Genomic DNA, 142,657 nt, shown 5'->3' with positions numbered 1-142,657 from the left:
ACTTGAGATGCTGTTTTCCAGCCAAACTGTGACAACATTAGTAAGGAGAAAGAAGACTCTATTGGTGAACCAAGACGAAAGAAACAGAGACTAGAGTCCAAACAGGTTCACAAAGACACTGCACATGTTTCTGAGGACACAGATTCCTTCAAAAAGGCGAAAGCAGCCTGCAACGCCCACATGGTCCAAGACAAGGTACAAAACAAGCCTTTCTTAATTAAAACTCAAATTCTAATTTCTAGTGCATGTACGGTCCAACCATACGTGCATCAAATAAGCAGGATACCATTTGTCAATCTCACAATAAAATTACTACCAATACATACATAAATGCACAATTTATAGTTTAGTAGGACTCTTGACCCAAAGACTGCAAAACAGTTATGACAAGTTACAAACTAGAACTAACTGTTCAATGTTTATAAACATAACTTACAGAGAGTTACGATAACCAATTAATTAATTAATTAATTAATTAAAAAGTGAAACACCCCCTTACGCCATTTTGAATACATGAGATCCTGTAAGAGCTGAAGGACCGTTGTCCATAGACGGATAGTAACGGTGATCTGCAAGGACATAGGTAGGGTCGTTACCATTCACATACGGGTAGTTAGAAAATTGACCAATAGCAATGCGCAATATGAAACGCTCCCCCAAGCGCGCATTCAAAATGTACTCCTAAGTAACGCAACTCGCTACGCACTTCAAATTTGCACAAGACATAGAAATTAGCGATACAACAAAGAACTGCGAGTTCGATTTTTGATTGCTTCGTTCTGCGATTTTAGAATAATATTTTTCGCATGTTTTCGGCCTCTAACGTGCAACGAAACGGAATCAAAAGCAGCAATCGAAAATCCAGCCCGCATACGTTGTGCACCGCCATGCCGGGGATCTGCTTGCAACGTTTCATATTCCACAACGAAGCCGTTTCTTAGTTTTAGGCTTTCAAATCTGTCAGACGCCTACTTTAGGAACACCCACTTTGGCACACCTCCCAAACCGCTTCCTGCTATTGCGTACATTCAACTTTGCATATTCTTCCACATACACACACAGCACAAAGACAGTGCCCCAATGTCATGTTTACTCATTTCACACTGCAACAAATATATTTATTGATACACAATCACTGCAATACCATACACTGCAATATGATTTGCAATTTTCTAGCCAAACCGTGACAACATTAGTAAGGAGAAAGAAGACTCTATTGGTGAACCAAGACAAAAGAAACAGAGACTAGAGTCCAAACAGGTTCACAAAGACACTGCACACAAAGACACTGCACACAAAGACACTGCACATGTTTCTGAGGACACAGATTCCTTCAAAAAGACGAAAGCAGCCTGCAACGCCCAAATGGTACAAGACAAGGTACAAAACAAGCCTTTCTTAAAGCTCAAATTGTAATTTCTAGTGCATGTACTGACCAACCATACGTACATCAAATAAGCAGGATACCATTCTCACAATAAAATTACTACCAGTACATACATAAATGCACAATTTATAGTTTAGTAGGACTCTTGACCCAAAGACTGCAAAACAGTTATGACAAGTTACAAACTAGAACTAACTGTTCAATGTTTATAAACATAACTTACAGAGAGTTACGACAACCAATTTAACAGACAAGTTTGCCAAATATTTCCAATGTGATACATCCATACGTATACGTTTGCTTTAAAGTGTGAAGTACATACAAATCATTATACATCTATTTTTTAGTGCTCTAAAAAGGAGAGAAACTGCAGCCATTGCCTATTATATACACGTAAGCAATTTTGGCACAAACAGAAAAGAATGCCAATCTCAAGGAACAAAGTACAACAATAGATATACAATGAACACTGCCACTCAGCCAATGATATATATCACGACAAACATATATCATGAGAATTCTAAAGGCAATTCAGACTGTACAAAAAAATTAAGCTGCCAATGAAAGCCATTCTAACAGCATTTAAGTTCCATGTAATATTTAAGTATTACATATGCCGTTACCCCTGACTTTGGCCAAGTCTCTAAGATTTTCCTGCCTTTAGAAGAACCAGTTGGCACCTGTCTGATAGGCCTTCTGTTAGACTTCTCCCCTGTACAAATACTCTATTTCAACTTCCTTACACCATTAGACACACACACACACACACACACACACACACACACACACACACACACACACACACACACACACACACACGTGCACACACACACACACACGTGCACACACACACACACACACACACACACACACAGTATACTAATTATATAACTCAGTTACTGTCATTCATGTCACCAACCATATAACAACCAATGCCTAGTTTGAAATATAATGCCAGTTGGCAAAATGCATATCCAATGTATACACCTATAAGTGTCACAACACAATGACTGATACCATCAACTTAACTAAGAGTCATTAACTTAACTCAAATTAATTAACATAATTTGATTTAAACCAATGTTAGCTCTAAATATAGATTACCTCAATAATAGCTGTGTGACAACCAGCAGTGTTATCAATATGTCGTCATCATTATCATCATATTCTATGCATTAGTAATTAGTATGTTGTTTACATTAAATGATCCGATTAGTAATGATTATTAGAGTACATTATTTTGTGTACGTGTTTATCCAACTAGATAATGCTTAGTAAATATTGTGTACACACACATATCATATGCTGTTATTTTAATTGTATAAAAATGAAAATTTGTTTAACTGCGAAGAATAGTAATTATAAATGACTTTACCTGTCGTCTAATTTATTGAAATTGATTTGTGCCGAGAAAACCACGTTCAGCGGACGACAAAAACTGAGGCCCCCTTTTAATAAACGGCGCAGGTTACTGCTTGAAAGGTGCGCAAAAAGACAGCGCTTCGTTTATGTCAAAATCGCGGTTGCAAGATGTCCATTGACTGCCGAGCCTCGTACTACCAGACCACTTCAAACCGCGAGGAAGTGCATACGGGAACAGCTAAAGCCACACCCAACGGGGCCCCCAAAAAATTCGCGTGACGGTGGCCACGTTTCCAGACACTTTCCCGTATGTCCTACTGAGGTTAGGGCAACTGTAGGAGAGCAAGGGGAAGGCTTAGTAGGTTACCGAGGCTAGGTGGGGCGTCACTTTTGACAGCGTATGTATGTAGTGACGATGGTTCTGAACGCAGTGAGTACATTCAGCAGCGTGTTACTGTATTCCTACGTTTCACATGTAGTAGATATAGACGCGTGCAGAAGATACGTGCCAGAACAGAGGCCTGCTGAATTCCCTATTATATATCAACTTAGGGAAACTTGTTGTCAAGTCACAACTTGAGTAGCCTAGTCTAGACTTGAAATTATTTATCCCTCGGATTAAAATTTAAAAATGTAAATGTAGGAAAGGTACATTAGTCTACTGGCATGTGTCTCTTAGCATGTTGGTTTGGTCTTGTCGATCAGTGTGATTCTTTGTTTATATTTCAATATATTAATAATTTGTTTGTACGTTTGTTCGGCTCGTGCAGCACATGTACCGAGTGGTTAAGTGTTTTACTTTAAAGTATATTTGTCTGTTGTTTGCCTCAGTACCAAGTGGTTCAGTACTCTCATGTCTGACACAATGCTATGAATAACTTGTTGCAAACTTCACTATTTCAGTACACGTACTACATTCTGAGAATGTAATACGTTATTCTCACTACATCTCCAAAATGCTGCTGCAAATCATGCCACTCAACACAGTGAATTTTGTTAATAAATTTGAATTAGAGAAAAATGAAATTAAAATCTATAGTCACGTGACTAATGGTGGCCTTCTCTTTCACTGCACTGTCAATTGAATCTGATAAACGTCTGTGCACTTCAAAGGCAAATTATCTATCTTCTTCACGCCACAGTTGGATAATTACAAACAATTTATCAGAAGAAGTCACTTCGTTGGCACAAAGCTTCAATCTGATCATGATTAAAGTCTAATTTAAAACCTAATGGTTAGTCCAAATGGATATGAACTATAGTCAATAACTGTTACGACATTCAAACCTGCACCTATGCAACTAATCACTTGATGTTGCCCAGTATACTTACACCAAACACGAAAGCCAAGAAATTCAATTTCATGACATACCATAAATACATCAGCACAATGCTACAGCTCAGTATTTCATGCATGACACCATACCAGTAAGTCTCACCCCTTCTCTCCATTGCACATACTGTGTTCAGTCTTAAAATATAAAAACTTACTGACTAAAAACACTAGCACAGCACATTGCAAATAACCACATGTCAATAACGTGGCAACTGAGTTGTTACTTGATTGTAACACTGTTAACTCTAAACAAGAAGGGCCTGACATACACAGCACTATCTTTTTCTATTTGTCGTCGAATCACTCGATATGAATCTTGCAGTAGTTCAATGTAACCTGTCAGTTCATATGTTAGGTCACTGCTTTCTATCAAGAAAGGAGGTTGAGAAGGAAGGATGGCAAGTATGTTGACTGACATGCCTTTGTTTTCTCCTCTTGATACAAACTGCCACAACTACAAAGTCAATAAACAGAGTTAATATCAAACAATACAGTAATTCTCATGCTGAAAATATCCAGGAATGATACTGTACATCACAAATTATGGTGGTGGTGGTGGTGGTGTGGTGGTGGTGGTGGTGGTGTGGTGGTGGTGGTGGTGGTGGTGGTGGTGTGTGTGTGTGGTGGTGGTGGTGGTGGTGGTGTGTGTGTGTGTGTGTGTGTGTGTGTGTGTGTGTGTGTGTGTGTGTGTGTGTGTGTGTGTGTGTGTGTGGCGAAAGTCCTCTCACTAAATGGTAGTTCCCTTGCCGGGGGACAAAATACATGCTAACTTCAACCTTCGGCAAGTCGAAGATGGTGAGAGGCTAGGGTGCGCTAGCCTAGCAAACTCAAAACATATGTTGCTACTAAACGCAGAATAGAGTGCATTCCCCACGTGTAAACAAAAGTAGGGGTGGCGCCGGGAAAAGAGCCAGTGACGCAAGGAATAGAACTGGGCTCCAAAGATTGAGAGGCAACCCAGCAATCAAGAGGCTGTGCTTGTGGGAAGGGATTATTGAGGGCTCTCCGACTGCCCCTAATACCTCAGTTTGTAATCAGACTGCGATCCAATCTGCTTCTGGTACCACAATAACATAGTCTGGTCATTCCATGAGATGTCCTATTCTGGATTGCTCCAGTGTATTGTCATCAGTAAATTCCATGAGGAACCATGTAAAGAAATTCCATTATATATGCAATATAATGGTAAAGAGTAGTTGTAAGTCAAGTTTACACTACCTTCAACTGTTTAGCTTAAACTCTTCCTTTCATTGTAAGCAGAAAGAAATCAATGACGTGCTGTGGAAAAAGAATCAATTGCTCCAGTTTGGTGTGTGGAATGTTCGAACATTAAAGGGTGTGGGCGGAACTGACCTTCTTGGCAAAGAGTTGATTACAACTGATATTACATCATGTGGCATTACTGAAACTCACTCACCTGGTGCATGCATTATAGATTTAGATAAAGACTCCTGCTATTGTCTGTTGTTTTCTGAACCACCTGAGCTAGATTCCAGGGGTGTTGGTCCAGTGATTAGACATAATGTGTTGAAGTCACTCAAATCGTTTGATCCTATCTCAAAAAGGATATTGCGTGCTGACTTTCTCACTGACAGAGGAATTTTGAATGTCACTGTTGGTTACACTCCAACAGAACGATACAAAGATGTAGTTACAGATGAATCTATCAACAACTTGATGTGGCTATGCATAAGACAGATTCGCTTGTTGTTCTGCTGCGTGACTTTAATGCTAGACTTAGAAAGGCAGTTTCAAAAGTTGTTGGTCAGTTTGGTTTATCTCAATCATCCAGTGACAATGGTGTTAGACTGATAGAATTCTGTCAAGCACATAACCTGGGAATCACAATCACCTTTCTTCCAGTATAAGAATATACACACTGCCACTTTGGTATCCTCTTAATCCTAAATTACAGCCAAGTCTAGGTAAATATCGAAATAACGTCATGACTAGATTCACACAAAGATTGTCTACTGAGACTGAAGCTATGTGGTCTGACTTTTGTAGTGCAATTATGGACTCTGCAAATGAGCACCTAAATGTTGTTCAAACCAGGAAGAATAGATGAATTTCTGGGCATACATTACAGCTGATAGCTGAGAAACGTGAGGCTCACATTGCTTGGATGAGATGTCAGGAAAAAGATGACTAGAAAACATTATGTTAGTTTATGTAAACAAGTGAAACAAGCAGTTCAACACAACAAACAAGAGTGGTTGCGTGAACAAGCATCTGATTTAGAATATGACTTGAAACGCCACAATCATTATGAATTTTTCAGGAAGCTCAAAAACTTTGATCAAGTACCCATTCAATCTGCCTCGGTAATTTTAGATGAGCATGGTCAGAAACTACTTTGTTCCGACAATCAGCTAGATCATTGGAAGAGACACTTTGACTCGGTATTAAATGTCAGATGTCCTATTGCAATAGACTCTGGAATGGTTGTGTGCTCTGTTGGGTCTGGTGCTCCATTCAGTGAAGAAGAAATCACCAATGCTATTAAAATGTTAAAAAATAATAGAGCATCTGGTGATGATGGAATAACAGCTGAATTACTGAAAGATAGGTCTAAGGAGCTTTGTGATTGGCTATCTGAGCTTCTTCAACAAGTTCGGACTTCAGGGAAAGTGCCACAAGATTGGAAAGATTCAGTTCTTGTTCCCGTTTTCAAGAAAAATGACAGACTACCGTATTCGCCCGTAATAATGCCCTGGGCGTATAGAAAAGAAATGTTTTTTTTCTGGGCGTGTACTAGGGCATGGGCATTATTTTGGACCTAGGCGTATACATGGTCACAAAATGCTGTTGTTTGGCCATGCAGTCATCATCTAGACACAGAAATACCACAAACGCCGCCTGCAATCAAGGTTACACTACTACTAAGACTACAATGTCATAGACCTAGAAACTATTACTGTACTACATGACACGCTGATGGTCTCCGTAGGGGAAGGTTCCCAAAGTTGTAACCATTTAGACTACCATTATTGGTATTAATTAACAACATAAACAGCTAGGTTTACAGTTATAATACCATGCATCTGTGATAGCTAATCAGAAACTGAACACTACACACGCAGCAAACACTTGAAGAAGGAAAGGAATGTACCGATATCGATACCAGTATTATTGTTATGTGAGTGCTACCATCAGTCACTAATGTCCACAGTCCCAACAGCAGGAGCATTGCCAGCTGGCTCAACAGCTGCCATTACCTCGTCGTCATCTCCCTCGTCCACCGACTCAATTTCAGCAGCAGCAACAGCATTGCATCCAGCTTCCACGAGCTCGTTGTCATCACCCTCGTCCACCGCCATCCGATACTTGTAATCTGGGAGGCCTTCGATGTTTACGCTGTTGTCTTCACTGCCATCCAGGTTCACAGATATGCCACACTTCTTGAAGGAGCGGATAACCATATCTTTGTCGGAGCACACCTTCTGCCATGCATTCGCAACCCATTTCGTGATGAGGATGCGTCATTCAGAAGTCGACATCTTGTTCTCCGTGAACAGCTTTAGGTTCTCTTGCTGGTGCCTCTCGTGCTCTGCCCCGAACTGCATCTTTGAATGGTTTATTTATGCACACATCAAGTGGTTGTATGCAGTTTGTGCAGCCAGCAGATATGGATACCATGATTGTTTTATGTTGACGCAGCAGCTCAATCACCTCGTCTGTCTGCTGTGCACGATGCATATCAGCTACCAAAATCTTCCCAGTGGACGAAGAAGGTGAGTTAGTGAAGACGTTGCCCCATTCAGACTCGATCCACTCTTTCATGACTGCACCATCACTCCACGCATTCACCTGAACCATAACACGGACTCGTGGATCCCACCCATCCTTCTCCTTCTTAGCAAGGCGCTTGTCTTGGCCCCGGAACACAATCAACGGACGCACGCGACTGATACCATCTGCAAACACAGTCAGCTGCACTGTACACTGCCTTTTTTTCAAGGCCTGATGCTGCACTTGCACACCACACTTCCTTTGCACCAGTCTCATTGTACGTCTTTCCATCATCCAAGACAAAAGGCAACGGGGTTTGATCCATGTTTGCCAGATCAGCAGCAGAAAACACACCACTCTCCCGAACAGCATGAATTTTCTGATGAAAATTGGTAATGGCTTGAACGAGGGCTTGTGGTGCTTTTTGAGCGACATGGGTCTTCTTCCTGAAGCTCAAGTTAAAACGAACACGAAATCTTCTGAACCAGTGCTCTGAGAATTTGAAGTTCGACACATCAGGATACAGTTCTTTCATCAAGACCTTTGCACGAGCTGTAAACCACCACCGCTTCACCCTCTTCCCCTCTAACCTCTGCTGACGGAACTCTTCGTGGAGTTGCTTCTCCATGAGAGGGAAAAAGGAACTTCGTCCACGGCCTTTAGATCGGCATCCTCCAGCTTGATTTTGAATGTGCTTCTTTAAACTCCGCCATTCTCGAATTCGTTTCGGAGCGACTTTGAATTGCCTCGCAGTTGCTGAAATATTCCTGCCATTTGCTTCATACCACTCCAGAGCTTTTAGCTTGAACTCGCGCATGTAGGATTTCCTCATTGTGGCAGGTGAACCAGAGTCGGCAGGAGTATCAGCATGGGTCTAGCGGTAAGCATGCACTTTCACTCAACACTGACATCTGCCACCATCAGAGTTCTCCCCAGGGATACAATAGCATGACGGCCCGTCATCTGTTGGTCAGGACCGCCGCGTTATTTGTCACACTGGCAATGTTATTGGTCCAGCCACGCTAGGGCGCTGCGCTGTAATAACGGCCTTTTCCTATCATAGTGCCAAGTAAAGGTGAGAGTGTTCTGTGTTTACTGTGTGGGAGTCCTTAATCCTACCAATTCAAAGCGTGATAACTGAATAAAGACTTCATAAAACTGTAAAAGAGCCATCTCAATGTCATGCTTGTAGCACTAAACTAAAAACATCCTCACATAATGCAGCTAACTCGGCGCTGTAGTCAGTTCAGTCATGTGTACTAACTCTTGTGCGTGCTAGACGGTATGTCGGTGCTATTGGATCCGGAAGACTATATCTTTGACACAGTTTGACTTTGGGCATGTTTGTGACTTGTGGGCTCGTGCAGCCTATCCTCTGTTGCGTTCCTCTAGCAACGTGAAAGGTAAAGCTATGGACATAGGAAACCACGCATGTAGAGTGGCGTGGCTAACTGTTATTCTATGCGCATGCGTATCCTAGGCGTATACTTGGGCATGGGCGTATAGTTGGGCATGGGCGTATAGTTGGGCATGGGCGTTTTTTCGGGCTGAAAGTTCTGACCTGCTGCACATGGGCGTATATATGGGCATGGGCATTATTTCGGTACGGGCGTTATTACGGGCGAATACGGTACTATGTGACAACTGCCGTGGTATTTCACTACTCAGTATACCTGGAAAGGTATTAGCAAATATTCTTCTGAAACGACTTAAACAGTCAGTTGAACCTCTACTACTAGAAGCCCAATGTGGTTTTCGTTCAGGTAGAGGAACAATTGATCAATTATAGTTAGTCCGTCAGTTAATTGAAAAGTCCATTGAACATAAGTGTGCTGCTGTATTTGTTTTGTTGATCTGGAAAAAGTTTTTGACTCCGTATCTACAGATGTTCTCAGACTACTTTTGAAAGAGAGAGGCATTGAGGAACAAGTTGTACAATTGATTGTTGACATTCACGATGGAACACATTGTGTTATCAAATCTAAAGTGAGAAGTTATCAAAATTGAAGTTACAACTGGTGTACGTCAGGGTTGTGCTATGTATCCTGTATTATTTAATCTCATCATGAACAAGATCGTACGTGAAGCAATAAACAAAGCTAAAGTTAGCCGAGTAGAAATTGAAAACAGGAAAGAAGGAAGTCTCTACATGAACTACAGAGTCTAAGCTCAAGGAACTAGTGTCATTACAGCTGCTATGTATGCTGATGATATAGCTTTAATTAGGAAGACCTCGGGTGAACTACAAAAGTTAGTAGACAGTCTACATGAGTCCTGCTGTAAATGGGGAATGAAAATAAGCATCAAGAAAACAAAAGTTTTGAGCATTGGTTGAGAGCAGGCACGTATTCTTCTTGACGGTTCTGTTCTTGAAAACGTTACAGAGTTTACTTACTTGGGGAGTATCTTGAGCCAAGATGGCGAATGCAATGCTGAAATTGATGCTTGTATGAGCAAAGCAAGTAAAGTTTTTGGTTCCTGGAAGAAAAGGGTATTTACTAACAGACAGTTTTCAATCTCCACAAAGATGAAAATTATCCGTGCTTTGGCAAGACAGTTTTGCTGTATGAATGTGAGACTTGGTCTGTTACACAACCAAACTTGCAACGCTTCCACATGTGGTGCATTCAATCGATTCTTGGTGTCTCAAGATGAAATAAAATCAAGAATTCAGACAATTTAGAATGAGCGTGTGAAGACCCTATTGCTATGACAATACAGAGACAACGATTGCAATGGCTGGGCCATCTGCTGTGCATGAGTGACAATCATCCCAAAAAACAACTACTTCACAGCAGACTTAGTAATGCAGCAAGGCCAACACATGGGCCTAAACAGAGATGGATAAATGTTGTCACAAGAGACCTCAGGTCATTACGTATCAGTCTTCGTGATGCTGATGATCATGCTGCTTGGAGAAGCGCTATTACGCTGCGTTGCCAAAACCCATAGTGGGTAAGGTGGAATCAAGGTCAAGGTGTGTGTGTGTGTGTGTGTGTGTGTGTGTGTGTGTGTGTGTGTGTGTGTGTGTGTGTGTGTGTGTGTGTGTGTGTGTGTGTGTGTGTGTGTGTGTGTGTGTGTGTGTGTGTGTGTGATTGCTGTATCTACTTGCACAGTAAATTTTAATGACAAAAAGCAGTCAATTGGAGAAAACTATCAAAGATACAACAAGATGGACAATAGCTACCATGCTCAATTAACTTCATATTTCATAGTATTTGAATATTTGTCACTACGTACGGGTACCAACAAAAATTATAAGCCATTTCAATAATTCAAACTTTCCTTCCAACTGTAACTCCTTTTGAATAGAAGCAAAGACTTTAGCGGATTTCAGACAAAAATAGCAAAATCGTACTTCTTGGGTTTGTCTCATTGGTACAGTTCAGCATGAAAACATGTGTACTATGTGTCAAAATATAACTTGTACAGTTAATGCAGTAGCTAATACATCATCATCAATGTTTCCGCTGGACGATCACCAAATAGCCACATGCTACAAATAAATGTCACTGGCGAGAAAATAGTTATGTCTCCTCACCAATTTGGCTAGCTGTTACAGTGTACCGTGTATGCCTTCCTCTGGATCAGATCTTGCAAGCACAGTCACTACAGTGCGCTAACAATGGCAATTATATATATTTTTATAGTGCAACGCAATGGAGCTCCAGGCACTAAAAGGCCTATCTCTCACACTTGCTCTGCTTATGTCCTGCACATCCGTACATCTTCTGTAAATGTCAAACTAGAAATAAGCACAATTGAAGATGACAGTCATGGTTCTGAAGATGACTGCCATAGTAAAACAGAAGCAGATCGATCGTATAGAGACCATGAAGATGCTAAATATAGAAGGGCCAAAACTTTGATTTTGACAGGGCTTTTAAATTTAGGTAGAAACCATAAAGGATGGCACGGAACGCTTGAAGTCTGGTTTGTAGACTTCGTCTTTCCAAAGTCACATTCCATTGAGTATGACATATGTCAGATTAGTGTACTGCATTTGTTGTGATTGACCATTGGTAAATGTTGCCCTACATGCTGCCCTACCAAGTTAAACTTGAATGAATGTAGTTGTTGTCATTTAGATTGTTATCTGGTTGATGTTTGGGCGATTTTCTTGGCTCTGAAATAAAGCGCTTGACTACAAATGAACAAACACCTTTAGCCAAGTAGGTAATCATCGATTATTAGCTAATAATCGAAAATTCCCAGCAGAAACACTGTCATCAAGCACGTACACAACTACCCTCGTATACCCAGGTGACCTCATGCGTTTTTAGTAGCATATCCTGATATTAGTTAACTATAGTAGCCAGTGAGTAGCAACGCATGTTTCCAGGCTGCCCAAAAACTCTGAGAGCTGGGCAGTACCCAACACATTAACTGCATTTGTATCTTTAATAATTACATATCATAGTCTTTGTTCTTTTAGCAGTCACAACTATACAGAGTTTGACAGGTTTGTATTAGTCCTAAGATGCCTCACGGCAAACAATATCTCCAATCTATTGCAGACTAATTTAAGTTCAGTAGACTGCCACTTATCCGTCTGATATCAACCTGTCCAGATAGGTAGCGTCTAGCCTTGGTATTCCAGACTGATTTCTGCACGTGATAGGACGGGAGAGTGGGAAGAGACAAGAAAGAAGTCTGGGGACTGCTCTATAATTTGTAATTGACTTCAGAAACAGGCGGTGTTCATGTTAATCGATAATTACCCCTGTTCATTACGAACAGTAACAACCACCAGACGACTTGTGGGATATTGCCAGAAGCTGTTTACTGCCAGCCGACTACAAACAAATGGAAGAACATAGAAAATGAGTGACTTTACTGAATCTGGTAGAGAAAAGGCAAAAACATCGTAACCCCATACTAAAATGGCTTAGCAAGCAGTTGAAGAGTCTTCAAGGCTTCAACACCAAACGTAGACAAAGTAGTCGGAACAGCCGCTGCAATAGCTTTATCGTCGGGTGACGTCTGACAAGCATTCGATCGAGTTATAATGTCATCAGGAGCGAAACAAGTAAAAGCACGTCACAGTTGTGTTAGCTTCACCCCACTGTGCTATTACAGTCGTCTGAGAATCGCAGGTAGCTACTGCAAAGTACTCATTGACGTCAGCAATTGTCTTACAACGCTGATTGGCCATTCTTAGCAGTGGTTTTGATTGGAGCAGATGTTTCTGAAGTTGAGCAGTCGGGCCTCTTCTGAAGTCACTTACAATAGAGCTGTCCCCCGATAGCCTCGAAGTTAGACCGATCCTCCCACTCTCTCCTCCCGTATATATGGCCATCATGTGCACAAAGCAGTCTGGAATACCGAGGCTAGGTGGCGTCATATTGTAGCCTAGCTTCATTGCACACCCACTATTCAATGTTTGTTGTTGATCCAGTTCCAGTTGCCATAGTTAGTAGATTTGCAAAGAAACATTAATGAAATATTGTTTGAAAAATGTTATCAAACTGTCAGTGTGTCCATGTTGATATGCTACTGGCATGTGAAACTATAAGGTAGATACTGAATGTTTAACCTCTTAATTAAATTTACATATTCCGATATAAAGATAAATTTGAAAAGTACTAGCAGCCTTTATAAGTGCTATTTCATAAGAAATGGAACTTTGTGAAAGTCACGTGACTTGGAAGGAGCATACACAAAACGTATAGGGGTTAACTGACTTCCTATTTGGGACTACGTGGCTGGCTGGCTGGCTGACTACGTTTGTCACACTCAAGAATGTGCCATGCCCTTAGTATGGCCCACTCACCAAGCAGCATTTGAAATTTGTCATACATGGCAACCAGAGACAATGGATGAACCAAACCGCCAATCACATATGTGAATGTTGATGAAAGAGTTTTTACCAGAACTTTGTAATTCATGGTTGCGATTGACAGGCGTTGTCAAAAATAAACAACAGAAACTAAAACCTGTCTGGAGCTGCTAATGCAAAATCAAGCTCTTTTTTGGCTTACGACTTATACACAGGAACCTAACGTCGTAAAACCATAAGCGATACTTATGTCCCGTATTTGATAACTCTCGTTACTGTACATTGATGATTGTAGACTATTTACAAACTTTTGTAGTCATGTGAAACAACAGTCGCTTGATATACGATTTTAAACGGCTTTTGGAAGGCTCATGGCAAATGGCAAATGGATAAATAGCTGCCGCTAGACAGTCCTGCCCCCAGTCAAATGGTTGAGCTCCTATGCACTACGTAGGACCTATGGGCTGTGCTAAGCAATCTCTTGGAGCCTGGCCAGGTACTCACAAGAGCCCCAACTGCAATGCCAATAGTGGTGTGGCACCCGAAGTCCCACCCGGACCTCAGTGATGAGCTTTGTCGCAATTTGGGGGGCTTTGCCACCCCAGTCAAAGACCAGGTACTCATTTATACTCCTGAGTCTAATGAATGCTTAACTGCTAGTAATAGCAACATTTCAAGTAATATCAACTTCAAATAAGTTGACATCAATTTGAAACTCCCAGGAATTCCTTAGTACTGTAAACTGCAAATATTTCATCATGCAACAATTTCATCAAAGTCCACCAAGACACTGCTCATCATAAAAAAATCTTGTCAGTATCCACTACTGTAGTATAGTACAGCTAGGGTATCACTACGTATATGCCAGTGATGTGTGGGCGGAAGGCACCTGGCTGAGTACTGAAAGGCACCTGGTACTCTGTCCATCTAATGCTTGAGCACCGTGTAAGTCCTTACAGTAAGTTCTTAAAATTAGAGCCGTGGTGGGGTACTACTTCTTTGCCATCAATATACATAGTATATACTGTATATTTGCTACAAATGATGTCACTGATTGGATGGCTTAGCTCGTGCAATCGTTGTCTCGTTGGCAGGCGACTGGAAGCAAAGACTCCCTTTCTCTAAACCACAATGAAGCTGAGACATGAACAAGCCAATATTCGTAAGCGTGCAAATGCAGAATTGGACAAGGCTGTTGCAGATTCCTTTCTGTGACAGAAAAGTGATGTGATACTTATCATCGCTATGATTCAGAGACACACTGCAATATAGCCCATTATACTAACGACCATGGAGTGTACTGCAAGACACTTTTCAGAGATCCTTGACCATCCTGTATCGCATACGACAGTCAGCAGTTTCCAAAAGCAGTTCAAGAAGAAGCTCTGCAGAACGACAGATCAAGCATCCATAACCACGCTGCAACTAAGAAAAGGGGTAGACCACTGTTACTATGTAGATCGTGACATGGGTGACACAGTGCTGAGGCATCTATACGCCATTTGATCTACTCTGGAGGAGTGAGCAATTCAAGGGTAACTTTGGCAGTAGCAATAAGAATTTCCAAAGATAATGAAGCCAAGCTTGCTTGCTATCAATGGTGGATTTCTGGATCCCAACTGCAAATCATTTGCACGGTCACTCATGTCACGGATAAAACTGGTAAAGTGTAAAGCCACAAAAACATGCAAGGAAGTCCTGGATAACATGGAAAAACTACAAACATTGTTTGTAAAGAGCATTGACGCAAGATACAGGCACACACTATCCCTGCAGAGCTTGTCATAAACTTGGATGAAACAGGAATGTCCATAGTATCTTCATATCAGTGAACAATGGAAGTTTCTGGTTTTTAAGCAGGTTCCGGTGAGAGGGTTGATGATGTCTTGATGTGTTCTTTATCTGGTGAACTGCTTCCACCGCAGCTTCAGTATGAAGTATCAACCAACCAATGCCATCCAAAATCCAATGGCTACTGGTACATTGGGATACTCTGTCACCTTCACGCGATATCAATAATGTCTTAGTACCCTACATGAATTCGGTAAAAGAGAAGTTGCAGGTGCCACCTGAGCAGAAGGCTTTGGTACTACTGAATGTATATGTGCTCACCATACTCCTGATGTTTTGGACACTTTGAGAAGTCTGGTTTCTTGAGGCCCTTCACTCCTGCCAACTGCATGTCAGAAATGCAGCCTCTTGAACTCACAATTAACCACAGAATGAAAGACAAGCTCAAAACCTGCTTTATAGACTGGAATGCTGATCAAGTCACAGTCTCTTCAAAAAAGGTCGACAATGCAACTTGCCAGGTCCTAGGAGTACCAGCTGACTTGATATTGTCAGTTATTAAACGTATATGCTGAATGGATGGTGAAGACTCTTTCTTACTAACGTGACTGATGTGGACTTCACAAAAACTGGATGGCCAATGGCTGAAGTTACTGATGAAAGACAAAATCACAACCCCAATGCCTTTCAAGAGATGTCACTAGTACTAGCATTATGTGGAAGTAACGATCAGGGCTCAGATGATTGTGATGTTTCATTGACTAACTCTGTCACACCAGTATCATATGTACTGTGGGCAACTCTATATTACTACACCAAGTACTAGCAAATAATGGTGTGGAAACAAAGTCCTAGAATGGCTTTAAATCTCCCAACAGAGATCAGTCAGGACAGTCTCACACAAGGATCACCAAGCATTGCTTGCACAATTATCTGTGCTCAGCTACTCTCAACGTTTGTCTCTCAGCCTGACCGCAGTCAGTGATGGTAGGCCATCTGGAGATCTAGTAGAAATGTTTACTCAGTCAATACAGCAAAGCAAATAAAAAAGTTGCAGATTGCAGGGTTGTCCTGGATATTGCCTTAAAGCTCAAATTAGCCGCTATGGAGATCTTTAAATTAACTACCGTCTTGCCTCAGACAAGTTACCAAATGTGTTTACGAGGCATTTCAAGTCTACGACTCTTCAAACTGTGCTCTTCATCCACACTCCTTATTCCACTGCAGTACTGCTGTATCATGATCGAATGGTGCTTTCCGATAGCCTCTCTCATGGCAAACACGGTGCACTGATTGTAAGTGGGAGATGTACCTCTACGGGAAGAAATGGCTGAGTATCTATATTCACGTAGATGTCACGCCAGGTTGGTTGCTCATGTCCACCTTCTTAACTCATGTTTGTTGAGCACGTGACTGGACACAATACTGTAACAAGCATGCACCAGTGCAGTAAGTATCGTTTGCAAGGCCACCAGTGTAGTGTTAGCCTGGACAGTAGTATGGTAAATAGCAGCATAGCTTTGCTACTAATACTCACTCGAGTACAGTATTTGCTAGTACGAGAGTAAAATCAGTGTACTAGATCAGTGTCATCAACATGTGCCTCGAACTCCAGCACAGCTTGTAAAACTTGCACACAAAACTTTTGTCGAGTATTTAATTTTGTCAAAAATTTAAAAAAATTGCTTGACAAATATTTGTTGTATACAGTATGCACTAGTCTCATGTGGTCATGTGCCAAACATTTGGCCACCATACAAACTAGGTATGCACCTGTTGTGTCTATAAATATTGGAGAATTCATGGATGGTTGGACACTACTCAGATAGTCTTGCTTTCACTTCTTTTGCCTGGAATATTCAACTTCATAAATAGATGTACTCTTTTCTTGTGCATCACCCTGTGCAGGAGCATAGCGTGACCTCTAGAAATGGGGGGCTAGACTTCACGATGCTAAGGGACATGCTCACTTCTCATTGGCTTTTAATTAACTGGTACGTTGAATCAGTGGCGGATCCAGACTAGAAGAAAGATGGTGCAAACTACAATGCTTCACTAAAAGTTGGTGAATACCATAATGCCTCATTACTACATGAATTTCATATCTACAATGTAGTATCATGGTATTTATTATATGTGTACAACATGAAACATACATTCATTATCTCCAGTATGACACACACACACACACACACACACACACACACACACACACACACACACACACACACACACGCACACGTGCACATACACACACGTGCACACACACACACACACACTTTGACCTTGATTCCACCATACCCACTATGGGTTTTGGCAACGCAGTGTAATAACACACACACACACACACATACACACACACACACACACACACACACACACACACACACACAATTGAAGTGCATGTAGTGCAAGTCCATCGAGTCTTCCTTTATTGTAATAAGTTGTAAGATGATTTTAGGCACTGATACTGGGCTAACAGGCCTAGGAGCAACTGTTTACAAACAATCCATAATAGAATACAAATGTCAGGAAATTTTTTTGTCACATTTGTTTGATAGGTTGCATAGAAATGATGGTTGTCTCAGTTTGCTGTCCACCACAACCGTTCTCTAACTAGGTTAAGAAATGTCCATATAAGAACCTTGTATATACTACCATATAATCGGTTATTTCTGTGATCATGATATTTCTGCAAATTCTGCGAAGAAATCACGGAGTGCACAAATAAAATTTGCAGATAATTAGGCCTATCCTCGGTGTCCCAGGCAGTCACATTGCAAACGCATGTACATGTGTATACACCAGTAACTGTATTCCTGGTTGAAACACAGAAATTTAATTCACAGTAATTAAAACTCCTGTTTAGATTCTCAAATCGCAGTAATTTAAGATCGCAGAAATAACCAGTAATGCTCTATATACAACTTTGGTCCCTACTTGCAACCTGAAAAAAGGGTGATACTTAGGCATCCCAGGCACCACCCTCGATCCACCATTGCGTTTGGACTTATCAGCACATTACATATCCAAACATGTATACCCAGAGCCACAGCTAGGGTAGATACTTAGCTACGTTCCTGTACCCGTGCAAACACCTGGTTGAAACAGGTCTACTTTAACATAAAACTGACGGTGTCACTGTATGCGCATCTGCTAGAAGAATTGACAAAGACGAGGCAAACCGACGAATGCAAGCATGCATAGTACTTGCTACTGGTAGCTATAAGTAGACCATACGCTTGTGTTTAGCCTACAAGCGCCTTTCCAAGTATTACATACTGAAAGTCCACAAGGTTTAAGACCACACCTACAAATCTTGGGCTATCACCTGGTCTAGCTAGCCTATGCCACACTACGCCCCTGCCCTGTGCATAGTGGAATCATTGCCACCAAGTAGATTAGTGTTTCACTGTTTGTATGCAAAATTCATCCTTACTTTGTTACTCTTACACAGTATAGTGTACGCGGTATAAACATTCTTGTGTTTCCATAAAAATGCCACAATCTAAATGTACAAAAGTTTCCCGCCTCACTACAAAAGGAGTTGCGTTTGGAAAGAAAGTGTTTAGTTTAAAATGTTCCCTAGTTCAATTTAAATAAATAATCATGCAGCTTTTATTGATCAAGTACTGTACCTGCTGCTCATCTGTTGTGTTGCTCATGCGACTAACATTTTGCACATCACTTCCGTTCACATACAAAGTGAGAGCGGGAGTACAGAGAGACAAGCGATACAAGTCACCGAACGGCATGTCTCTCAAACACTTTCCAATACAAAACTTGACAAGTTCTCTTGCTTCGCCCCTTGCGTCCACGTCTTTTGATAGATCAAAGTTCGTTAAACGACAAGGAGAACAGAACCACACCTGAGCTGTTGGAGTCAGCAATACTGCTAAGCCGACAGTACATAGAATAGGCAGTGCAGTAGAGAAGAAAGTGAAACCGAATACGAGAAGAATGGCGGTGACGAGAAGAGTTAGACTGTAGACAGATTGCGGTTGAAAATGTTGGCGTTCGTAATTCACAATAGACGGCAAAAAAGGGATTATACAAGAGCAGATGACGAGAAACAGTACTAGGCGAAGAGAACAACACTGGCAAGCCATTTGTTTAGGCCAACTAACGCACGTTACGTAGGAGTGAGCCTATTGAATCAGGATGATTAATTAACTAATGAATTAATTACTAACGATTCGTTATGTGCTTGGCTGATCTGCTTCCACGAGTGAATAGTGTAGAAAATCGTTTAGGAGAGAATTTGAAGCTGAGCCGACATCTCATGCACCAGCTGCAGCTGCAGTTCCATTACGTATAGCTCTGCATGATTGCGCTAAGCGCCATTATATACAATTACTAAATTATAATTTTTGTCAGTTTTGTTGGCAATTAAACTGGCCAGATGTTTGTAAAATGTAGCTGTTTCGGAACCCATTTGACCCGTTGAATGGTGTGAAACTATTAATGTTCGACTTCATTAATTAATTCACTCTAGATATCTCTGAGCATAATTCTCTTTTCTAGATTTGGCATTCATGATTGTTGAAACTGATGTAATTGAAGAGCCTTGGCAGTTGGAGAGCTCGTAAAAAACCCTTACATAAAAAAACAGACGTGGTGCACGGTTTTTTTCTCTCCTAGCCTAAGTTTCTCCTAGAGATCAAACCTATAGCTTCGTTCGTCTGAAACGTTAACGATATAGCTGTTTTCTTTTGAAATATTTTTCAGTCAGAGGTTAACGTTGTAGCATATTGTTGCTATTGCTACATATGATGGCACACTTTTGTCAATTGACAGCAAAAGATCAGCTGTTATAAATTCCTAATCTCATTTAAATTTGTGTTAATTAATTAACGTAGAGAATTCATTTAAACTTAGACATGACATTGTACACGCCATTGCAAGGTCGACGTTGAAAGCTGATCCGCAGGCATATTTTGATTAATTATCTGTGAGAAATTAATTACGAATGATTAATTAGGCATAAATAATTAATTACGATTAATTAATTTATTAATTACGTATGTTGACAATGACATAGACAAACTTTGTTGATAAAGCTGGTTTCTGCAATGGCAACAGTCCTAGGCAGATTCCAGAACCTAGAGATGATTGAAGTTACTTGTATGATAAATATAATTGCACAAGTCGATTAATTAAATTGTTTGAAAATTTTGTGAAACGCTTTTCAACGTACATATGTACAACTGTTTCAACGTATTGATTGACACTGGAAAGACCCACACTTTTACAACTCTTCCATTTAATTGCACGTACAGTCAGCTCTTATGACACCTGTTTGACGGCAACTGCATGTGTTGTAGCTACAAAGCCAGAGCTTTCAGAAGATAGGCTCATGACAGAGCAAAGTATTATCAATTATCAACAAATCACACTAGCTATATCTTGATGTTGACACATGTAAGCGAAGTTTGACTCTCAACAAGAACACATCAATATAGTCATACCCACCAAAATAAGCCCCTAATAGTTCAAAGCAGCCATGCACCCATAGACCAGCTTCTGTTGATTCAAGGCATAGGCGTAAAAAGATTTCGAGGTCAAGGGAGCCAAACACGTATCACTTATAGAATTTGGGAATAATGTAACTAAAACAGGAAATGATTGGGGGCTATGGCCCATTTGGCTTCCAAAAGTCCTAAGCCTATGCAAGATATGTTGACAAATGGTGGCCCAAGTCTAAATTGTCACTAATAGTTACACACAGGCTGTTCGACTTCGTATTCAATTAGGCCACATTCACAACAAACACCATTCTATAAAAGCCACTACTAATGTCCATGAGGCAGAAACCGGCCATACATTGATGTCATAAAATACATAATAGCAACCGACAAAGTCTATGAAGAAGCACAAAACAGCAAATCACATGTCCTAATCACTCTGTGGCCACTTTCCATCGCAAAGTTAAATCTACGTGCTGAGATCTTCAACCTCCATAACAAGCTGTCTAATCTTGATGTCTTTGCTTTTGATCTGAGCTTTGAGGTCATCAATTTCTCTTCGCAAGCTGTCAATCTCACCAATCTCATCCTTTAGTCGCAAGTTTTCTTCACGAGCTTCGTAGTAGAGCTTTTTGTACTACAACAAAGTAATGAGACAAAAACGTCTGTGAAATTTTTTTTGATAGTGTAGCCATGCGACACAACCAACAAGCAGATAAACATGTAAAGAAAAGACAGAGAGACAGACAGACAAAGAGACAGACAGACAGACAGACAGGCAGGCAGACGATAAACAGACATGCCAATAAATAAACAGCAAACTAGTAAACAAGCAGACAGACAAATAGACATACAAACAGACCAACAACAAACTGATAAAAGCAAATGATGGACTAGGTAGATTCTGCTCAAAAGTCACTAGTTACAGCTTTACATCAATGTCTCAATACTGTAAATCTTAGCCATACTATAAAGTACGCAGCTCCAAGAGTTAAAAGTATGGGAATAATGAATCTGTAGCAACAAGAGTTAAAAATAAAGTACATTGTAGAGAAAACCAAGGGAGTTTCCTCAACCAGATGTACATGACTTTTGAGATATCTCATATACCAAGATGTGATGAGACAAGCATACTCGCTTATGCCTGCTTTTTAGCAATTGCTGTAAAACAATATGTAGTTGTTTGTCTCTGTGTGTTCTTGTTACTAAAATTCTGACTGACCCTGTGCTACCATATACATGCATACTACATACCAACAGATACACGAACAACAAACCAACCAACAAAGTGACAATCTCAGTACAGAGACATACAGGGTGTCCCAAAAGTCTGGCCCCACAAGAAAAATTACATAGAATACCACTAACGTTATTATTTAATTTATCAATTATCAGCTAGTTTATCAGTTACAATAATGTTTGAAACGACATCCATTTATTACTCTAAATTTACAAATACGTTCACTGCAAGAACGTTGCACATACTGGACCACAGAAGTATAGCGTTCATTCTGTACATTTCATTGGAACCATACTTTGAAACACCCTGTATATGGAGAGAACAAACAGACAAAGGAACTAAAGAGATACACTGATATACTACAGATACCACCAACGATACTAAAATGACAAACTGCTAACTTACATCCTTCTCTGCTTTCTTGGATACTGCCTTCTCAGCAGTCCTTATTACCGGCTTCTCAGCAGGTTCCTCATGCCTCTCTTCATGCTTTTCCTCTTGCTTGTGCCTCCTTTCTTCATGTTTTGGCTTAGCTTCCTTCCTTTCCTCTTGCCTTGTGTCACGTTTGGGTTCCCTTTTTTCTACAGGCTTCTCCTCAACGTCCCTGTCTGTGCTGCGGCGCTGTGGAGTAGATGGGCCAGACCCTGTTGGTTTCATAGAAACTTTCTTCAACGTTGGCATGGTACCAGCCAGCCAGTCTTCAGCAGAGATGGTTGGTTCTCCAGCATAAGTATCAGGATAGAGATCGTCTTGGAACAAGTCAGACTGCAACATTAAATATAGTCAACGTATTGCAAATAAGAGAACAGCATGCTGGGAAAGACCACTTCTCAGTCACAAGCACTAGTCAGTAAGTATGGCATAAATTATATTAGTAACTAATAATCACTAGTCTATATGTTAGAGTATGTTTACCTACAAGGTATCTGCACAGAATTTAAATGTTTCTTTATCTTTTGTTATAAGTTTGTCTGTTTTGTCTGTTTGTCTGTCCATTACCACAAACACCTACTAGTAAATGAAGCTGTGTTCTACTCGCTTCAGAGCTACGAGCCTATATATGTGTGTATATGTGCGTGTAGTTGTGTGTCAATGTGGTGTGTGTGTGTGTGTGTGTGTGTGTGTGTGTGTGTGTGTGTGTGTGTGTGTGTGTGTGTGTGTGTGTGTGTTTGTACTTGTGAATATCAATGTAAATTTATTAATTTTTGTCTATCTATTGTCATTAGCATTAATTAATCGTTAGCCTGTAATTGTTGCTAGAATGCATAATTCTTTGAAAACACAGGGATGTGTCAATGTGATTACAGATAACTAACTAAATGTCATCAACGTCCCACACTAGCACATGTGCATGCATAACTCTTGCACGTGACATATCGGGCTTGCTATACTCATGTTATTTCTCAATTTTGTAGCGCTCCTGCATCGCTTGAAGATATTTACTATTGAGGTGGACACGTTTATGATCATGCTTTCGCTGAGCCGTTCTATCATATCTTTTGTTCCGGTAATTAATTCGTCATGCTCGTAGCTAGAGATTAATGTACGTCTCCTACCAATACAGTACTGTGAAGCGACACAGATACAAAAGAAAGCGTCAACGTTTCCTACGAATCTTTCTTGCAAGACGATGTCGATCGTTCATCATAAGTCCCACTTACACCTAGAAAACCTAATGCTCTCTTGAAGATCATGGATGACATGTTGGTCGTGCGCATGCAATGGTCGGTGCATGCATGGTCCCAAGAGACCTTCGCTTGGCTTCTTGAAGAATGGTGAATTCGTCTATTTTGGGATACTTCTGTAAAAAGTAACAGATGCACACAACTATTACCTGAACCTTACTCTGCGCTTCTCAGTTTGACGACGGTTTGACCGTAATTGATATATATATATATATATATATATATATATATATATATATATATATATATATATATATATATATAAGGACTGTTGATTGGCTCAACAAACCTCCACAGAGATTGATGCTGACAAACTAGTGTTACGTAACCTACATTTTGAGTTCCAAAACGATTGCTGATCGGCTTGACAAACTCCCCAAGCATGACACACACATACAAACTAACATAGGTACATACAAACAAACATAGCAACATAACGACAGACAGACTGGAAGTCAATTCAGCCTGTTTAGAGTGAGCTTCTCGCGAAGCAGTCCACCACTTATTGTGGTGTCCTTCTTTGCGCTCATAGCTTAACAAATTTGTTAATTCTGTCTCACAGTGTACAATTGTACATTGCCAGTTTGTCACTGCACTGTGTGTAAGATATAATAACATCTAACATTCAAAACAAAATAAAAACAGTTTGCAATTCAACTACACAGAAATACACTTCTATACTAACCTACATAATGTGCCACAACTTAGTTATCACTCTAAACCTTTCTTGGAATGTAGAAGCTGACTATTTCACATAGGTTCTTTGAGTGCAGCTTGTACATCCTCATCACTTCACACTCCTTCGTATTAAGTGCTCTCATTGGTAAAATACCCAAACCCCGTTGGGCGTCTGAGGATTTGTAGACCTCAAGATAGTAGCAGTATGGACGTTCTTTGACAACCTCATAATAACGAATATTGCCGTCTCCCTAAACATTTCACATATTAGTATGCAAGATATGGTAGTATGTAACATATTGGTATGTATATTGGTATGTAAGATATGGTAGTATGTAGCATATTAGTATGTAAGATATGGTAGTATGTAACATACTGGTATCTAGTAATAAAATCGCATAAAAGTGCAACTACACACAATAAGGCAGACAACCAATAAAGCAAAATTTCCCGTCATTTAGCAGGTGCAGCTGAATATGCCACCCGTTCCAGTTATGCTTTCAGTTAAGCATGGCGTTGTGTAATGCCATGCCCTATACAATTGTAGTCATACCTAAAACGTTGGTGCTATGTCCAGAATTCTTAGTGTCTGTCTATGGCGGTAACTCAGTTACAAACCAGCTGTATGACTTCAGACTGGCCAAAGTACATGTACTACTATTATTGCAAAATCAGGGTATGCAAAATTAAAGTATGCCAAAACACAGATGTTGGCATGCATGTGTCACCTTAGAGACATATAAAAGCCGGCTCCATAAAAACAGCCACAAGAAGAGCCAGCTAAAACTAGCAACTACGAAACAACTCATGCTATGTAATTGCACAAAAGCTTGCACGAGCCTCTGCAAAGAACAAGACTAAAACAAATGACTACTAGCATTATTGGTAACATTCACTAGCATTACACATTGCAGTGTTGGGAGATATCAGAAAATACTCACCCATGATACCATTTGTCAGCCAGTCAATGATATCATGATATATATTGTCTACTTGCAACAACAAATTTACAACTCTGTAACCTCACAATAACTCTGTTGATCTTGCAAAGATGCTCATCATCTCATATGCAGAAATCTTATTTACAGTTGGGCTAGAGGTTTCTGATAAACCACTAACATTTTACCATATTTTGGTTTCAGTCAGTTACGTCTAGGAGTGACAATGTTCCCTGATGTTGTGGACCGCTGCTCTGAAGCTGCACTAGTGGCACAAATGACTAAATATTCTTAGCTAGTTTTGACAGCAGTGGAAAACTTTGTTCTCATGCCTTCCACCAGACAAGCTGCTCTTGCAAACAACTTTCCTATGGCAGGCACCAGATATCACCGTGTCAGTCGTTTTGGGTTTGCTGTCTTCGTTGCTCTACCCTACCTATTGTTAAACTGGTGATGTCACATTTGCTTTTGCAATAAGATTTGAAGACACGGCACTGGCATTGATTCAGCAAAACTGTCTAGTGAACATATCATGGAAAGGGCAGTTTGCACGTGCTTCATGACATTGACCTGTGAAACATGTGAGAGACCCTCAGATATGCATGCAAACTTGGAATACACAATATGTCACATTCCAATTGCAAAAACAACTGCGTCCTCATCATCCAAAGGCGATATTGTGGTATCGGCCAACACTGATACATTGTACAGCAAATTGAAATAAAAAGTAAAATTAAAACACCAGAAAAGAAATCTGCGTGATGCAAGCATATAATGCTAAATCATCAAGTAATCAAGCAGCTAGCATGACCAATCAGAGAACCTTTACCACAATCTATAACACACTGTCAAACCCAAACAGTCATACAGGTGTGATGACCGAGTCACCCAATTCCAAACACAAGACTGAACTCTATTTACAAGGGCACACTTCTATAGGTAACCCTATGCATGCGCATCCCTCATCCCACTCCCCTTCTAACAATTAGTGTTCTACCATACAACCGTTAGTGTCCTACGTACCCACACTACTTATCAATCATCGTCCATGTCTTGACTTTCATACTCCACTTCCTGATATCGTTTCTGCTGAGGATCAGGGCTCAAATGTCTTGGTCGTGTCCTCATCCTCCTTGAGGCTCTCACCTCCCTATCCACCTGATCACTTGATTCCTCCCCTGAATCGCCTGGCACCATTGCTGTGCTTTCATCTGAATCTTGATCTTCTACACTTGTACTTGACACGACGTCATCCTGTCCTGGCTTCCAATTCATCATATAGATCCTGAAATTAGCTGCCTGTAGTTGTTGACATCAATACGTGCATCCCTTCCTATCAATTACCCGTTATTGTGGACTTTTGTAGGGAGCCATCTTGCCTAATTTCTGCCTCTCTGAACGTTGTAAGTTCTGCGTACATGTACCAACTGGTCAATCTCAACTGGCTTGCCTGGTTCTGTCATTCTCTGTTTCCGCTTTTCCTAATGATATTCAATGCATTTCTTTACTTTTTCTGTAAATCCCATTCACCAGCTGTAAAACTTTTTTGTACTCGATTCCTTGCCATTTGTCGAATATTCTCCTGCGTTCTGCACATCTCATCTGCTAGTTGTCCCAGACTCTGCCCATCTTTTTACTAGTAGAGATTCTGGTCTCCTTGGCTCTTAGTTATACAGAAGTTGATGGGGTGAGTATCCAGTTGTTCCATTGACTGCTGTATTGTGAGCTAGTTGTATGGCTGTCACTGCCCTAAGCCACGAAATTAAATTGTCCTCTATTACACATCGTACATTGTCAACAAACTTTGCTTCTCCACTTGACCTTGAAAACAAGGGTGATTTGGGGAACTGAGTCTGTGTGCCACCCCAAGCTGCCTGCACATTTCTTCAAATACCTCCGCTGTAAAGTGTGGACCTTGATCGGACTGCATAGCCAGGGTACTCCAAATTGACACACCCAACGATCCATCACTACTTGAACTGCTGTCTCTGCCTCACAATCTTTCGTAGGCACAAGGAGACAAAACCTACTAAACACATCTTGCATAGCTAACACATTGACATCTATCTGGCATAGACTTCTGGAAAGGGCCGCAAAAGCCAATCTGTACCCATCCAGTGGATGCGCTGGAATATATCCGTATTCAACAAAGATGCTCGTTTGGGGTGTTTGGGTCTCTTGTGTAACTGACACTCATTACAACCTCTCACATACTCCTGCACATCTCGCTTCAAACCCAGCCACCAAACACTCTTTCTTGCCTGTTGCCATGTCCTCTCTTGACCCATATGTCCAGAAACTGGTATATTATGAATGACATGAAGAAATCTGCGACGTAAAAAATTGTCAGCACTACCAACCATTCCTCTTTTGTACCCAACAGTTTCTTTGATGACGAGTGTCTTTTATAGTTCACATATCGAAGTACACCATCCATGCCTGCCCTTAGTCGGCTTTGTCTGATTGCATGTCTTAATATGTCATCTGTAATGTTCCCCTGAATATTCTCTCTCTGATTCTTTTCCTTCTCCAAAAGCCTCCTCACTATCTCTAATTCTTTCTCTTGTTTTTGTTTTTGTCAAATTAGTTCCAAATCAAATACTGGCCCTGATTCCTGTCCTAAACACCTCTCCTTCATTTGTGCTTGCAGAGTTGCCACCAAGTGACCATCTGCTCCAACTCATGACAAATAATCTGCCATTGCCATCGTATCACTCTTCCCAGCCTTGATTGATCTCATACTGCTGCAAAAATTCAAGCCAGCGGCCTCTCCTTCCCTTTTCATCCACCATATATTCAGTGAATACAATCATTGGGGTGCTTTCTAATCTGTAATAAGATCAGGTTTTCCTAAATACATTCTGAATTTCTTAATAGCAAGAACCACTGCAAGTAATTCTTTTCAGTTGTCCCATAGCGTCTCTCTGCCTGTGTCAATGCATGATGGTAAAATGCGATGGGCTTCAACTGTGCTCGTGCTTGTTCCCGATTTGCTAAAATCGCCCCTACTCCTTGATTGTTTGCATCCGTGACCAATACAAATTTCTTACTAAAGTCCAGTCTCTTTGGAGGCGTGGGTTCAAATCTCACTCCTGTCACCACCGTGATGACCAAGACACCCTATGCCGAACACAAGACTGAACTCTATTTACAAGTGCAAACTTCTATAGGTAATCCTACGCATGTGCATCCCTCATCACACAGCAAACTTGCAACATACCTTTCCAGCAACATACACCACTTTCCTGTCATCATCGTAGTAAGGATGGAGAACACCAGATGATGAGTCAATGTTGTCCATCATTAATGGCTTGGACAGATCTTTCTGTAACACACAAAACAATGTTGGCTGTCCAACAAAGACAAGTCCACGCCCATACACACAACTGTATATGAGCACACTCATGCACACACACACAAACACACACACACACACACACACACACACACACACACACACACACACACACACACACACACACACTAGATATTAGTTGGTAAAGTTAGAATCAGTGCAAAAAATAACCCATAATTTGAAACACTAATTTGGTGTCTGCAGTTAAGATAGGTAAATGATCTCCTTGAATATTAGCTGTTGACGCAGTAACACTTTCTGAAAACTAGAGGAAACTGGTAGCAACAGCTGCATAAAACCCATGCTTACAACCACAAAACACTGTCAGTTTAGCCAAGTAATGACAATGAGTAAAAGTGATAAACGATTCCTCCATACGGCATTGTTTCATTAGTTATTTAGATATAGCATATAGTTTGAAAAGACAGGTGATAATCAAATTTGAAAACCAGAAAATGTCTGTCTATTTCACACTGCAAGCGAAAATGGTAACCGGTGATACTGTTAATTCATGTAGCCATCCATTCAAAGCTCAAGAGCAAGTTGCTTCCTAAAATAAAATTGCCATAAGAACAAGATCCTAATACCTGTCATATGTTCCTTCACCTTAGCATGTTACGTTTTGATGATGTACACATACCACTTAGCATGTACACATACCATTTAAATGACAATGGATTAATCTAAAAACTAATAGATTGTTCCTCTATCAAAATTCTATCCTGCCCAAGTTCATCAAAAAGTCCATCCACACACATTGAGTAATCACGTCCACAAATAAACAAGCCAATGCCGATAAAAGCATAATGAACATAAGGTAATAAATCTGATAAACAAATAATGCAAACCATCCAAACCATAAACACAAGCATACAATAAAACAAAGCAAGACTACAAATAAACTCTTTGCTTACCGCATCCCAAACAGCATATTGCCGTTCATTGCCCCGTGAAAATCCAGTACTAAAAATCCGACCTGAATCTCCAAGAAACACAACATGAGATGCTTTCGTGCCTGCATGCCCTTCTCCAACCTAAACATAAAACACAAATGATAACATGTAGTAAATCAATGAGAGACACATTCATATATAACATTACAAAATACAACACGCAAGTCATTAAACTTAATAAAGTATTTCTAAGAAATTTTGTTTGCAAGTTCAGTGTTAGACAATTTGCCAAACTTCACCATTTAAAGAACAATTTCCACAAGTAATTACCAAATAAAGTTCAGGTGTTATTACTAGTAATGCGTGAACCTCCGTCGAGCGTCGCTTCAAATGAAAGCTACGAAGCAATACTTATTGGGAGTAGCTTCTATCCTGAGTAAAGCAAATTTATCTTCCCCTAATCAGTCTCGTGTACGCACGCAGAGTGTATTCAAACACCACAGCTGCCGACTGCTCCTTCTGTCGACCGTAGACAGGATAGCAGCCGGTTCTAATTTTTCCAAAGCTACAGTTATAAATTCTGTATGTCTTTGTGTATCGCGTTACGTACATAATTTAGCTGTAACGTATCGGTAGTTGGCAACGCACGTTAGCAAGGAAGTCCCATACGTAACACGTGCACTACTCTTCACGTTTGTGCATTCTACGGCAGCAAGATTGGATGCTCGTAGATTTTCAGGTAGCGCTACTTGAAATAGGTTTTTGTTGTTTCTGATCAAAAATTGACGTCTTTCTGGCTAGATGTTCTCTCATGTCAAACAGCGCATAGTGATTGGCTGCCTGACCATTGTCCCTCGTTGCCGCGTGCGACACAAAGAAGACCAATGCGTCGTGATTGGTCACTCGCTTGCATACCATACATTCCTGAAGCGTGACACCCATATATGGTCATTTTTTGGCGTACATAGATAGTTAGCCAGCCAGCCAGCCACAGAGATTTGGGGCAAATAGAACCCCGTTAGTATACCGCTCCTCGCAAGTCACGTGACTTCTTCAAAGTCCTGCTCCTTTGACTCGTAGCTTTCAAAAACCATAGATGCAGATCTTCAGACAACAAGAACAGTCTCAGTACACTGCACCAGTATTTAGAAATTCAGAAGCTCCAACTTCTGCTCTCATAGTAAAAAAGAGTAGATAACACTTACGGTTCACCTAAAGAAGTCGAGCTTCAGTAATGTTTAGCAAGCTTGTAGCTATTAATAAGGACTTAACGTTCTTGCTGCATGCAGTACTATGTCAAAGTAAAAGTGCATTAAGATGCGTATGTATAAGCTTGCAAGGCTGTGTGGAAACATGTACTGCACACGTGTGTTGGGCTGTCTCCAAAGTCATCACTAAGCTATATGACAACTGCATGTACAGCACAGTAAGTCATCATTATAATTTGCCGAGTAGTTCACCCACTGACAAAAAAAACACTGTTGAGTGCAGGGGGCTGACAAACCAAACCAAATCATGAAAGTGCTTTCTTTTGTCTGATTTCTGTTTATTTTGGTAATTAATGAGATATAGACAAACTAGTCATCCTCTCACCCTTTGCTGCATTACAGAACATGATGCCATCACAAGTGATGATTATCTCTACATGTCACATGATAATCCAATGTTGCTTGCATTAAAAAAATCAATAAAATTAAAGGAGAACTTCCATGCTAATACAAGTTAATGTTTAATCAAAGTACTAGTTGTCACAACTCCACTCGCACAACAAGTTTTTGCCTAAGCCTGTCAGGAAGAGAGAATCAGGATAGCAAAGTTGGGGCGTGTCACATGAGTGCCGCCATCTTGGATGATGACGTAGAAGTGTCTTACCTGTGCGTATGTCTCGCAGCAGCTGAAGAAAACAATGGAAACTATCTGTCCATATAACTTTGAACCCGTTCGAAATGCTGGAGAAATGTCAGAAAGTGAGTCTGGTGGTAGCGACGACGATGACCAAACACATCACGTCCGATACGCGTACGGAACAAATAGAAAGCACCAACTGGTGTACTTGTGGTTTGTGTATTGTCATGCTGAGCATTACAGAATGCATCTGCTGCAAGGCAGTCAATGCTCTGAACTGGAGATTTCATGGCGTGAGATGTGCGACAGCGCATAAAGTTTTCACACTGTCTGCTTGCACTATGAAGTTCTACGCACAGCGGTAGGTGTCACGAATGTCTCTCCAGGCTCCATTACAGAACATCTTACGATCAGGTATGATTTGAAGCTACGACCACGTTCAGTCTCACCTGCTAGTGCATGGTCACTCTGTGTAGGCTTTTGAGACTCGCGACTTACTACCAATTTACTCACTGGGCTCATGAGAAGTTGGGAAGAGGAGTACAAGTAGTCATACCATCGTGTGTGGTGTCTGCCGCACGCAGAGCGTTTCCAGAAGAGAGTGGGCACTATGTTGGCCTTAGAGATGCTAATGATTCTCAGCGATGTATTGGCAAATAAATAAATAGTTGATACAGACAACTGACAGAGTACTTCTAATGCAATCGAGTACTAGTTCGACATATAATCTCTTCTTTGGGAGGCTGTTCATGCCCAGCTATATTTGTGGCTAAGTCCACTGGTGGAGATTTAGCTTTGTGGTGTCTGATGGGATTCTGCTCCATTGATCTACTCTTCAGCACAGACGTTGAAATTTTGTGGAGGTATTCATATGATTTTGTCTCAGCTATAGGCTTTGCTACCCAGGCTTTAGTAGCTTCAGGAAATACGTCATACCTCGTGATTCCTTCACTTGTTGCTGCTTGTTCTCGACCAATGTTCTGATTATGGTCCAGAGCAGCCAGTTGGATTCTTGCAGTCATGCCCTTATACACAGAATGCTGCCTTTTACGACAGTACTTTGTGACAAGTGAGTGATACACTTCTAGCATGCCTGTGTGACAAAACTTGGTGAGCTTTTTTATGTCTTTCAGTAATTTTTTTGTCTAAAACAACCTCTTTTAGGGCCTCATGAGCATCGGAGTTAGGCTTTAGCCAGTATTTTTCGTTACATTCCTCACTTATTAGCTCTTCATGTTCACATGTTGTAAACTTGCTAGCACCTTCCTAAGAGTGGACATTTACTATTTGGAGGATAACTGATGTCCACTTTTCAGTAAGTATTTGGGAGTCTCCATCACAAGACTGAGAAGACCACCACAGGTGATAGAGATGGCTTGGATCCATAGCAGGAGTTTAGTGCATCTCTTAGATTTTCCCTTCTGTGTCAGCTTTTTTGCTATTCCTTTAGACACATGCCAAACATCAAATTAATGGTCTATGTTGGGGTACTTCTTTTCATGGTAGCTGCAATTTGGATATGTCTGTCAGTTGCAATTAAATTAATTTGATATGCAAGCATTCAGCTTGAAGCTTTTGAAGTGAACGTTTAAATCCTTCTCGTTCCATGACAACAGAGTTGGCAACTTCACTGACTTGAATATGTTGGAAGTCAAGTATTAGTCCAATTTCCTGCTCAATGTGAGTGTATGTGCCATATTTGGCAAAACAGCCGGGACTATCACAGCCGGGACTATCACAGCACCCGTCTCCTAGGAGACATAGGGGTGTCTTTGAACTGTTCAAGAATGGATCTCTGGTGTTTTTCCCGAAAGTCATTTATGACTGGTACGAGGTACGCATCTGGGATTCAATAGAAGGTAGATTCGCTCATGAACTGCAGTTTAAAAACATGGGCGAATTACGAAAATTTGCAAAGCTTCCAGTACAGAGAACGATTGCATTGGCTGCTAATAAGTTGCCTGCTGGAATGTCCTTGACTAATGGCTGTGAGTTCCAAGTAATGGAATGACCATTGGAGCACTGCAGTGTCACAGTTGACATGCTTCCTTGTAAGTGTTCTGATGCGCTTTCAACAACTGCTCCGCATGTTGGACAGAATCGAAAAAGCATGTGGAGGCAGCTACCGAAAACAATGTATTTTGGTTCAGCTTCTGTCGGTAATTTTTGGTTTCATCTAACTGAACTGATGTGTCTGTAGCAGCTGTATCATTGAAAGGATCGTAGACCAGTATAAAAGTCACGTGTTACCTCTCCCTCAGACTCTATACAGGAAGCAGTAGGAGTCCCTGGGGCAGCTGCTATTAAGAATGTTAAGAGGATGAAATGCCCTATAAGCTGAAGGAATGGGAGGGAGGTTAAACAATATGAATGTTCTTCTGGATCTGTGACAGATCATACTGTGTTGATGCATCACACATTATTGGTACACATTATTGGTAGAGTGTTTGATTCTGGTATCTCCTTGTCTTCCATTTCTTCAACTTCTTGCTGAGATTCCTCTTTAGCTGCTTTAGATGATGACTGTTCTAGTAAATTCTTAAACTTCCTAGTTACTAGTTTGTGCTATAGAAGTAGGGATTGTTTACGTAAACATGGTGTCGTCGCTTGCCTGTCACCCTCGCTGATGTACTGCTTACAAAAGAGAAGAGTGTTGGAACAGTGTTGGGCTTCAGGCACACCCTTTGTTTTGTTCCTAAGAGCTCTGCTTGTAAATCTCGCTCAAAGCAGTCGGAGTGGACGTGCTCCATACACACACGACTGCTTGGTGACAAGGGCGGATCCTTCAGACAAAACTTGGACAACACTCTTTCAGCAATGGTTTGTTGTTAAGTGGTAGTCAATAGAAACGAACACTATGCTGTCTGTCCTTATCTTCATTATTACAGCCGTACGCAATGCAATACACCATACTATGCAGATTTGCCCACACAACAATGTATACATACGCGAAGATAAGACGCTTCTACGTCATCATCCAAGATGGCAGTGCTCATGCGACACGCCCCCAACTTTGCCTTCTTGTTTCTCTCTTCCTGACAGGCTTAGGCTCTCTTCCTGATAGGCTTAGGCAAAAACTTGTTCTGCGAACGGAGTTGTGGCAACTAGTACTTTGATTAAACAATAACTTGTATTAGTGTGGAAGTTCTCCTTTAAGGTTGTAACACAATTATCAACCTCCAATAATTTATTGAATTAACCTTTCACAAGGAAAATGTCTTACTTCACTTTGACAGTTAGCTAACACCACGTACATAGATGTGGCACACTACTTGGTACTTGCATCATGTTCTTGGAGCCTAATCCTTACAGTAACTCATAACACCAATAAATAATAGCTGCAATGCTCTTGTCACACTTCTTTCTATACCAAAATCGTGTCAATAACATTAATATCAACAGGAACTAAAGCTAAGATAAAAAACTAAAGCAGTCAAACTTTTAGGGATCGACGTGCAGATAGTGTATAGGAACAGTTTCCTAACCACTATAAGCTCATCTTGTTCGTAGCAAGCGAGACTGCATGCTTTAATGATGCAGAAATTTGGTTTCACTAAAGACCAGATCGGTATGCACGCATCATCTTGTTTTCAAGCCCTTCCAGACATCTACCGCTCTGGACTGGCTACGGTTGCTTCGGATGTCCAGCAGCATCGAAAACTTATGCAATGCATCCAGTTTCCGTTGTGAAAGGAGAGTACAGCACAAAACGGTATGTGTAAGTCATATGTTGATCGTTATCGTGAATGCACGAGACTGAATCCTGTCGACGTCGACGCTCCCGTGGTTGCATTGGCTGCGGTAGACATGCAGGTTTCACTAACAGCAAAGAATCTGCAGTTTTCGAGTAGTAAAGGTCTCTTCATAGACGACAAATGACTACCACGTGCGAAACAAAAGATACGTGAAGGGGTATGCACGTCATGCATACTGATCCGGTCTTTAGTTCACCATTAATGGTGAAATGCCAACACAGTGGCTTCAAAGGAAGCTCAATTTGATAAGGGAACTCACATGTGCACACACACATGCACAGATGCAAGCATGCACGCGCGCGCGCGCGCGCGCACACACACACACACACACACACACATGAACAGAAATCCCCATCCCTAAGAATGGGGCATGAGGCCTCTGTGCTCTACGTGGAGTCTCTGGGCAAGTACTGACATCCCTCCTGAAGCTTAGCCAGAGGTCTTGTCCATCCCCAGTCAATGACCAGGTGCTCATTTCTACTCTTTAGTCAAAAGAGGCAATTGAGTATGAGTTTTTTTGCCCAAGGAAATTATGACATAGCTTGTCATCGCTGTGACTTAAAACTTGCAACTCTAACGGGTCCTGGATGTACTCATTATCTATGATGACTCTCTAGCCAGCTGAGCAATAGCACCACACGCATGTGTGCACATGCACAAACTTGGAGAGAGACTTCCCTTCTGCATGCACACACACACACACACACACACACACACACACACACACACACACACACACACCTTCAACCGCCCATCTATATACTGTAAATCCACAATTTTTGTACGGGCTTTGACGGACAATTTTAGCGCACACTAGTACGGTAACAGTTTCATTCCACGTGCATCAGTGTACGTTATTCATGAGTTCTAAGCTAAAGCAAAGTGGTATCTATGCTTGGCTCACAACAAAAGATTAAAAACAACTAGTACCAAGAAGATCGCGAGCAGCAGTATCCAGGATCCAACAAGAGGACATTACAGTTGCGAATGATGGTGTAGAGAAAGCTGTGGATCGAGATCAGCTAATCGCAGAAAGAGAGGACAATATCATGTTTAAGACTGCAAGACTAGGCTGACCATTACCCGAGTCACTGAAGAATGTGGACTTATGACATGCGCTCGTCTACTAAAATTGTTGAATCACAGAATCACAAAAGTCAACAGCTTAATCTATCCGCAGTGTGTATCAAAAAGAGTTAGTATCGAACTGACGGCCTGAGAAAATGCTACAACTAACAGAAAAAGGTCACGCCAGACGCCTTCTTTTTGGACCGCGTACTGCATTGGACAAAAAAAACGAGAAAGCAGCTGCATCGTCAACCAAAGTGTAGTGTTGGGGTGCGCATTAGGACTAATTCAAAAGAACAAACCATCACTGCTGCAAGAACATGTCTGGTTCATCTTCTGTTGATGCCATTGCTAAATGTCTGTCAGAGTACTTTCAGAAACAGTTTGAGTTGAATAACATCATAACGTTGCAAACTGGACATGTTCTACGTAGAAAGTTTCATTTTTGGTTTTCTGTCGTTGTAAAACCAGTGTATTGTTCAGTTGGATCTTGTGTTGTGGTACATCATCAACATTGCTAGTGGCAATTTCTAATAACAGTTTGTCATCCAAGAAAAATTTTAGTATGCATATTAATTTAGTACAGTGGAGTTGTACAAACAATACGAAAATAAAATGCATACAAAATTTGTGGATTTACAGTAGCTGTATTACAACAGAAAAAGCATTTACAGCAAAGTAGAAGATTATGTCTGAAATTATGATCGACATTTATGTCTTTCCTTGCTACTTTGCCTTTGAAAAGACGTCTGCAAATGTCACACTGACGCCTGTTGCAGTGTAGGATAAAAATTTCCTCTATCACAGTTGTGTCTAAGCTTTCCAGACTGTGATTTGTAGATTCGCTTACAGTTAATACATTGTAATGGTTGCTGGTTCATAACCTGAAATGCTTTCCCTCTGATTTTTTAATTTTCTCTACTCTGCTTATCTTCAGCCATCACTCTTGCTCCAATAAATTATTTACCTCTTGTGATACAAATGGCCCTTCATTGTTGTCTGTTATGGGTGAGTTGAGACCAATTATCACTTACTCCAATCTTTGCAATTGACATCTTGCATTACCTTATCCCTCCAACGAAGCTTAACTCCACGAGGTGGACGAGGAGGAAGTAACCATCCATGCATGATCTTTTTGGGCAAACAGTGATCTTCCATGCGTTTGAGATGCCCTAACCATCTTAGCCTACTTGCCATTAGTGACTCTGCTGGTGTTTCCAGGCAACCCAGCATCCGACGAATTTCATTTAATGTTACTCTTTCCAACTGTTGCAATTTATTAATCCCCAACATTACTCTTTGACATTGATTTACAAAGGTCAATAGACTTAAAGAAACACTCCAGAGAACTGCACAGCGTAGTGCGCAACTGAAATAGCGAGGTCCATTGATTGAGAGCGTTCGTGAAAGTGTTCCAGTTTAAAGATGAGTGCCTCGTAAACTGTTAGAAGACAATTGACAACAGCGTCCACTGCCTTCAACGCCAAAAAATCTCACAAACACTGATTCTCTCGAATGTTGCCGAATGGAGATAAATTGCACGAAAAGAAGGTCAGTCTCTAAACGGTCTAAAAATAGCACGACGGTTTCTACCGTGTTTGGAGCAATTGAAACAACAGAGAGAGAATTTCCAGGAACTTGACTGCGTCAGTACGGCTCATGTGGTCTGATGGCAAGCAAAAATGCTCCACTTGACAGACGAAATTGTTGAAACGGCCCCCGTCAATTTTTAAGTTATGAAACATTCTTAATTAATGTACATCTGTTGAGTTTCCTCTGCGATAGCACCCAGATACCCAACTTGATTAGTATGGATTTCCATTAGCGAGTGAAGGCAGAGCCAGCAGCCTAGCGCATATCTCCAGAAAGCTCCTTTAAGATGTCACGTTTAGTCACTGAAATGAAGAAGAACCATACAAGGTTGGTAACACTTTCGCCCTGAATAAAACATTTTCTTGTTTCAACTCTAATGTGACGAGACAGAAAAACACTTTCTTTCAAGGCTCCAAAACATTGGCCCGCCAACGATAGTCTCTCTGATAACTCCATGTTAAGCTTCATGTCATTTGATACTATAATACTATTGATCCCATATATTTGAAAAATGTCACATGTTGCACTTTGCCACCAGCACACTCAATATCACTAGTTTCTCTACTGCATAAGGTTAGACCAAACCCATCCACACACACATATTGTCCTGTCCTGCTTTGCTCTATGTGCATTTCTAGGCACTTGGGAGGCACGAAAATCCTCTGCAAGTGAACGCACATGAGGTGAACCGAGTGACGCCATCAAACAACGTCTTGTACCCGACAGGCACACACACACACACACACACACACACACACACACACACACACACACACACACACACACAATGGAAAAATGGCAAATGAATAATGAGCTACCGTTTACGGTTACGCCCCCTAGTCAGACGGCTAGGTTCCTGTGCACTACAGAAGAGCTATGGGCCGTGCTAAGTAATCTCCTGGAGCCTGGCCAGGTACTCGCAGCACCAACTTTGGTGTGGGCACCCATAGTCCCACCAGGACCCCAATGGTTGATCGACTTTGTCGCAGTCGGGGGCCTTTGCCACCCCAGTCAAAGACCAGGTACTCATATATACTCCTGAGTCAAGAGAGGCTTGTGTGTGTGGGTTTCTTGCCCAAGGAAATTATGCCATAGCTTGCCATCACTGTGACTTGAACCTGTAACCCTCCAAGTTCCCGGATGTACACACTCCACAGAAGACTCTCTAAACAACTGAGCTATCGCACCACACATACCCATGCACACACACACACACACACACACACACACATGCACACACGTCCACACACACACACATGCACACACGTCCACACACACACACACACACACACACACACACACACACACACACACACACACACACACACACACACACACACACACACACACACACACACACACTTACAGCTACAACTTCTGAGATCCTTGGATCAATAACCCTAATCTTCTTGTCTTTGCACGTTGTGACCATTCTAATACCCAGTGGATCAAAGGACATGCTAAATATCATGTCTGGATGGGAATCTATTGACACTAACTCCTCTCCTGTGCTAATATCCCATATCATAATCTAAACAAAATGCAATATGATCAAACAGATGTAAATGACAATTAGAAAACACACAAAGTAATAGACAGATAATAAACATCACTTTCAATGAGTCTAGCATCTATACATAATGAAAGACTCATCTGTCTGTCTGTCTGTCTGTAACATCCATCATGCTGAAACTGGTGTCCAATCACCACAAAACCATCCACAAAGACCTCATTAATTTAACACCCTTATGGAAATAGGTTATATAAAAGCCTCTCTTAAAGAGCTCCTCTAAAACCCAGAAACCAACCCTAATAGTGAGAATGCTCTTATTACTGCTTTACCACCACAAATTTTGCATGATGAACCTGTCAGTTGATGTGTATGACGTCCAATGAAACAAACAGGCCATCTAATTCTGATGGTAGGGCAACAATTTCTGCAGAGTTCTCCCTACAGTGTAGTAGCATGGTGCTGCAGCACACAAAGCAACCCTAGCCATGCAACCAAGCCATTTTACAAGTGTTCTATCCAAGGCAGATGTACAGTACTGTACACTGTACTTACATATACAGCAAGCTCATGGCGTTAGTGTGCATATGCATGTGTGCAGACGAACATGAAAGACATCTCATGGCGAAAACAAAAGCTGTAATGACTTCATTCTTTACATCTTAAGGCAAAAGGCTTCAGTAGATTAATTAGTAAGCAGTTGACCTACAGTTTTGATACTCTCGTGCTGTCTGACGCTAATGTGGTGTCATACTTCTGGGCATCTCGGGGTACATCGTGGTAAGGGGCATGTCTGGCAACTACTATATATCTCTGCTACGCTATTCTGAAATCCTGGAGAGAACCCTAACAAAAACAAGAAGCAGACAGATAGACACAAAGACAGACAGAAAGACAGGCAAAAAGACATAAAGACAGACACACACAAATACGGACAAACAGACAGAAAGACAAACACAGACAGACAGATACTAATAGATTCAATTTGTAGGTAGCAACAACCAAGAATTCAAACATTTGGCAGCGGTGTTTTCCTGTGACATTACAGTAATACAATACAAGAGTGATGTCCAGAAATTAACAAGACATGGACAATCTATGCACATGCCCATTGACAGATACTTGGCTCTTCCAGCTGTTTGGTTGTTAGACATGACTAATAGCCTGTTCACACAAGCACTTGAAACTGGGTCAACATCAGTCAGCACAAATCGATTCACTTTGAAAGGTCACGGGCCAAGCCAAGCTGAGATGCGCTGGAATGGCTCACCTCAAACTGCAATGCCAGCTTGGTTTGGCTTGGCTCACATTCACTGTGTGAACAGTAACCAAGCCTCACCAGATCTTCTCCTGCTGACAAAACCCTGTCAAACACTCGTGAGATTGAAGCCTGGTTCACAATATTGACGCCGACGACGTCGACATCGACGTCGTCAATAGAAATGAATCCTATTTCAGCGTCGATGTCGGCGTCAACATCAAAGGATGCCGCCCACGTCGAGGCGGTTTCTTTGAAGTTTGATGCTCAACTGAGCGTCGGCGTCATATTGTGAACCAGGCTTGACAGATAAGAAAAATAAGAGACAAGCTGCTGCTGTTGATCAATGCAAGAAATATTGATATCTGTTTCAGTCGCGTGTACACCTCGAGATCCACCTACTAACTAGACTGGCTTTACATTTCTCTGGTACAGTGTACACAAAGTCTGATTCGATGCTCTAGCTTGGGCTGACATAGCTTGTCTTGGCAATGCACCATGGCTTGTGTGAACAAGCTGTTATCTGGCTGTCATTTTTGGGCTGTGCTAGTACAGTAGGACATTTTGGTTTTAGTTGTTGCTTTTTAACTGTATTTAGTGTGTAATAGTTCTGATTTATGACAACATATGGTTTTGACAGACAGTCAGATAGGAAGACAGACTAGACTCAGCTAATAGAGACAACTACACGCCTCTCTACATCATAACTTCTCTATTGTATAGAGCAATTGCTGCATTTCAGGAGTTTCAAATTATGTAATTAGTTTTTGTTTGTTATTACACTCAAACTCCCCTTATCCGGACGCCCCATATCCGGGCACGTCCGTCTACCGGGCACCCCCGTATTGCACAATTGCATCACGTGTATTGCGCGTGGTCCACGTGCACGAGGTCGAGGCAAAGGTCTTGTAATCAAAAGTCCAGTTTCTTGTCGACAGATAGCCATACTTAGATGCTAGTTTCTTATTTACAGCTTGTAAGACTTACCTGAGGATGTCTGAGACTAGACCAACGCAGATGCCTGCTCCGCAGAAGCGAAATGTGGGGGTGTTCCCAGATGTGGCCGTTTCTGAGTTATGGGCAGTGTCCGGTCCCAAGCTGCCCGGATAAGGGGAATTTGAGTGTACATGTTTATTCATTATTGTGTATTAGAAACAGACAGATAAACAAACAGACCGACAGATTCATTATTCTCATATAGACTCTACTTGTACATATGCTAGGAATTTATGAAAGCAAACCAGTCCTTGCAAACAACAAAGTCAAATGAACTATCTAAAGCACCATGATTAGATAAAAGTTTTGAAAGTTTTCTGAAAACAACTTTGGCAGACAGACAGACAGATGATAGCAAAAAGTGTAAGAGATGATGAAGACAAAATGAAACCGACTTCAAGACCAAGTAGCGGTCAATCATTTCAGTAACACTTCAAAGTTGCAATGCGAAAGTCGTCTCGAACAAACTCATTAGCATAGCCAGATTAGATCATCGAAACGTAGTATGCTAAGTGTAATTTTGTATTCTTTAGAACATGGTCCTGTTGCGTTAGTGTTGCTGTGGACGTTTCTCTTTTAAGTTGCTCATGATGTAAATGTTTGATTTAAACTGAAAATATATGTACTGAGACAGCTGGTTGTTCTTGTAGCTATCATTGTTGAAAATATATCAACAGCGACAGACAAACTGACATACAAACAGACAAAGAGACAGACAAATAGACAGAGAGAGGCACATAGACAACAAACAGATAATAAACAGACAAACATAAAGACACAGGAATTAGACACACAGCATCCTCCTTGTTTACCATATAGTCATATCCAGCAGTTGCTAATACATGCTCAGCAGTTGGATGCCACTCGAGAAAACCGACTCGTCGATTGTGTCCAACCAGATTCACAACCTCCTTCGTCAGGTTTTCTGTCAATCCATCCTCAGGAATTTCCCACACTTTCACTGTGCAATCCTCACTTGCGGATGCAATGACATTCTCATCAAATGGATTCCATTTGATGTCCAACACAGCTCCTTTGTGGCCAACCACCCGAGAAGCATTGAGATCAAGCCGACCAGGCTAAACACAAAAAAACATTAAAATGCAAAGCGACAACATGTAATACGGTAACGGAGAAACAAACAATCAAATGATGGGTAAACCAAGCCAAGAGCCATTGAAGCAATAAAGTGATAAGCACAAAAAGTATAGGGTACACCTGCCAACTCCTGCACCTGGAATCCCAAATTGTCCGAATTTAGCGTACTTTCCCAAGACACGACATACCAGCTGCCATGCCCGCATGTTGATCTCTTAGTACATAAGACTTACGCTAACTGTTATAGAAGATAAAACTTACTAAAATCACCTACTGTGAACCAAGAAATTTTCAGTGGCGATTTATTTTCGGTAATTTCGGTATGACTGATGAGGTACGGAAGAAATCTCTACCTAAATTTTGTGGAAGCAGCCACCAGCAATGTCCAGAAACATGGTATCGTCGTATACAGGACTTTATGCCCTAACTTGGATGAAAAGTGCTGCGAGGCTGCTTGCAACACATGCAAGTCAGGGTACCTCGCCATACTCGCACGCAGTTCAGAGCCGTATTGCTGATACTGTAAACGAATTCTTTTGCTCTTGTTTGCGGCAGTCTCACACATAGAAGCATCAATTTCTGCATTTGCTAAGGCGAGTGCCGCCACATCAGTTTCCGTCTCCTCAACGTTGGGGTCTGGAAGGCCGGCAGTTCTTGGTATTGGTAACTCGCCTGCTGTGCACACTAGCTGTGCTGAGCACAATTGCATAATGTCTACTTGCTGTCAACTCCTCAGTACTATTTACATATCTGGGCATCCACACAGGAGTTTCAAGCATTCAACGACTTCTACGTACTGAAAATTGATCACTCCAAAATGGAATATTCAGGAGGTACCGAAATTTTTACGAAACCGAAAATTTCTTGGTTTATAGTACCATAGTCAGAATATTTTACAGTTAATTCTTTAACAATATTAAAACTCTCTAAGCTTCTTTGTGCTGCAATTCTGCAGCTCTCATTACACTTTTGTTCATAAGATGTTTATGAATGGTGCTAAACTGTTGTGATAACATTAAAGTCACACTCTGGGATGCATGCTAGGCTACTGGCTCCACATTCGCTCGCTGATGGGAAATCCATACTGACCAAGTTGGGTACATGGGTGGTAACTATCTCAGAGCAAACCCAACAGGTGTACGTTAAGAACGTTTCATAACTTAAAAACTGACAAGGTCGTTTCCCGGAAATCTCTGTTGTTTTCATCGCTCCAAGCAACATTCAAGAGAATCGGTGTTTTGAAAGATTATTTGGTGTTGAAGGCAATGGACGCTGTCGTCGATCATCTTCTAACAGTTTACAAGGCACTCCAGAGTTCTAACCAGGCATCCACCACCTTCTCATAGTCATTGGTGGGTCTTGCATATATGGCAGGCCGAGCAACAGTGCCTTCTCTGCCGAGAAGAGACAATCTATTAGAGTTACCACTTTATCGCCATCTTGCAAATAAGACCCGTACAAGTCAGTCCCGTCTGTGGTCAATTATCGAGCATTCATCCAACAGGTCATTCATTGTTCACTCTATTGTTCCTTCAGGAGCACTTGCAAAGCACCTGTCAAGTTGTTCACAATGTCATTTTTACTTCTGGTTTAAAGAACAAAATGGCCGTTTACCCCCACCCCAAACGAAAAGTTTTTTCGTAAAATGTCTTTAATTAAATACGGACAACCCCTAAAGAAGTAAATAACGATAAGCTGACTGACTGAGGTGTGTGTGTGTGTGTGTGTGTGTGTGTGTGTGTGTGTGTGTGTGTGTGTGTGTGTGTGTGTGTGTGTGTGTGTGTATTCCATCGTCACTAATTACAGTTGTTCGATCCTTTCATGACCAGATGTCAGCAGTAGTCAAGTATGAGGGTAACCTTGGAGAAGAAATTCAAGTTCGAAATGGTCTAAGGCAGGAATGTGTTTTGGCACCAATTTTATTCAATATATACATCAACTGTGTCATGAGAGAGTGGAGAGAGAAAGTGAAAGATACAGGCATTAGATTCAAGTATGACATGACCAAGTCTTTGGTTGGAGGATACCAAAAAAGAAAACGCTCCTGATGGGATGGTAATGGACTTGCAGATTGCTGATGACTCAGTATTACTAACAGAAACACGAGAGAGTGCAGAAGCAGCAATCCAAAACTTTGCCTCAACTGCTGCAAGCTATGGGTTGATGGTGAGTTATGAAAAGACAAAGTTGATGACTTATGGTCCCAAACTGTGTGTTGAAGATGCTGGGGATTTGATATAGGGATTCCCGGTCGCAGTGTGCAACACGTAAAACAGCTCAAATATCTTGGTTCTATCGTATCAGATGATTTGAGTTTAGACCTGGACATAACAGAAAGAATTGCACAAGCAGGAAAGTGCTTTGGAGCACTAAAAGAAGCCGTCTTTCAGTCTCTCCATGTAACATCTGAAACAAAAAATGTGCTGTTCCAGTCAACTGTCTTATCAGTTCTACGGTATGGGTCATATTCTTGGGCCGTGACTAGAAGAGATATCACAAGGCTTGTCACATTTACAAATCAATGTCAACGTATCATGCTGGGTATAGACAAGTTCAAACAACAATTGGAATGAATCACATCAACTGACATCAGGCACAAGCTTGGCAATCTTGAAACTGCAGAAGACTCTTTGATGGCTCAGAGCCTTAGACATCTAGAATGTATGGAAGATCATCGTCTGCCCAAGCAGCTGCTTCATGCGTGGCTACCATCAACTCGTCTAGCACATGGGGTCAGACTAAGGTGGAAAGACAGGATTGTAAAAGACCTCAAAATGGTTGGCCTAACAAGCACCTAGTCCCAGCTTACGCAGGACAGGCAGAAGTGGAAGAACGTCACTTAACGTAACTCAATCGTCACTTCAAGAGTAGAATTAGAAAATGCCAAAGTAGTCAGAAGGCTCGTGACAGAGCCGATCCCAGCAGATATCAAGACCAACAGCCTCTGCTGTGCACTACCTGCAAGCAACTGTTTAAGTCACAAACAGGGAAAAAGACAAACTTGGAACAGAGGACAAAATCGCCTAGATCCCCGGGAACAAGCAAAGGTCAGAATCAAGTGCGACAGATACGGTCGTTTATTCACACGAGAGAGTGACAAGAAAAGACATAAATGTCATCAATGTATTTTAGATTTGTGACGTATTTACCAGATAGTGACTTCCTTTTTCTTACACTTTTTACGTTTCGCCATCATTGATGTGGATGGGCAGTTGAAAGTTGAAGGTGTGGTGGTGGTGGTGGTGGTGGTGGTGTGTGTGTGTGTGTGTGTGTGTGTGTGTGTGTGTGTGTGTGTGTGTGTGTGTGTGTCTGTGTGTGTGTCTGTGTGTGTGTGTGTGTGTGTGTGTGTGTGTGTGTGTGTAGTGTGGTGTTTGATTTTTATTAACATAATAATTATAGATGAGATGTATACCGTATTGTCGCAAATAAAAGACAATCTCGAATACAAGTCAATCTTGAATAGAAGCCAAAACCCGAAGACCTCATACTGCGTACAAGCCAAGCCGGTCCCATTTACAAGCTGATGTTTTGTTCAAGACGCACAGTACGCATATGCGCTCAGTCACGTGCATGTGCGCATGTGTGGCCATGTGCATGAAGCATTCAATGACAATGACGACGAAGAAGCAGCTGACGCTCTTGAAACTGGCATCTTATGGGAGTAATGTCTATATATCCTAAAAAATCTTGCTTTTTCAAGAGGTACATGGGTGTCATGTCTATACCTTAGCGTTTACGAATAGCAAATACGCCTGTCTTGAATATAACTTTGTCTTAAGGTTGGTTCACAATATGCGACAGAAAGCAATCCGTTCCTTTCTGTCAAACCACATCAAAGGTACCGCTCGAGACGTATGACAGACGAATTGCTTGACTAAGCACTGATGGACGGATAGAATCAATTCTATTTTGTCCGGTCAGTCAGAAGTTGACGGACTGCAACAGGAAATGATAAGGTACTGTTACCCAATCAGGGAAGTGCAAAAACGAGGATGACGTAATCATGCAGTACAGGAATGGTAATCAGTGGAACGGAATGTACATGTATTGTGAACACTGCTGGACGTGACAGAGAGCTGTCCATCACGTCTCTGTCGCATATTGTGAACCAGCCTTTACATAGTAGCCTGGATTCCAATTCGGCTCATACAGAAATAAGCAGGGCTTGTATTTGCGACCAAAGGGTAAGTACTATGTTTTAGTTGTCGACTATAAGCAACTTAGCTAACAGTCTATAGTCTACATATGTATAATCAATCCATACATCCATCCGTGTATATACATAATATTATAGTCAAGTATTTGTATTATCTCTAGTATATATATTATCTCAAGTATATGTATTATCTCTAGTATATGTATTATGTTTAGTATATGTATTATCTCTAGTATATGTATTATGTTTAGTATATGTATTATGTTTAGTATATGTATTATCTCTAGTATATGTATTATGTTTAGTATATGTATTATCTCTAGTATATATATTATCTCTAGTATATGTATTATCTCTAGTATATGTATTATCTCTAGTATATGTATTATGTTTAATACAAGCTCAAATGCCCGGCTTCGCCCGGGGGACAACACATGCCAGGTGCTTCTCCTTTCCACTTCATAGCGCCGCAGTTGACACACACGTTTGTCATAGAGCCAATACAACATGCAAGTGGAGGAGAGACAGGTCGCATTTATAGGTAGAGATTATATCAGAAAGAATCTAAAAATGCGTTTGATGGTATCATAGGTGATGTTGGCCATGAATGATTGCAGTGAATAAAAATGTCGCGTATACACTTGCAATCAATCGTATAGTACTCCCGAATATTGTGCTGTCCCATTGAATGAAATAAAGTCACGTGCAGTTGACAGATCCATCAGAGCAGAACTGGAAGTCACATGCAGTACTCACCCGAATAATTCGTTCCCCGTATCTAACGAAGTCACGACTCGTACCGACTCTCGTCATTTTGACAGTCCCGCTGAACATCGTCTCTTCGAAGACGTTGCTGGCATTTTGGGGAACAGGTGCATTAAACACGGCAGCTCCGTATCTAACGAAGTCACGACTCGTACTGACTCTCGTCATTTCGACAGTTCCACTAAACGTCGTCTCTTCGAAGACGTTGCTGGCGTTTCGGGGAACAGGTGCATCAAACATGGCAGCTCTTCGACGATCGTAGACTGGCAAACGACTGTGGACGTATTTTTTCAAGACCCGGATATCAGCAAAAATATCTTCCATTTCCCAGCATCGCACGAAATAAACGACACGCTCAGCATGTACCGTCCAATGTCGGGAACGGGCAGTCTGAATTTGGTGGAGATACAATGTGTCGTTCCAGAGATATTCGCGCACGAGCGGAAGCGAGTGGGATCGGCAGGAAATCGCGTCGTCGTGGGAGAAGTCAGGAAGACGACCACAGTCTCACTTTCGACCGAAATGAATTCGGCGTGCACGAGCCAAATTTGGCTGAGATCGGACTCGCCATTTTTGAGAAACGCTCCAACAGACAGACACACAGACAAACAGACACATCTCCTTTATATATATAGATACGTATTATCTCTAGTATATGTATTATGTTTAGTATATGTATTATGTTTAGTATATGTATTATGTTTAGTCTATGTATTATGTTTAGTATATGTATTATGTTTAGTATATGTATTATCTCTAGTATATGTATTATGTTTAGTATACGTATTATCCCTAGTATACGTATTATCTCTAGTATACGTATTATCTCTAGTATATATATTATCTCTAGTATATGTATTATCTCTAGTATATGTATTATCTCTAGTATATATACTATCTCTAGTATATGTACTATCTCTAATATATATTATCTCTAGTATATATATATTATCTCTAGTATATATATATTATCTCTAGTATATGTATTATCTCTAGTATATGTATTATCTCTAGTATATATATTATCTCTAGTATATGTATTATCTCTAGTATATATACTATCTCTAGTATATGTACTATCTCTAATATATATTATCTCTAGTATATATATTATCTCTAGTATATATATTATCTCTAGTATATATATTATCTCTAGTATATGTATTATCTCTAGTATATGTATTATCTCTAGTATATATATTATCTCTAGTATATGTATTATCTCTAGTATATATACTATCTCTAGTATATGTACTATCTCTAATATATATTATCTCTAGTATATATATTATCTCTAGTATATATATTATCTCTAGTATATGTATTATCTCTAGTATATGCATTATCTCTAGTGTATGTATTATCTCTAGTATATGTATTATCTCTAGTATATGTATTATCTCTAGTATATGTATTATGTTTAGTGTATGTATGTATGTAGGGAAACAGACAAATATAAAAAAACAGACGAATGAAAGACGAGACGACGTCCAGACAGCGAGACAACCACAAACACACATTTCCGGCTAAGCATTGCAACATCACACCATTCGCACAACGTCCACGCCCACGCACTTCATCTCAACCCGCACAAGCGACTGCACACACACAACACATCACAACATCGCCTCTCCATCCCTCACAAACAACACGTAACGATATCATATCCGATTTCCTTTCTCTAACTGACATTTCCAAGCGAGAACGAGACAAAACGCTCAAACCTTGTCCAGACGATGAACAATAAAGGCCCCACCGCCTACTGCCTCGATGACGACAGCAAGAAACTTGGTGTTTACGGCACAGAAGTCGGCATCGTGAGCGTTCCTCGTCACCGAGATGCCGTCGTAGCAGCGATCGCGTTTGTGAGCCTTTCCGAACACGTGACGAACTTTGGACGCTCTCATACGAAATGCCATTGCCTAACGACTGCACACGCTGACAACAATTCGTACACAAAAACGAGAACGTCGACCAACTAATGTGACCGGCCACGAGACCTCGGAGAGTCGTGATTGGCTGTGGTGACACACCCTTATTGCCATATTTGGTCATCGGCTTTCTTTGGGAAAAGAATACATCCGGGAGGTCGAACACCCATATAGCTAGCAAAGTGGAATAATTAATTAATTTGATTACGATTGTTAAGGGTTTGCTTATGATCAAACATTTTTAAAATAAATTGTAAACTTTAATTTATAGTAATACTTTTTAAATGGTCACAACACAGGATTTCTGTTAATTTTTCTTGTTGTTTAGCTAACTGAGACTCTTGTATCATAGTTGCTATAAAGGACATTAATTAATATCATTATAAAATTTTCTGTTAATTTTCATGTATAAATTCAACAATCCCACGTCAATTAAAAACAATGCCTTGCATCACATGCTTTTGATATGGCAGCACTATTACAAATATTGTAAGTATTCAAACCACAGAACCACATCCGCAAAAATTATTGCACATGCGCAATTGGAACTTCCAAGTAAAGCATTCTAACTCTGCAAAACCTTTTATTCTAGAGGTCAACAAAATCTATCACACGTACAGTATGACAAGAGTGTAGTCAACAAGTTGACAGACAAGGTACACTGTACGAATATTGTTGCTCTCCTCTTGTTATTCACAGCTATAAAATGTAAAAAAGGTAGACTAATATATGATGTCATTTGTGTCAGCAGATAATTACGTAGACACAACGCAATACACTGGCAAAGCCAGGCAAACCACAATCTAAGATATTACTCAGTTTTGAAATGACAACATAACAGTACGGCTACTCAAGTTCGTCTGCTACGTTGCATCCATCTATAAAGAACAAACAATGTCAATCATGATGTACAGTAGCACGTACTACAGCTAGTACAAGTGCTAAGTATCTTCACTACTACAAAATAGAAACTAGACAGCACTCAGAAAGTGCAAACATCCACTAGGGCAGCTCTGTACCTCATAATGCCACTAACAATCTTTTTCCATGGCAACTATTTGAAATTAAGGCTTTTGTGTTAACCCCAGCATGTACAGATACTGTAACCGACATAATTTGTCCATCAATAATAGCACAGAAATGGTATTGATGGACCTCCCCAATATTAGGCCACTATTTGTTTGTTCATAGTTTCTCATCAGAAGTTCATCTCAAAACGATACGGGCGAACGGACCACTACCATTATGTCATTATTCTTCACGTACTTCTTACTGCACAGAATCGACTGCGGGTGTCCAAGACAACGCATGTTATTTAATATCAAAAATAACTTGTTCAATACCATAACAATGAAGAAGCACTATAGTGCAACCCTCTGTGTGCCATAGCTTTGCAGCTTGAATGTAATTAGTCAAAGCCAATTAGAAGAGCTTGAGAAAGAGACTGACATCCGATCACGTATTTGCCTAGCAGGCCGGTTGTACGCTGGTCCATAATGTGTTCCTATACCTACCGTTTCAAACATCGGTAATAATAAAAAAATGTTGCAAATTGTTGAATAAATCCTCTACTGAAGGATGGTCTTCTTTGTTGTCAAACAATATCCACACAATTTGTCTTACTTGATCAACCTGGACAGGTTGCTCGTGAATCAACAATATTGTGCATGCGTAATGAAGGTAATGACAATTTCATGCGGAGTATATTTTCCATGCAGACATTGATGAGAAACTATAAATCAAGAAATAGTGGCCTTAGTAGGTGTTTATACATCCTGATACATGTGTGTTCAATACTACATACATATTCACACAGTCCAGAACTAATTAACTCTTTTGGAGTAGTTGCATGACCTTTTTCAAATTCCTGTTTGAGCATGACACAGCATTGTGCTTTGCTCCCAGTGTGGCCTAACTTGAGGTGCCATGCCCTGTCTCACTGGTCTGTGTACCCTATAATATCTCGTGCAGGAAATACTTAGTTTCTAGCCAAACCATTTCCCACTGTCATATTTCCTGCCTGGAAGTATGTCTGGCTATGCAAGACGATATGCAACCATCCCCACCTTGGCAGGTAGCCCTGTGCCTGTTTTGAATCTTGGCTGGACTGTAATGGACTTACTAACACTGAGCCACATGCACGACCCCGTGCAGAAACAAGTTTACGTGTTCATACGGGTGATGATTGGTATCCACTTGCACTCTCTTGCCATGACTACTTTTATCGTAAAGCATAAAATCAAAATGACTGCAAGGAAATCTCTTGCCTACAGTAGTCAGCCAGCTTTCACATATATAACTGCAATGTGTTAAAGGTGCCCGCTCACAATTCACCAGGAACGTGCAGACACACCCACATAAACTGTGTCATAATGAAGCAGAACAAGGAAACATCTTATGATGCACCACGTTCTATGACATACAATTTTTATTCCTAGCATAGAGGCAAATAGCATTCTTGTCCACCACAACAGTTTTGCTCCTCGTACTTGACATTTCAAGAAAGCTAACAACAAGTGTGTTAGGTTGTTAATCCACACATTTACCATTTACCATCTTGAAATAGCTTGCTGTTGAATGAGAAAGCGCTTTCTCAATCGTTTTCTTGTTGCAAGTAAACTAGAAATGGGTGGAAACCAGACCATTATTGTACTATCGTGATGTCATCCGAAACTCAAGAGTGTGAAGTAGCCATGGAGAGGTGCTGGACGCCACAAACAACGTGGATCATGCATCTATCTTTACATGATAGTTACTAGTCTCGAAGTTCCAGACCCATTTCAGGTCACAGGCAAAAAAAGAAGATCAAGAATCTGAAATCGCTTTGTCGTTCAACAGCAAGCTATCTCAAACTGGTAAATAAATGGTAAATGTGTGGATAAAGGCACAATTTCAAGTTTGTGTGGGTGTATCAGCATGTGATTAAATTCGTGAGCGGGCACATTTAAATGCCTGTTAACCCTTCATCGACTGTTATTATGACGTTGTGCGTATGTATGGTGGGCGTGGGATCACGTGCTTACCTTATCTCCACCTCCATTTACTAAACCGATTTACATCGGGCTGTTTTCCCGAAACGGATCCTTTCTTTCTATTTTCAAACTATAGCTTAAACAAATCGCTAATAAATTCTCTTTCGAATGAGCTTACTTTCAACTGTCTACATTGTAGGAATCTCGAGATATCGCAAGTTCCGTTGACGTCACACCATGACCGAACTTCGCCCACGTGACTTTGACTTTGAATATCCGGCCTTCTCAGCTTCGCTGGCCAATCAAACTAATTTCAGCCGTTAGACACACCCTTTGGGCGTGTCTATACATACGGGAAGATTTTAGTGGCGCATGCGGCTTCGTCACAATTTTTTCCGAGACGCTGCATGGCGGTCATGGCGGTCTGGTCGTCCTTTGTTCTTCGAAAGTATTTCGCCAAGACTTTGGATGCAAAAACAATATATTCAAACGTTTCTTACGTGTGTTTCGTGTCGAACGCATCATTTGAGGCCGATACGATGAAGAACGAGTGAGGTTTCCGTTTGTAAAGACAGCGATGACGTGTCGCGCTGTAAGTACATCATTTTCATGTCTAAACGTTTCGTTTTTTGCAACATCTTTTCAGTAAGTGTTTCAGTAGCTGTGTTGCAAGTTTGGCCGCTAGCCGTTGGGTATTATTTGAGTTATGCCCATAGTAACCGCTTGTTCTCTGTTGCCATGGGTATGTACCCATATGTTTTGGTTAGAAAATGATGTCTAGAACAATCATTCCAACCGTTTTCTAATATTCTATATGTTTATTAGCTCTCCAGACGGCAATGCAACGCACAAGAAAGCAGATCTTTTCTATTGTGAAGACAGCGGCGACTCAATTAGTGTAGCGTAGACAGGAACTTGACATGAACGCATCGAAACAATCATCAATAGCTATGAGAATTGTATCATTCAAAAGCGCAATTAACAGGCTTTTCATCGGTGTGTGTTTTGTAATTTCTGCTTCTGTATTGTGGCTACAGTTCTAATAATTGGCAACTGGAATGTAGATTACCTGCGCGCGCTACTCACGTTAATTACAAACAGTGGATAAAGGGTTAACAGGCACACCTTTGAGAAACTGATTAGAAGATACCATCAACTGTAATCATAAAAACTAAATCCCTATGTAAGAAATTGGTTATGTGGTAAATCGATGTGTCACATGACGTGTCCCCTGGATTCTCCTCCCTTAGTAAAAAACACCAACACGTGCAAGAGCATAGTCACGTGACAACTGCAAGCAGAAAGAGTTCAAGGCTTAGGTAAGAGGTTGGGGCAACTAAAACTGAAAATAAATAAATGTACTGCAACTGTATCGTACACAGTGACTTAGTCTATGCAAACTTCGTATACTCACCTGTCTAACTGGCACTCCATCAGGCGTTGAGTTAGCAGGAACTTCCTGTGTGTTTTCATAGCCACCTTTTGATTTCATTTGACTCTGAACTGAATTCAACTAAAATAAAAAAAATGAAACCGAAATCACACGGTGGAAACAACAAAGCGGTCAACAAGTAATGACGGTATCAACGTCATTATCACCTAGCTACATTGTTGCTAGAGTCAACAGTTGTCCGCACGTCGGCAGCGGAAGATTTGGGCGTGGAAATGAGTAAGAGCAAAACGAAAGTGCACCACACGGCAATGACTCTCCCTCTCCAGTATTTAATACGTAAAAATCATGTGTGATAGTAAACGAAACAGAAGACTCGTGCATGCCTGCCCTCTGCTCTCATCCGGGATATTGCAACTGCAACTTCAAAACTTCCACTCGCAATTGCAACACTTTACACAACAGAACGACATCGTATCGTTACCCTTTACTCGCCATTCGACCAATTTGCAAAATACAAAAGAGCACAACGCCTAAAACCTACAAGCAGGCAAACTACAGCTCACAAAATATCGTTTTTCGCCGTTCTCCGTGCTGCAAAGATTGCTAGCGAATAACCACACACACAGCTATTCGCTTGCATTCGATACGAATACGCACAGATGGGTTACAAGGAGAAAGGGCCCCGTAGCGGGAAATGTAAGGTGTACATGTGACATTGTCATGTTCTCGTCTGCCTATCACTTACGTTCGATCCTGCAGACGTGTCTCCTGACCCAATATGTCCTGTATGCTACACAAACAGTGCGTAAGACCGTTATCGACCGCAACACAACGAGCATAACTAGCTAGAACATGAAGAAAAGCTTCCCATCGCATGCAAAAGAGAAGAACGCAACACTAACTTGAAAGTTTTCAGGAGTTCCTATCATACTCTTGTCGATTTTTGGCCGCCGCCGAACCTAAAGAGAGCAGAGTTGAAGTGTGCATGGTGAAAGGAGCTCGGACGCACGATCTAGAAACGTTACCGGCTGCTCTTCTTGTACCCCACACCACGGACAGAGGAACCAGTCGGCCATATGAAATTCAAACACGCTTTTCGTTATCGCTATAGAATTGGAGTGGTTCGCTTGATCAACTAACCAAGTTGTGCATGGGAGATCGATAAGTCCCCGGATAAGACAGGACTGGGAGTGACGTCATTTCAGTACAGCGACCACACCCAGGAAGACGTAAGTGGAGTTCTTGTACAAAGCATGCAATCTCGTGCAGAAAACTTGTACGTGTACGTTTGTTAGGCTACTGCGCATGCGTGGAAACACTGCAGTGTGGACGTATTTTTGATTTGATGGCTATTTTAGGTAAATTGTAAACACGTCTCTGCGTACTGTACAACTGCACACCGCAGACTACTGCATACATACGGGAACTATGCTTACAAGAACGATTTCTGTTCTGTGCTGTGTGAAAGCTCAAAAACGACTTGAATTCTAGCTAGAGCTAAGAGATAGAAACGCATATTTTATTTAGAATACCTTTTAATTTTGCAGCGGTTATTTTCTTGTGTCAAACAGCTGGAATTATGTCTCACCTGCATGCTAGTTCTATGTAGCACCATGTAGTTCTGTTTTTGAACGCCACAATTTGACAAAAAGGCACTAGCCACAATAAAGTACATACGGGGAATGTATGCAAAGGTGTACACGTTACAACAAGCAATGTTAACGTACGTTATAACCCACAACTCCCGGATATTTGTTGCATGACGATGTCTGATTTACGTTTGCGAAAGACTCTTGACGAACTTGTTGACTTGCTTCACGAAGCTCTCGCTGGCGATACAGCCGATGTTAAACATATTGAGGATCTGATGGAGGGCTACACATCTAATGCAGACGAGTGGCGCTCGTTTACGTCATTCGACAAAAACAAGTAGGCAATCTCACTTAATAACGGCAATAAAATGTTGCCCGCGCGTCTTGTAGAGGCAATGGGTTTTCAAAGACAAACAAATGACGTTGCCTTCATGTCATGTTCGAGCGTTTTTGTACATGACGCTGTCACGTGACTATCTATGGTGTATTTCTTGAAGTGTTGAAAGGCATTGTCTTTCATGTGATACGCGATTGATACAAGACAGGTGACTACTACGCAAGGAATTTATTCGCTTGAGTTTCGGTTCCTGTTCATTATAGCGACGTCCGCAATCTACATAGTCAGTCAGACTTGTGGGGAACATCTCTAAACAGTGACGGCCAGAGGCACTTTACGACTAAATGTTGCAACTCCACAATGAATTATCTGCTCGCAGTCGTAGTTAGGACGTATTATTTGGTTATCTCTTCTGCCTCTTTCTTAGAAGAGCGTAGCTAAAACCTATAGTTTGCCTAATTGGTGACAATCTTTGCTCGCTCGCTCGCTCGCTCGCTCTCTCTCTCCCTCTCTCTCCCTCTCTCTCCCTCTCTCTATTTAGATAATTCAACATCAACAAAATACAGCAGACAATTTCAACAAGCTATAGGAGGAGCTGAAAACAGTTCAACTGAACTAAAACGAAACTATGACTAAAGAAGAACTCTACATAGATTACGAACTACATAAGATTCTAACTAAGCATGCACTATGGTAATTACTTTAATTAACTAAAGTCAAGTCCAAAGCATCTGACAGGCTGCTTCTGACGAAAGTTGGCATCCACAGTGGTCTTTGGGACAAGCGATTTCATCTTTTCTGACATGATGGAAACGTTTTCTTTTTGAAGACACGTGGCAAAGCGTCGGCGCCACATGTGGAGGAACTCAGCGCTGGATATTTGTAAAGATGAAGCTGCGAACTTTGATGTTTCCGATAAAAAATTTTGGGCTGAATCACTCCATCGGCCAAATACTTCCATTGCAAACGGTTTGAAAAGATACCCCAACTCTCTAGATTTAGAAAGATACTTTGTGTTCTTTTGCTTTTCTCTCTCTGTAGCAGCAAAGCCTGCTACTGAATGACTTTTAGAGATGTACTTCCTAGCTGCAGGATGAGCAATGGTAACGTCAAGTAGAAGTTTTTTTCCATCTTTATAGTCATAGACAGCAACATCTGGTCTTTGTTTTCCATCGAATTGATCTGGCAACTCCTTTCTGCATCGATATCCAACAGAGGTAAGCATTTTGTATAAACAATCTGCAATGTGATCATGGCGTCGAATGATTCCCCCTCCCCATTTACACGTTAGTATGTGGTAGCCACTACTGTCAAGAGGTTGTTTACATTGAGGAATGCAGTTGTCTAACGCTTGCAATTCTGGCAGAGGAGCACCAAGTCGCAACAAAGAAGCAACACGGAAATCCATGTTACTCATAGTGAATTCCTGCGTATTTGGTATAACGTCCAGCCAGCTCCCAGCAATAGGCCCACCGCAGCTAATGACTCTTGCCTTATCATATTCAGATGAACAGCCTTTCAGGAAGGTCTGAAATTGAGTGTCAAGGTGGCGAGAGTACAATCTGGATTGTAGTTTGAAGGGTTGATTAGGCAAGTCTGCCAATGAAGAGATCAAAGATTGTCTATCAGTGTGAAAAAGTTTTATTTCCTGAAGTGAATCGATCAGGTGGTCGGCGATTGAATAGACTGAAGGAGCCCTATCATCACAAATCCTAGCTGGAGTAATGACTGTATCACAGAAAGAGGCTAAAGAGGGCACTCTCAAAGGAAGCTGGTGTAGAGTGCTCGCCCAAGCTCCCAAGAAAGCACATGGAGCAGTAACACTCATTTGAGATAAACCGAATCCACCTTGACTGAATCGAAAGGAGAGTTGTACCCTTTGTTGCTCAGATAGCTTACAGCCGATGATGGCCTCAAAAGTATTTATGATTGCTACGTCAAACTCTCTCGTAGCCTCAGCAGTAACCGTTGGAGGAACACATCGAAGTAAGTGTGAAATCTTTGGAATTCCACAGTAACGAAGGATTAGCATTGCGGATTGTGTATCGTCAATATAAGGAAGTTTTGATAGGAAGGTTTTGGCAGTGTTGACTTGCTTCATGCACCGATCTTTAACAAAAGACAGGGATCCAATAGGAGTTCCTAAGACAACAAAGCCGTTCTTTTGTACAGGAATGTTCAGAGGCCAGTCATGGATACCGATTGGTGAGAAAGCTTCACATTTATCCTCTCTCAATTCTAATCCAATTTTAGATAGTTGAACTTTCAAATTGTTGTAACAATTGATCACTTCCTCTTTTGGCCCTAGAATCATGCTGTCATCGAGATAGCTAGGCGTAAGAAGTGACTCGTGATCTTTAGCTGCATTGATCAGTATTGGTTGAAGAGCTAGGGCAAACAATAGGGGTCCTAGAGGATCGCCTTGTTGTACACCTTCCTCGGACAGTATAAATTGTGTTTTACAGCCCACTCGAACAGTGAGTTTAGCTGGAGGAATATAACATTGCGCCACAAATGGATACAGTTCCGGAAAAGTTGAAGCAACTTCAGACAAAAAGGCAGACCGATCAACAGTATTGAAAGCATTTTTTGCATCAGTTTTAATAACAATCCACTCCGGATGCTCCTCCAGAGATGCCTGAATGAGATGTGTCATTAGCTCAGCTCCACCCGGCGTTGAAACTCCATATTGATGAGGGGCAAGGAAAGTCGAAATCTTCTTCTTGAGTTGATGACATGCAAGTTTGGCCGTCAGTCGTCGAAAAGAATCACCAACCGCAATTGGTCGGACATCATTCACGTTTTTCTGCAAAGCAATCAACTTTGCGCCAGCTAGAATAGTGGCCACAAAATCTGGTACAGAACCTGATAAATAGCTATTGCACAAAGAATGCAAATGAGACGTGGTGTAGTCAGAATCTAACAATAATTTTAGATGTTCAAATCTCCAGCCATTGAAACCGCAACTAGATCCATTCGGACAATTTTTGAGAACTGAAATGAACAAAGAAAGAGATACTTGGACTGGAGAGCAGGTGGGTTTGTGGTGCTTTAGTTCTTCAGAGATAAGATTTTTGCGTTGTGGATGTTTTTCTTGCAGACGCTGAAAAGTCTCAAGGGATGTAGTTGCCAAACCTGAACTTGTTAAGAGATTGCCTGCTCTGGAAATTTCTCCATTTCTCACTTTTGACCGGACTGATCTGATCAAGCTAGATGAAATAACACTATCAGAATCAGGGCATTCAAACTTATTTTGACGTTCGTCAGGACGAGGCACTGATGAGTGATAAAGTTCGTCAAACCTCAATTCTCTGAACTTTTTATATCGGCTTTCATGTTCTTTCTTGCCACATTTGCCACCACGAGTCACTGGTTGCAATAGAAACCTAGGTGTTAGAAGAAATAGTTTCCACGCTGACAGGTCACTGCTGTTTTCTGAAAGTTTCACTAGAGACATAGCACAACATTCCCTGAAGAAAGCTTGTAGATGCCTAGGTACGTTCGAAATAGTTGGAATAATTGACCCACTAATAGATTCAAAATCTAAGTTGTCAAGAAATTCCCAACCCTTGGTTCTGCTTCCGGGTGATTTGACTGCTGGTGATGTACTGATTTGATCAACATTACCCTTGACATTTGATGTCTGGCCCATGTCTGTGTCAGTCGCACCTCTTCCATTCCACTGTAGTTGTAGCAATTCCCCGTTGCTAAGGGTGTTAGCCAGAGGTACACGTGATGATGCAATGGCTTCATCAGCCAATGAACGGCGGCTGGATGACAATTCGAATTCCGTGACCTGCCCGTTACACGTATTGGACAGACTTGTAACGGACAAACTTGAAGAATCAAACGAGACAGCAGCCGTCGCTGTGTCAAGATTATCTGCCAAGCTGTTGGCCTGTAGATTTGATTGTGCACTTCTGCTAGAGCAGGCCTTGCTGTGTCTTGCAAGAGCGTTGAAGCCCGTGAAAGCGCACCTAGAAACGTACAGCTTGTTTTGCATGTGACGTCTTGTGACTACTACAACTTCTCGTACAACTCCGGCAGCTTCTGTAAGCTGTCTCGATTCTTTTAAATGGCGGCTCTAGGGAGAGGGGAGTGTTGCAACTGATGGGGCGGGAACACCCAGCTGGAAGTATATTGTTCAACCACCCTTGCCGGTGTTGCCAACTGAACAGGAGTTGAGACAAATTTGTAGCTCCCCTAGTTTCCACTTCTAGCCTGTCTCCAGTTGGTGGAAGGAGCAGCCGGCAGCCGGCAGCCGGTGTTTCGTATAGTCTGTACTGTGGCGGTTGGGGAGATACTGGAGTCGCTCCTTCCTAGGCATGCATCACACAAAACTTCTAACTGTCAAATTGTTATTCTAGCACAGGATTTGGTCAGACTTCCAATTTTCTCCAAGGCTAGAATTTGCATGATTTATCTACGCTTTTACCATCTAATACCCTGTTTACACGAGCATGCATAGCGAGCCGAGCCGAGCCGAGCTGAGTTGCGCCAGCTCGTGCCAGCCCAGTATTCCAGCTCGCGTTTACACGACACTCATTAGTAACGAAGTCTCTTACGTAACGCACCCATTACGCTTCACGTTTGTACGTACTACGTCAGCAAGATTGGGTGCTTGTAGATTTTCAGGTAGCATTACTTGAAATACAACGTTTCTGTTGTTTCTGATCAAAATTAACATCTTGTTGGCTAATTTTATCTCATGCCGAGCAGCACCTACAAGTAGAATGATTGGCTGCTCGTGCCATTGTCTGTCGTTGCTGAGTGTGACACAAAGAGAACAACGTGTCGTGACTGGTCACCGCTTGCATAGTGCAGCGTGACACTCATATATGGTAATTTTTTGAAGTAGTTAGTCAGCCACAGAGGTTTGGTGCAAAGGGAACCCCGTTAGTCTGTAGTTAGTATAGCAAGTCACATGTCACGTGACTTTTAAAAGTTCCGTCCCTTTGACTTATAGCTTTCAATTAATACAATACAATAGTTGAATACTACTGGAAGGTAACGGAAGAGAGTTTGGGGTTGGAAGAAACATTTTTAGTGAAACAATGGGAGAAACCAGAAGAGGCTACATTTGCACAGTCTAATCTTTAAGACAAAGTTGAGATGTAAGCAGATATCCTCCACTGGCTGCTTTCGAGGAATCTCCAGAACACCCGTTAGTCAATGCAATTCACATTCTGTTAATATCTCACAAACCGATTGGTCAGACCTACTGCACTCGTGGCACACTTCTCGTTTGGCTGAAACCTAGAAGAGCAGAAGAGGTCTTGTGATTTCTTCTGACCTCTTCTGAAGAAGGTTATGAAACTACTTACTTCTTACAACTTCTTAGAAGAGGCGGAAGAGGATGAAATGGGCCTGTAACTATAGGAACCTAACTGTGTCATTCAATAGTTCTACTTGGTACTTTACTGTTTGAGGAAGTCCAGTTTGACATCCTTGATGATATGCCTATTTAATTAACAATGTATGTGTGAGAGGGTTAATGGCCTGTAACAGTTCATTTAGTCTCATAATTGTGGTGAACTTGGAGGATTTATTTTTTGAATGACATTGTTTTGTATGCTTTCTTTCATCTTCTGGTATAGATGGATACCTGCTTACTTTAAGTCAGTTTTGTGAGCTGTTGCTCTTAAGTTGGTATGCAATATATCTTAGAGATTGCATTTGCTGTCTACCATGAAGCTGTGGTTTTCTGTTCAAGGTCAGGGTGGTAAAGCACATTCATAAATTTGCTATTATGCTGAACTTTGTGCTCCTGTCATTAATCAGTCAGCACCAGTTCATGTTGGATCAGCTACTGTGCATGTTGATGGTGGTGTATCGTCTCTCTTATTTGCATGACAGTTGACTGACAGTGATGTGGAATCATGTCTACAATGGCTTGTGTTTAATGTTTTAATAGCAGTGTATCGTTGACAATATTATGTACAGTGGACTAGTCTTTTTCATCCAACATACATTTTCTGATGACTCAGTTTGTGGATAGAAATTAGTATTATTTATTTCTGAAATGTAGTGAAGGAAATATTTTCAATCTTATACTACATACTGTACGGTGAGCTATTGTATTAATTAAGCAATTGGCTTATTGTACTTGTAGTTGGCAACAAGGAGGTAAAGACTAGAAAATGCTCATATGAAATAAAATGTTCTCCCTTGCAGTGTTAGGCAAATCTTCTCTAATTTGTACAAGTTTGAATATGGCAGTCGTATACTAGCAGCTTTGTAACTCTGTGGTAAAAGTAAAGAAATGTACATGGTGCACGTAAGAGCACAACATCTCCCACTCATTCTTCACAAGTCTTTTTTTTTAAAGAATGGAGGATTTTCTAAGCAGAACTGTTGGATAAGAATGTAGCTGTGACCTAGCTGCATACCGTGCTTCTTCACCTCAAGTATGTTCTATATTTTGACACTGGAATAAGGGACCTTGCTACTTTAATGCCGAGGTCATTTCTTTTGGCATTGCTTTTTAGTCAGCGTGTCTAGATCTTGTCTGAACATGTCATGGGACTCTCAAGCTGTGTGTGGATTCTTGGTCACACTTTACACCCATGTACGTATTTTTTATGGGCCCTATACTCTGAGTAAGCTCTATGTGCAGAAACTTTATGTCCTAATAACATCTGATAATAATTATTAGCCTACCATCTTGGCATTGCACCACTCTACGTACCATGCACTTGGGACAACTTCTATGTGAGTCAACAAATACAATCAACTGATATGACTTTTTTGGATTGAATTGTGGATCGAAGATACCATACAAGCGCATCTTGAGGGATGCTGCTGTACTAACTAGGAAAGTTTAGGATGCTATGAGCAATATACATGTTGCAATTGCCTTCTTCGGCGTAATCTTCTTTTCGACCTGACACAATTTGTCGATCTGTATTGCTGAATTGCCGTCACTAATAATGCAGCGAAAGCTTTCTGATGATCCATAAAACTCAGAGGTAGCGTACGTTACGAGTGGCTACACCCATTGACCCGCTAGAGGCTTACGTACTACTATGTGTGAACAGGGGGAGGGGAGAACTGGCACTGTTTCCTGGTGCGCGCCGGCTCGGTCTAGCTTCACAACTCTCAGCACGGTTTACAAACGTGCTAGTGTTAATGGGATATTAGTGAAATGAAATTCAAGCCCTGGAATGATTGTGTGGCCAATTGTTGGCATTTGATTATAGAAATATAACAGTTGGTAGTGTGTACAGTACTCATAATACTGTTGGTGTGGTCATCTGTATTTTGTGGTAGGTATACACGTCAACTGGTTGATTCGGGTAATGGGAAATTCAATCTTCTCATTCTTTGTTGGTCTGAAGGACAAGGAAGGTGAGATTCTTTGTGGTAGCTGTGAAACTTTTCTGTTCTCTCTGCAGAGTTGAAGTGATGATGGTTTTCTTAGTTACCGTATATGTTGTTAGTATAGTGGAATATAGCGTGACATTGCTCAGTCACCTCGTTATTTCAAGATGTGATAATTTGAACCTTTTGCTTTCCGACAAAAGTACATGTAACATTGATTAATTGATGTATGCAAAGCTTGGTTCACATAACCTACACTGGCTGTGTTCACACTGCTAGTTATAGCGTAGTTATACAACTACAGTTATATTCATAGTTTGGTAATGGTAGGTGGTTGTTTACACTAGCGTGTACATGGATGGCTATTACTATAGTATCCAGAAGTGGAATGCTCACAAACAGAAGTTCGTTATGTGCGTTAGGTATGTCTGATAAACACGCATCACTTCAACAGTAGACTTATGGGAGTTACGACTAGACATCATCTAGTCTTGCGTAGCCAGACCCTTACGCGAGACTAACCATCTAGGCCTACTACGCATGCGTAACTAGTGTAGCTACGCTCTAACCAAGCTCGCAAGCTTGTATAGTTAGTATATAGCTCAGTTATGAGTCGTGCATGTTCAATGCTGACCCGTGTAGGCGTAACTCTGCAAGTTGTTGTGAGAGTCTGTAGGGACATTGTCGCCAAGGAAGTAGGTTTGTATGGTGACAGGTGAAAGGAGATATAGAATGGCTGATGTTGACCAAATGTATTCTGTGAACCCTACCACAATGCAACAGGAGACCATTCACACCAGTGACCTGCTTTGATTTTGAAAGCAATGCAATGCAAGCATTAGTTGATTTAGAACTGGGGTGTGTGTTTCAGTCATTCGTTGCAGCAAAATCTGTATGTTGGCATTGCCATCTTGTAGATAAAGAGACTGATGTTGACTGGAAATGCTTGTTATGTTACATGATCATCGATGTTATACTCGCAATTTGACATTAGTTTTGGTGTTCATGATAATTGCTTTGTAATGTGTAATGATGCTTAATTAATTAATATAAAAAAACTTTATTTTTGGACAGAATTTTCTGTCAGTAGTGTGAATGTCATATGAATTGGATATGTGGGAAGTTGTTGTTTTGAATTGGTGTTGCAGCTAGGCTGTTTGAGCATGGCATGATGTCATTTATGCCTTGGTCACAGTGTGCCCATGCTCTATGCCCTATTTCAGTGGTCTGCGCCCATTATATCTCACACAAGGAAACTTTAGTTTTTTTATCGTACTGGCTAGTATCAGATAGCCAGATCCTCTCCTGCCGTCATATTTCTTGTCTGGCAGTAGATGGTGGGAGAGGGTCTGCAGTGTTCTCCCCAGAAATCTTAGAAGGCAGAGTGGAATATTTGTGGTGAAGTGGGCGTTACCCAATGCCGTGCCCAATGGCAGTTAAAACTATATTTTACAGATCAATGAGGCTCAACTGTGTCAAGCTCTAGAAATTTCGTCGTCCTTACCCGACAGTGCGCGAGTTGCTTCCATAATAGTCCCCGCTACCAAAATAGTCCCTGCAGGTGGCCGAAAACCAAATAAGCCCCAGTTAAGTGCTTTCGGGAACCAATAAGTGCGAGATAATTGCCCGAGACCAAATAGTCCCAGCGACCAAAAGTCCCCGTACACATGCTCTAGTAGACTTTAGCAAGTGATTGTCTTACATGGGATATTAATCTAAATAGCTTCCCTAGTGCACATTTTTTAGTCCTAGATTGTGCCTTTCGACAAAGAGAGCACAGCAATGACTGTCTCCTTTCTGCCTCACTACAGAAGCCATGGGAAATCATTTAGCCACTGGCGATCTACTCCAGTCATTCTGTGCAGTTGCCGCTTGTTTTCTTTCAACAATGCAGGTGTTCTTAGCTTTGACAGCGTTGCTCGTAAAGAAAGACTCAATAGTTCTCTGCGACGCCGACATGACACATGCACTTCGCTGACATGTACAGTATACATACATACCAATTTGCACGTGAACACCAGCTGCGAAAGCATGGTTAAGGGCTGCACGCCTGGGTGTAAAAGCGTTAGTGTTCCGCACAATTAGATGCCACCCACTGTCTTAGTTAATTAATTTAATGATCTTACTTTGAGATCCTCAAGTCTTGGCATCTGGATGATCTACTTGACCTAAAAGCTTAAAATTAATTGCTTAGAATAAGGCAGAGCGGCCCGCTCTGCCAAAAGATCCTGGGGAGAACACTGTACTCTGGCTACACGAAACTACCCGTGTCCACTCATCTAGACAGGTGGCACACATGCGCTGTGCAATGCTGTGCGCTGTAATCTTAGCTGGCATTTACACTGACAAGATAAATGGGGACCGGCCAGCCTGTTTGAGTAGTCCAGCAGGGTGTGAATTGTTGAACAAGGCAGCACGTGTTTACACTGCTAGTCTAGGAAGGGGCCGGATAAGCGTTATTATCACATGATCATCACGTGTCCTAAATGTAATAAAAATGGACACCAGTACATTGCTTTGTGTGTGCTCTTGTTTGAAAATGGCATAATAGAGTGTGGCACTGGTGAAGTGGCTGAAAGAGACTGCAGCTGACGCACAAATGAGTCATTTTTTGAAATCACTGTCAGTCTAGAAAATATGACGTTGTTGTACGTCCCTCCAGCTGACTTTGGACGCGCTTGTCTTCCCACAACGAAATGAGGTATAATGATCCGTCACCATGCCATATCCGGGAGTACATCAGCTGCACTATGCTTTGTCGATATACTATTGTGCCATCTAGCCTAGTTGCGTTCACACTATTCATCGGGACTGGGCCGCACTGAGGCAGCTTACTCAAATTGAATAGGTTGAGCCACTCCGGGCGCTCCCAACTTGGCCCGGTCACATTTACTTTGGAGTATTTGAACGGGCAGCATCGAGCTGGCACAGTTTGGTCTAGTCGAATGTACTTGTGTAAACGGGGTTTAAGTTAACCTGTTAGTACAAGAACATACAGTGTTGAATATGCTGGAATGTTTTGTGTTGGTGTGTCTCACTGTATTATTGTTGTAGCTGTATTCACAGTCATGCTGGTTCACATTGTTTCATGAAGATTTTGCAAGGCAGTTTGAAGGAGACTCGGTATGAGTGGCCAAAAGAAGGAGAGTCTGCAAAGATGACACCAACTGAATCTTTTGATCTGAAAAGAGATGAGGTGGCATACATGAGTGGTAAGTATGCTAAGGACAAGTCTGTGTTGTGCAATAAGTATGATGATTAGGGTATAGTCACTGTTACTAATCAGCCACATGTGGTACTAGAATGTCTGGGGTGTCATGAAGGACAAAAATTATTGCTTGTTGGGCAGGTGGGTTCAGTTATCTTTGTTTACTGGAACAAACTTGCACTTGCTCTTGTATGTGTAGACACCATATTGTCTAGTAACTACTGTATGAAACTAACTAAAAGCATCAGTTTAAGCCTAAAGCTCGCATGTGCAAGAGTTACGGCAATACCTCTGTGGACCAACTAACGGACGGCCAGACAGACAATTGGAATGCATTGCATGCGCTCATTGTTATTGCTCTTGTTAATTAGCGTGCCAGTTGGTGTGACAATGTCTGCAGGCTTCAAGAGGTATTGAAGGGGTATCGAATGTTGACATTTCCTCGTGCCAGTCACTGTGCCTAGTTCTCTTCTCTTGCTTATTATTGTCTCTGACTAATTAAAGTCAAAGTGGATGAATGCTTTGTAACCTAGAAAGTTAGCAACCGAGGGTTGAGCACTTTACTTCTTCATTAATTGACGGTAATCGTTTTTCATGTGTTTAATTATTAAATTAATTAGATCTCTAATTCAAATTTGGAAGATTTGAATGCAGAGACAGCTAGCTTGAGTAAAGAAGGAATTTTTCTGCGAAGCTGTGATACTGCTTTCACGTCTTGCAATACATTTGTTCTTAATCTCATCATACGCAAGCCAGTCATAGGTCTTCTTCCAGCTTGGCTTGAAATTTGTATGCATTTCTTTTTTAGTTTAGCTTTGCATCTGTGCTTTGTTTTGGAGTTGGTAATAGGTCTCAGCTGGTTATTCATTTGGTCATCGTCACTGCTGTTACTGTCTGTCATGCATTCTTGCTTTACCAGTAGAAGCTGCAGCAGCAGAAATACAAAACATGCCAGACAGCTCCAGTGGAGCTTAGGGCATTCACTTGCAGTCATCACAGCTTTTTGTTGTCGCCTTGCATGCAGCAGTACAGAAGGGGACTCACTAGCATACCTTACTGACTGCCGTGGAACACAAGAAACTGAACTAGTACGCGACTTTTCGTTGAAACAATCTGTAATGGTCCATCATGGACATGTTCATAGCTCAATGACTGCTGACAGCGGAATTATTTACTTACAACTCATGATTAGGCCACTATTTGCTGATTCATAGTTTCTCATCAGTGACCACATGGAAAAATATGCCCCGCACGAAATCGCCATTATCTCCATTATGCATGCACAATACTGTTGATTCGCGAGCAACCTGTCCGGGTTGACCAACTTTTTTGGGTATCCTTCAGTAGAGGATTTATTAAACAGTCTGCAACGTTTGATTTATTGTTATTGTATTGAACAAGTTATTCTTGATATTAATTAATACTCACATTGTCTGGACACCCGCAAATTGATTCTGTGCCGTACATATAAGAAGTACCTGAAAAATAATGGCATAATGGTAATGGTCTGCCCGCACCATTTTGAGATGAACTTCTGATGAGAAACTGAATCAACAAATAGTGGCCTCAATTAGCAATCAGTCCACAGCGGTTGTTTGCACATGTAGGGTGGGTGTGATGGTGCTTCATTAGTTCAAATTAGTTTCAGTGTGTAGTCATGTGTAAGTAGATGAGCCTAAGTGTGCTAGCCTACAAAGTTACTTGCCACATTGCATAGGCATGAGCTAGCTGGCGCTTTCCATACAGATAATTTATTTGCTCAGGGCAAGTGGGCAGGTGTCAGTTTGAGCCTGGTATTGTAATGATTTCCAATGGGTGGGTAGGTTAGTGTACGGTATATCTCTTTATATACAAGTATAAAAACATTTTGAAAAATGAGAAAGATGTCGTGTTGTCATATGAAAAAATAGAAACAAGGCCATGTAGGGTGTGCTGTGACATCTTTCATACAGACTGACTAAGGTATAAAACACATTATAGTGTCTCTAATTGGAAAGTGGCGCAATGTAGGGATGATGTATTGCTCAGTCAGCTGGTATGAAAGATATCACAGCACACAAGGCCTTACATGGTCTTGTTTATACGGCAACCGTACATCTTTCTCATTTTTTCAAATTATTTGTAGACTTGTTTGCATTCTTTTTCTGCATGAGCGTAGATATGTGCAGTGGTAGCGGTGTACGTGAGCAGATATGCAGTATGCAATTGGCAAGGTGGGCATTGAGGCTAGAAGTCGACACACTCCCCCCCTCCCCCCCGTAGTGCTCGGTGCAGGACACATGTAGGTTGGATTTGGTGAAAATGCAACCAGAATTTAGAGAGAAATGCTAGCGGCAGAAGGGCTTTAATCGACCTAGAGTCTTTGGTTGTTAAAAGCGTTACGGAGGGCGATGACACCTACAGTCTACATGGGACTGGTGTGGGTGTGTGATCGCGTCAGCGAGGAATTTTATGCGGCTGTTGGTTCTTTGAGAGGGGCCCCTGTGCACGGCAATGACAAATTTGAGTAGTCATGGACCTACTCCGTTGCAGTCGCAGAGGTTTGGTATAGAAATCAGCTGTGTAGCATAAACAGTTGATAGTGATACCCGCTCTTACAGAAGAACTGAACAATAAGTCAACCGTACATACCAATGCTACTGCATTGGTGATGAAAGGCTGATTTGTTTGTCTGTCTATACATCAATTATCCCAACGTTTCTGGGCTAATAGCCATGAAACGATGCATGAAGCCTGCATTCCACACCACAATGCAAAGGCATGTTTTGGTTGTACAAGTTAATTTAAAGGGGCTCTTTTTGAGGTCCAGGGACCTGATCGTATTAGCGAAGCCACAGGGCAGTCATTTCCTTTCGTCACATCTTATTCATTTTTCTGTTCGTCTTTCAGTTGTATAGAAAGGAGTCAGGAGGGTAACAAGGATACCTGACTGATTTGGCTGCAAAGGAAACAAGCTAGTGCAACGCTTCTTTCGAAAATCTTTGAAGTTTATTGATACATGTAGAATATGTTGTAAGTAGCTTAGTGTATTAAATAGAACTACAGTAATGTGGTTATGACCACATGCAAGTGTTATGCAATTTGAATGATTCATGGTATATTAGAGTGTGAATATTTACATTTGGTTAGAGGAAAGACTAAGACTTACCTTTGTTGTGTATGTCTAGACACTCTTGGTCTTCATCGTGTAGAGAACTCAAGCCACACTGAGAAAGCTGTGTCTCTTCACCTGTACTCTCCACCATTTGACCTATGTCATTGGTTTGATGAGAGGACAAGCACAAAACACACGTGTAGGATCACGTTTACTAATATGGTAAGATCATCGGCAAAGATGAGTTGTATGCATCTTAAAACCATTTTTAGTTCTATCTGGACTAGCATGCTTGTGCTAGGCTGCACTGTGAATCTTGCAGCATATTTGATTGAGACTTCTAGGAGAGATTAGGAAGGCGGGTTAAGGTGTTTATTTGGAGAACATGTATTTTTTCTTTCTAAAAAGCTTGGAAAGGCTTCCATCCTTTCTACTACCCTCCAGTCTGGAAAGGATGGGAAGAATGCTGGAAAGGTCATCACATGATTTGAAGCCCCAGAAGATATCCACAAAATTGTGAATGGCAATGCAAAGTCAGTGCGCAAAGTTCAGTCGGGAGAAGCGAATAGAACTTATAACAGGTAGTGAAAGACAATTGGATGAGTGCCAAAAGAGTGCATCAAGATGGCTATTTTTGGGGTGGTTTTGCAATGCTTTACTCATTTGCCTTTATGGTGTATGCAACCTTATGTATCATGCCATTGAACAGTTGTGCTATTATTGAAGCAACAGCCTTTTGCATTGTTGTTATGCGCATATGCAATAGATGTCACCTTTTCTGTTTCCAGCAACTTACTGTTTTACTTGTATTTGTGTTGGCTTTCCGTAGAGCATATCACATGGCACTAAGAATTTATTGTTGCTGCAGCAGTGCTAAACTTTATATCTATTGGCTAGGGTAGAGAGGCTTGTGTTAGTGCAGTTGTATACCATACAACTGATAAACTTATGAAGAGTATGATGGAGTGTGCATACCATTGGTACTGCATAATTAGCAAATGATGACTACTAAATAGCACTGTATATGTGTAGAAGCAATTAAGATTACTTGCATACTGTCGAAAAGTGAGATACTGGTTCGGATGGTAATTTGTAGTTCTTTTGCACTGCCTTAGACTGGGTCTTGCATTGTTGGAGGGCGATGGGCTGTCTCAAATACCCTGAAAGGAGAAAAATTATGCAGAGGAAAAATTTGTGATTTTGTGCGATTGCAGCTCATTGCATAATTAGATTCCACACATAAGCTTTTCTTTGTGCATGCTCAGTACATCATGCGTAATGTGCACTGGCTTTGTGACCCAGCCACATGATGTGTCAGCTAATGTCTTTGCTTTGTAAGGCCCCTATTTGTTGCATGTCTGTTTCTCATCACCCGCCTACATCCCAGTGACAGGCCTATTATTCATGTAATGTGCATTTGTAATACAACCAGAGCACATGGGTCGTACGTCTCAACTTGTTCCCTGTCTGATTTTGTTACATAATGCTCAACTACATGGTATATTGGTGTGGATTCCCCAACTAAGACATTTGGTCTAGTACCACTGCTGATCTGTTGTGTTCCTTGAAAAGCTGTGCCTTCTGACTTCCAGTGTCATGTGTCCATAATAGATAATGGTCCTGCCTGTGTGCGTCACTTCGAGAGAGCCTAGGTGATGAGAAACAGACTTGCAACAAATAGGGGCCTTACTGTCTATCTCAAAGTATTTCAAGCACAAAACTTCACAGGACAAGGAAAATGTTTGTGCCACCTGTATCTATTCCTGGCAGTCTATCCACCAGGGGCACAGCAGTTGCCAACGGAGAGGAGAACAGAGAGGACTAATTAATTCCACACTAATAGTAATGTCCCCCGAAATCAGACTTTATTTTTGCAAAATTTTTCTTCTTTTAGGGTATTTGTAATGCTAATTAGCCGATATATATTATTGCCCTGGAAGGTTTAGTAGACTATATATAGCATTATGTGTGAAACACTAAGCCATTTCTTTAGGGTATTGCTTTGAATTGGAAGCTTACTTACAGTTGAATATAATTTGGGATTGTTTGGTATAATGTAGCTTTGCTTGTTACCTTTTGTTTATTGAGAAACTGTGGATTGTTTAGTAAGTAACCATGTTTATGTGTGACAGGAAGTGAAAAAGGTTGCAGCTCAAGCTAATGAACTGGAGACGGCTTGTGACGAAGTCTGTTGTACAGAATAATATTGAACAGAATTAGTTGTAGTGCATGTATTTGTAACCTTCTAGAGACGTGAAACATTGTAGAATGAGAATGAGAATAGACCTTCATGCAGTGTTTCGTTCTATTAGTTAGATCTAGATCTTGCTAGTTTGGTCACTTTTAGGTTGTCAGTGAATTATATATTGTAGCCTAGCCTGTAGTGCTGTTGTTGTCCTATATCCTATACTACGATTAATGTTCTCTCTATCTTACATAGCTATACTATACTAGTAGAGACACGTTGATATACCAGCCCTGTTTGATACAGGGAGCATCCGGGCTAGCTGTTAGCTCAACTTTCTACCCTCAAATCCGGGGTTTTATGAGACAAGAAGATGAACGAGTTTCGCAGCTCTGCAGCTGGAGATTACGATTATCTCATCAAGCTTCTTGTACTGGGTGACTCAGGAGTAGGCAAGACAAGTTTCCTAGTGCGATATGTGGATGATCGTTTTTGTGATCGTTTTCTCAGCACAGTAGGAATTGACTTCAAAGAGAAACGGGTAAGATGTCTACAATTTAATTGAATGTGTCCACTTGGCCTGTTTGCACCTTGTTTTATGATGTACATATCTAGATATGAGTTTAATAAGAAATATCCCAGGTCGAACTTCTTACAAAAGATCTTGTAAGAAGTTAAAAGAAATTTGCAATTTCTTACAATTTCTTTTTAATTTCCGCCAATTTCTTACGAGATCATATAAAGTTCTTGTAGGATCTTAGGTTCATGGAGGCAACCATTTTATAGCATTGAGAAAATGTCTTATATTTTAGTAGTATTTTGTTTTTATTGTAAAAGAGAAACAGATATAACAATAGAAGAGCAGAATAAAACAAAATGGAGTCAAAACAATACTGCTAGAGCATAAAATTTTATCAAGATTTTTGAAGAAATTGTAAGTAATTGCAGAAGAACTTTTGTAAGAACTTTGATCTGGGAATTCTTTCATCATGTATATTGTTGTCGTGTCAACATGTATTGACAGGGCTCGAAAAATAGGTCGTCAAGTCGTCATTTGACGAGTTAAATTTTACAACTGACGACTAATGTTGTAGTCTAGGTCGTCAAATGACGACTAGAGCAGACCAAGGCTTTTTAGTTTGTAATGGCTTTCTCAGTATGCAGGCGGATAACTGTACTGTACTGAAACATGCGCCGCTTTGACGCTCACATTAGGACATTTGTCGTACAATGACATGTACACGTAGTAAATTATACACCAGCAGCGTACGTTGACAAACTGCTCATATCCCGGATAATGAAACGGGTAGTGCGAGAGCCATCTCAGGATGCTGACAGAGTAAAGGCATAAAGTCTGTGACCAGGGAGCACGTGAGGAAGTGGAGACAATGGTACATCTTGTAGGTCAAAATAGGTAGCTACGATTTTAGTAGCAAGAAACACACAGTTTTTCCGCAATGTGATATGCGGGAGTCTGGTTGAAACCCCGTTCTGTTTTGACAAAGAGAGGTGGTATGCATAATCACTAATTCAATTAGCTATCACTATTGTCTTCCCTTCCTCTGCAAAGATGTCTTAGCTCTGTCTAATGTGTAACATGTCCTACCATTGGCTCAGCGGTAATGTATTGGATACTCTTGGTTACTTGCCATTGTGAAGTATGGAATACTGCGCTGTATGCTTGCACTGCACTGAATTTTAGAAGGTCGTACAAAATAGCGGTATACCACTAAACACCATTATTGATATCAACATAACGTCCTAGACTAAAAAATTTTGACGGACTAAATTTTTGAAAACTCATCAAATGACGACAACTAGTTGGACCGATTTTTTAGCTCTGTTTACAGAAATAACATTGGATGATCACAATGTGGCTCTTGTACAAGATTGCTTTCATTTTCAATAGTTTGATTATGTAGTAGAGCAGTACTGTATTAAAATAATAGTCTAAATAGTAACTGATAGTAGAATGCATGTTTATCGAACAGGTTGTCTTTACAATGAAACAGTTGGATGAGTTGCTGGAAACTAATATTATTGACTTTCTTCTCTTGTCAAGAACTTGATTTTAACTCAAACAAAAATTTTGATTTTGCAGCTAACAGCAAATGTACAGATTCTGTACAGACTCTTGCAAAATTATAAATCCACCCTACTCACTTGACGGACAAAATGTGTGAATGATGTAAAATGATACCAGGAGTTCCTTTCATGATTACTTTGAACTACCAACATATAGCAATACTTGTGTTCTTAGAGTTAGAGCTACAACTAAATTATTTTGTTCGTCTTTCACTAAGAAATCGAAGTGCATTTGTCTGGCAGTAAACCACAAATGTCCAATCTAAACGGTTTCTTTGATACGCTTTCTACTTCTGAGAGAACTTAACATTAAATTCATCGTCAAGTTGCTAGAAATTGCCGTTTTGTCTTTGTTTGGCAGCAAATCAGCAAATTGTTTATGACGTAACAAACTCGTTCTTATGATCTGTAATTGTTCAAAAAACCAAACAAAAGCACTAAATCAATGCACTAATTATTACAAGATGCAAAACTGTTAGCTTCAATTTTATTTCTTACTGCATAACGTAGAAATTCCTAAATTCGTTACTTCCGGTTATATTGTGATGATTTAGAATATTGCAAGTTGAGACAATGGCGCCAAATTGTCCTGTTTTTATATGCTGTTTGAGCTCACAGAGCGGCGAACGTTGGCAACCCTACAGTTCAGTCATCCTTTCATTCCAATTTCAGTCCTTGCTTCAATTCTTTGCATTGTTTGTGTGTAACCATGTATCAAGGAAAGCAGTGCAGCCCCAAGACTCTACAAGAAATCGAAGTCCATCTTGAGAACGAGTTGTCAGAATGTGAAGTGGCAGGAGCTGTAGGAGTCTCTCGTGGAGTGATTCAGAATGTCATCAGACGGCTTCAAAACGGCGGCGGCGACTACAAAAGAAGACCAGGCCGAGGTAGAAAAACAACAACTTGAACTGACCGACATATCGAATTTGCTGTTCTTCAAGATCGCCAAGTCACTCTGCGAGAACTTCAAGCAGACTTGACTGTCGTGACTGGCCAGCCTGTGTCACATTCTCTCATTAGTAGATGCCTGTCAGAGAAAGGTCTCAATGCTCGACGACCTCATAAAAATCAACACTGAGTTTTCGACGAGAGAGTGGTTTTGTGCTAATGACGTCACCGTTCTTGAGTGGCCATCTCGCTCTCCAGACGCCAATCCAATAGAACATCTGTAGCTCTGGGTGAAAGTGAGGGTAAATCGTCTGCACCCTCGAACAGCAGCCGATCTCTGGGCGGCAGTGCAGACAGCATGGGCGACAATTCCTTTTGATCTTGTACAGAATTTAGTTGACAGTCTTCCGCGTCGCGTAGAAGCGATATGCAGAGCTAACAGCGGTTGGACGAAATGCTAGATAGTAGTGTGTGAATATTAACGAGTTCTTGCTTATAAACCAATTACACTATACACCACAAATTTGTTTACTATGATAAAATATTCACTTTACAGCACATGCGCAGACAAGACTTAGGAAAATAATGATGTTTTTGCCCAACTTGGCAACTTTACATTCTCTAGTGAAGGTGTGAAGGGGTTTGAATTTAGACTCAGATAAACAGCAAATAATTTTGTAATGAAAATATAACGTAAAAGCTTCTCTGTGACTGACTAGGCTGTCAAAAACACAATGAAATGTACAACAGGTAAGGTGGATTTATAATTATGCAAGAGACAGTATAATCATCAAGTGGCGTATCTACGGAGTGGAGATCATAGAGAATCAGCGATCCCCTAAAGTTTTGTGGTCTTGTTCTTTTTATTATGTTTATCGGTTATATTATTGATGATCAGTCATGAATCACTACTGTCCACACTGAAATTAATTAAAAGACTTTCAAATGTTCTTAGCTACTTGATCAGTGCAGGTTGCTGACCAACTGATTGTACAGTGGTACGCAAAAGTAAGTGAACCCCTTGTAAAATCAAGGTTTTTCTAAATTCCTAACCGTTAAAAGATATTAGAGCCCCGTAATGTAGCCTGTGCATATTACTGACAACTATGCCTTTGCTAAAAGTTGAAATAACTGTTTTCGTAAAGGAGAAACCAAGTTAATCACAACGTGTGCATGGCAAAAGTATATGAACCCTTGGCAAAACTCTTCTCAGCGCTTCAAATACCAGCAGTTTTAAGCTGTTTTAGCGAGGTTTCTCCCACATTTTTAGTGGCGAGTTTGCACTACATAAATGCTTGATGCTAGAAGCGCGTAAGTTGCAACTCTGAAGCATTTTTGAGTCTCGTTAATGGCGCGCAAGAAAGAGCTTTCCGAAGATCTGCGAAAACGAGTCGTCGAGTTTCACAAGCTTGGAGAAGGTTACAAGAAAATCGGAAGACGCCTTTCAATTCACCAGTCGACGGTGCGGCAAATAGTGTACAAATGGAAAGCTTTGAATACGACAAAATCACTTCCTCGGTCCGGCCGTCCGAGAAAGCTGTCAGGTCATACCTTGCGAAAAGTCCTCTGAGATGTCACAAACAATCCGCAAACGTCAGCAGATGATGTGCAAAAGTCTTTGAAGGACGCAGGAGTTGAAGTGCATCAAAGCACAGTCCGTCGCGCACTGAACAGGGAAGGATTGCATGGCCGAGTAGCAAGAAGAAAGCCACTGCTGTCACCAAAACATCGAAAAATGCGTTTGACTTTTGCCAAAGCTCATGTCGACAAAGAGAATGCATTTTGGAAGAAAGTTCTTTGGACAGATGAAACAAAAATTGAGCTGTTCAGCCACAACGACGTTTGTTATGTGTGGCGAAAAAAGAATACGGCCTTTGACGAAAAGAACGCTGTCCCCACTGTCAAGCACGGTGGAGGAAGCGTTATTCTTTGGGGTTGCTTTGCAGCGTCTGGCACAGGAAAAGTAGAATTCGTTCAAGGCCGCATGAATTCTACTCAATATCAAAAGATTTTGGCCGACAATGTTGCTCCATCCGTCCGTCATCTTGGTCTAGAGCCAAACTGGATATTCCAGCAAGACAATGATCCAAAACATACCAGTTGTTCAACCCGTTCGTGGTTTCAAGAACACTCGTACACTGTTTTAGAGTGGCGTAGTCAGAGTCCAGACTTAAATCCAATAGAAATGCTTTGGCGAGATCTGAAGAAAGCAGTCCACAAGCGCTCTCCAAAGAATTTGAAAGAGTTGAAGTCGTATATTGTTGAAGAGTGGGGAAAAATTTCACCAGAGAGGTGTCAACGCCTTGTTGAAGCATACCAACACCGTTTGCTTGCTGTTATTGAAGCAAAAGGTGGAATAACTAAGTACTAATGAAAGGGTTCACATACTTTTGCAAAGAACTACTTTTGATGAATTTGAGTTTTCTTCTACAAACTAATTATGAGAGTTCAGTTCTACCTTCAGCAAAGGCATAGATGTCAGCAATTTGCACAGGCTACATTACGGGGCTCTAATATCTTTTAACTGTCAGGAATTTAGAAAAAACTTGATTTTACGAGGGGTTTGCTTACTTTTGCGTACCACTGTATATAACTTATCACCATGTGTTGCAGAAACGTCTCCTAGGTGTTCTTCTGTGTCTGCATGAAGCAGACAGTAAATGTGTCTTATTCTTCACACAGCCATGTAGGCAAAACTCTGCCGAGTGGTGATGATTGTCAAGATGACGTAGAGGAGAAAACAGTCCAGTATATATGTTCTTCATACTCATCCTAAGTTGTGTTATGGTAAATTAATTAATTTGTCATTAATATTAATAATAAATAAATAAAATTAACATGATTTTCAAGGTTTGGGGCCTGACGACGCCACTGAATCATCTCACTGTTTTGAACAAATTTATTCTTTGAGCATGACTAAGCAAGCAATATACGCCAGTCATTCTCTTGCCTTGTACATACAGTTCACACAGACTTGGAAGTATCGCCGAGAACTCCCAGCTATTATGACAACAGGTTATACTGGGGCCAAAGATATAGTAAACAGCAGTCTGTACTATATCAGCTACTAACCACCAGTTACTCTATCAGCATGGTTGTTACACTAATTCTTACACATTACTAAAGCATTTGACTGCATAAACCAAACATGCATGCTTAGGCCTGTAATATACTAACCATTTTATCTACAAATTATCTACAATGTAGAGCTATATCTCAGTGAGTTAGAATCATGAACAATCTAGTTGCTTTGCTTGTTCACAAGAAACAAGGTAACAGACTTCAAAATGACAAAGGATGTATGAAAACGACGATTGCACCTATTCAATAATGTACATAGTACATGGTAGCTGGTATGTATATACATTGATTCTTTGCCTCAGGGCTATCATGTTGACATTTAATTGGCTTTTGCCTCGGATCAGTCAACTAGTATGTTGATTATCTTGGAGACTTGAGGTCACTATACAGGGACGTAGCCGCCGGACCAATTTTCAATATTTTGTACTTTCACCAATGGACCATTCCCGGCAACTTTCAGTATAGTATGCCGTATAGCTGACTAAATAAGTTTTTATTTAATCACTCTGAGACAGCCTCATATCAAATGTTTGCAGCCCTACAGATCAGAACGCATACAGCTTACGTACACGTGTTTATTCTGATTTTAGAGTAACAGATAGTAAGTGGAACCAGACGGTGTTGCTTGTATGTCACCTCCCTCTAATGCCTCATCACCCTCTGAAATTTTTGTTTCTATGAGACCCTTCTGGGAGTCTAGGAATTAACCCTGTGCTGCATCGTATTCTGCACAGACCCAATGCATGGTTTTATACTCGGTTGCCTTTTCACTACGATGTCGGTGATGCTCAAGACGTTGCATAATAAGCCATTCTGTCACTACAGTATGTAATTGAGAAAAATTATCATTTGTGCCTGTCTGTGCATGAGCGTCTGTGCATGCTTGCTAATTTCAACCGGACCACTTCCAAACTGCTGGCTACGGTCCTGCTATAAACACTTTCTATCCCCATTAACTATTACTGTGTACTAGTACTTGTATGTTTTTGTGGATAATTAGGATATTATTATTTGCATACTACAACATGTACTCGAATCAGAACTTACCAACTTTGTAAGCCATGTACAGGAGCATATTAGTGAAGTTAAAGATTTGAGAAATTATATTTAAGATATTAACTGATTGGCAATTAATGCAGGGCAGATTACAGTGGTTGGACGCAGCTCATTTTGTTAGACCAAAGTGCAATGTTCTTTAGAGTACAATACTTTTTCTTGATATTTTTCTTTGTTATTTTCTGGCACATCTATTGTCATGCATGATTTTAAATCATGGTATCAACGTAATATCGCAAAGAACAACAATTTCTGGTTGTCAGTTGCACGACACACATTGAATCACATGATGTAGGAATTGTCGTTGTAAAGTCTTTTTACGATCTCTGGATATGATGCATGCATGTTATCAGGAGGATAGTCTACGGTCGCGGTGTGGCTTAGAGCAATTACAAGAAGATGTTGAGGTACTTGACAATAACATCTTTCAGTAGCAATGTTGCGTAAGTTTTGGCTGTGTTCAGGACAATTTTGCACAACTTTTATTTATGAAATGTACTTTAAATAGAACAGAAAGACCTTCATGCAGTGGTCATTGGTTTTCTAATCATGTAGACTTTGTTTGGAGCGTTTAACTTCCTGTTTATCACCTTGTTGAAAACGTAAATTAACTGTTTATGTGCAGAACAATTAAAGAGTGCCTGAGGAATGTCTAGTAATAAATTAATAACAGGAGAGAAGCCATGGTAGTTGTAGCAGAAGATGAGTTTATACCAATTGGCTTTGTTTTACCATTGGCACTGGAACAAGAAACAAGAAACTACCTTTTTTAACGTTAATTAACTGTTATAACAGTGCTAACACAAGTGAAAACTACAGTATGATAGTTGGGCTACCGTGTGCCTGACAGTTTATAGGGATTTTGATTTTATTGCTGCTGAGAACTTGTTGGGTTTACACATGACAAGCGTTGGATCGAGCATTAGGGTTAGGGTTAGAGTTATAGAGTTGGGGGTAGGGTTAGTTGGGGGCAATTTGAACTGCTTTGTTTGGGTTTATCACTGGACAGGTGTTTGTTGTACAATGGGTTGATTATTGAGTGTACTAGTAAACCGTTGTTTTAGTTGTGTTGTGGTGTCATAGTGATATCATTGGCATGTTGGGCCCGTCTAGACAAGAGCATAGAGGTTATGCTCATTCAGACTATAGCTGATCCACTGGTGTAGCATCAGGGGGATAGGGGAGGCTTTAGCCATCCCAAATTTGTAAGTGTGTAAAGGGACATATTTCCAAAGTTACCAAACAGTTAGCCTAATCTTAGTCTGCATTTTGTGTTGATGACGACATTTAATCAAGTTTATACATAAGGGAACCTACTAGTAGTTAATGAGTGATTTTCTATTCTTGTTACTACATGCTTTGTATTCAGAAAAGCTTACTCTAATAATTTGAAGTGTCACTATCTATGGTTATGGGTAACTGAGTTGTTTTAGATAACGAAAAATCGGAAACGGCTACGTCTCCAGTTATGGGATACTGCAGGACAAGAAAGGTATGCACTTAATTGTTACTGAATGTTTTTCATTTCAAGCTTGGCATGTCATAGATAAACTTCATTTGTGATGTATGCAGTTTGCATTAAAACTTGTTGGTATTTACATCTTTAGGTACATGATGTGTATAATAAGGGTTATAGGTTTCAAAACTAGTCTTGCGTAGCCAGACCCCTTTCCGCCGCGTCATATTTCTGGGCAAAAATGAGTCTGATGAACAGCCTTTGATGTCGCTGTGTGCCATGTTGCCAGAAATCGGCTATCTAAAGACTGGATTTGGTTTCTTAAACACTTCACTAAAGACCAGATTGGTATGCACGCAGTGCAATCCTATCTCAATTAGCTTCTCTTGTTTCATAGAGAACAACTCAAAGACTACAGCTAGAGTCGTTGCTGTTTGTGAAATCTGCATATCTACAGCAGCAATTAAATGTGGCCACGGGAACATTGACGTCGACAGTCTTCAATTTCATGTAGGCATGATCGACATCCTACATAGCATTATTTGCTCATGTCACAACGAAGACTGAATGCAAATGTACTGAATGGATGCAAACGTACTTGATGCTGTTTGCTGTTGGATGTCTAAAGCGACCACAGACAGTCCAGAGTGAAGCCTGGTTCACAGTATTGATGCCGACGTCAGCATCATCCTGTTCACAATATCTTGAGACGTCACTAAGTTGCGCGTCAAGGTTGGCCTGAAGTCTCGAGTCAGTTGTGGAAGCGTGTCTGCTGATTTGCTAAAAATGCCCACGTGGCTACATTTGACGCTGACAACTTCTGGTTTTTGACGCTGGAATCGTATTTTGCTCTATCTAGGCGTCTTGATGCCGTCCCACTTTGTCCTTGTTCACAATATTGACGTCCAGGTGGATTTCTCGATGCCACGTTGACGTCAACATTGGCGTCAATATTGTGAACCAGGCTTGAGCGATATCTGGAGGGCTTGGAGCTGACGTCTTCTACACATAGGACGTCGATCATGCCTGCATGAAATCGAAGCCTGTCGTCGTCAACGTTCCCTCAGCTGCATTTAATTGCTGCTGTAGACATGCAGATTTTATAAACAGCAACGACTTTAGCTGTAGTCTTTGACTTGTTCTCTATGAAACGAGAGGCTAATTGAGATAAGATTGCGTTGTGTGCATACCAATCTAGCCTTTAGTGAAGTGTTAAGAAACCAAATCCGGTCTTTAGATAGCCGATTTCTGGCTACACGGCACACAGTGACATCAAAGGCTGTTCACCAGACCCATTTTTGCTCAGAAGCATGACACAGCGGAAAGGGGTCTGGCTACGCGAGACTATGTCAAAACATGGGAAAGGCATAAAGCACTATCTATTGATACTATTCGAGCTTTGACATCTGGGTGTTTTTGGTTCAGATTAGACCAGATTAGACTATTCGATCACATGTCTACACAACTTGCACACAATCTTCATCCAGTCAAAAATGTTCCCAGCACTGTCTACACAAAAACAAGTGTAGCTCAAAGCTTGCTTTTTGCACCAGGAAGTGGGCCGTTCTTCTTTTATACTGATTCCAACAGAGAACATGCCATGTTGGATGTCAACTGTGTGTTCATACAAGCGTCAACCATGCCATGTAGGGATATCAATATGTATGCAGTCTTATCAGCATGTCATGCATTTTGCAAGAACTCATGTCGTGTTATCAATATGTTGATATATCATGACAACACTAGTAGACAGAATAGTTGCAATGAGATGTAGTTTAGTTTGTGAGCTATTTTTGAGAGCCATCAATAATGTTAACACTGTTTGGCTGGAGCAATTAAGATTCTTATGAAAGATGTTGTAATGCAGCTGATGCAACTGAAAAGGCTTTCTACATTGTCTAGAAATTGATAAAGCACTGGAGTTTTGGAGTCTCACGTAGCAACCCCGAAGAGACACAAAGCCACAGTGATGACATACTGTATGTATATGGTGTTTTCAAACTGCTGGTTTTATACACTGCTTGGCAGCTTCTCTAGAAGTTGTAAGATTAGTTAATTAATGGTGACAAAGCAGTAAATTCCAGGAGCTTTACAAGCATTAGGTACTTATTGCTTTGTGATCATAGCAGCTTTTTAATGTAGTACTAGGGGACCTGTATGTGAAAGTCATGCAGTGAAATATTGATTGGAGTTTCTACTACAAAGGTTAAACTAGGTCTAATGCTGATTGAATGAGCACTATGATGTTTTAATGTTGCGCATGCATGAACGCATGAACACATGCACAGACACGTGTGCACACACCTAAACCTAAACCTAAATGTCAGGAGCTGCCTCTCAGAGGTTACGCCCCCAGCTGTTAAGCTGGGCCCTGTGCGCTACTCAGGCAATTCTGGGCCTGCGCTAGCAAACTCTTGGAGCCGGGCCAGGCACTCGCAGAAGCACCGACTTGTGAAGCCAACTGTGGTGTGAGCACCCAAAGTCTCACCAGGACCCCAGGGGCTGATGTCACGTCATAACCGATAGCCGCTTAGGTCTCCAGTTAATGACCAGGTACTCATTTATACTCCTGAGTTGAGAGAAGCAAATGTGTGTTAGCTTCTTGCTTAAGGAAATTTGCCATAGCTCGCCATCACGGTGACTTGTACTTGCAATCCTTCAAGGTCCCAGATGTAAACACTCCATAAGATGACTCTCTAACCAACTGAGCTATCGCACCGCACACACTCACACACACACACACACACACACACACACACACACACACACACACACACACACACACACACACACACACACAAAATGGGCAATACTGTCACATCAAAACTTCTTTGTTTGGGTAACCTGACTGACTGTCGTTTGGAGGTTGCCTCGAAGTTTCATTTGAATTTTTTGCGGCAAGTGTCTTAGACATGTTGCATGCATGTGCGTCTACCACTTATTCCTGTCATGCACAGTGTTTGTTTGTATATACGAGGTTAGTATTACACAATAATTGAATATACACAACACATGCCATGCCTGCATAGCAATTTCCGTCACAGTTCTGGATGGTGGTCATTTCAACGTTAATTCTAGGATACTAGAGGTCGAAGAGTCGTCTCTGCTGAAAGACATTCTTTGCATGGTAACATCAGACAATGATGCACGGCATCTGATGTGTGTACAGACAGCATTAGATCCAGGAACTAACTATGATGCAGTGCCGGATGACAATGGTGGATTGCATGTAGAGTTTGGTGGTTTACCTTGGAGGCTGCTACGGCATTGAGAACTTGTCAGCAAGTTCCGGTTGAAAGTGTAAATGACATGCTGATGTGAAAGGCATTGGAGCAGCGTCTTTTTAACCACCTACTCCTGGTGGTTGCCATTGGCATGGATTGTCTGTTTGCTTTATTGATCTTCTCGACACTGCTGGCCTCGTATTCCCGGTTGGTGTCTGTGATCGTGAGAGCACCCTACATCGCGAGGTTCATTACTCGTGTGTTGTAGACAATTGACAGCCACCATGTAATGCATATATAATGTACTAGCTACATTGCCCGGCTTCACCCAGGTGCATTCAATTGTGAGAAATTACCATGAAAGTATCTTGTCTAACATTTTAGTATGTTACAGTGAGATGTTCTACGTAATTAGCAGCGAGTATTCCATTTACATGCAATTACGGGTAATGATGAGGTAATTGCCCATAAAAAAGCTAGTTTGTGATTTTGGGCCACAAAGGGTTGCAGGTCATCATTAGAGAAGGCCAACCAAAGTTACGGACATAAGACATAGCATCCTGGGTCTGTTCGTGCATATAGCGAGCCCCCCTCCCCCCGAGAAAAGAACCGGGAGGACGACTTTTTGACCGATATTTGCTGGATTTGCATCGTCTAGAAAAGAGTGGATTTTCAACAATATGCATACTATACTGTATCTACAAATATATAGTCAATCGAGCCTTGCAAAAGTGCATCAGTGAATTCAGCATATGATTCAGCATGCAGTTTCTTTTGATTTAATCTGACAAACCAGAGGTGCTCGGTTTCAACCTTGACATACATATATCAACAACAAATTGTTGCATAAGTTGTGGAAAGCGATAGAGTGTTGAAATCAGGACTTGTTGAAAAGCATAGAATTTCATTGAAGACACCTTTTGCCCATTTCTTGTTTTATATCTAAGACAGTAACCATCTTCTCTACGAGGAAAAAGAAGGGACTATTGCAGAGGGTCGTAACTGCGATGGGTTTCGTTGACTTTTTCCAGTCTTTCATCATTGTGGCGAAGAACAATGTCTCTTTTCCCATGTCCTTCATCAAGCATTAGAATGCCAACTCTGTTGGATAATGGCGCATTGAATCTTCTTTTGTGCTTGCCAGATGGTTGCTATTGGCATCAATGATGACTTTAAATTCCTGACTCTGATGTGACAAAATGTCTACGGCCATTTTAGGCTTTGTGTGTAAGAGTTGGACTGATGAAGCATGTGTTGTAGTTGGTCGACAATGTCTGATCTTAAGCCTTGTATGTCTGTTTGACGTCCAGAAGATTGGACTATATCGTCACCGACAAAGTAAATTTGAGAAAATTTAGCAGTAGGATTTTCTGGAGGAGCAAGACTTCCGATAGAATGATAGATTTGTTCCTGAACTTTGAAACAGGGATTCCAACCGGTGCGAGCTTTAATTGTATTGCATCCAAAGGACATCATCTGAAAAGCCGAGTTATACGCTCACGTGTTTGAGAGGAAATGATGCGCTTCAACTGATTGTCCCAGAAGTAGATCGACCAATGGGGTAGGCGGTTTGGGTATAGCGGGTAACTCTAGGCGGGTAACAAAACTTTTCCGCCATTGCAGCAAATGCATGTCAGTGCTTCGCAATGTTTGCACTTGACGTTAATTTGCCAATGTTGTTAGGAGTAGGCTTCAGTGTAAGATATCTAATAGAAACGTTTAATAAATGATGGCGACATGCAAGAGAGGAGAACCTGTACGCTAAAGGACCGTTTGTGGTAATGCTATTACTATGGCTTTGATGATGGTATGCATTGCCTGCATAGACACAGTTTCAAAAATGAGACAACTTGGTTAGAAATTATAAGAATACTTTAGAAGTACGTGATTATTGACACACGTGCTAAGTGCATGTTGAGAAAGACAGGGGTGCTTTTTGTGACGCCACAATAAATGTGCGACGTCACAATAGGTGACGTAACAAATGAGTAGCCATAGCATGACATCAACAAGTACAGATGAACGCCAGCAACGCATAAGTATAGGACACAGACTACCGAAAACGTCACCAGTTGCTATTCCAAAGTGAGAAACGGTCGCATGCTAAAGGAGAAGCGAAGAAGTGCAGTGGTTTGCGAGCTCATAGGAAACAAACCTTTTGTGACATCAGTATTTTCAAAAGAACGTTAGCACAAGGCAAAGTATAGAGCACCGGCCACCGCAAAGAGCACCAGTTGCTTTACGAAAGTAGAAAAGGTCATGTGCTAAAGCAAGAGCGGAAAAGAACAGCGGTTTGCGAGCAATTATGAAACAAAAATTCAAAATGGCTGCACCCATTGGACTACTTTCCTTTATATATATATATATATATATATATATATATATATATATATGTAGATGCATTCTGAAATTTAAAATGTGGAAATTATTAATTTTGATTGACCGACCATGGTTGTTTTTTATGTTGCCCAAAACAAAGAACTTTTAATGCGGCTTATTTGAACAAATGGATAAGTACCTCAGGTGTTTGTATATGAAGATATCTCTTCTGCCTAGTATTAGACAGGGCCTTCGTCGTATTCAAAGTTTTGGCCATGCTGACATATCTCCTTGGAGCTTGTCAAGAGACATCCAACAGCACTGATTTTGCCGCAGCTTTGAAACTGAATTCAAGCCCACAAGTAGTGTACCCATATACTGCAGGATGTTACTTTGCCACGCCGGTGGTCTTGTCTATTTCCAGTCAGTTGAATAGGTTCTCATTTCTACGTCTGAGATGAGAGAGGCAATTGTGTGTGAGTTCTGCACAAGGGAATTACGCTTGTGCTCACTTGAACTTGTGACTTGAACGTCTCGATTTTTTCAGTCTTTACATGATTGCTGGCTAGTGGACAAGGGTAAACACACACACACACACACACACACACACACACACACACACACACACACACACACACACACACACACACACACACACACACACACACACACACACACACACACACACACACACACACACACACACACACACACAACACACACACACACACACACACACACACACACACACACACACACACACACACACACACACACACACATATGCACACACACACATATGCACACACACACACACACACACACACACACACACACACACACACACACACACACACACACACACACACACACACACACCTGGAACTTGGAATTCCGCCATACCCACTATGGGCTTCGGCATCACAGAAGCTTTCGCCAAGAAGAGCGGAACGCTCTCTATTCTGCTAGTAGTAGCAAATACATAGTCAGATGACCAGCTTGCTGGGCTAGCACATCCTAGCCTCACACCACCCTCAGCTTGCCAAGGCTGAAGTTAGCTAGCATGTATTTCCTCCCCTGGCCAGGGAACTACCGGAAATACAAGGTTCCGTGGGGTACCCTCTTGGAGGGTTCAGTGAGAGGACTTACACACACGCACACACATACATGCACACACACACACACACACACACACACACACACACACACACACACACACACCACTACTACTACTACTATTCATGTTGCCGTAACCGGCCACGCTACCCCTTAATCATAAGCGGACAAAGTAGCAGAGCATTGTTTACAGTAAACTGTTAGATATTTTTTTGTATATATACATATATATATATATATATATATATATATATATATATATATATATATATACATATATACAGGGTTCTCGCTATAGCGTGGCAGCGTGGCATTGCGCCATGCTTCAGTAGGAGTGCACCATGCTCAGAAACGGTAGATAGGAGTCCAAAGTTTGACACTAGGGAATGTATAAGAATTCCATACTACAGTACTGAAACACAATACGATATTACTGAGTAAAAATCCAGGCTCTTACAAAAGAACGCAGGATAATAGCCTAGCTTCATACGCACTTGTGGTAATTGGCAGTCCGGATGCGCTGCTATTGAAGATAGTCCTGGATGCTCTTCTCATGACATGGAAAACACCCCTCTTGTGACAATGTCTGAGAAGTGTAGCACCTAGAATCTACTCTAGACTAGTCTAGACTAGTCATGGCTTGTTGCGAATCAACAACATTGGTCCGTGCATATCAATCAACGCCTGACTAGACAGACTTTCTGTAGTTTTGTCAATGAAACCTGCGCATGCGCAACCTATGAACATCACTAAGAAGGGCTGAGTGACAGCCGAAGTTGATTCCTTGCCAGGGCACTTGAACGTATGTTACACGCAATAGCTGTGACATAAAGTTTACCTCACTTAAAATCGGCTCAAGTGCGCATGCCTGACTTAGACATGGATCTGTCCATCCCGCCACGCTCCCAAGAATCTCTAGCAAGAACCCTGCATATATATATATGTATTTATATTTATATAAACTACTGTACATATACCCCAACTACCCTAAACATCCCCGCCCCGACCCTAATTACTATGTAGGTAAATCCCAAAAGGGTTATTGCAAGAATGTAATTGCAAACAGCCAAGTACTAATCTAGCGTTATATATCCAAGGTTTGACAGACAGTTGCTGCATTAGGTTATTGAAAGCTTTCGAAAGTGATGTTGTGCTGCATGAGATGGTCTTGGATGGTATAGTCTTGAGTGGCAGACTTGAGGGAGTCCAGTGGCCTAATATCTCCACTACTAAGGGGAAGAATAGACCTCCAAGAGAAACAATGTCTTCTTTATGGTGCTCGTCCTTTTCTACTTTACTAGCTAGTGATGCCGTAGATGTCTGAGTCTCTAGGAGTATCATGCCATTCTGTACTTGTAGGACCACTGCCATTGCACAACTCAAGGTGTGGTCACCAAATGTATCCAGTATGTGTCCACAAACACATCTTTGAGTGTTTGAGTGAGATGGGAATATAGGAATGCCTAGCCAGATCGTTATGGAGGTAATAAAGTCATGTTTCTGCAATTCTAGGCTAAGCTTTTCGTTAGGAATGGCTTTAATCCAGACACCAGCATAGGTTGATGAGATCGTGTTGAGTCTAGCCTGATCTCTAAGGCTGTAAATGTCTCTCAAGAGTGACAATGACTTGTTATCTATTTGAGCCTGAAGTGATTTCTGTGAATTGCTTGAAGAATTCAGATTAGCTGAGTTGTTTTCATAGCTGAGATGATTGTTAAAACAACTGCTGACACTCTTCACCAGAAATTCGGAGGGTTGAAGGTGGTAGAGAGGCTGTACCATGACGCAGTAGACAAACAATTATTTGGCGGCTTGAATGGCAACTCCCCAAGAAAGCAACTGACAATGAAGTCAAAGTTTCACGAACACCTAATCCACCAAGTAGAATCGGTACTGTGGCTTGCAGCCAACATGTATCTGAAATCGAAGATTAAGTGATAACCCCAAGGTGTGACGTAGACCATGATCAAATCTAGCAAGCTGGGAGTCTGCAACACCAGGAGGCACAGTTCGTAAAAGTGTCCATGATGTTGCCCAGGTGTACCACAAATCATCCGATAGACCGGATTCTTTAGATCTTTTTTCACATTGTCTTGTCAGTGTTTTTATCATTCAGGTGGTCGTGAATGGGGTAGCCATTCGAAAAGAATTCTCTTGGAAATTCTGTCGTCTGCCATCCTTGCCAACTGACCCAACCATTTCAGTCGTCTTTTTGCTACTCTTACTGTTATAGTCTCCATTTTACCCCATCTTGTTAACAGAGCACTTGTTGAAAGGTGGTCTTTCCACTGCTGGATTCTGGATATACCCAAAACAGATGTAACACACCAATTGTGAAACACTCCTGTCGTTTTCAAATCACAACCCAGTGGTGCCCAACATTTAGCTTCGTATAAAAGCACACACACACACACACACACACACACACACACACACACACACACACACACACACACACCACCACCACCACCACCACCACCACCACCACCACCACCACCACCACCACCACCACTACACATTTTTGCATTGGTAATATTTTATGTAACTAAAAATATGTACATATTTGGTACAGTTTGATTCTAATGTTGCATTCTTGTCAGCATGTTATCTCACTTTCTGTCTACTAGATTTCGGTCATTGGCAACTGCCTTCTTTCGCAATGCAATGGGATTTATTTTAGTGTACGACATCACAAATCGTCAGTCATTTGTCAACATTCGGGATTGGTTGGAACAATTACGAACACATTCATATTCATATGAACCTTTAGCTATCTTAGTAGGCAACAAGACAGACCTTCATCTTGAGAGAAGTATTGAGAAGTCAGATGGTGAACGATTAGCTACCAAATGTGGTATGAATTACATAGAAACGAGTGCAAAGTCTGGAGAAAATGTGAGAGAGGCTGTGGACATACTGCTCGACCTTGTGTGGGATAAAATGATGAAAACCATTCCGGCTGTTGGCGACCCACTACTGCATTCATTAGTAGCAGTTGAAGATGACGGTAGGACATCAAGACAAACAGAGTTAGAGTCTGGTAACGGGAAGAGATGTTGCTATTCGTGAGGATAGACAACAGCAGATATAAATTTATAACAATATTGTAGAGCAGCGTTCTCAGATAGTGACAATTTGAAACCAATATTGTACATAATTTAGTGATTGTGTTGATGTACAATTGTATATTGAGGGTGATGAGAGTTTGTTTGAGCATTGGCAGTCAGAGACACAGTTTACTGTTAGTTGTTTTTTATTTGTGTTCACATCATAATCAAGAAATTGTTTATCTTCTTTACTCACAAGAACTCACGGCATCATAACTTGTTTCGTTCGACTTTCTTGCATATGTCAGGTAATGATAATAGGTAACAAACTTTAATGCAAACTTTGTACCAGAGCATCTATAAACAGCAACTTTAAGTATTTTACAAGAACCAGTGTTAGAACATCTACTACAGTTACACGGTTTAGGTAATTTGTAGCTTCATGAATTCGACACTTTCAGGTTGATGAAAGGCAGATTGGCACTCTCTCCACCACACCCATGGCACACCTCTTGAGCAAGCAGCGAAGTGGCTCACTTGTCCTCGCATAGTCTTCCAAGAAACGCAGATAGTAATTCGTCATGCCCAGGAAGGTACTCAGGTCTGAAACCGACTCCATGCAATGTTGGTTGAAGCGATTTCGAATCGAGTTGGTAGTGGGGATGAGGCAATCGGCTCTGTCCGCCGGGTTGCAATTGGGGAACAGAAGGAAGGGGATCTGACGCGCAGCTTGCTGAGGCAGGCGATGAATTTGGTTGGTTGGTTGTGTGAGAGATTGAGTCACGGCTGTTGTGTGTTTGATGTGCTGGCGGTCGTCGTCGGTCACTTGAGTGGGATGTTGGAGAGATCACAGAGAAGTAAATAAATTTTGGAAGGCGTGGGGTCGTTGTAAAGAATAATAATTGCAGTGCAGGGTGAACGATTTAGTAGTGAAAACCCAACAAGAGAGTTCTGACAGATTACAGGTACAGTGTAATGGAACATTCGGTCCCCCATACAGTGTCCCCCCCCGGACCAAATTGACCTGCCTATCCTGTCTGCGCGAACAGAATAGTCCAAGGCCATTCTGTCCCTCTTGACATGTAATGTAATTAGATTCACTATCCCGTATGTGTAATCGGAAATAGATCAGAACGATTCTGACTGTCACGAAGTGCACAGCTGTAACCGTTATCTTACATGGTGTCGGGAGGAAAGAACCGACAACAGCATGGCAGAAGGACTGAAACCGCCTCAAGCATTCACAACCACACTGGAAGCAGCCAAAGAATGGCCACAGTGGCGGGACCATTTTACATTCTACATGACAGCAACAAAGAAGGACAAAGAAGACGAGAAAACGAAAGTCGCAATACTACTCACGGCAATGGGAGGGGAAGCCATCTCCGTCTACCGAACATTCACTTGGGCCGCAGACGGCGACGAGGACAAACTGGACTGCGTCATTAGAGCGTTCAACAACTACTTCAAGCCTAAAAGTAATGAAATCTACGAAAGATTCCTGTTCCTGCAGAGGAAACAACAACCGAATGAGCCCTTCGACAGCTTCTACACAGATTTGCTGCGCCTGGTGGAAACCTGCGGATATCACCAAGAGGAGAAAACGAAGATCATCCGGGACCAGATTGTAATCAATATCACCGCAGACAACGTCCGCGAGAAACTGTTGGCAGAATCTGACCTAACCCTAACCAAAGCTGTAGACATGTGCAGGTCAATGGAAGCGACAACCCGTTACATTGCCAGTATGACATCAACCGCCACAGCCTTGAAAGAATGCGTCACCGACGCGGCGGCGGTACACATGGTGAAAGCCATGAAGCAGCGCCCTTGCCACTACTGCGCGACAAACCACAAACCAAAAAACTGCCCAGCATGGGGAAAACAATGCAAATATTGCGGCATTATGAATCACACGGCGGAAGCATGCAAAAAGGCAGAAAAGGACAGACTAGCCCGACGACAAACAACAAAGGAGACGGCCAATGCGATATCGCCACAACGAGCCACACCAGACACACCAGAGAACGAGGAGAGAGACCATTTCGCTTACTGCACCGGTACCACGACACAAACCAGTAAAACAAAGGCTAAAGTCTGGAACATAATACTGGACATAGGAGGGAGAGGTTTGAAAGCCAAAATCGACACAGGTGCAACGTGCAACATACTGCCATTCACTGCTTACCGCGTCCTCTGTGCTAGCCCTCCCACGCCAACAGAAGTTCAGCTAACAGCATACGGAGGAACAAAATTAGATGTCTGTGGGAAAACAACCATGGAGGCAACATTTCAAGGAGCCACCCGCAGGATGGAATTCATCATAGTACGAGAGAACGTGGAGACGCTCATAGGATTGCCTTCCATCACTGACTTGGGACTAATACAACAGACCCTAGCAGTGGATGCAACAGAGGACACACCCACAGCTATATCAGAGTTCAAAGATGTCTTTAAAGGACTGGGACGACTACCAGGAGAGTACAGCATCAAACTAAAGACAAATGCACAACCAGTCATCCAACCAGCTAGAAGAGTTCCATTTAGGCACAGGCAGGAACTGAAGTCACAACTGGATGAAATGGAGAAACAAGGCATCATAGCCAAAGTAACAGAGGCTACTAATTGGGTCAGTCCCATAGTCCTTGTAACAAAGCCAGGTAAAGACAAACTAAGGATATGCATTGATCCAGGAGCGTTGAACAAGGCTATACAAAGGGAGCACTATCAATTAAAAACACCCGAAGAGATATTCGGCACGTTGGCAGGCTCACAATATTTCTCAACCCTAGATGCTACATCTGGTTTTCTACAGATTGCCCTAGACAAGGAAAGTAGCTACTTGACAACAGTGGCAACTCCCTTTGGGCGCTACCGGTATTGCCGACTACCTTTCGGAATCAGCTCTGCCCCAGAAGTGTTTCACAGAATAGTGACAGAATCCTTTGCAGACATACCTGGGGTACACACCTATGTGGATGACATCCTTGTATCAGGCTGTAGCGTAGAGGAGCACGACAAACGCCTTCAGATGGTCCTCGAAAGGTGTAGGGAGCTGAACCTTAGACTCAACCGATCCAAATGCCAGTTCAGAAAGACTGAATTAAAGTATCTGGGACATGTGCTTACATCAGAAGGGATAAAACCTGACCCAGAAAAAGTCGAGGCCATTGAGCAATTCCCAAAGCCACAGTCCAAGACAGATGTTTCAAGACTCCTGGGCCTGGTTACATATTTGTCGAAATTTTGTCCTACTTTGGCTGAGACAGCCAGCCCACTGCGACAGCTAACACAGCAGGAGACTGCATGGGTGTGGGACTCCGTTCACGACCGCACCCTACAGCATGTGAAAGATCTAGTGACAAAGGCCCCAGTACTACGACTTTTTGATCCAGCATTACCAGTGAGATTAACTGTGGACGCATCACAACATGGCTTGGGAGCAGCTGTTATTCAAGAGGGGCACCCAGTAGAATACGCGTCAAGAACAATGTCCAGCATACAACAGAAATATGCACAAATAGAGAAGGAAATGCTTGCCATCCAGTTTGGACTAACAAGATTCCATCAGTATGTGTATGGACAAGATGTCATAGTGGAGACTGACCACAAGCCACTACTTGGAATACTGAAAAAGCCCCTTGCTGAAGTCAGTCCTAGGCTTCAGAGAATGCGCCTACGATGTCTCAAATACAACTACACGCTAGAGCACCATTCCGGGAAAGAAATGGTCCTGGCCGATTCTCTGAGCAGAATGCCATCTACAACACCCTATACAGACTATGATGAACTAACAGAAGAGCAAATCATTCCCACACCACTTGGACGTGAAAGATGTACGGAAGCGACCAGACAAGACCCTACAATGCAGGCACTCATCACTTACATACACACAGGATGGCCACCTACAAGGAGGAGTGTCCCGGGTCCAATCAAACCGTACTGGAATGTGAGACACGACCTAACAGAGAAAGACGGCATTGTCCTCAAAGGAAGCCAAGCTGTCGTCCCTGTGACAATGCGCAAAACGGTGATGAACAGTATACATGAGGGACACTATGGAATAGTGAAGTGTATAGAAAGGGCCAAGACGTCAGTGTACTGGCCTGGCTACACCAATGAAATACATGACATGGTAGCGAGTTGCAGCAAATGCCAAGAAAATCGAAGCCAGAACCCAAAGCCAGACACTAAACCTCATGATGTTCCACACTACCCCTACCAGAAAGTGGGAACAGACTTGTTTGAACTACAAGGGGAACATTACCTACTTACCATCGATTACTACAGCAAATGGGTGACCATAAATCACCTCCAGTCAACGAAAGCAGCTGATGTGATAACTATCCTAGACAAGCATTTTGCCAATTTTGGAATACCAGAAACAATATTCTCGGACAACGGGCCACAATACGCCAACGAAGAATTTCGCAAGTTCTCCAGGAAGCTGGGATTTCAACACACCACATCCAGTCCAGGCTACCCAGCCAGCAATGGCCAAGCGGAAAGAGGTGTCCAAACAGTCAAGAAAATGATGGCCAAGATGTTGGAGGAGGGCCGTACAATCAATGACGCTCTAAGAGTCCTTAGGAACACACCAATAGGAGGAGACCTGCCTACTCCTGCCATCCTGCTACAGGGGAGACACCTCCGAACCCAACTAACAATAAATACTGAGACTCTGGTTCCACATAACATGGATGCAGACAAGACCAGACAAAAACTAATCGCCCACCAATCCCAATATGCGTTCTATGGAGCCACAGGAAACACAACGAACTCACCTCTGCTTCCTGATGAAAGCGTAAGGACAATGAGAGGAAAATAATGGGTACCAGCAAAAGTCATTGGACACCACACAGAGCCCCAATCCTACATCCTCAGACTAGCAAATGGACGGACAGTGAGAAGAACTAGAACACACATAAACAGGACAACAGAAGTGTGGGATGACAACACAATGTTCGCTAAGTACACTCCGACGGGACAACAAACAAACACCAGCCTGTCAGAAGGACAACCACCAAATCAACCTGAAGAGACAAACGTACTGCCAGACACGGAGATCAGATCTCCGAATACAGAAAGCCCTCCAAAATCTGCCAAGTCCCCAACTGCTCCTGCAAGTCAACCTGCAGTCAAAACAACAAGGCTGGGGAGGATCTCAAGACCACCACGACGCCTACTGGAGGACTACACTACGTAATTAGCAACCATTGCTTGACACTGCACTTTTGAGTTGAAGTCACCCAGAGACAGATAGATGACATGTAATGTAATTAGATTCACTATCCCGTATGTGTAATCGGAAATAGATCAGAACGATTCTGACTGTCACGAAGTGCACAGCTGTAACCGTTATCTTACACCTCTCAATTGGCCCATTTGGTTCGAGCTGAAGGTTCTCAACTAAGCAAACACCTTGGCCACCAAACTGATTTCTGCGTTTAGTACAAATAGTCATTCTCTCCCCGCCTTCGTCATTCCCCTGATTGTCAATCCTCGGCGGGGAGAGAGTGGCTCGAGTCTATCACTATACACATCGAACAACTAAAAGTTTTAGAATCCAACAGCGAACTATTGAGATCTCAAATCGATACACTGAAAACCGAATACGAAACAACGAAGAGAAACCTTGAAGAAGAAAACGAAGCTTCGAATTCGTCTAACAAGCAAAACGAAAGCAACGGACACATGCACAAATGTTAGATAGGTTATACGGGAAACATGAGATACGGGGTTCCGTTGGTTAGAACACGTGTACGGTAGTTCTGTTTGTAAAATAATGGCTGGGTGTTGGTATTAATTGTTAATGAATTGAGCACCAAATTGCCTTTGGTTTGTAAGGAATTAGTAATTATGACCATGCAGCAAGTTTGCATGGGTTGGCAATTTGCAATATTAATTAATTAATCAACAATACAACTTCCTTTGGAAATGAAAAACAGCTAGAGGTGGACACGTTAACTGTTTGATAGTCATCGCCGTGGCTTAGTGGTTAGCGACAATGGCTACCACTCCATGATTTGGGGGTTCAAACCCCAGTGACGATAGTAAATTATGAAACTTGTCTGTCTTTCTCATGTTTCTCTAGCTTTATCCATGAGACTATGACTCGTTTCAGTCGTTGGGGAGTGTCTGTGGTCTGGCGAACGGTCCGTTGACGATGACGTTCAGTGCTTTCCTGGTGGTCGTTGATATCCACTAGGCGTGCTGTCCACGAGTTCGCGGTCACCGTAATGCCTGCAATCTATATCGAATTGGCTAGTCATTGATCGCCGTATGAACTACACTGAACACATGTACCCCGCTGGGCTCACCTGCCGGGTTGGTGGGCGCCCAGATGGGGGTAAAGACCCCACTTGCCCATCATGGAGGGGCATAGTGACACATGATAGCCATCTTTTATTGTTCTCACAAGGAGCATATATGCTCCTGACCATTTGCAGGAATGCTTAGAAGGTTCATTCAAATCGGACTTTGAGAGTGTTGCTAGTTTCTGTTTCACTTATAGGTATCAGTGTCAGTGTGGTGTGTGTGTGTGCGTGCGTGCGTGCGTGCGTGTGTGAGTGTGTGTGTGTGAGTGAGTGTGTGTGTGTGTGCGTGTGTGTGTGTGTGTGTGTGTGTGTGTGTGTGTATGTGTGTGTGTGTGTGTGTGTGTGTGTGTGTGTGTGTGTGTGTGTGTGTGTGTGTGTGAGTGTGTGTGTAGCGCGGTGGAGCAGATGGTAGAGCGTTGGTGATGACATCCGGGATCTTATATTCCGTGAAGAGCGTTGAAGGTTCGATCCTGGTGGAGACGACACTGTTGCAGTTTCCTTGAGCAAGAAACTCACCCACACTTGCTTCTCTCGACTCAGGAGTATAAATGAGTACCTGGTCATTGACTGGGGTGGACAAGACCGCTGGCTTGGCAGCAACATCATGCAGCAGACGGGTACGGGTGGGCCTTGGTGTCCAGTCCCAGAGCTGCGCCATTGTCGGTGCCCCTAGATGACTCTGGCCAAGCTACAGGTGGATTGTAGCGCTGGCCCCAAGACTCCACGTAGCGCATGGAGGGCCCGTCTCTAGAGGCAGGGGAAGCTATCTCCGCAACTGACCTCAAGGTCGAAGTCGAAAGACGTGGAGGGCTTAACATTTGTTCATTTTTTGTCCATGTGTGTGTGTGTGTGTGTGTGTGTGTGTGTGTGTGTGTGTGTGTGTGTGTGTGTGTGTGTGTGTGTGTGTGTGTGTGTTTACTTTTTTCTTCGTTTGCTTTCTTGTCATCCGTCTGTCTACATGTTTTTCTATTCTCTGTTTGTCTGTTTATTTTACTCTGACTAAATGCATGTTTGTCTATTATCTGGTGTGTGTGTGTGTGTGTGTGTGTGTGTGTGTGTGTGTGTGTGTGTGTGTGTGTGTGTGTGTGTGTGTGTGTGTGTGTGTGTGTGTGTGTGTGTGTGTGTGTGTGTTTCTCTCTGCTTGCATTAATTATTAATGTATGTGTGTCTTTCTATTCATAGCGTAGACTATGAAAATTGATCGAGGATAGCCTTTTTGTTTTGTGCATAAACTTCAGTATTCCTATTTCACAAAGACTAAACACCGAAGAGATTGCCTAACAACTGTAGTCTGTCTGGCATGTGTTACAGAGATGGCAAAGAATTTAGAGAGATTACCAACAGTTATACCAAGCTGTACATACAAATCAACATTGCTGTAAGCAAGAAGCACAATTGACGTCATAATCTCATATAAGATGATCTATTTTCAATACTGCAGTATTAATTAATTCAAGGGAGTAGACACACACTTATTGTAATAGGAAAATGCATAGTCTTCTGCTCTATGTCTTACATAAAATCATCATCAATTTCAGCCAAACTCCTGTTCTGTTTATACTCATTACTTTGCATCTTCTCAGGCTGCATCAATGAGCTATACTTCCTCAACTCTCCTTGCCTCTTTCTCTCGTCCATTTCTTCTTTCTCTTTCTTCTTTCTTTCTCGTTGTTCATCTCTTAGCTTGACACGTTCTTTCCTATCTCTCTGTTCCCTTTCTGCTGCGAGATCTGGTTGAAGTTGTTTCTTTGTTTTGTTCAGCCGCCTTATAATCTCTGCATTCTTCTTTACTGTAATTGTCCTCACCAACCTGTTGTCATGGAAACCAACTTGCCCAACCTCCATGTCCCCAGTCTTCTTAAGATTTGACCAAGGAGTGTACTTCACGTCAGTGGTGGATAGCTTTGAGCCCTCGATGCTGTTTGCCTTGACTAACTGGGCACAATCCATGATAACACCTTCTGGAATGTCATCTATGCCCATCCGAGTTGGCATCCTGATAATGAAATACAGCAACATTGTGATGACATGTACGGCACAGTGGCCATTTTTATAAACAGACAGATGGAGAGATCAATTAGAGATAAGTAATTTTAATCAAATGTGCTGGATCTGACAGCTATGTACAAGTGCTAATATTAATGAATGTGACAAAATATGTAATTGTTATACAATAGCAAGAAATGTGGCAGTCATACGCCAGTCATATGGTAGAGAAATGCCGGGGGATGTTTCCAATCTTCCATACAAACTCCAAAATGTTCAAGGTATGTGAATATTCCAAGATGATTCATTTTAGATTAAAACTTCTTAATTCTGATTGTTAGTTTTAGGTAACTCTGGCAATAAGCTCAGTGTTCTCCCCAGAATACAAAAAAGAGTGGAAATTGAATGATATCACTTGCTTTTAGTACTAGAAACCATTTAGTTTTCCACTAATGTCAATCACACGACCAACGGTCTTACTCGAGCAACACTAACACTAAGCAGTAACAGTAATATATTACATCACAGCACTGTTGTAATAGTAGGTTAGCAATAGTGGTTTACTTTCAATCCGTGTGTTCCTCCTCCACCTTGACCCTATAGCACAAGCTCTCTCAGTAGAAAAAATCCATCAGGGTTGACATGTTCTTCTGTAGATATCATCATAAGAGCATTCAAACTGTCTTGCACCTGAAGCAATTGTGTAGGTCAGCTTTGATTCTTAATGCAGAAAATCCCCTTTCACAGTCTGCAGTCGACATAGTTTGGAGGTTTGGAAATGAATCTGTGCTGTTGATGGGTAGTTAACTTAAAACATTAATTAAGTCATGTACAATGTGGCTCTTCAAACTGTGGAGTGCTGAGTACAGATGCCGAAAAACACTGCTTTACACATGAAAAGACTGGATTGAGTCTCCCACCTTACGTGAGCCGTACTGACCAGACAGCTTAGCTAGTTTAGCATTAAGAACTGACTGAGGTTCCTCTTCCCTCTGAAGGATCAAATATGTTAAACGTCTCCAGTAAAGCTATATCAGCAAATCTCAAATCCAAGTTCCGAGATAGTGTTGTTCTTAAATGGTTTGTAAATCTAACTGTGAAATTTCTTCATCTTCTGTTCACTTATGCTATCAAATCCATACTTGACCAAACTCTCCATATCTGATGAAGTCCCTGCTCTGATGTAAGAGATTCTATTGTTGATTTCATTCCCTTTGATGGCTTAACAGTTGAGAAGACAAGTTAATGTTTACTCTTTGAGGCGCGTGTGATAAATTTGCCAGAGGTGGCAATATATCAGAAAGAAAGTAGAGGGATGCAACAAAGTTTAAATTCTTGATAAACATGGCCAAGCCTTCAGCTTGTGCATTTGCTCGTTCATTTGCCTCTCTTTCCAATGTTTTCAAGACAGAACATAAAGATTGACGTAGATAGGTTACAATCTTGTCATGGTATAGCCATTTGACATCCTTTACCTGAGTAATTTCAATTGAGGGTCATGGAGAACGTCTTGTATTCCCATAAATATTAGACTAGCCATTCCAAAAAGGAGAATTTTAATAATGGTAAAGCTGGGCAAGGGTATCATTGTATGGAATTTCATTTGAAGCCTGTCCACAAGTCAATGCCAGCCTGTGAGCAACACAGTGGTGTGTGACAAGGTAGGGCACTTGGGCTTTTAAGAGTTGAGCAACGTCAGTCGCCCTTACTTTCCTGCATAACACTAGCACCATCACCGCCAAGTGCAAATTAAATTTTCAAATCAAATGTTTTACAAAACTGCAAGATACCATTCTTAATCGCAACTGTTCTTCCATCAACCAGATCGACAACAGCAAAAAATCCATTCTAGCTTCCCCATGAAGAAAGTATTAAGTAAATGAAGACAGAAATATCAGTTATTTCATTAATAACGATTGCAACAGCAGGAAAATGTACTGCCTTCAGTAGCGTGTTTCTCTGACAACATCTCCCAATGCATGAACAAGCTCCTGCATAAACCTATCAGAAGTATACTTTGCATTGTCACCCACATGTGTCCCCCAAGTACAGTAAAACCAGAAATTTGTGCGGTGATCTAAATCATGCAAATTCTGCGACCATAAATACCATTGCACAAGTTGAATTCGCACTGTGTATAGACATGCGCATGTGTATTTATCCCATCTTTCCCACTCCGTTTCCCCGTAGATCTGTGTACGCTATGATCCCATAATGAAGTTGAACAAGCAGCAAATGTATTGTACTAAATGTAAAACTTTAGTATAGCTTCTAATTAATACATTATAAGCCAAAAATAAAGAAACAACTGTAAAGGTGTCCCTGTGCTCCTGCGTAATCTCAGTCTGGCTACGCTTGCAACATCTGGGAAAGCCTAACTACTGAGACAGTCCGAACTCAAAGGCAGCACTCACCGCGAAAAATCTCAAAGTTTCACGAGTTTCACTTCCTGTTGATGTCATCACTTAGTTTTTCAAGTACCAAGGAAAGCAACGTGAGATCTTTCAAAATGACAATTGCACTCTAACCCTATCGTCATTGGGATTATACAAAGCCATTGTTAAAAATTACTCAACGTACATGTAAAGTCTGTCAAAAATTAGGGAAAGTGTTGTTCATATGTATAGTAATAACTTCCATTAACTTCAAGCTTTGTCGATGTTCGTACAATTTATACAAGAATTTTTTCTACCATTGGTTGGACACAAAATGGCGCCCATAATCCAATTCTCTGTCTACGGGTTTGGTTGCACTCACCCAAAAAAACAGAACAGCCCACCCTGCATGCTGAGAGATACTGATAAGCTTCTTCTTCAGCTACTCTCAATAATATTCTTCAGAATATTCTTATGGTGTCCAGCTGTGCTTATATTATCATGCCACTTGTAAGTGGACCTGCGAAATGTAATCAATCAGGGTCCGGTGGAATGACCTCGCTTTCTAGCTTGAGTTTGGCTGTAGCACTTTAGGTTTGCTTCTCCAAGGCCTGTTAATTAAGTTAGCGCAAACAAGCCAGCCAGCTTGAGTGACACACATGCACACACACACACACCACCACCACCACCACCACCACCACCAACACTAACAACAACAACAACAACAACAACAACAACAATAACAGAGTGAACTTTCCACCTGAGGTAAACATGAGCTGAAGACAGTTTATCTACGTGGAACCAAAAGTCTTCAGGAAATCCATACTTTAGAAGGTCTTCGTTCACGTGCTTATCTTCACCCGTGTAGATTACCACGGGCGGAGAGGTGGAATTTGAGGTAAAGTAGAGTACCATATTGTAGCGCACGCTAAAAAGGAAACGATACGTCACAAAACAAACTTTGTCCTACTGTACACGTACAAGTGCATGTAGTTACTAAAAAATTCAGGGATAGGTATCAGTTATGCAAAACTTGACGAGCGAGTAAGGAATTCGATTGAATAACGCTATTCATAGAGCACAACTCCAATCCAGAGTCTCTACGAACCAGTGGCTAACGTGCGTTACAGCAAAGTTGCAACAACTTTTACGCGCCGTGTCTCTGTCACACGGTAAAGAACGGCATCAAAGAAAAGGTTGGATGAAATTGTGTAGGTTAGATGAATAACATGTGAGCTTATTTTATTTTGTATGTGAGTCGTCTCACTCTACACGTGTTTAGTGTACAGCACTAGTGTACGTGTACTCATTCATGTCGTCATCGCCTTTCTTTTCCTTACTGCTATCGCTCAGAGAGAAATTTGCAACATACAGCTAGTCACTTGACTTGATAGATGTGAGGGGAAAGCTAGGGGAGATGTCCCTAGTTCCTAGTGCAAGTTCCTAGTGGAAACAGTCGCTTTCTTGAACTGGTTTAGTTCTTAAACCCATTTAAGCTAAACTAGTTTAAGGTGCAGCTAGTGGAAACACGGCCTAAGCGTTTAACTTTAGTAAATCTGAGATCGCTTGTGAAATTTACGAAAGTTAGATGCTTACGAAATTTTGTTGATTTACAGTAGTGACTAACAGCCTACTTTACACTACAGTAGCTTCTGTACTCACATCATTCTTGGTCAACTATGGTTGAAGTGTCGTGTAGAAGTAGGCCATGCTGAGCTGTACTGCATGGTAATTTTTGCCAAACTAGTTTGTGCTGGCTCAGGGTCCTTGTGTTACCACCAACGCAGTAGCGTTGGTATGTAGAGTTGAGTTTGCGTTCAGTTCTTCTGTAAGAGCGGTATTAACCATTTATGCTAGAAAGTTGATTTCTATACCAAACCTCTGTGCTTGCAATGGAGCATGTCCATGGCTACTCAAATTTGTCATTGCAGTGCATGGTCCCTTCTCGATGATGCGAACGCTACCCTTCCAGTTCATTCGAATACATGCCCACACCAGCCCTGTGTAAGACAGTACACCTGTCGTCGCCCTCCGCAACGCTTCCAGCGATCGAAGGCATTAGGCTGATTGAAGCTGCTCTTCTACCGCTAGCGTTTCTCTCTAAATTCTGATTGCATTTGCACCAAATCCAACTTACACGTTCCCTGCACCGAGCGCTACATGGGTAGTGTGTCGATTTCTACCGTCAATGTGTGTCCTGTCATCCCATCTGCTCAAGTACACCGTTACCAGCAAAATGGCGGCTTTGGTTGCTGTACCGTATATGTGTTGCTCTCTTGGTATGCACCTTACTCTAGTGTACAGCACTACTACTTAGCCTCGTCCCCAGACTCACGTGAGTCTAGCAGTGTCCGGTTCCCGTATGACACGTAGCCTCCCGTGAGTCTGGACTCACCGCGCCTACTTTCACACACTTACTTCACTAATACCGTGTTTACACGAGCACGCATAGCGAGCCGAGCCGAGCCGAGCCGTGCCAGCCCGTGCCAGCCCAGTATTCCAGCCCACGTTTACACGACACATTTGATAAAGCGGGCCAGATGGGCGTGATTTTAGCGTGCGTTAGTTTTTGAGAGATTGCCATATCTCGCGCTACATCGAAATGGACAGAGGTCACGCTGCAGGCGTTTTCTTCTCTATGGCCTTACAACAGTCTAATCAAGAGATTAGCAGGACTTTTACGAGAGGATATTGTATTCATAGAAGGCGTAGGTCTATCGCCAGTGGACGTCGCTTGTTCCAGCTGCAGCAGAGTTCAAGAGCTGTGCTCCTTGCTATCTTCTGTTCACTCCTTTTCAATTTTACTTCCCCAGAAAGATACATTTGGAGCTTTACTAGGTAACGATACGCCTCTGTCAATATCTTGATGATAAAGTAATAACCAGCAGGGTCAGTGCACTTTCCGGCCATTCAATTTTTAAATTTTTTAGTTTGGTTAGAAATTAAAAAGTACTTCATGCATTTTAATTTTTGGACAAATTTTTATCCAAACATTGAAAATTACAAATAGATAATTGATTTACTACATACAAGAAATCAAATACAAAATTGAAATGACAGCTGCACTCAGTGACAGCACCTATACATGATAAAGCAATTTGATGATTGGCACTGTCTCATTCAAGGTGTACACTTTAGGTGACAATTGACAGACAAACAGCTCAAATAGCTATCACCTACTGCTGATGAAATAGCAGTTAATAACTATGCAGTAACCATCTTTAGGATTCTCTAGCTAGGGATGAAAATTCTTGTTTAGTTGATGAGACGTAATTTCGACGTCTATAGAGTTCACTGGATGGATTGGTTGTAACAGACTTGTGGGTGTATACAAAGCAATTAGGGTTGTAGCACAAGTGTACATATAGCATGCTATCAGGGGTTGGTTTTAATTAAAAGACAATTATTTCAAAAGGTAATAATTAGCACATGATGAACATGGAGAGAGTTTCTGTTGAATTAATCGAGCGCCTTGTTCTTGTTGATTAATTAATTCTTACACCTATAGTCAGATCCACTATTTTCTTCAGCAACAATACCTGTACTGTATCCAGGAGATGGTTATCTGAGTGGTGATTTACAGTTCAATTATCACGGTTGTGCACTTATTGTGTTGAGTAATTTGTGCTAAATAAAGCTAATGGGCTTATCACTTAGGGCAATGGCAGGTGAGCTGTGATATACTTAATTGAGTTAAAGTATCACATCTACAACACTAAGTTTGCTGTTAAAGTATCACTTCTACAGTTAGGAAATCTCTTTTAATAGGACAACAATGTGAGCATTAATATCAGTAGTGAACATCACTACTATTTGCAATAAATTAACATCGATTTGTGTCACCATTTCTGTGATGTCCGACAAGCTGTGGCATATTTCTTGTTATAGTTACAACAAGAGTACTCCTTTAATAGGACAACAAGATGAGTGTTAATATTAGTAGTGAACATCACTACTATTTGTCATAAATTAACATCGATTTGTGTCACCATTTCTGTGATGTGCGACAAGCGGTGGCATATTTCTTGTTATAATTACAACAAGATTACTCTACAATATGACAGTTGTTCACAAAGATTGATACAGTTACGCAATCTCCTTTAACTAACAGTATCAATCTTTGTAAACAACTGTAGCATTGTGGAGTAATCATGTTGTTATTTAAACTAGAAATATGTCACCCCTTGTCGGGCATCACAGAAATGGTGACACAAATCGATGTTAATTTATGACAAATAGTAGTGATGTTCACTACTAATATTAACACGCACCTTGTTGTCCTATTAAAAGACATTGCGTAACTGTATCAATCTTTGTAAACAACTGTAGCATTGTGGAGTAATCTTGCTGTTATTTCAACTAGAAATATGTCACCGCTTGTCGGACATCGATTGTGGACATTACAGAAATTGTGATACAAATGTATGTTAATTTATTTCCAAGTGCTTCAACACCAGATAAATACGTGCACTAGACCAGCAGTTACACAGAAAACATTCTCAACCATCATGCGCAAATCAACCTACCCTAGCCAATAAAGTCCAGCAATCGTTGGAGTAGTATCTCGTCGTGCTCTAGTACTATTGGTCCACCTCCAAGTACACCACCTTCTCCATAAAGTTCCTCATTCAAGTCTAATGGATAACGTCTGGTACCATCCCCCTTTCCAGCCCAGTCATAATCAACTAGGCAGACAGCCTTAGGCTTCTCCATAAAATCCTGTGCAATCAGAAAATTTGGCGCCCTCAAGTCTCCATGTACAAATACTTTATCAGACAGTGTTTGGCCAATCTTCTGCAGCTCGCTCTTGATCCAGCCATAGTCATGACCTTGGCCATGAGTTATTTTAAGATACTCTGCCAGATTCTTAGCATTAGGAACCAGCTCCATGACAACAACAGTCAAATCCTTCGTTTCTTGACAGTAGATGAGTTCAGGAGCAAACTTCAGCTTATGCATAAATCTATGCACCTCTTCACCATAACCAGTCTTGCACAGCTTTAGTAGAACTTGTCTTCCTTGGCATGTAGCTGTAAAAACTGTGGGTCTCAGGTTGCATGTTTCATGCGTTGCAATATTTTTTAGGACTAGGTCAGAGGTCACCTGTACTTCCCTCATGCTTGCTGAACTCGTAGCCAGCTCTGTCGCAACTGCTTTAATTCTTCCCAACGTCTGAGCAAGCTTGTCAATATCATCAGTTTCGTCAGATATAAACGAACTCTCCAGTTTACTGAACAACACATGGTCACTGGATTGACCCACACTGACAGCTCCATAGACCACTATAAGTGGTGGTCTAAGTGTAACAACAAGGCTGGAACACAAATCCTCCTTTGAACAACCCTCCTTGAATTGGCAGAAATATTGCATGGCTCGTGCAAGCGGTTCTTTCGTAGCTATTGCACTCTTCACTTCGGCAATTAACACTATTCTCTGTCCTACTTGAACTACAATATCTGCTCTTCCGCTGTCCGTTTGCATTTCTCTCGATACCACGAAGTCAGAACTCAATCCTTTCAGCATAGTCTTCAGGCCATCTGCAAGAAACGGCTCATCAACAGCACGGTGTAAACAGATATGAGCAAACTTTCTAGCGGAGGCCGCCATCTTTTTGGTTTGAGGTACTGGTACTGCATTCATGGCTTTCTCAAACAACACAAGCGCGGACTTGGGTAAATGCCGGTGCAGCCAACCCTCTTTGCGTAGGGAGTCTGAATCTCCCGCATTGCTTGAAGGGGTACTCCTCTTGCGCTTGGGGCTAGTCTCCCTGCAAAGTGAATGAGAAGTGAATGACAAGTGTTCAGCCATGTCTTGTTCAGCCTACAACTTGTAGTGCAAATAGGGCCCGGATGTGGTTAAGGCCGGCATGCTGTCATGTATTTCAAATTTCCCGCTAAAATTTCCCGGATGTCGTAAGAACGCGCTATTGAACAATGTTGTCCAGCAGGTTGGTTTCGACTAGTTCACGTCGTTTTTGGCATTCTACGATTTGGATAACGGCAACTACGCAGATGAGAATTTTCGAAAATTCAAAATTCGGTTACAATTATCTATCTAGCGGCTGAATCTCGTATCGCAGCGAACACGTTTTTGGTACATCCAGGTTACCATGTTACCAAATTCATGATTTTTCAGTTGCAGTGAGACGAGATATGAAGCAAAACGTGTGGAAGGGTCCCATTCCAGGACTCAGGTTGACGTCTCTGGTTCCGGCCAAGTGTTATACTATAACACTCTACACGCTTACACAACAAGTTTGCTACCAGTTGATCTAGACACAATTCACTGAATTTAGATAATTTTTTACACACGCTTTCTGTCAGTTCTGATTTTATAAAGATTTTATAATAGACCTTTTCACAGGGCGTGGCACCAATAACGTCATCACCTACCGCGGCGTCAATTTGGTTCGCTTTTGATGCATTGGCGTTTGTTAACCGCGTGAGTTTAGAGCTAAAGCAACAATTTTTCTTTTCGAACTTTAAAGTATCGCGTCTACAACACTAAGTCTGCTGGTAAAAGTATCGCGTCTAAAACACTAAGTCTGCTGTTAAAGTATCCTGTCTACCGCACTAAGTCTGCTGGTAAACTATCGCGTCCACAACACTAAGTCTGCTGGTAAACTATCGCGTCTACAACACTAAGTCTGCTGTTAAACCTGTGCAACAATTCTAATCCCTTTGGTGCAAGTTCAGGTGCACCTTTTCTATACCTGCAAGTGTGTTACAAACTGAATCCCTCTACTAGCGCAAGTGTGTACAATCAACAAATTCGAGACGTCACATCAGCTGAACAAAATAATTCGCTTGCCTAAAGAATCCTAGATCATTACTGCTAATCCCTATTTATCAGCCTGTTACTTGAGATTGTCACCTTGCGTGTACACCTTGAAGGAGACAGTGCCAATCATCAAATTGCTTTATCATGTATAGGTGCTGTCACTGAAGACTAGATAGAATATGCTTGGCCGGAAAGTGCAGCTGTTGTTTCAATATTCTATTTTTGATTTTCTTGTATGTAATAAATCAATTTTCAATTTTGCAATTTTTAATATTTGGATAAAACTTTGTCCAAAAATTGAAATACACGATGTACTTTTTAATTTTTAACCAATCTAAAATATTTAAAAATTGAATGGCCAGAATGTGCAGCAGCCCTGCCTTTATCAGGTCAGATCACTGGTGGTCAAATATAGTGCAGTGCACCTTTACTTCACGGGATTGGAGAGAGAACTTCAGGATGTGCAGGGAAACGTTTCTGTACTTATGTGAGCAGTTGAGAGGAGACATTGAATTTGAGTACACGAACATGAGAAATTCCATTTTTTTTGAGAAAAGAATTGCTGTCACCTTGTGGTGCTTAGCAACGACTGTAAAATACCGCACCATAGCTCATCTGTTTGGTATTTTCAGATCGTCAGTCTTATTGTACAGAGCACATGTAGGGCCATCGTTCGTCGACTGATGCCAGCATATATCAAATTTTCTTCAGGAGATGCACTGGAAGCAGCTGTTCATGGCTTCCAGCAGTTATTCAATATTTCTCCATGTGCAGGAGCCATTGATGGAAGTCATATACAAATTACTCCACCTGTGTTGAATCACACCAACTATTATAATAGAAAAGGATGGTATTCTGTTATTCTTCAAGCTGTTGTTGACCATCAATACCTGTTTCGTGACATTAACGTTGGCTGGCCAGGAAGTGTGCATGATGCTTAGAGTGTTGGCTCATTTTGCGTTATTCAGGAAGGCAGAAGAAGGGACGATTTTAAATGGACAAAGCAAACAAATTGAAGGGTGCACCATACCAGTATTTCTTATCGGAGATTCTGCATACCCTTTGCTCAAGTGGCTCATCAAACCTTACCCTGAAAATGATCACATGACAGAACAACGCAGGAACTTCAACTACCAAATTTCTAGAGCTAGAATTGTGGTTGAAAATGCTTTTGGACGCTTGAAGTCCCGCTAGAGGCTACTCATGATGAAGAATGACATGAACATTAAAAATGTTCATCACGTTATAGCTGCTTGCTGCGTGTTACACAACTTGTGTGAAATAAATGGGGAGTTTTTTGATGACAACTGGATCAGTGGGGATGAAAACGAACTGCAACAGCCAGCCGTTCAAGCGCCCGCAGGTGCACATGCTACCATTGCCGAAACCACTTGCAATTAGAGACGCTCTTGTCAGAAGTTTCGTAAATCACAATGACAGAACTACTCAGAACATGTTTACAGTGTCAACTATTCGCTATAGCTAAACTACTGACTACTTCAGTTTGGTTGATTTTGATTTGGAAATCCATCATCATGAAGCATACGTGAGAATGAGAAATAAGGTGTTTGAGATCGATTTCCTGCACCCATCAACAACTGCATCATTTGCAGTTGAAACGCTCTTTCTTCCCTTCTCCTTCTATCTTCGTATTCTATCTCTTGCATTCTTCTTTATTCCTCGTATTCTCTCTCCTCATTTACTCTTTGCTCCTCGTACTTCATCCTCTTTTCCTCCAACTCAATCAACAGTGATGAATCCGCCTCCTTTACCTCCTTTATTGTTTTCATCATAGTGTCAGTCATGTCTTTCATTTTTGCATCACGCCCTTTTGCTTTACAAACCTCGTAACGCGTTTCAGTCTTTTCTTCTTAGTAATTGTGTTCTGCACATGGAAACTCTGAGACTGTGAGCTGCCCACCTCAATTTCTTAACGACTAGGTAGCTGGTAGGCGTAGATGGTTCTGTTGTTGACCGACTGAGAGTTTCCTTTTCGACTTCTACGTGTAGTTCTTCTTCAAGAGTATCCAACAAGACAGGAGGATGAGCGGCAGGTCTGCAGCCAAGAATTTCGTTCATGGCTTCAAAAATTCTTGTAGAACGGCGTTGTCGTCCAGTTTCGTTATTGTTATCCTTGATTTTTCAATAATCCGCATTTAGTTTCTTTATTTTATTTCGGCATTGAACACCCGGAACGAACCACTACTGGCCCGCACGCTCGTAAATCGACGTAAATAAGACGTAAATCGACGTGAAATACGAAGGCACGTAATTTTTTTCGTATTTTACGATCCTGGGTCGTATTTTACGTCTGAAGTGTAGCTTTGCGCATGCTCTTTGCGACGTAAATAACGAAGATCGTAAATTCGAAAGATTTACGTGTCTTCGTATTTTACGTCTATTTACGGCTTATTTAGATACGTTGATTTACGCAACATCGCTAGGTCATAATGACACGTGCACTGTGTGATTACACTCCATCATTTGACATTCGTTTAAGGAGCTTTTGAACATGCATCTTTATTAATTAATTAAGAATAATACCGCCGTTCAGGTTTGACGGAGCCGTCAATCTGTGTGAACTAAAGGTTTTGCCTATGGGAGGGTCTACGCAGTGTACAATTGTGGTTGATAGAGGTTGAGCTGTCATTAGACGCTTCGTGCTAAGAATGGATGGTTCGCTAGAACTGGTGAAAAACAACAAAGACCGGTTGCAATACACGGTAAGCAAGTAAGAATCTAGCTATCTAATTATGAAGTGTATGACTGACTAAAATTGATCTAAGTGGACTACATCATGCATTCTCTAGGCTGAAATTCGATTAGCTGCCTATAGTATTGGCAAGACCTTTTCTAGAGGAGACGTACAAAAAAGGCTTCTATGAGCTAAACTTCGATTCAAAAAGTAATGTCAACATGATAAGTTTTTAATGATGTAGTAGGCATAAATATGTTGACAGGCCTGTGGTCAAAGTCTACTGTAGAGTTGGTATTATGCAAGACATTCGGCATCGCATAAAACGCTATGAATGTAACACAGCTTAAGTGTTTATCGTTTTGCATTGTTGTATGCATTTTTGGGATAAATTTTGTCCCGTGTGCATCTAGACGATCGCGACGGCCTCGTCATCCTAGGAATTCCAGATCTGTATGTCACGCCACGTTACCAACGCAGTACTCATCACAACATCCACCTCTTGATCATGAACGTCACAAACTTAATTAGCTTATATCTATCTAATGTGTGACCCAGCGGATTGTGTATCACGCCCAAGCTTTCGAACAGCGCATGGTGACTCTCCACGGTGAGTGATGCACCACGTTCACGCTATCCAAATCTCAAGACGACTTCAGCATGTGGAAGTCAGTGTATTTCTAGCTAAGTTATTGTCCTACTCGCATATACTGGCGAGCCTGCCAAGTCTCGTTACAGCGATCCGTAATCCACGTGTATTCACTCGTTTTTTTTTTGTGCGGAGAAAGATGTCTTTTTCTTCTAGAATGGCCCTGCAGACTTCAAGTTTACTATCCCGAAAGTCATCATAATTGAATACACAAAGAGCGGACTTCAATTCCACGTCAATGTTTCTCTTGTTGCCATTACGTGCCCTACTAGCCACTAGAGTCTTTGCACTGGCAAGAGCCGTGCAGATAGCGGATGTGCGACAAAACAACGAGTGAACAACATGCGAAGTCCGGATCGCTGTAACTACACTTGGCAGGCTCGTCAGTCTACACGACTTCTTGGGCTGCTTTACATCGAAGCTTCTGCAAGTAGAACATCAAGATACATACTCTCGTATCTCCGCATCCATGCCGGGCCAGTATATACACTCTTTGGCTCGACTCATACAGCCGTTCATGCTTATATGAGCATAGTGAATTCTATCTAACATCGCTGCTCTCAAGCTATAAGGAAGAATGACTTTATCACCTTTAAAAATGATACTATTCTGATATAACAGCTCTTCTCTAATATCATAGTACTTCCAGATTGACTGTGAAACAATGTTCTTGTGCTCTGGCCATCCATTCTGAATAATATTTTTCAACTGCATCAGTGTTTCATCTGTATATGTTCCTTACTGTAACATCTCAATACTAGTTCGGGTCATAGGTAGATACTCTGTTGCATCCTCATCATCCAGATGTAGCACTTCTTCATCAAGGCATGCATCACTGCCTTCATCAGCTACATAGGCTCTCGATAAGATATCTGCTAAAAACATGTGCTTGCCTTTTCTGTAGACTACGGTCACATCATAACGCTGCGTGCATAGAATCATTTGTTACAATCTTTTGAGAAAAGAATGTAGCGGTTTCTTGTGCAAAGATTCAAGAGGTTTATAATCTGTTTGTATTCTGACTTGCCGTCCAAATGTGTATGTGTCAAACCTCTCTAGACCAAATAATATTGATAGCAGTTTATTTTCTATTTGCAAATATTGCTGCTCTGTAGAAGTTAAAGCACAATTGGCATAAGTCACTGGTTGTCCTCCTTGCATTAGTGCTACTCCAATTTTTAGTCCTGAGGAATCACACTGAAGAGTTGCTTTTTTTATTGTCATTAAGGTACTTGAGAACTGGAACCTGTGTGATTGCTTTCTTGATACTGTCCATCGCTTTGTCATGTTCATAAGTCCAAATCCACTCAACATCTTGTTTGGTCAGCTGTCCAAAGGTTCTTACATAGTTGCTAGTTGTGGGAGAAATTTTTCCGAATACGTGACCATACCAAGCATTGTCTAACTCCTGCAACATCTTTTGGTTTCGGCATCTGATGTATCGCTGTTATCTTCTTATGATCTGGTTTAATTCTTTCATCAGTCAGTAGATGCCCATGTATGCTACTGATCTTACTTTTAATCAAAACTTATACTTGTTCAGACAAATCTGTTTCTTCTGACATTGTTTCGAAAAAATCCCAAGTTTCTTGTCGTGATCCTTAACTGCTTCTGCATAGGTAATGCCACTTTCAATGGCCTTTTGTAACCGTTGTTGAAATATTTTTGGTGCAACTGAGATACCAAATGGCATTCTTCACCAACAGTATCTCCCAAAAAGTGTACCGAATGTTGTGAGTTTTTTGCGACTCCTTATCAAAAAGAACATGCCAGTACTCATTCCTGACATCTGAAATGCTGAAGACTTTCGCATTAGCCAATAGTGTTAATAAATTTTAAAACATTGGGATTTGATAATGTCTCATTTTCAAAACTGCATTAAATGACTTTGGATTCAAACATAATCGCAAACTGCCATTTAGTTTTTTGACAATTACCAAATTGGATTCTAATTTTGTAGGCTCTTCAATTCTTCCAAGTACACCAAGCTTCTCAAGACGATCGAGTTCTGCTTTCAACTTTCCTTTAATAGCAACGGGGATGAGTCTCACTGGCATTTTGTCTGGTTTCCTTGTTCGGTCAACATCTAGATGTATATCATTTCTTAGAAGACCAACTGTCTTCACAAATACTGTATGGTACTTTTACAAAATTGGGGGTGTGTGCTTAACTTTTATTGTCAGTGGCTATCTTCTGAATCATTTCATGGTGAACAGTTAACAAACCCATCAGTTGCACAGTAGCTTAGCTCCAAAATTATATTTTGCGCATCTTGTATCACAACAAATTCCACATCATACGTTTTCACTATTCTAGGATTTGTCACTTTCACTTTGCATTTGCCATATGGTTTAACTCTGCTTCGATCATGCAAAGTTATCATCTGTGCTGTGGGCATAATCTTGGTCTCTTAGGAAACCTCAATCTTTTTAAGCACGTTGCACGTGGCTCCCGTGTTAATCTGGAATTTGACACCTTTACCATTGATGTGCATGTCGTCATAGACTTGGCGCTGATAATTCCACCCATAGTTGTCTTTGCAGTGCATCAGCTGAACATCCTTTTGAGGCGGAGTCAGCGTAAACGTCAGACATTCATTATCTGCTACACTTTCATCTCTGTTTGTAGCTACATCTATTCGCTGTCGTGTGTTTGTCTGTCGTTTTAATCTGCACTTAGGAGCAAAATGATTTCATTTGTGGCAATTTTTTTGCCATATGCAGGACACTTGGCTGCGTTTCGTTCATGTGTCAAACCACAATATTTACAGTCTGCTTTGGGCGTGTTCTGACTCTGACCCGTGAGAGTCTTTTGTGTTTGTTTACGTTCCTTGCCTGATGACTTCTTAGAGTTCTCAAGCTTTTTTCGCCGTTTACTTACGGATTGTACAAACTCTTATTCTGTCATCACTGTCATCTGATGTCTGGTGGCCTCATAGATAATACACATGTCAAGGCATTCAGATAACGTCAAACATTTCTTTTGTAATAGTTGCTTTCGTAGCACAGTCGGTTTTATTCCATACACAATCTGATCTCTCAAACATTCATTTGCTTTTGTTCCAAACGAGCTAACCCTAATGCAGTAATATACTGATTAATTGCTTCGTTGTCTTTTTGCTGCCTACTCTGGAAATTTTAACGCTCGTATATCGTATTCGTTTCTCTTATAAAATGCTCTTCCATTTAACCAAGAACTTTTTGAATGTCCTGCTCATCAGCTGGCGTCTCAAACTGGAGCGTATTGTCTACTTCCAGAGCATCTGGTCTAATACACGTAATGAATGTGGCAACTCTGTACTCATCTGATTGGCTCTTCAGTGTTGAAACCAACTCATATGAGTCCTACACTTCCTTCCACTGCCTCCACTGCAAAGACACGTTGCTTGTCACTTTGAGTCGATGCAGCAACGAAACATTGTTTAGTAGTACAGACTTAATAGCTGTATCTTGCGCTTTCATTTCCGCAGATGTTACTTCAATTTTGTTGTCGTGTATATATGCATGTATATATACACGACAATATATTGTTGTCGTGTATATATTTACTGTATATATGCATGAATGCTTCTTGGAACGGTGTCTATACGTGTACCGTTGCAGCGCCACGGTTGTACAATGGAAACACGAGTGAGACACTCATATTTAACCAAACAACGTATATATACTGTATATATACTCTATAATATAATGTATATATACTGTATAATATACTGTATAATATAATGTATATATACTGTATAATATACTGTATAATATACTGTATGTATACTGTATAATATACTGTATATATACTGTATAATATAATGTATATATACTGTATATACTGTATAATATACTGTATATATACTGTATAATATAATGTATATATATTGTATATATACTGTATATATACTGTATAGTATACTGTATAATATACTGTATAACATACTGTATAATATACTGTATAACATACTGTATAATATACTGTATAATATACTATATAAGATACTGTATATATACTGTAGAATATACTGTATAATATACTGTATAATATACTGTATAATATAATGTATAATATACTGTATATATACTGTATAATATACTGTATATATACTGTATAATATACTGTATATATACTGTATATATACTGTATAATATACTGTATAATATAATGTATATATACTGTATAATATACTGTACAATATACTGTATAATATACTGTATAATATACTGTATAATATACTGTATAATATAATGTATATATACTGTATAATTTACTGTATAATATATTGTATATATACTGTATAATATAATGTATAATATACTGTATATATACTGTATAATATAATGTATATATACTGTATAATATTCTGTATAATATACTGTATATATACTGTATAATATAATGTATAATATACTGTATAATATACTGTATAATATACTGTATATATACTGTATAATATAATGTATAATATACTGTATATATACTGTATAATATACTGTACATATACTGTATATATACTGTATAATATACTGTATATATACTGTATAATATAACGTATATATACTGTATATATACTCTATAATATAATGTATATATACTGTATATACATGTATACTGTATAATATACTGTATATATATTGTATATATACTGTATAATATACTGTATATATACTGTATAATATACGTTATGCCCGACAAGGGGGGCATATTTCTTGTTATAGTTACAACAAGATTACTCTATAGTATGACAGTTGTTTACAAAGATTGATACAGTTACGCAATCTCCTTTAATAGGACAACAAGGTGACTGTTAATATCATTAGTGAACATCACTACTATTTGTCATAAATTAACATCGATTTGTGTCACCATTTCTGTGATGTCCGACAAGCAGTGGCATATTTCTAGTTGAAATTACAACACGATTGCTCTACAATATGACAGTTGTTTAGAAAGATTGATACAGTTACGCAATCTCCTTTAATAGGACAACAAGATGAGTGTTAATATTAGTAGTGAACATCACTAGTATTTGTCATAAATTAACATCGATTTGTGTCACCATTTGTGTGATGCCCGACAAGGGGGGCATATTTCTTGTTATAGTTACAACAAGATTACTCTACAATATGACAGTTGTTTCCAAAGATTGATACAGTTACACAATGTCCTTTAATATGACAACAAGATGAGTGTTAATGTTAGTAGTGAAGTTTATATTAGTAGTGAACATCACTACTATTTGTCAGGTGACACAAATCGATGTTAATTTATGACAAATAGTAGTGATGTTCACTAATGATATTAATACTCACCTTGTTATCCTATTAAAGGAGATTGCGGAACTGTATCAATCTTTGTAAACCACTGTAGCATTGTGGAGTAATCGTGTTGTAATTTCAACTAGAAGTATGCCACCGCTTGTCGGACATCACAGAAATGGTGACACAAATCGATGTTAATTCATGGCAAATAGTAGTGATGTTCACCATTGATATTTATGCTGACCTTGTAGTCCTATTAAAGGAGATTGCGTAACTGTATCAATCTTTGTGAACAACTGTCATATTGTAGAGTAATCTTGTTGTAACTATAACAAGAAATATGCCCCCCTTGTCAGACACAGAAATGGTGACACAAATCGATGTTAATTTATGACAAATAGTAGTGATGTTCACTACTAATATTAACACTCACCTTGTTGTCCTATTAAAGGAGATTGCGTAACTGTATCAATCTTTGTAAACCACTGTAGCATTGTGGAGTAATCGTGTTGTTATTTGAACTAGAAATATGTCACTGCTTGTTGGGCATCACAGAAATGGTGACACAAATCGATGTTAATTTCCGGTCAGGTGACTTCGTTGAATATCCACCTTCCCCAGCTTTGTTAGCCAATCAAAATATTTTTAGCCGTTAGACACACCCTTTAGGCGTGTCTATACATACGGGTAAAATTTTAGCGGCGCATGCGGCTAAGTAAGAAAATTTGCCGACAACGATGTCTGGGCGCTGCAGTGGCTTCGCAGATCAAGTGTACGCTTCAAATTTAGCCGGCCGATTTCTGTTTGAAACGACGGCTGATGATCTTTCTGACGAGGCCGACGCATATTTCGCGTCGGACTCGTCATCGGAAAACGATATGACGGAGAACGAGGAAGATCTTCTCGTGGACGAACACAGCGATGACGCTACGCTGTAAGTATAACGGTTAGATGTCAAATCCTTTCGTTTCTTTGTGATTCGCTGTTCAGTAAACGTTTTTGAAAGTGTTTGTAATATAGTGTATTATGATATTGACTCTCTAGGCTAGTCACGCAATACTAAGTGTACAAGTACTGTGTCTGCTTATATACTAGTGGTATTTGTACTACGCATGCGCAATGTAGTCTACTCCTGTTACATCCCCTTTCCAAAAAAATGTTCTAGCTAAGCTAGCAGTAAAGTCTAGACAACGTAATCCTTCAGGTAAGCAGGTTGTTTCACAACTCGTTTGCTGCGGGCGACATTCGTTGTTTCTGTGTGTTTGGAGATCGTTGCGGGTGTTATTCTGCTTTGTTGTGATGTCTTTATCTGTGTTGTCTGTTGTTTGGGTTTTGTTGTTGCTGGTGCTGCTCGTAGATGTTTTCTATTTCTGCGAAGAAGTCGTCCGTTTTCTGTAGTGACATCATAGGATCGGATACCTATTTGTCTCTGAACGGTTGCTGGTTTCCACTTGTGGTCGTAGGCATTGAGTGGTTGTATGTGGACAGCTTGACCAGGTTGTAGGCGAGGCAGATCCTTTGCTGTTTTGTTATAGTAATGGGCTTGCTTTGCTTGTCGTGTTGCTAGTTCCTGAAGAACATCGACTGGTATCTGAGGTTTCAGTAGCTTTGCAGTGGTAGGTAGAAGAGTTCTGGTTCTCCTACTCATCAGTCGCTGTGCTGGGCTAGTTTGCATTCCTGCTGTTGGCGTGTTCCTGTGATCCAACAGTGAAAGCCATGGGTCTGACCCAGTGATCTTTGCTTTTCCCATGATGTGTTTTGCGGTTTTGACTGCACTTTCTGCTTTCCCATTTGATTGGGGATACCCTGGACTCGAAGTGATATGGTCAAACTGATATGTCTTGGCAAAGTCTTTGAATTTATCTGACGCAAACTGTGGTCCATTGTCTGATACAACTGTTGATGGAATACCATATCTTGCGTAATGACTTTTCAGTTTTCTGATGACCGTGGCTGAGTCCATACTGTCCAAACGGTCTATCTCCCAAAAGTTACTGTAGTAGTCGACTGTAATCAGATAATGCTGATCTGAAAGCGTAAAGATATCCAGTCCGACTTTGCTCCATGGTCTACTTGGGATTTGGTGTGGTGTTAGCGTTTCCTTCTGCTGCTGTGTGCCAAGGGCTTGACAAACTTCGCATTGGCTGACAGAAGCTGCAATGTCAGCAGTCATACCGGGCCAGAATATGCATTCTCTGGCTTGACGTTGACATGCAACTATGCCTAGATGTGAGCTATGTATCTTTTGCAAGGTATTTGCTCTCATCGATTTTGGTAGGACACATCTATCATTTCTGTATATAATGTTATGTTGCACAACTAGCTCATCTCGATAGTTGTAATATGGAAGTAAATCCGGTGGAAGGTTGTTCTTGTTTGGCCATCCTTGTAGAATTATAAGCTTGAGTTGTTGCAATGTAGGGTCTTTCGCTGTTTCTTCTTGGATTGGTGCTATTGCCTCTGGTGTTAGCGGTATGTAATCCGCCATATTGATATGTTCGATTTCAATTGCAACATTGGTCTGTTGGTGTACCACTTCCAAATGGCTGGATGATGGTCCTTTGTCAGTAGGTAAATAGGCTCGTGACAGTGTATCAGCTAGAAACATCTGAGTACCACGCTTGTAGGTAACTGTGATGTCGTAACGCTGTAGTCTGAGAAGCATCCTTTGCAGTCGTTTTGGTGTCTTCTGTAGATGTTTCTTGACAATAGTTTCTAAAGGTTTGTGATCAGTTTCTACCAATACTGGTCTGCCGTAGGTGTAGTGGTGAAACCTTTCCATCCCATAGACGATTGCAAGTAATTCCTTCTCAATTTGAGCGTAGTTTTGTTCGGTCGTTGTCAGAGCCCTGCTTGCGTAGGCTACCGGCTTGCCTGCTTGCATGAGAGCTGCTCCCAGTCCTGTTTCTGACGCATCGCATTGTACTGTTGTCAGCTCAGCCGGGTCAAAGTATTGCAGTACAGGTGCTTCAGTAATAGCGTTTTTTATTTTCTGGAAAGCTTTGTCGTGGATATCAGTCCAATTCCATGCTGTATCCTTGTGTGTGAGCTGGCGAAGTGGCTCACACAAATCGGTCAGATTGCTAAGAAAGCGCGAGAGGTAATTGACTAGTCCTTGTATGCGCTGCACTCCGTGAACGTCTGTGGGCTTCTGCATATTTAGTATTGCTGTAAGTTTGCTGGGGTCGCGCTTCAAACCGTCGATTGTGAGCAAATGTCCAAGATAGGCAACTTTGCTTTGCCTAAACTTGAGTTTGTCGGCATTGATGCGGATTCCTTTGGAGCGGCATCGCTGAAGTAGTCTGTGGAGTTTGCGGTCATGGTCTGCTGTTGCATCATCCATGTTACTTCCTACTCCAGTGATCAGGATGTCATCTGCAATTGTATGCACTCCGGGCATTCCGTCTAGGGCTTCGTCTAGTCGTCGCTGGAATACTTCCGGTGCAGGTGAGATACCGAAAGGCATCCTCTTCCATTTGTAGCGTCCAAATGGCGTCTCAAATGTCGTAAGTAAGCTAGATTCTTCGTCTAATTTAACATGCCAGAATCCATTACTTACGTCGCAAACGCTGAACATCTTGGCTTGCGATAGTTCAGGCAGCAGATCATCGATGGTGTGCATCGGATAGTGACTGCGTCTCAGTGCCTTGTTTAAGGGCTTGGGATCGATGCACAAGCGGAGTTTTCCGTTCGGCTTCTTGACGGCGACGAGGCTAGATATCCACTCGGTTGGAGTGTCCACTCGTTCGATCACGTCTAGTCGTTCCAGTCGCTGCAGCTCGTCTTTCAGCTGTGCTTGTATAGCAATGGGCATTTTTCTTAGAGGCATTTTGACAGGTGGTACCGTGGGGTCAACATCTAGATGTAGCATTCCAGGCAGTTGACCAACAGTGCTGCTATCGAAAACATCTGCGTATGTTGCAAGAAGTTGCTTTACGTCAGATGTGGTGTCCGTGGTTGTCTGCGGTTTGCAAGAACCAGGTGCTGTCTGTTCGTGTTTGACAGTACGTACGTGGTCGAGGTGTACGCTGATAAGTCCTAGTCGCTGCGTCGCTCCGGCTCCTAACAGAGAGGTAGCTGCTTCGTTGTCTGCGACGACAACGAATTCCTCAATGTGTTGTTGCTTCGTTTTGGGGTTGATGATTGGCAAAGTACACCTACCCAGAGGTTTCAGTCTGCTTTTGTTGTAAAGAGACAAAACTTTGTCAGATTTCTGTAGTACGGTCCCTGGAGGAGTTTCCGACTTTCTGATAACGTTGCACGTAGCACCCGTGTCTAATTGTAGACGTATTGGGCACCCACCGACTGTCATTGTGGCGTACAGTTGATTGACATGTGTCTCCTGGCTATTTTGAAGAGAATGGGCTGTATCCGTGTTTCTGGTATCGGTCAATGTGATTGTCATCAAGTAATTGGTTTGGTCTAACTCGTCGTCTTCCATACGGTGTATGCGGTACTGTTGTTTTGGGGGAGCTGTCTTCTTTTGTGGTTGTTTCTGTCGGCAAACGGAAGCAAAGTGGTTTGCTTTGCCACACTTGGAGCATGTTTTGCCTAGTGCGGGACATTGTCGTGGACCTCTGTCATGTCGTCGTCCACAATACTGACATGTCTGCGGTACCCTAGCGGTTACCGTGGCTTGTCTTCTCCTGTTGCGTGTGCTGTACGCGGTCAGTGCATGCACGTCATCGCTGAAGCTAATGGCTTTGGCTTGTGCGGATGTCGACTCTGCGGCACGGCATATGGATATCGCGGTCGCCAAAGTTAATTTAGCTTCTTGCAGCAGTTTCTGACGGGTGTCATTGTTGCGTATCCCATGGACTATCTTGTCGCGCAACAATTCATCTTGGATCGCACCATAATTGCATGCACGAATCATGCTTCTTAGCGAAATTAGGTAGTCATCAAAAGGCTCACCTTGCTTCTGTGCTCGCTGCGTGAGCTGGTACCGTTCGTAGATCACGTTTGTTTTGCTGAAGCAGTACGCTTCCATATGGCGAAGCACTACTGCCATATCATTTCTATCTTCACCTTCTGCGAAGGGCAAGGTGTCCAGAACCTCGAGAGCTTCTGCCGGCAGGCATTGCTGGAAGGTCGCCACTCGCTCCTCGTGCGATCTTCTGGTCATTCGGGACGAGACCTCGAAAGATTCCCATCTTCTGCGAAACGTTCGCCAGTTTTGTGCCAAGTTGCCTTTTAGATTCAATCTCTCCGGCAACGGGACTGTCACATTCGTCAAATGAACGAGATCGCGTGGCTCCGGTGACTCTTGTACTGTGCGTGGCTCCGGTGACTCTCGTACTTGCGTAGCCGTAGACATTGTTGCTCATAAACAGTCTGCTGCGAGTCACTGCACTTCTGACACCATGTAATATAGTGTATTATGATATTGACTCTCTAGGCTAGTCACGCAATACTAAGTGTACAAGTACTGTGTCTGCTTATATACTAGTGGTATTTGTACTACGCATGCGCAATGTAGTCTACTCCTGTTACAGTGTTTAAAAGTTTGGGAGTTCACCGTTGGGAAGAATCTAAATGAGGCCCATAGTAACGGTGTTGGTCGCCGCTACATTCCCGGATGTGTTTGTTGCAAACGTAATACATAGCAATCTGCAGACAGTTTTCTAATATTATATGTATTTCTTAGCTCACCAGACGAAGCTGCTACGCTCCACGAGGAAGATCTTCCAGTTCACGTTGACAGAGATGACGCCACTCTGTAGGTAAAACAGTTATGTGTGTAATTCTTTCCTTTTGTCGCGATATGCTGTTTATTAGACCGTTTCCATAAAGTTTTTTTGCAATTTATCTGTTGCTGTTGTGAAGATTTTGAGTTATGCGCATAGCAACACACGTATGTTGTGGTTGCTATGGGTGGGTACCCGGATGTATTTGTTGCAGATCTCATAAATTGCTACCATGCAAACATTTTCTAACATTTTTATACATTTCTTAGCCCTCCTTCACTTCAACAGCATTTTTTGCCATCTCCATCTACTCCTCACTCTGCTATGCCACATCCTCACTCTACTACACCACCTCCAGTTCTACCACCTTCCAGCCCATCTTGTCTTCCTTCGTCATCGTTGTCAGCGTCTCGTCGTTATCGTCAGCCACGTCAACGGCCAAGGATAGCCACTCGTCGGCCTCAACAACAGTCGTCGTCTGATTCCGACCCTGAGCCAGCCCAATACCTTGATCGCCGCTCCGATCCACTGAACATCCAGAAGTTGTCTGAGTATCCACCTATTGATACTTATCAATTAAATTTACCATCATTTCTACCATCGAGACAACCTGGATTCTACTTTCCTCCAACATATCCAACTGACGCCATCGGAGTCTTCAAACTGTTCTTCATCGATGAAATGCTGGAGACCATCAGAATGTATATGTTTGATGTCTTTTGTGTGCGTTTGTTATTACGTTATAATAATTTTTAGAAACAGCAACATCAACGGTGAAGACAGTTGCAAAAAGACTTACTGTGGAAAATCAGGAGGGCGCCGAGGGAAGGGGAGTTTTCGTTCATTGACGCTTGCGGAGATGAACTCATTCATAGGGCTCATGATATACATGGGACTTGTAAAGAATGTAATACAACAAAATTCTTTAGTAGTTTCTTCTTAATTATATATGTATTTATAAGGTTCCTGAGCTCTCTGAATACTGGTCCACAACCTTTCCATTTCACGGATTGTGGGCCAGACGGTTCATGACACGCAATCGTTTTGTCGCTATACTGTCGGTCCTGCAGATGGAGAATCCTCGCACTGACAAGGATCGAGGGACTGACCCTTTGAGAAAAGTTAGAGGCCTCATTGAGGCCATGCCCCTCAACTGCATCAAATATGGTCAGCCCCATGCCCGTGTCTCACTTCACGAGCGAATGGTCAAAGCAAAAGGTTGTTTTGGCTTTAGGTATGTAGAAGTTTCTAACGTAAAAATTGGGAATTAACTAAATTTGTTTTGCTGTTATTAGGCAATACATAAACAACAAACCCGTCAAGTGGGGTGAAGTTGTATTGGGTATGCTATTCCATCTCCGGCTACACATACAACTTCGAGATACACACGGGCAAAGAGCGACAAACATCGGATGCGGCGAGGACAGCAGCAACAACATCAGCTGCAACAACAACAACTGCAGCAACAACATCAGCTGCAACCACATCACGATCGGCTGGCTCGGCTCGGAAATGACAGAAGACGACACGTCAACCAGCGGATGACACAAGTGTGATCCATCGTACTGTCATGCGTATGATGGATCCTCTCCTTGATCAGGGGTACACTGTATACACAGATCAATTCTACACATTTGGGCCTCTGTACAAGGAGCTTTACAGTCGGGGTACAATGACTTGTGGTACCGTCCAGAAAAACAGGAAGGGTGTTCCTCACTATTTCACGTGTCTTTGGGAAGTCACCACGAGGTAGCCATAGCAAATAAGTTTATTAGCAAATACAATTATAGTTTTCTTTTAGGTTCATTCCGATATGATCGTGACAACGAATTGTTGGTCATTCAGTGGGTGGACCGGAGCGTGGTGACGGTAATGAGCACACTTCATTCAGGACACCTCTATACTCCCTGCGACAGATTTGCCAAAGATCGTGCAAAGTATGAGGGGCACCACAAGATAACCATTTTCAGACCTGAGGCTATTGGTGATTATAACATCCATATGGGCGGAGTTGATAAATCCGACCAGATGATAAAATATTATGAAGTCCTTCACTAGAGCCTCAAGTACTGGAAGAAGATCTTTCTGCACATGATTGACTTAGCCGTATGCCATTTCTGGAGTACGGCTTCTCAAGGGTAAGAGGCTGCTGTTCAAACTGAAGTTGCTTGATTCATACTCTGAACATATATACGTGGAGGTAAAAGACAGATGATTCATTGCCTAGCGATGGATTAGTTTTAGCGAGTGAAATCATGCCACCTGGGAACCCATTTGAGGTAACCAGACATGTAGGACGTTCTGCGTTGTTTCTAGGCAGTGTAACTTGCTTCTGTATATATGTGATTCGCCAATTCGAGGACGTTACTATGATAACTTGCACTTGATAGGTACTGACGAAGATCAGAGTACAATATAGCACTAGCTTGCAGTCCCAGAAACAGTTATGTCTAAAGTAACACAACACACACGCATTGCTACTTCATAGCTGAAATGTCTAAATCAGAAAGCAGAGATTGTTCTACCTCATTTGTAGTTGCAGTTGATGAAGACGTGTATATATCGTCTATCTAGTGATCCTAAAGAAGTGAAGATGTTGTTTGTCGAAAATGACACTGATGCTGAAGCTGATGGTTTACGTCAGATAATTGAAAAACAAGCAAATGAAATAGTGAAACTTGAAAACAAGATTAGAGTTCTCGTGTAAGGCCTTGGCAAGTTGCATCAGCAAAGTTGAGTTGCAAGGAATCACTCAACACAGAGCCAAATGAAAAAATCAAGTTTTACACAGATTTTGTGTTGATAAATGTGCTTGATACAGTGTGGAGTTGAATTGAAGCATCAACCAAGAGTACTACTCTGTATAGCAAACCAAAAATCAGACCATGGTACATCAAGTGATGTAAGCTCATGAGCTCACCGACTTCCATGAAGGGTTGAATAGGCTGTTCGAATTCTTTCTGACTCTAGTTCGATCCTCCGCGACGCCTCGTAAAGACCGAAAATCACGTTCCGTTCGTCTAGATGTTGATGATGCTACTTACAGTCCACTTGCCTCTAAATCTTCTCACCTTCTTGGTTCTCGCGATGACTCGCTTCGTAATTCGTTTCGTCCTCATCATTCCGTTCAATTGGAAAAGTACTGGGGAAATGATGGCGAAGATATCAACATTGGGTTACTTCATGATCGGTCAGTCGTTGAACTAGAAAGATGGTCTGAGGCCCTAACACTCTGTCATGCTGCAGTCGCCTAGTCCGGTCCTACACATACTGAGTAGAGAGTGTTACTTTCTTCTGTTGACCAATAAGTTATCTGGGAATGTTTTGAACAAATTTTGCATGATCAGTTAGCTAAGTCCTAAGAACCATGTTCGGTAATATACGCACAAATTGATGTATATTCAGCAGGAATCTCATGAAGCTCTGTCTGCCTATTGTTCGCAATCTCGACGCACGTAATTACAGTTACAAAGCTGTCAAGATTGTGTTCTGTTCGATTTAACTATTGTCACTTGGTTTCAGAAAGGTCTTCGCCCAGAGTTTCAAATGGAATTAGAGCGTGATCATCCGACAAAGTTAAATGCAGTGTATAGCGCCGACAAAACCGAATGCATTTTCAACGAAACCGCATTCCTGTTGATGATGACCATTGTTTCGTTGTTCGTCAATCACATCTGCAACCGCGATCTCGCCCGTGCACAAAAATAAGTTCCTGACATTCAATCAGCCTACTACTTCATCGTTCTATAACAAAGCGGACGGCGCTCAATCAACTGATCGTGAGGTGTTTTAACAGTTGATTTTGCAGCAGTCACAAATACTGGCATAGCAGGTGAATTTTTGAAACTTTTTCAATCTCAGTCTTCCTATTTTCGTAAATCTGCAGGTTCTTCGTCTTCTTCCAGTTTCGTGATAATTGTCTCTATTGTCACAAATACTGTCACCGCTGAATGCCGAAAACATCTAGCAAAAGAAGCCAATTCACGCCCACCACCACAACCACTTCGTCTGCCTATAATCAACGCCAATTGCGCTGTCATTGGCTATGCAAATGGCTCGGTTACCTTTACAGAGCATGACTCCGCTGTATCTATTTCTTTATCGATTTTAGGTGTATTCACAGATCAGGATAGTACCGCTTCAGTTACTGATCTAAGCAATTCCGTAGGTGGTCTTTGTGTTTTCACGGTCTCAATTACAACATTCGCTATCTTGGATGCGACAACCGTTACACTTTTTGATTTTACCGACACGGATCTGTCGTTGGATACAACATCTCCTTGCTGTGACTAGTCTGCTATAGCTCGTCTGTTTCGATTAACGACCGCCTCCCGTCTACACAACGGTTTCAACTTAGTAGGCTTCTTGATGATCGAGTATTCCGATGTGTTTGAACAACATTCGGACGATGTGAGTCGTACTTTCGTGTTGACACATTACATCGACAATGGAGATTAGAACACATATTTTACTTAGATTTGCCTAGCTGATGTGTATTTCTTATGTATTACAATGTCAACTACACTTGTGCTTTGTTTTTAGATTTAGCTGTACATGTGTAACAGGTTGCCCACAGCACGTCTCTCGAATGGGTCCTGCTACTTGACGGGATGGCCGTAACACACACACCAAGAGTCTATTGTCTCGGACTACCGTTTACATAATCGCGCAACGTGTCTACAATACTCTAGCTCCTCCCAACATTTATACGTTTCTAACACCCCCAACTATTACACTTTTCCCCCTTACTTCCTTGACTACAGAACTTCAAGAACATGAACACAAACAAAATCAATCACCAAGGACTGTCAAGTCAAATCAAAGTCCGCCAATCGTCTGGGTAACATTACTTGTCTCCTTGGGCGTCCTTCTGCAAGCTGTTGAAGTGGCTGTACTGGGGGTTGTACAGGAATTTGGTAAACTTCTTCAGCATACACTTGTTCTTCTTCCATTGATACTCTTCTGTTTTTCTTAGGTGTGGATCTTGTGATCTTGTTACGAATTTTCACATTCCTGTCGTTGAACGGCTGCACAGGTTCTTCTAACGTCAGATCTTGATCTTCAGAATGTCTATTCTTGGCTACCTCTCCTTGATAAAATTTTTTGTCTATAATAGAGTTTTAAACCGTTCACATGCACTGGTTTTTGACCTGTCCCCCCTAGCTGTATGATAACATTCGGTGCATGGTCAATCACCTTCACGATTTCATATGGACCTCGAAATTTTGCACTTAATTTGGGAGACAGTTCTCTTTTTACTGCCTGATGATGCAGTAAGACCCACTCCACTGCTTTTATTTGAAACCATGACTTTTTGTTGCGTGGTGACGATTGTAGCCTGTCTGTTGTCGAGCTTGAGACGCTGTGATCTCCTGGTCAAAAATTTGTTTAGTCTGTGCCATTGTTTCAGCTAACTTCTTTGCGTAATTAGTTGCTAATTCTATCTCTGGCAAAGAGGAAATACTGGCTTCCACCGGTAATCGAACTTGCCTACCAAAGCACAACTCAAAAGGAGAGATACCAGTCAACATGTGCTTTGAAGTGTTATAGGCGAATACTACTAGAGAAATCCCTGATCAGGCCCTACATACTTCGACAAAGCATTAATCAATGTTCGATTGAGCCTTTCCACCAACCCATCTCCTTGTGGATGGTAAGGGTCGTTGTTCTTCGTACTTTCAAAATATATTTTTTGATCGCTATAGATAGTCATCGGCATTCCAAATCTCAATATTTCCGTATTGACTAACGCTCGTGCAGTTGTCGACGCCATCTGGTCAGGGAGAGGAATCGCCTCTGCCCATTTTGTGAAATAATCGCTGACTACAAGGAGATACCGATTTCTTCCTGACGACAAGGGAAGTGGGCCAACAAAGTCCATTCCCCACATTTCAAATGGTTGGCCAATAAGGTTGGATTGAATTGGCGCAGACGCTCTTGCTTGTGCTCTATTCTTTGCCTGACAAGCATGGCAACTCTTTACTCACTCAGTTGCTTGTAGAGTGTACCATGGCCACCAAAACCTTGTAGTAATTTTCTCCAAAGTCTTTTGAAGCCCGAAATGTTCGCTTTTGAAATGGCTGTTGTCTAAGACTTCAGCAACCAAAGCATTTGGTAACACCACCGTTTTTGACTTTGATGACATTCCTGCCTTGCTCCTACTCGTTAGAGTACTCTTTTTATTTGTAGTTGAGGCTAAATCTTCTTTAATGCCAACCACCATCGATTCTTTGCCCATTGTGTTGGCACCTGTCTTCTCCTAGGAAAATCATTCATCACTAGTGAGAGCAATGGATCGTCTTCTTGCAATTGTCGTAACTCTTGGGCAGTTCTGGATATTCCAATACTAGAATCTGTCTTACTTTGTCTTCTGAGGTCAACTTGAAAACAAGATGGGAACATGCTTTCAGGACACTCAAACTTTCCCTTCTCCTCTGTACTCTGAACTGGATGATCTCGAGACAAAGCATCTGCATTAACATTCTCACGACCTGGTCGGTGTTGAATTTGCCAGTTGTATTCCTGTAACTGCATTATCCATCTAGCAATGCTCCACTTAGGCTCTTTGAAAGACTTCAACTAAGACAACGGTTTGTGATCAGCTGTTAACACAAACTGGTTAACATAGAGATATGGTCTGAAATATGACACAGCCCACATAATTGCTAGTGCCTCTTTTTGAATAGTAGAGTAGTTTCGTTTAGGCTTCCTCAAAGTACGACTTGCATATCCAATAACACGCTCTACTCCGTTTTGGCATTGAGAAAGCACTGCTCCGATACCAAAATCAGACGCATCGGTAGCCAATTGAAAAGGTTTTGCTTCACGACTCAAATCCGAAAACGCCACAATAGGATCACTCACCAAACATGATCTCATACATTCAAAGGCTGCATTGCATGCGACTGTCCACTCAAAACGACTATTGCGTTCAAGCAATCGAAACAATGGAACAGCCATCACTGAGAATCCTGAAATAAACTTGCCGTAATACCCTGCCCAACTTAGGAAGCGTCGAACAGCTGTCACATCTTGAGGAACTGGAAAGTTCCTTATAGTTATTAGGTTCCGCTCTGCCGGTATAAACCCATCCTTTCACACCACGTGGCCTAAATATTCCACCGAACTTTTCACGGCGAAGCTTTAGTCCAGCTTTCTGCAAGCATTGAAGTACATTGGTAAGCCGCACAAGATGACTATCAGAAGACTTTGAGAAGACAAGCACATCATCGAGGGAAACAAGACAAGCCACGCCTTGTATGCCAGAAAGAACTAAGTCCATCAACCGTTGGAAAGTTTCAGGTGCATTGGTAAGCCCAATAGGCATTACATTAAACTCAAAAAGACGTCGATGGCATATGAAGGCAGTCTTGTGTCGATTATTTTCGTCAACAAGAACTTTCCAATAACCGCTTGCTAAGTCAAGATGGTTGAAGTTTTTTGCACTTCCAAGAGCATCAAGTTTAGTCATCGACTCTTGGCAAATAGTAAGAATCCCGACTTGTGACTGTATTTATTTATCTGTAATCTACACAGAATCGATGCTTACCGTTCTAAGAAATGAGTCTAAGAATGATTCGTGCAAGTGTCCAAACGACGAAGAAAATGTATCATGAAGTTCCGTCGCCCCATTCTTTGTATTGTAGCTAGTGACTGTGTACTTGACAACCAAATAACAACTTCACGAGTTGAATCCCACCTAAAGTCAACTATTCACTAGTCGCATACTTACAATATGATCTATATTATACTGTGCTAACTTTCTTCGCTACTCAGTGTGGAAGATCGCGCAAACTATGGAGAGAATTGGCACCGTTTCAACAAAACTGGAAGATCAACCAGCATGCAGTGAATATCTCCATCGAAGCACTCGAGGTAGCAGTAGCAGACTTACTGAATCACTCAAAGTATATCTTAGCCACAGCTTGTCATCGCATTTTCGCTGGATTAGAGTGCACGATTTTCTCGAGCAATGAGGACTAATCAACTATCAAACTGAGGCATAAGGCAAACTTTCTATGGTTCCACCTTTTCAGTATTCTTACTTCTATTACTTGGCTGACGCGCCAACTGGAATCAAAACATTTTAACATCCGAAGTCTTTACACGGTTAAATATTTAACTAGTGTGTGTGTGTGTGTGTGTGTGTGTGTATGTGTGTTTGTATGTGTGTTTGTATGTGTGGTAGTGTGTTTGGCGTGTGTATGTTTGTGGTGTGTATGTAGTGTGTGTGTGTCGTTTATGAGTATGTCTGGTGTTATGGTGTGTTTGTGGCGTAAGTTAATGTGGTTTTGTATATGTGTATGTGTGTTATTGTGATTGTTGTGTGTTGTGTGTGTTGTTTGTGTATTGTATGTCTGAAGTGCGTGTTGTGAAACTTGTGTATATTTGTGTGTGCTGAGTTGAGTGTGAGTGTGAGTGTTCTCTTGTCAGTGTTGTCTGCTTTTGTGTGTGTTTTTTGTGAGTCTTGTGTGTTGTGTGTGTTGTATGTGTTGTCTGCTGTTTTGTGTGTTGTGTGTTGTTTAAGTTGTGTGTGTTGTGTTAATTGTGTATATTGTGTGTTGTATGTCTTGTGTTAGTTGTGTGGATTGGGTAGGTAGCATGTGTTGTGTGTGTGTTGTTTGTGTGTCTGCATATGTGAATGTGTGTGGTTTGTGTGTTTATGAAGTGTGATGTGTGAGGCGTGTGTGTGTTTTGTGTGCTGTGCGATTTGATTGTGGTGTGTATTGTGTGTGTTGTGGCTGTCGTGTGTGTTTTATTTCGTTTTGAGTGTTGTTGTTTGAGTGCTTATTGTGTTTTGTCTGTGTTTTGTTGTTTTATATGTTAGGTGTTGTGTGTGTTATGAGTGTCGTGTGTGCTGTGTGTGTTATGTGTTGTGTGCGTTGTGTGTGTTGTGTGTGTTGTGTTTGTTGTGTGTGTTGTTTGTGTTGTTGCGTGGTGTGTATATTTGTGCATTTGTGAGTATGTGTGATTTGTGTATTTGTATGGTTTGTGTGTAATGTGCGTAATGTGTTTGTGGTAAGTGTGTATTTTGTGTCGTGTGTTGTGGGTGTGTCTTATGTGTGTGTTGTGTGCGTGAGTTGTGTGAAATATATACAATAAATACAATACACATATACAAATATATATACAAATATATATACAAATATTTATACAAATATGTACACAAATATGCATTCAAATATGTATACAAATATATATAATATACAGTCATTAGTGATAGGTCAAAAAGCAATGTCTGTCAGCGGATGACACGCAGAAAGGTGGTACTTTGACACCGATATCGGGTTTTGGTGTTTTTTCTATCTAAGCCGGATAAGACAATGCAACGTTCTAACCGCTCTGCTAAAATCGGGATGTGTGAGTTATCCCGGAAATTTGGTTGTTGTTGTTGTTGTTGTTGTTGTTTTTGTTATTGTAAGCATTGTATTTGTTGTTGTTGGTGTAGTTGTTTACAAGAGTTGTTGTTGTTGCATTTGTTGTTGATGCACTAGTTTTTTTTGTATGTCTTTTTGATGTTGGTAATCGAGATGTGGCCAACCTGTACCACTTTTTGGGTTGATGCACAAAACTGTTGTACAGGTTCGTCGACATCGATTCCAGTCAACCCTAGCATAAGCTCACACCTGAAGACTTTCTGCGTATAAAGCCCTTTTGCTCTTGAGAAGTGAATCTTGAGGATGTTGTTGTTTAAGGGCAGTAAACAAGAAGAACCGGAAATGGAAAGTCATTTGAAATTTGAAAGTAATAATGATAGCATCACCAAAGACAAATCTAGATAAATCTTGCCCGCAAGATCGAGAAGATTATTACCAGTGGAAATAAGTATCAGATGCTAAAGTTTGGTCGAAAATATGACCGAGAGTATCGACAAAATTACTGAAAACAATTGACTCGACGGGTCCAGAGTCAAATAAGCAAGTGAATAGCTCTGCAATTTCAATATTAAGCTTACACATAAGTACCGTAAACGAGTGACAGGAACCAGGTGTCGTCCGAAGTGTGTAGATAAGAGCATTCTGTTAATCGGCAGTAGGCAGTTGTTTAGTACACAAACCACTATAAACTTGAAAAGGCGTACTTTTGTCTCTACGCAGGCAGAGTATCTCACAAGAAGAACGAATGGTAAGTAGTGAAATTACTTACAAAACCTAGTCAACGGCAAGATGATTCACGGCAGTGGCGTAGCCAGGCATCTATTTTACCGGGCATATGCCCGGGCAACTTTTTGCTTTGCCCGCGTATTTTAGGTGACATAAATTCAAGTTCAACGCATTTCTATAAACAGTCGGGAACACCGTGATAGAGGAGTCCCGTTCACGGAACTGTCCCGGATGCCGACTAATATCAATTCTCAGCGTCTGATTCGTTGAATTCGCTCAATGCAGGAGAAGATGGATGCGTCAGAGTCTAACGCTAAGCGTAGAAGGCGAAAGCGACATACTGTGACTCTGAATGACTTTTGGGACCCAAAAGGTATCATTTCTCGTAGATACCAGTGTAATGATTTGGTGTACTTGTAGAAAATGTTTGTGGTTAATTAGAATTGAAAACGGTGACAAAACGGGCGATTCAGACGATATGCCTAACAAAATTCAGCAAGCCATACCTGAAAGCGCTGAGTCTGCCTACGAAGCCCCGGATGATTTTGGTTCTGGAGAAGACATGGCAAATACCGAGCCTGGTAATGCTAGGAGTACTGTGTGTTCAACATCTTTGGAGATCATATCAAGTACATATGTACATATTCTTTCCAGGCATTCATGATTGATTTATGTTGTGTTCTCTACAGAGTTGGACATTTCCACGAGGTTTCAGAGCGGCCCTTCCCAACCGGTCTGTCAGTTTCCTTCTAAAAATTTTGGAAAGGGAAAACACTCATGTAGAAGATCGTTTGTTGCCACCTGGTACACAACATATCCATGGTTGGAATACTCGATAAAATTTGACCGAGCCTACTGCTTTGCCTGTCGTCATTACTGCCTTGGCAGTGCAAGCGGCCGTGCCGACACAGCGTTTACCAGTATAGGTTTCGGCGACTGGAAGCATGGTACTGGTAATAAAAGAGCATTTCTGATCCATGCCAGTTCGGCACATCACAGGAATGCTATGGCAGAATGGCATGAGCGGCGACTGGATGACTGTAACAGAAAGCGTCGACGAGTTGAAGACTTCTTTGCAGAAGAAGATGAACGCGTTGTTCTTTCTAACAGACACTATTTAAAATGTCTGGCGGAGGTTATCCTCTTGTGTGCTAAACAGAATCTTGCACTTCGTGGGCACGATGAATCGGAGGAGTCATCGAATCCAGGCAATTTTTTGGCTGTATTTGAGCTTCTTGCAAGGCATGATCACGAATTGTTCAAACGAATTGAAACGCTCCCCGGTAACGTAAGTTATAAGTCTCCAGAGATTCAAAACGCTTTGATCCAGTTGATGGCTGATATGGTACGAGAGAAAATATGCAGTGAAGTACAAAGGAGTGGCTATTTTTGTCTTATTTGCGACGAAAGTAAAGATGTAGCAAAGAATGAACAGCTTGCAGTTGTTCTGCGCTATGTTCTAGACGGGACTGTTCATGAGCGGTTTATATCTTTCACACCTCTTGGCAACCTTGCAGCAGACGGGATAGCAGAGGAGATCTGTCAAGTGTTGACAAGGAACAAACTTAAATTGCAGAACTGCATTGCTCAAACCTACGATGGTGCTAGTGTCATGAGCGGAAAGCACACCGGCGTTCAGAAGAGAATCAGAGACATTGCTCCGAAAGCCGTCTACACGCATTGCTACGCACATAGGCTGAACCTTGATGTCGTTGATTCTGTAAAGTCCGTTTCCTCGGCGAGTGTGTTCTTTGACGTCCTTCAGAGGCTGTACGTCTTTGTTTCATCTTCTGCTGTTCACCCAATTTTCTTAGAAGCTCAAAAACGTCACTATCCGCAACGTTGTGAGAGCGTCACGCTGAAGAGACTTTCAGACACACGATGGACCTGTCGAATAGACTCTATACGAGCAATGCTTAAATCCTTTACAGCAGTAGTCGATGCCTTATCCTCTTTGACAAATGCTAGCAACAGCGAAAGAGCCATTTTAGCTGCAGGTCTATTGTCACGAGTGAAATCGTTAGAGTTTACTTCAAACTTGGTTATTTTCGAAAAGCTGCTGACTATTACAAAAAATCTGTCCGATTAGTTGCAAGCTGAAGATTTAGATCTGTCTGGAGCCGTTGATTTGTTAGAGACTGTGATAGAGCAATTGGTGGAGACCAGGGAATCCGGGTGGGACGATACATGGCAGCAAATTCTTCACTTGGCACAAACCTGCAGCGTTAATATGGATGTTTCTGATGGATCACGCAGTCGTGGTGATCCTGGACTTGTTACCGGTCGTCGCACTCGGAAACAAAAGGAAATTACTGATTGCATTTTAACAGAGACTACTGGGCAGCGATTAACTGATTATTTCACCAACGATCAAGATCCCCTGGATGACGTGGCAAGAACGAAAATTCATTTACGACGAAAGCTTTTCTTACCGGTGATAGACCAAATGCTGCAGGAACTGGAATCAAGATTCAGCAACGATGGACGATCCCTTATGAAGTCAATTCAGGCTTGTAGTCCACAGTCCCGAAACTTCCTTCAAGCAGACGCCATTAATGCCTTAGTGGTACATTACGACATAAACCGTGAGGAAATTGGTTATGAAACTCATCAGGCAAGAAAATTTCTTAATGCATCTATGTGTGAAATGAAGTCTATCGCCGACGTCATTAGAGTTCTTACGCCGGTCAAAGCAGCTTTTCCGCATCTTATATCTGCTTTGCAGATAGCGTTGACTGTTGGGGTGACATCTGCCTCATGTGAGAGAACTTTCTCAAGTTTGAAGAGGCTGAAGACTTACACGAGACAATCGATGCTGCAAAGCCGAATGAACAGTCTAGCGATTTTGACCATAGAGAAAGATGTAGTTGAAACGTTAGATTTAGAGAGGGTAGTTACGAAATTTGCAAGTTTAGAATTTGGAAGATGCCGAAGATTAAGTCTAGTTAGCAAAAGCACAAAATTTTAGTGCTCTATAGAACAGCTTGTATTCTAACTGAGCTAATTATGAGTACATGATTAGGTTTTGTTCGATTGGTTTGTGAAATTGATGGATATGGGCAATGCCCGGTCAGTCCCTAAGGGCATGGCTACGCCACTGTTCACGGCCCAGAAGCAGACCAGGAATAGTAGACTCTGTGTACAACGAGATCGTCAAAAAGTGAGTGTTACAATCGAGGTTCCGCATGGTCTAGAAGGTACCCCGGGGCCCACCCCCACCAAATATGGTTTATTGGCGTACTTTTTAAGTATTTTACTTTCAATTATCCGAATACACGGTGTTCAATTATTTGAATTTGCATTGATTAATAATTTGAACTCAGCGTTAAATTATTCAATTCAGGCAATCATTATTTTAATTGGGCTTACAGTACAATTATCCCATTCACACGTTCAATTATCTGTTGCTTACAGCTATTGTGTAATATCAAGGAAACATGAATGACTTACATAGTCTGTGTTTGGGCAGCTGATAAAATATTATCACTCATCAGCTGTCTAGAAGCAATAATTTGTTATTAATCTTAACATTAACATGAATTTCCATTTTGTGTTGTAACAATAATTTCCTTTGCACTAATCTTGGTGTCCCACTTTTCCGCGGAAGTCTAACTAAGCTGTTTTGAACGAACTAAATCTACATATCTAGAAAGCCTACAACAACGCTTTGCTCCGTCAATCGCGGTGTAATTCGAACTACTACACCTTGCCATATTCCTTTAATCAATCATTATTCTTCAGCTTAAGCGTGAGTGAAAAACGTCATAAAACAAATGAACGAATAAAATAGTTATTTCTGTATTTGGTACTTCTAACTAGGACAGAACATCGGACAATTTAATGCATGAGTCGGATAATTGAACGCCCGATTCGGATAACTGAACGCCTTATTCGGATAATTGGTTGCCTAAATAGGATAATTAGATGACTAGTTCGAATAATTAAACGCAAAATACTATAGTTGTCTTAAATTCTTCGCTCACTCGTTGACTATGATAATCACGGAACGATCGCTGTATAGTAACGTGATAATGATTAGGTAGCAATAATTGACTGTCGAATTAAATAGGGAAATATAAAAAAAAACACTTCTCTTTTTTTAGCCATTTTCTTTTTATTCTATTTGTCACTTATCAGTCTCCTTTGATGTTAAGTCACATATAGGGACAAAATCGAATCGTTTTACTCTTCTCACAAAGAAATTTCAATTGAGTTGGTTTTATCGAAAAAGGTCCATCTCTTCAATTTTTAGTTAATATGTTATTGAGACAAAATTGCATTCATCTGTAATAGGCGTTTTGTCGATCCATCTTTTTGTTTTGCGGTTAATCAATATGACAAGTGCTGCCGTACGCATGTAAATATGTAGATATATAAATAAAGTCTAGTGTATTGTGAAATTCATCTCTACAATAGATTACGAGTTATATATCAGTTTTAGCACCTTTAGCATATCAATCGTTTCCATACGTTAAACCTAGTAATCATTTCTTGCCGCTATTGTCGACCCTCGAGAATCATCTGCAACAGCTAAGACAGCAATGCCTCAATCAATGCAGCCATTGTTTCCAACTGCACAACATGATGCCTAACATGATGCCTTTAATAGGAGTTTTTGCATATCAAATAGCAGACATCGATTGCTGAAAGCAGTAGCAAGTCAACAGTTGAAAAAAGTTAGAAAGATGAATTAACAGCTTTTGTTTGTTTATTCTTAGTTTGGGCCTGCAGTCGACTCTCTGTGAATGATTGTACTTGATTAATGGCTCACTCAAATTCCATATGTATGTGAGTTCGTTAGTTTGTCTGTCTGTGTATTTGGCCATCTGTTTGTATTTTTACTTTGTGAATGATTGACCAGCTAAAGCGCGCGCGCGCGCACGTGTGTGTGTGTGTCTGTTGTGTTTTTTAACTAGATGATAAAATTGTAATATTATTGGAGACGGGTAATGTAGCAATAGGTGATATTCATGTGAGTCATTTCTCTCCATCAGCAAGAGATCTTACTGCAGCTAAAACGGTGGCAATAGTGACAAACAGCACAAGCAGCATGTCGTCATCAAAGCCAGTAGATGATGGTGACATACAGAAAAAACAAGAAGCGCCATTAGCAGCAGCTGCAGTCAAGTCTAACGTAAACCAGGAAAATGTGAAAGAGTTAGCATTGTTCTTCTCAGAATATCTAAAAAACGTGGGCTTGGTCATCTGAGTGGGGGTTTTCTGGCTTTGCGGTGAGCAACAAAATGGGCTTGTGTGGGGTCTAAAATGTTAACTGTACAACAATTATATGCTTGGAAAGAGTGGACCAGAAGCAAGCTATGTCTAACACTCAAGCGCCCCGCTTTTCATCCTGGCTACTGGCTAGGTTCTATGATTCTAATGAAATAACTCACATAACTATTATTGAGAAATCAGAAACCCAGCCTGAACAGTAGCTAAACGTCAATAAACCTGCTAATCAAGTGATGAAGTAGTAAATGAACTTCGCTAGCGTTTTGTTACAAAATCAACTTGACAGCAGACCACGACCACAGATTACGAAAACAAACTGGAACCATCGTAACACACGCAAAACCCCATGCAGTTGTTAGAGAAAGACAGAAATGTTGCAATGTTTTGTTGTCATGTCATCTATCACACTTGGCACATTCGTGATACAAGGTCACTTCTAACAACCAGACTGATAGTGTTTACTTTCATACTTAGTAAATCGTATAGTGGCAATTAGCATGTCTAGAGAGGCTAAACAGCTATCGGCTTGGGCCTCCCAAGATGTGACCGTTTGCAGCAAGATCAAGGTAAATCAAAATATACTAATCGGCCGTACTCTTGAAAAATGAGTACTTGAACGGGAGCCTTCTGTAGCCAATCACCATAACGCCTTGTTCAAATTACAAATACGCGGGCGGGCACTTGGACTTAACCGACAGTCTGTATTAGCAGTTCGCTGTCGCGGAGTTTGCAAGAAGATTAAACGTGTTTTGTAGAGATGTCTACGTGACGTGAATGTTGCGGTTAGGATTTAGAATGAGTTAGGCTGTTCCACATTTTCTTTTTGATATTGTACCAAGATAAGCCAGTTGAAAACAGAAATGTCGCTAGGTTCTTCAAGATACGGACATGGATGGAGCTTGCCAAGGATTGAGGCCTTTGACCCACATTCAAAAAAAACAAACTAATAAGAACCTTTTGTCTCTTCTTGTCTGTTTTACTACATTTGGAACGACTTCTTTCTACTAGAAAACGATAAAATACTCAACTACAGATAAATGCTCGACCATGCAGAGGTCGCCCGTTTTACGACGGTTCAAAAGAAAGAAACTATGTTAGCGATTAATCATCTGTGTAAAAGAATCATCAGTGAAAAAAAGATATCTGACAAGTACTGCTACTGAACGTAAAAAGGAATCAAAGACACTACAATTCTAGAGTACATTTTGTCTGATCTAGAGTCAATAATTAATTTCAAGTAATTGCTAGAAGTGGCGATTAGATGAGGTAACTGGAAATTATAGACTAAATAAACTAATAATTATAAACAATTGAATGTAATAAGAAAATTCTATATGTAGCAAACTCAACACTAAATTAGAAATCTAAATGTCGGGGCCTCAATTAAAAGCGTTTTCTATAGTTGATTTCGCAGGTATATGTATGGGTTTTCATAACTTTACAAAACCTTCAAGGTGGGTTATGGTAGATTAAGGTAGGTTGCTGATGTTTTTACGTCGGTTTTTTGTTGATTTTTGTAGGTTTTTGACAAGTTTCTGTAGATTAGAAAACCACTTGTGGGTATTTGTTTCATATACAAACATGTGTTTGCCTCGTTTCCCACGCAAATCTTCATAAGAACACACACAAAAACACAAGTGGCTTTTGTGTCACATTTCCTGTGTATAGCTTAGAGTAGCTTGTTTACATGGGACTACTTTGTTCATGTGAACAGGATAGTCGCCATGAACACTGTATGGCTAATGTGAACATGCAGAATTACAGTCGTTGTGAACAAGATGGTCGCCTGTGAATAATATGTTTGCCGTGAACAGAATAGTCCACGCTATAGCGGAGTAGCCTCGGCCTCCCAGACCCGTGTAATGATGATTCAAAACCGTCTTCCACGGGTCTACGATGGTACCGCCTCTTTTCAATATATTGCGCTTGGTCCTAGGACCAGCATTGTGTGCAGTTTCATAAATGCATACATTTCCAATTGCGGCCGTAATACAAGAACGATGAAGACATGTCTCGCTAGAACAGTGTGTTTGAATCCTGCTGCACGGGTATCTTTGTTTACAGTGGCTACGCTTTTATCATTTGTTTGTTAGTAGGGAACGCGAACGGGAAGTTAGGAAACACTTTCTTTTAATAGGGGTGCCACAGACGTGATCGATATGTATCTCATTGCGTTGAATCCGCTGCAGTTGATAGTCGCGCGTGGAGCAGCTAATTGGCGATGAAAATTCGCGATGCGTGCATTTGCTATGTTACGATCATCCAGATTACGATCATCCAGACTTCGTTAAGTAGACGTGATCATGAAGTGGATGAGCATGCAACTGGCTGGCTGGTAAGCATCGGTTCGAACAAAAAGCTTTATAGGTGTGGTTACTGTTGTTGACAGACATAGATACTGCCTTTGACATGAGCAGAATACAAACCACGACTTGTAGAAACGCGACTTTGCGTGAAGAGCGTACTAAAAGTTGTCGTTTGTGGACAGTGTAGGCTTTGGTAGACAGCACATGTGCATGAGTTGTTTTCGTTGCATGTTTACAGCTGTAATCGGAAAGAAGCATTATGAAACTGAACACTAATGCTGGTCTTACAATATACAACTACAATCCTGTGTAAGGTAACGCCACTGGAAAAACGAGAAATTGAGCAATCACTTAGACAACAATTTGACGCATTGAACTACTTTGTCTTGCTTGTTTGTATTCTCTCAACGCATCAATAACGACTCCTCGGCAAAACGGCTGCCAAGGGCGTGACTCACATAAGGATTAGAATGAGGGCGAATACGCCAACAAGTGATGCTCGATTGGATTTCAAACAACATCATAGGTATATTTTTGACAAAGCAGTCTCTATGATGTTGCTTTTGGACTTTCCACAACAACAACAACAGATTTTCTATTCGTCTGGACGAGAACCCGAACTACTGCTTGTATGATAATTAGTATTTGATCACTGATTGTAGAGTGGTGTGTGAACACAACGTGAGTGACAATGCTTTACACTAGAGTAAGTGTTTACCAAGAAAGTAACATATACGATACATGGTGTCAGGAGTGAGTCATGTATGAACATGAAATAAACAAGATTGAGGTAACACCTGCGTAAATGGAAGCGCAAGATGCAGCCATTAAGCCTGTACTACTAAACAATGTTTCGTTGCTGCATCGACTCAAAGTGACAAGCAACGTGTCTTTGCAGTGGAGGCAGTGGAAGCAAGTGTAGGACTCATATGAGTTGGTTTCAACACTGAAGAGCCAATCAGGTGAGTACAGAGTTGCCACATTCATTACGTGTATTGGACCAGATGCTCTGAAAGTAGACAATACGCTCCGGTTTGAGACGCCAGCTGATGCGTAGGACATTCAGAATGTTCTTTGTCTAATGGAAGAGCATTTTATAAAAGAAACGAATACGATATACGAGCGCTAAAATTTCCAGAGTAGGCAGCAAGTGGACAACGAAGCGATTAATCAGTATATTACTGCATCGAGAACTCTTGCTCGCACATTCTCGTTTGGAACAAAAGCAGATGAATATTTAAGAGATCAGATTGTGTATGAGTAAAACAGAATGTGCTACGAAAGCAACTATTACAAGAGAAATGTTTGACGCTAGCTCAATGCCTAGACATGCGTATAGTCTATGAGGCCACCACACATCAGATGACAGTGATTACAGAATAAGAGTTTGTACAATCCGTGATTAAACGGCGAAAAAAGATCGAAAAATCTAGGAATTCATCAGATTAGGAACGTAAACAAACAAAAAAGACTCTCACGGGTCAGAGTCAGAACACGCCCAAAGCAGACTGTCAATATTGTGGTTTGACACATGAACGAAGTGCAGGCAAGTGTCTTGCATATGGCAAAGAATTTCCACAAATGGAATCATTTTGCTCCTAAGTGCAGATTGAAACGACAGACAAACACACGACAGCGAAAAAATGTAGCTACCAACAGAAATGAAAGTGTAGAATATAATGAATGCCTGACGCTTACGCTGACTCCACTTCAAAAAGATGTTCAGGTGATGCACTGCAGAAACCACTATGCGTGGAATTATCAGCGCCAAGTCTATGACGACATGCACATCAATGGTAAAGGTGTCAAATTGCAGATTGACACGGGAGCCACGTGCAACGTGCTTAAAAGGATTGAGGTTTCCAGAGAGACCAAGATTATGCCCATAGCACAGATGATAACTTTGTATGATCGAAGCAGAGTTAAACCATATGGCAAATGCAAAGTGAAAGTGACAAATCCTAGAATAGTGAAAACGTATGATGTGGAATTTGCTGTGATATAAGATGCGCAAAATTCAATTTTAGGCTAAGCTACTGTGCAACTGATGGGTTTGTTAACTGTTCACCATGAGATGATTCAGAAGATAGCCACTGACAGAGGTTAAGCACACCCCTAAATTCTGTAGAAGTACCATACAGTATTTGTGAAGACAGTTGGTCTTCTAGGAAATGATCTACATTTAGATGTTGACCGAACAAAGAAACCAGACAAGATGCCAGTGAGACGCATCCCCGTTGCTATTAAAAAAAAGTTGAAAGCAGAACTCGATCGTCTTGAGAAGCTTAGTGTACTTAGAAAAATTGAAGAGCCTACAAAATTAGTATCGAATTTGGTAATTGTCAAGAAACCAAATGGCAGTTTGCGATTATGTTTGGATCCAAAGCCATTAAATGCAATTTTGAAAAGGAGTCATTATAAAATCCCAATGTTTTAAGATTTATTAACACTATTGGATAATGCAAAAGTCTTCAGCGTTTCAGATGTCAGGAATGGGTACTGGCATGTTCTTCTTGATAGAGAGTCGCAGAAACTCACCACATTCGGTACACCTTTTGGGAGATACTGTTGGTGAAGATTGCCCTTTGGTATCTCAGTTGCACCAAAAATATTTTAACAACCGTTACCAGAGGCCATTGAAAGTGGCATTACCTATGCAGAAGCAGGAATCTTGAGATTTTTTCAAAACAATGTCAGAAAAAACAGATTTGTCTGAACAAGTATAAGTATCGATTAAAAGTAAGATCAGTAACATACATGGGCATCTACTGACTGATGAAAGAATTAAACCAGATCATAAGAAGATAACAGCGATACATCAGATGCCGAAACCAACTGATGTTGCAGGAGTTAGACGATGCTTGGTATGGTCACGTATTTGGCAAAATTTCTGCCACAACTAGCAACTATGTAAGAACCTTTGGACAGCTGACCAAACAAATTTGATTGGATTTGGACTTATGAACATGACAAAGCGATGGACAGTATCAAAAAAGCAATCATACATGTTTCAGTTCTCAAGTACTTTAATGACAAGAAAAAAGAAACTCTTCAGTGTGATTCCTCAGGACTAGGAATTGGAGTAGCACTAATGCAAGGAGGACACTAATGCAAGGAGGACAACTAGTTGCTTATGCCAATCGAACTTTAACTTCTACAGAGCAGCAATATGTGCAAATAGAAAATAAACTGCTATCAATATTATTTGGTCTAGAGAGGTTTGACACATACACATTTGGACGGCAAGTCAGAATACAAACAGATTATAAACCTCTTGAATCTTTGCACA

At 41.2% G+C, this 142,657-nt stretch overlaps 16 protein-coding genes and 1 long non-coding RNA gene across 22 annotated transcripts in view; 8 read left to right on the top strand and 9 right to left on the bottom strand.

Moving 5' to 3' along the window:
- Positions 1-2,971, bottom strand: part of LOC134188096 (uncharacterized) — a 4,000-nt gene extending 1,029 nt beyond the window's left edge. For all 3 annotated transcript variants that reach the window (XR_009971259.1, XR_009971258.1, XR_009971260.1), the window contains exons 1-4: positions 2,763-2,971; positions 2,307-2,374; positions 2,011-2,099; positions 1-1,103 (exon numbers count right to left, since the gene is read on the bottom strand). The exon at positions 1-1,103 is cut by the window's left edge. This is a non-coding gene — a long non-coding RNA (uncharacterized LOC134188096). The remainder of the gene's footprint in view (positions 1,104-2,010; positions 2,100-2,306; positions 2,375-2,762) is intronic.
- An 18,146-nt stretch (positions 2,972-21,117) lies between these two features.
- On the bottom strand, positions 21,118-49,693 carry LOC134188103 (coronin-1A-like). 2 transcript variants are annotated; one of them, XM_062656295.1, is made up of 8 exons: positions 49,410-49,693; positions 42,479-42,745; positions 39,269-39,433; positions 29,663-29,782; positions 28,614-28,718; positions 24,500-24,706; positions 22,498-22,857; positions 21,118-21,489 (listed from the first exon to the last, which is right to left on the bottom strand). In XM_062656295.1, the coding sequence occupies exons 1-8, from the start codon at positions 49,602-49,604 to the stop codon at positions 21,322-21,324; spliced, it is 1,587 nt and encodes a 528-aa protein (XP_062512279.1). In that variant the 5' UTR covers positions 49,605-49,693; the 3' UTR covers positions 21,118-21,321. The 2 variants fall into 2 exon arrangements, with proteins under 2 accessions (XP_062512279.1, XP_062512278.1); XM_062656294.1 differs by lacking the exon at positions 49,410-49,693 and adding an exon at positions 47,677-48,024.
- On the bottom strand, positions 32,111-32,815 carry LOC134188104 (uncharacterized). The gene has a single exon (XM_062656297.1). It carries the CDS (start codon positions 32,575-32,577, stop codon positions 32,182-32,184), a length of 396 nt encoding a protein of 131 aa, XP_062512281.1. The 5' UTR covers positions 32,578-32,815; the 3' UTR covers positions 32,111-32,181.
- A 593-nt stretch (positions 49,694-50,286) lies between the features above and the next one.
- LOC134188061 (CDC42 small effector protein 2-B-like) lies at positions 50,287-55,661 on the bottom strand. Its single transcript, XM_062656242.1, has 6 exons — positions 55,570-55,661; positions 55,007-55,478; positions 54,884-54,940; positions 54,727-54,771; positions 54,003-54,101; positions 50,287-50,494 (listed from the first exon to the last, which is right to left on the bottom strand). The coding sequence occupies exons 2-6, from the start codon at positions 55,055-55,057 to the stop codon at positions 50,480-50,482; spliced, it is 267 nt and encodes an 88-aa protein (XP_062512226.1). The 5' UTR covers positions 55,058-55,478; positions 55,570-55,661; the 3' UTR covers positions 50,287-50,479.
- Positions 55,662-55,722: 61 nt separating this feature from the next.
- Positions 55,723-71,915, top strand: LOC134187777 (cysteine dioxygenase type 1-like). The gene is made up of 5 exons (XM_062655928.1): positions 55,723-55,910; positions 63,180-63,257; positions 66,285-66,442; positions 69,606-69,754; positions 71,665-71,915. The coding sequence occupies exons 1-5, from the start codon at positions 55,741-55,743 to the stop codon at positions 71,734-71,736; spliced, it is 627 nt and encodes a 208-aa protein (XP_062511912.1). The 5' UTR covers positions 55,723-55,740; the 3' UTR covers positions 71,737-71,915.
- LOC134187776 (uncharacterized) lies at positions 56,354-58,237 on the bottom strand. Its single transcript, XM_062655927.1, has one exon. The coding sequence runs from the start codon at positions 58,222-58,224 to the stop codon at positions 56,617-56,619; it is 1,608 nt and encodes a 535-aa protein (XP_062511911.1). The 5' UTR covers positions 58,225-58,237; the 3' UTR covers positions 56,354-56,616.
- Positions 71,916-72,073: 158 nt separating the features above from the next.
- Positions 72,074-90,428, top strand: LOC134187564 (ras-related protein Rab-27B-like). Of its 2 annotated transcripts, XM_062655714.1 has the most exons (4): positions 72,074-72,258; positions 80,261-80,319; positions 89,570-89,668; positions 89,725-89,880. In XM_062655714.1, the coding sequence occupies exons 1-4, from the start codon at positions 72,091-72,093 to the stop codon at positions 89,747-89,749; spliced, it is 351 nt and encodes a 116-aa protein (XP_062511698.1). In that variant the 5' UTR covers positions 72,074-72,090; the 3' UTR covers positions 89,750-89,880. The 2 variants fall into 2 exon arrangements, with proteins under 2 accessions (XP_062511698.1, XP_062511697.1); XM_062655713.1 differs by having other exon boundaries at positions 89,570-90,428.
- LOC134187565 (uncharacterized) lies at positions 74,367-75,204 on the top strand. The gene is made up of 2 exons (XM_062655716.1): positions 74,367-74,689; positions 74,744-75,204. The coding sequence occupies exons 1-2, from the start codon at positions 74,512-74,514 to the stop codon at positions 74,878-74,880; spliced, it is 315 nt and encodes a 104-aa protein (XP_062511700.1). The 5' UTR covers positions 74,367-74,511; the 3' UTR covers positions 74,881-75,204.
- Positions 90,429-93,794: 3,366 nt separating the features above from the next.
- On the top strand, positions 93,795-95,330 carry LOC134187563 (uncharacterized protein K02A2.6-like). The gene has a single exon (XM_062655712.1). The coding sequence runs from the start codon at positions 93,855-93,857 to the stop codon at positions 94,815-94,817; it is 963 nt and encodes a 320-aa protein (XP_062511696.1). The 5' UTR covers positions 93,795-93,854; the 3' UTR covers positions 94,818-95,330.
- A 2,358-nt stretch (positions 95,331-97,688) lies between these two features.
- LOC134187990 (coiled-coil domain-containing protein 25-like) lies at positions 97,689-101,589 on the bottom strand. Of its 2 annotated transcripts, none has more exons than XM_062656174.1 (2): positions 101,428-101,589; positions 97,689-98,302 (listed from the first exon to the last, which is right to left on the bottom strand). In XM_062656174.1, the coding sequence occupies exons 1-2, from the start codon at positions 101,580-101,582 to the stop codon at positions 97,819-97,821; spliced, it is 639 nt and encodes a 212-aa protein (XP_062512158.1). In that variant the 5' UTR covers positions 101,583-101,589; the 3' UTR covers positions 97,689-97,818. The 2 variants fall into 2 exon arrangements, 1 of the variants encoding a protein (XP_062512158.1); XR_009971220.1 differs by lacking the exon at positions 101,428-101,589 and adding an exon at positions 98,857-101,404 and having other exon boundaries at positions 98,162-98,302.
- Positions 101,590-105,194: 3,605 nt separating this feature from the next.
- On the bottom strand, positions 105,195-106,475 carry LOC134187729 (uncharacterized). The gene has a single exon (XM_062655881.1). The coding sequence runs from the start codon at positions 106,473-106,475 to the stop codon at positions 105,195-105,197; it is 1,281 nt and encodes a 426-aa protein (XP_062511865.1).
- Positions 106,476-107,906: 1,431 nt separating this feature from the next.
- On the top strand, positions 107,907-108,441 carry LOC134187728 (uncharacterized). Its single transcript, XM_062655880.1, has 3 exons — positions 107,907-108,038; positions 108,080-108,371; positions 108,416-108,441. Exons 1-3 carry the CDS (start codon positions 107,907-107,909, stop codon positions 108,439-108,441), a joined length of 450 nt encoding a protein of 149 aa, XP_062511864.1.
- An 8,091-nt stretch (positions 108,442-116,532) lies between these two features.
- LOC134187805 (uncharacterized) lies at positions 116,533-124,160 on the top strand. Its single transcript, XM_062655967.1, has 7 exons — positions 116,533-116,974; positions 121,688-121,763; positions 121,997-122,428; positions 122,484-122,634; positions 122,690-122,961; positions 123,023-123,476; positions 123,529-124,160. Exons 1-6 carry the CDS (start codon positions 116,962-116,964, stop codon positions 123,270-123,272), a joined length of 1,194 nt encoding a protein of 397 aa, XP_062511951.1. The 5' UTR covers positions 116,533-116,961; the 3' UTR covers positions 123,273-123,476; positions 123,529-124,160.
- LOC134188238 (uncharacterized protein K02A2.6-like) lies at positions 117,081-121,357 on the bottom strand. Its single transcript, XM_062656436.1, has 2 exons — positions 117,460-121,357; positions 117,081-117,085 (listed from the first exon to the last, which is right to left on the bottom strand). The coding sequence occupies exons 1-2, from the start codon at positions 121,355-121,357 to the stop codon at positions 117,081-117,083; spliced, it is 3,903 nt and encodes a 1,300-aa protein (XP_062512420.1).
- A 2,375-nt stretch (positions 124,161-126,535) lies between the features above and the next one.
- LOC134187727 (uncharacterized) lies at positions 126,536-127,617 on the bottom strand. The gene is made up of 3 exons (XM_062655879.1): positions 127,319-127,617; positions 127,033-127,217; positions 126,536-126,834 (listed from the first exon to the last, which is right to left on the bottom strand). Exons 1-3 carry the CDS (start codon positions 127,615-127,617, stop codon positions 126,536-126,538), a joined length of 783 nt encoding a protein of 260 aa, XP_062511863.1.
- A 5,219-nt stretch (positions 127,618-132,836) lies between these two features.
- On the top strand, positions 132,837-133,919 carry LOC134187726 (zinc finger MYM-type protein 1-like). Its single transcript, XM_062655878.1, has one exon. The coding sequence runs from the start codon at positions 132,837-132,839 to the stop codon at positions 133,917-133,919; it is 1,083 nt and encodes a 360-aa protein (XP_062511862.1).
- Positions 133,920-133,946: 27 nt separating this feature from the next.
- Positions 133,947-134,897, top strand: LOC134188141 (uncharacterized). The gene has a single exon (XM_062656341.1). It carries the CDS (start codon positions 134,061-134,063, stop codon positions 134,796-134,798), a length of 738 nt encoding a protein of 245 aa, XP_062512325.1. The 5' UTR covers positions 133,947-134,060; the 3' UTR covers positions 134,799-134,897.
- Positions 134,898-142,657: the final 7,760 nt, after the last annotated feature.

The sequence above is a fragment of the Corticium candelabrum genome, chromosome 12 (assembly GCF_963422355.1).
Source record: "Corticium candelabrum chromosome 12, ooCorCand1.1, whole genome shotgun sequence".
Lineage (NCBI taxonomy): Eukaryota > Metazoa > Porifera > Homoscleromorpha > Homosclerophorida > Plakinidae > Corticium > Corticium candelabrum.
This window is presented reverse-complemented; position numbering and strand designations above follow the sequence as displayed.

Excerpts from the sequence above, each read along its gene's own strand:
- LOC134188104 (XM_062656297.1), bottom strand. The coding sequence starts at position 32,577 with ATGCTAGAAGTGTATCACTCACTTGTCACAAAGTACTGTCGTAAAAGG.
- LOC134188103 (XM_062656294.1), bottom strand. The coding sequence starts at position 48,009 with ATGGAAGATATTTTTGCTGATATCCGGGTCTTGAAAAAATACGTCCAC. Across the intron at positions 22,858-24,499 it reads GCTTCTACATTCCAAGAAAG|TCTGACTTGTTCCAAGACGA; the intron begins GTTTAGAGTGAT and ends TTAATGTTGCAG. Across the intron at positions 21,490-22,497 it reads CCAAGAAAGCAGAGAAGGAT|TACAAAAAGCTCTACTACGA; the intron begins GTAAGTTAGCAG and ends ACTTTGTTGTAG.
- LOC134188061 (XM_062656242.1), bottom strand. The coding sequence starts at position 55,057 with ATGGCCGACTGGTTCCTCTGTCCGTGGTGTGGGGTACAAGAAGAGCAG. Across the intron at positions 54,941-55,006 it reads GGGTACAAGAAGAGCAGCCG|GTTCGGCGGCGGCCAAAAAT; the intron begins GTAACGTTTCTA and ends TGCTCTCTTTAG. Across the intron at positions 54,772-54,883 it reads GAACTCCTGAAAACTTTCAA|CATACAGGACATATTGGGTC; the intron begins GTTAGTGTTGCG and ends CTGTTTGTGTAG.
- LOC134187777 (XM_062655928.1), top strand. The coding sequence starts at position 55,741 with ATGACGATGTCTGATTTACGTTTGCGAAAGACTCTTGACGAACTTGTT. Across the intron at positions 55,911-63,179 it reads ACGTCATTCGACAAAAACAA|GTATACACGTCAACTGGTTG; the intron begins GTAGGCAATCTC and ends ATTTTGTGGTAG. Across the intron at positions 69,755-71,664 it reads GGATCACGTTTACTAATATG|GAAGTGAAAAAGGTTGCAGC; the intron begins GTAAGATCATCG and ends TATGTGTGACAG.
- LOC134187776 (XM_062655927.1), bottom strand. The coding sequence starts at position 58,224 with ATGATTCTAGGGCCAAAAGAGGAAGTGATCAATTGTTACAACAATTTG.
- LOC134187564 (XM_062655713.1), top strand. The coding sequence starts at position 72,091 with ATGAACGAGTTTCGCAGCTCTGCAGCTGGAGATTACGATTATCTCATC. Across the intron at positions 72,259-80,260 it reads TTGACTTCAAAGAGAAACGG|ATAACGAAAAATCGGAAACG; the intron begins GTAAGATGTCTA and ends GAGTTGTTTTAG. Across the intron at positions 80,320-89,569 it reads GATACTGCAGGACAAGAAAG|ATTTCGGTCATTGGCAACTG; the intron begins GTATGCACTTAA and ends TCTGTCTACTAG.
- LOC134187565 (XM_062655716.1), top strand. The coding sequence starts at position 74,512 with ATGTATCAAGGAAAGCAGTGCAGCCCCAAGACTCTACAAGAAATCGAA. Across the intron at positions 74,690-74,743 it reads CAAAAGAAGACCAGGCCGAG|ATCGCCAAGTCACTCTGCGA; the intron begins GTAGAAAAACAA and ends CTGTTCTTCAAG.
- LOC134187563 (XM_062655712.1), top strand. The coding sequence starts at position 93,855 with ATGCAGGCACTCATCACTTACATACACACAGGATGGCCACCTACAAGG.
- LOC134187990 (XM_062656174.1), bottom strand. The coding sequence starts at position 101,582 with ATGGTACTCTACTTTACCTCAAATTCCACCTCTCCGCCCGTGGTAATC. Across the intron at positions 98,303-101,427 it reads TCAGCTCATGTTTACCTCAG|GATGCCAACTCGGATGGGCA; the intron begins GTGGAAAGTTCA and ends TTTCATTATCAG.
- LOC134187729 (XM_062655881.1), bottom strand. The coding sequence starts at position 106,475 with ATGGCTGAACACTTGTCATTCACTTCTCATTCACTTTGCAGGGAGACT.
- LOC134187728 (XM_062655880.1), top strand. The coding sequence starts at position 107,907 with ATGTGCAGGGAAACGTTTCTGTACTTATGTGAGCAGTTGAGAGGAGAC. Across the intron at positions 108,039-108,079 it reads TGTGGTGCTTAGCAACGACT|ATCGTCAGTCTTATTGTACA; the intron begins GTAAAATACCGC and ends TGGTATTTTCAG. Across the intron at positions 108,372-108,415 it reads TAACGTTGGCTGGCCAGGAA|GAAGGCAGAAGAAGGGACGA; the intron begins GTGTGCATGATG and ends TGCGTTATTCAG.
- LOC134187805 (XM_062655967.1), top strand. Across the intron at positions 122,429-122,483 it reads ATGCTGGAGACCATCAGAAT|AAACAGCAACATCAACGGTG; the intron begins GTATATGTTTGA and ends AATAATTTTTAG. Across the intron at positions 122,635-122,689 it reads ACATGGGACTTGTAAAGAAT|GTTCCTGAGCTCTCTGAATA; the intron begins GTAATACAACAA and ends TGTATTTATAAG.
- LOC134188238 (XM_062656436.1), bottom strand. The coding sequence starts at position 121,357 with ATGTCTACGGCTACGCAAGTACGAGAGTCACCGGAGCCACGCACAGTA.
- LOC134187727 (XM_062655879.1), bottom strand. The coding sequence starts at position 127,617 with ATGTGGGGAATGGACTTTGTTGGCCCACTTCCCTTGTCGTCAGGAAGA. Across the intron at positions 127,218-127,318 it reads TTGATTAATGCTTTGTCGAA|GCAAGTTCGATTACCGGTGG; the intron begins GTATGTAGGGCC and ends GTGCTTTGGTAG. Across the intron at positions 126,835-127,032 it reads CCACGCAACAAAAAGTCATG|ACAAAAAATTTTATCAAGGA; the intron begins GTTTCAAATAAA and ends ACTCTATTATAG.
- LOC134187726 (XM_062655878.1), top strand. The coding sequence starts at position 132,837 with ATGGCAGAATGGCATGAGCGGCGACTGGATGACTGTAACAGAAAGCGT.
- LOC134188141 (XM_062656341.1), top strand. The coding sequence starts at position 134,061 with ATGGATGTTTCTGATGGATCACGCAGTCGTGGTGATCCTGGACTTGTT.